Consider the following 144,179-nt stretch of genomic DNA (forward strand, 5'->3'; position numbering starts at 1 on the left):
GTGTTGACTGCAGTGTATGTAAGGGAGGCTCCATTTTTATAAACAAATAGTATCCTATAGCTTGCCTAGAGGGAAGTTCCTTTGAACCCTCACTGAACAGTTGCCCAGAGCTTCAGGATGTGTTTATGCACACATTTGTTTTTAGGAGCTAGTTGCTGTCCAGTGACACTTCTGGGTTTATACTGATGTCTTAGTGCTCCAGAATTCCCCTCTCAACACATGCTGTCCACTGGGTTCAAGGAACAGCAACTCTGGCTGCCCCCAGGACCTCTTTCCACAGCTTAAATGGGGTTCTGGGCTCAAAGAAAAACTTTCATAGTAAATACAGTTCAGTTGTCCTCCCTTTCCAGTCCACCTAAGAGGATAAACCAATCTCTCATAACCATGAACTTCTCTTTAAGGTAGAAACCTACTGATTTGAAGCCCAGTGGATAAAGAATGAAGCAATGTCTTCATACTCTCTCTGCCTTGGGGCAAGGTAGTATATACTCCCAGTCCGACGGCTGGCAGTAGATGCTGGGATAAGGACTTGATAGAGGTCCACAACATCACAGATTTGGTAGGCCTTAAATTCTAACCAGATTCTTGGATCTTGTTCCATAATGTGGCTTTAAGTTTTTCTCATCCTTCCAGACCAGTCTGTGGTCTCCAAAGCCCCCCAAAGGACACTCTAAGTTGGTGCCAGCTCAGTGGGCTATCTAGTGAAGAGGTTGCGTCCATCCCCTGCTAAGCCTATGTTAAGAACGGGTGTGTGGGAGGGAGTGGAGTGTCAGGATCTCACCTGGGCCAGAAGGATCCGGGGTGCCAGTTTCAGATTCCTGGAAGAGTGCCACAATCTGTTGTAGTCCTTCTCTCTTGTCTCCAACATCAGAAACAGGGGCCAACTGCTAATGAGTCCATATACTTTGAAGTGAAGGTGGAGACTAATAATTCCTGATGTTCATACTTCTAACATCTACTCATCAGAAGTGTGGGCTTGCTTCTGATGGTTTCTTTATCTTCTCAAGGCAGTCCCAATTTCACAGTCAATCCCTACCTCTCATTCACTAACAGGCGCTGGTTCATCCTGGCAGCTGCAGAACTGTCTTAAATCCCAGCTGGTTTCAAAGTTTGCTGCTCTGCCCTCTGCTGGCCTGACTCATATTTGGTAGCTCTGCTTTGACTCCCAAGTTGAGGTGGCTCCTGTGGTTAAGTACTAGACTTGTATGAGAACTAGACCACTTTCTTATGCCATACACAAAGATATATTCAAAATGGATGAAAGACCTAAATGTGAAACAGGAAATCGTCAAAATCCTAGAGGAGAAAATAGCCACTAACCCCTTTGACATCAGCTGTAGCAACTTCTTACTCATACATCCCCTGAGGCAAAGGAAACAAAAGCAAAAATAAACTATTGAGATTTTTATCAAAATAAAAAGACTTCTGCACAGCAAAGGAAACAATCAACAAAACTAAAAGGCAACTTATGGAATGCAAGCAGTTATGTGCAAATGACATATCTGATAAAGGATTAGTATCCAAAGTCTATAAAACACTTACCAAGCTCAACACCCAAAAAACAAATAATCCAGTTAAGAAATGGGCAGAAGACATAAATAGACATTTTTCCAAAGAAGACATCCAGATGGCTATCAAACACATGAAAAGATGTTCAACATCACTCATCATCAGGGAAATACAAATCAAAACTACAATGAGATACCACCTGTCAGGATGACTAAAATTAACAACACAGGAAACAACAGGTGTGGGCAAGGCTCAGGAGAAAGGAGAACCTTCTTACTCTGTTGGTGGGAATGCAAACTTGTGCGGCCACTCTGAAAAACAGTATGGAATTTCCTCAGAAAGTTAAAAATAGAACTACCCTATGAACCAGCAACTATACTGCTAGGTATTCTACCTAAAGGATACAAAAATATTGATTTGAAGGGATATATACACCTCAATGTTTATATCAGTGCTATCAACAATATCTAAATTATGGAAAGAGCCCAAATGTCTATCAAGTGATGACTGGATAAAGAATTATATATATATATTATATAATTATATATTATAATATATATATATAATGGAATATTACTCAGCCATAAAAAAGAATGAATGAATGAAATCTTGCCATTGGCAATGACATGGATGGAGCTAGAAAGTATTATGCTAAGTGAAATAAGTCACTCTGAGAAAGATACCATATGATTTCACTCATATGTGGAATTTAAGAAACAAAACGGATGAATGTGGGGGTGGAGGAAAGAGAGGCAAACCAGGAAACAGACTCTTAACTATAAGGAACAAACAGGGTTGAAGGAGGGGAAGTGGGCAGGGCATGGGTTAAATGGGTTCAGGAGTGCACTTGTGATGAGCACTGGGTGTTTTATATAAGTGATGAATCACTAAATTCTACACCTGAAACTAATATTACACTGTATGTTAACTAACTGGAATTTAATAAAAGCTCGAAAAAGAAAAAAAAAAAGAACTTTACCCTAGATCAACTGCTTGACCAATTCCCATTGCTCTTGGGTCCTTTTTCAATCCACAGAGAACTTGGAAATGCTTATGCTATTATACAGTTTCTGCAAATGTTGCATGAGGCTTCTGTAAAAGGAGACTTCCTTTCTTAAGGCTGCTCACCTGCTCATGGCTTCATCCCTCCAGTGAAGTCTGAGTCTTATTTTACTGTCTAAACCACTGATTCTCTCTTGGTCCTCAAATATGTTGCCCAATACTTTACTAAGATTCTTAAAGTGGAGTCAGATATCCTTCCCTTGAGGTACTGTATCCTGTAAGCTTGGCGTGATACCATTTTCTTCTGGTCTATTCTGATCAGGACTGTCTCCATGAAAACATGTGCCTACCACTTACAACCGCCCAAAGCACTCATCCTGTGTATACAACCCATGACTATGTGACTCCATTCTAGAATGTCTAAATTTTAAAAGTATGTTATCTACTACAAGGCAATTTCTCATCACAATACAGTATGGACACAAGACATGTTATTGAGAATTTACCTGGAAACTCAAGATTGCCAAAATAACTCAAAACCTCAATAAGAATCGGATTTGCTTTGCTCTCTCTCCCATGTTAACCTTCCCAGACTTCGTTTTTTAGAATCCATTCTCCTAGAATACTTGAGTGTGTGTGTGTATGTGTACACATTTCCATAATTGAAATAAGCTTCTTTCTAACAGACTTCCACAAATCTGAGTTCTCAATCAGATTTTTAATCTGCTGGCTACAGGATTTGACAATCCACTAAAATCTTCTACCCTTCATATTAAAACATTAGCTTCAATTCTAATCCTGGCCTGATGTTGCTCTACTTCTCAAAAGTATTTCTCTTGCATTTGTGTCAGTTGTCAGGCATATCCATTCCTCATATATATTTCATTGTTTCAATGATTACATTGATATTTCTGGAATTTTTTCAATTATCATTTGTAGGAAAAATATTACCTCTCATGCATATGGAAGTGCAACCAGGAAAATGGAAAAATAGTCACTTTTAGGATAAAATGCAAGCATTGGGTCAAAAATTTGCCCAATTCTACTTAAATAGCAATATATAAGTCTTTCTTAAAGAAGAGTCATTTAATAGGTATGCATAGGTAACATCCGTGTATAAGGGACTGAATTAAAACAATAATTATAAAAAGATATAAAATATGTTCTTATTCTCAAACATTATTTCAGGTTATTAGGATTCTATGGTCACTTCAGAAGGTCTTTCATTTAATAATAAAATAGTATGTACCATGTTCCAGTCACCATGCTAGGAGCTGGAGATTCAGTTATAAATGTGACAAACATAGTTCATGTTCTCATGGAGCCTAGATTTTGGACTAGTGCAACAGGGTCTACAGGATAAAGTGCTGTGGGATGACAGAGGTCACCAAGCTGAGTCTTGGGGGGATGCACAAGGGTTCTGAAGGTAGTAATGTCTCAGCTGCAATCAGCAGAATGAGTAGGAATTAACCAGGTACAGAGCAAGAGGCAGGGGTGAGGTGGGAGGGGCAGCTGAAGGATATTTAAGGGCGTGTCCTACGGAAATGCTTAGAACTGCAGTAGAGAGAGGCATTTGAGGGAAGAAACATGAGACCAACATTCATTATGGTGAAGCATCTAGAACAAAGCTTCTAGAACAATCTAGAACACTCTCTGGCGAGTGCAGAGAGATGAAGCTGTAGAGGAAAACAAGTCAAATCATGTGAGTATCCCACATTCATTGCTGATGAGGAACTAGGAGAGTTGTGCACTGGTTTTATAGTAAATAACAGTACATGAGTCAGATAATGTCATAGATGTGATAAAAACGATACGAGTCAGGGTAGGCCTTGCTGCAGTAACAGAGATCCTAGAAATTCAGTGACTTAGACATCAAGAAATGTATTCCTTTCTCACTTTGCAGGACCGAGTGATATCAAGTCAGCAAGGGGGAAGGCTGGGCTCTACTGCTTACAGAGACCCAGGCTGATCGCAGCTATGCTGTTATTACTGCGTGGCTTCCAATGTCACTGGGAAGGCAGCTAGAAGGAGGAAAGGGGATGGTGAGTAGGTGGCTTTTTCGTCCAGGCCTGAAAGTGGCACACAGTGCTTCCTCTCACATTCCATTAGTCAGAGCTCAGACACATGGCCACACTAACTATAAGGAACCTGGGAAATAGTGCCCAGCTATAAACCTGGAAGAAGAGGATTCTGGGGGAGCAGCCGGCCGGCTCTGCCACAGTAATAGAGAGAAGGGCTGGTTGTCTGAATCAGAATGGTTGCTCACACTTTCCCCTCAAAGCCCTTTGTCTGTTTGCCTCGGATTATCTCATTGTTCTCATCTTCTCCCTATTTCTAACCCCTCAGGCAGACGTATATAGGCCCCCTGGGATTATTTATCTCAGCTCAAGTCCCTAGTCTCTACAATTACAGTGGATACTTTGATCCAGCTCCTCTGACTCTCGGCCCAGAGGCTGTTTGCTTGCCCAGCTCAGCCTGCTTTAGGCAAAGCGGCCAACCCTGCTGGTCACTTGGGGTAACCAGAAATGCTGGTTGGTGAGTCAGCAGGTGGCACTCTGTGCCAGCAAGACACCAGTCCCAAAGCAACACACACATAATGAGTGCAAGGATGTAGTCACGTTCAGGAGAACACAACATTGGCTCACTTGACCTACTTCCTTAAGACTCAACTTTCAAAAAGAGTAACCACACCCAGACTGACCAGCGGGTTGTTAAAAACAGGGATGTCAACATGCTCTGAACCGACTGCCAACACAAATATTTCCTTTGTGTGGATGCTTTCATCATATTGCACTCAGGAAGGGCAAAGAAGTTCGACCTGTCTGGAATGGAAAGCACCGTGGACTGCTCTTCCTGGGCTTCTCTTGGGAGTTACAGAAAGAAGCATGCGTGTTGTTTTAATGGGAATTGGAGCTACTAGCTTCATGACCACTGTTTAGGCCTGTTTGCTGTTAGGAAATCCCAGGCCTCTCCGTCAAAGGCCTCATTGTTTGGTTATTGCTTTCTTTCACTTGCGTCACCCTGGTAAGGTACCCTTTCACTCAGTAATGTCTTCTGGGTCATTTTTCGTAACATGCAAAGGTGTGGGCGAAAGTGGTTAGTTAAAGATTTGGAGGTCCCTTTCCTCATCAAGAGTTTAAAATTGATATCCAGCAGATAGGAGAAGGGATGGAGAACTTGTTGATGAAGAATTAGTTTTTATTTATGTCCCTTGCGTCTGTCTCCCTTTTGTCCAAGTTCAGATATTTTAAAATCCTATATGTGTAGTCATGATTCTTGGAGACTTCTGCTGGCATGATAAGTAAAAACAGGTGCTACCTAGAAAAAGGAAGTCTATATGTTAGGCTTTTTATTTCTCCCTTCATTTAGTATACAAGCCTTATAGAGAAGCAGGGAAAGAATTGATTTTCCTTAAAGCCAACTTAGGTATCATAGTGCATGACAGATTAGTATTTTGATGTTACCCAAAGATTTCACATAGCTGTTATTGACCATCTGATTCTGAACGGAATATGAAACTCAGCTAGCTACTAGTTAGATGAACATGATAGTAATGATACTAACATCATTAGTAATGCTCATTTCTTATCATTAGTCTTTTTTTTTTTTAACCTTTCCCGAAAACATCTTTATTGAGAAGCCTCCTTTCAATCATGGCCATGTTACCCAGATGGTTTCTTTTGTGTTTTACAGATGAAAAGCTAGGCCCCTGGATCAGAATAGGCCAGGTCGTGTTGAGGTTAACAATCCCTAAATCCCAGCAGCTTAAATCAATAAAAGTGTATTTCTCCTTCATCCTCCATGTCCAGAGTGGATCAGTCAGGGCCTCTGTTCATGTGTACACACTCAATCCAGACCTATGGGGGCTCCATGCTAACATGTGTTCCCTGATCACCCTGTTAGGGTAAACAATGTAGTGAGATACACTGGCTTTTAAAGCTTGTGGCTGGAAGTGGTGGGTCACCTCTGTTCCTATTTTATTGCCCAAATGGTCACAATCAACTGCAATTCGAAAAGAAGCAAAAGATAGCTTAAATGAACAAACACTACCTTCTTTTGGAATGCCTTACATCTTAAAGCACTTTGTCAGACATCTCAGGGAGGTACGAAGAGTGGGTTAATAATTTCTCATTTTACAAGTAAGGGAGCCAAGGCTTAGAGAAATCAAATAATCGAAGGTCAAACATGTTCCCTTTAGAGTATCAGGGCTGCTAGATTTTTAAAAAATTAGTTATCTACAGTTTTTCAACATCATATTTATAATGTTTGGATTATAGGGGCGCCTGGGTGGCTCAGTCAGTTGAGCGTCTGACTTTGGCTCAGGTCGTGATCTCACAGTTTTTGGGTTCAAGCCCCGTGTTGGGCTCTGTGCTGAACAGCTCAGAGCCTGGAGCCTGCTTCTGTTTCTGTGTCTCCCTCTCTCTCTGCCCTCCCCCGCTCGTGTTTGTCTGTCTGCCTCTCTCTCAAAAATAAACAAATATGTAAAAAAATTAAACTCACCTTTAAAAAATATATAATGTTTGGATTATAATCATGCATTATTGATCTTCCCTGCTAATATTAAATACTAGCCTGGTGCTCAGGGTAATAGAAACCAAGCAACATTTCCCTTGCTCTGTTGTCAACAGCAAACAAGAGTTCCTGTGACTTTAAAGTCTCACTTTTCAGCTAATTCTAGGAGTCATAGGGGATATTTACTCTGTGCTAATAAATATGATCACCCGGGTGTCATGTGGTCCCTCTGTCCTTGCCTTGACTCCCTGGGGACGGCACCTTGATGCCTGTGTTAGAGGAACTTCTCTCTCCCTTCCAGAGAGATGATGGTACCTGTGAAATGGATTGTGAGGTCTCAGAGGAGTTGTTTCCTTTCACTTAGGAAGCCGGCCCCAACAGTGCGACGAGCCCTTTTAGTTTTTAATGCACTCTATGTTTCAGCTCTTTCCCTTTCAGACTGAAACATGAGGCTTTTGCCACTCTGTGACACACATTAACCAGTACACAGGATCTCCCATGTCCTTGTGGTCAGACGTAAGGGCCTCGATTCTATTCTCTCATGAATGTAAACTTTTCCAGAAGGCCCTTCAGTCACTCAGGCAAACAGACACCTGGTGAGGCTACCTTGTCCATCTTCCTTCCAGACATGCCCGTACTTGTTTGAATGTCACATCACAATGGACCTGTTTGCTACAGTATTTTTGGAGAGGCATAGACTTGTTCCTCCATGATATGGCAAAAAGCATTACTGGTGAATGTAATGGATTTAAGCATATGAGTATTTCATGATGTGTGCCAAGGGCACCACGCATCCCAGGTGTTCTGTCTCCCCAACAAGTGGGAATCACTGGTAGAGAGAAATAAACGCTGAACTCCAAGGCCCAAACCTACATTCTAGTCTCAGGTCTGTCCCTTTGGAGTGACATTGGGAAAGTCACTTAGCCCCTCTGAGCCCCTGTACCATTCATAAACCAAAGGAAGTAGGATGGATGGATTACTAAGGACTTTTGCAACTATGCGAATTTGTGATTTGTGGAGACGAACTTTATTATTTGCAATTATTGTCAACAGGTGGCAGCAAAAACCCAATCTTTAGTGAGCTAAGAAAGACTGGCGGCCTTTGGTTTATTCTCAGAATTTCAGAGAACATTTAGTTAATTATGTTCATTTCAGACATGATGAGCAAAGGAAACCTCAAAGATGCGATGGAAGAAAGAAAGTTATGTCTAACATATGCTGTAAAATGAACTGAAAAGCAGGGCTTTTAAAATGAAAATATTTTGTAAACAATTGAATTTGGTACTTTTCTTCCATTTTTTTAAAAATTATTTTTCTAACATGTATTTATTTTTGAGAGACAGAGAGGCAGAGCGTGAGCAGGGGAGGGGGAAAGAGAGGGAGGAGATCTACAGAATCCAAAGCAGGTTTCAGGTTCTGAGCTGGTTGTCAGCACAAAGCCTGACGCGGGGCTCAAACTCAGGAACTGAAAGACCATGACTGGAGCTGAAGTCAGACGCTCAACCGACTGAGCCAGCCAGGCACCCCAATCTTCCATTTTGAACGTGGCTGTGACTAACGGTGTGAGGATACTAAACTACCGCATAAAGCGATATTCAGAATGGGCCTTTATATCCTTATCTGTAACTTAGATATGGAAGGATGGCCTGAGAGCTTCAGGAGTTTCTTTTGCATGTTGTACACAAGTTTGGCATTTTTGTATTAAGTGTGCTGGAAAAAAGTGAATATATATGGCAACATACGATGTCATCGCATTTTACATTGTATCAGCTCAACTCATTAAAATAAATTCCAAAGAGCTATTAAAAAGTAAAACCTTGGGGCGCCTGGGTGGCTCAGTCGGTTAAGCGTCTGACTTCGGCTCACGTCATGATCTCACAGTCCGTGAGTTCCAGCCCCGCGTCGGGCTCTGCGCTGATGGCTCAGAGCCTGGAGCCTGCTTCCGATTCTGTGTCTCCCTCTCTCTCTGCCCCTCTCCCGTTCATGCTCTGTCTCTCTCTGTCTCAAAAATAAATAAACTTAAAAAAAAAAAAGTAAAACCTTATTTATTTGTTGAATTTGGCTGATTTCAATGGTTAATGGACCAAACTCGTATACAACATGCAAAAGAAATTACTGAAGCTCTTAGTCCATCCTTCCGTTTGTGGAACTTTGACCTTTTTAGTATACATCAGTATAATTGCAAACCAACCAATTTAAAAATGCATATGAATCATCTATAAAAATGTCAATGCAAATGTATTAGTGTCACTAGATTTATCTCATTTAATATTTTTTTTGTTGTTTAAAAAAATTTTTTTTAAGTTTCTTTATTTTTGACAGAGACAGAATGTGAGCATGAGCTGGGGAGGGGCAGAGAGAGACACACACACAGAATCCAAAGCAGGCTCCAGGCTCCGAGCTGTCAGCACAGAGCCTGACGCGGGGCTCGAACTCATGAACTGTGAGATCATGACCTGACCCGAAGTCAGACACTTAATCGACTGAGCCACCCAGGCGCCCCTCATTTAACATTCTTAATAAAACAATGACATATGGAACTGGATAAAATGCTCTGGAAAAGACTTAAAGATAGCTATGTTGCAGGAAGTCTCTTAAAGGACTTTACAATTTTAATAATGTGAATATTTAGATATATGTTACTCTTTGAAAGTTAAAGAGAGAGTATGCAAATTATAATCTTGAGCTCCTCCTGAATTATAGACTTGTACATTTAACTGCCTACTTGACATCTCTACTTAGGCTTTGTATGGACAAAATAGGCTTACTATGGACAGGAGGAGAACTTTGTGTAAACATGTAACTTTAAGTGACTTAAGTGACTTAGATAGTTAGGCCTCCTGGTCTGGATATTTAGTTACATTATTCATTAGCAGTGTTTGAATCTTTTCTAAAATTCTTTAAACCAACCATCATCAAGTCATTATAGTGCAACCAATAGACAGAGAAAGACTAAAGAAAATATGAGGTACAGACTCCTGTTGGTTGATTTGGAATATGTGATTCATATAATATTCTGAAAAGTACTCCTGAACTTTTACTGAAGTACATCCTTCTTATGTGAATCACAAATTCCTATTTTACAGTTGAGGAGATTTAATGGTAAAACATCTTCACATTTATTTTGGGGGGGACTTAAACTAGCACTTACCATACTCTTATTTTTTCTAGAGAGGATACAACCCAGTATCTTTAGCTGTACTCCCCAGTGACTTACCCACTAGCTACATGTGGCTACTTAAATGTAAATTGAATACAATTAAAATTTAGTTCCTCAGTCACACTGGTCACATATTGAGTGCTTAGTAGCCAGCCACAGGTGGCTAGTGGTTACTAGATTGGTCAGCACAGATACGGTACACTTCCATTGTGACAAAAAATTTTGCTGAATGGCACTGGTCTAGGATGTGGAATACTATGGCACTCGATGTATTCATTTGTCCTGTGTATAATTCCCAACTTTTACAAGTGGCTTTGAAACTGCTCTTCTTACCTGATAATTTCTCTTTGTATAGCAAAGTTTAGTGTTAGCTATCATTTGGCTGGGGTATGTCACAAGAAATAAAATACCATGATATCTTTGAAAGAAAATGTCTCTTGATGAAATCCTTTTCTAAGGTAACTTTGCATTACCTAATACGGGAGAATTCTTTTTCTTCTATCTAAAAGAGGTTTGTTATTTTCTCTTCTAGCTATTACTGGACAGTTGTGCCACCAAATAGAAAAGTTAGGCAGTTATGGTGCCTATAGGCAGTAATAGGTTACCCTTTGATCTAATTCATCTTGAACTGTCTTGGCTGCCTGTATATAAGAAATACAGGCACAAGACATTTAATCATAGTCGACCCTGTGATATCATAGTAGACCCTGTGGTATCTGGTTCCTGATCCATGAGTGAAACTTGACAATGTGACTATTATACTTTAAAATAGTTATAGTGAGTAAGTCAACTCAAATTAGCTATTTATTCTCCTTTAGGGACTTGGGTTGTGGAAACATGTTAAACTGAAGTGTTTTTTTCCACTCAAAGTATTATATGCCACATTATAAAATTATAAATAAAATATTACATGCTACATTATAAAATATACTACATTATTTTGTGTTAGTATGACATTCTAGAATACTTAAGGACACCATTGTCCCCTTTTATAGACAAAAATAACTCAGCGAGAAGCTCTCTGTAAGGATAAATACATCTTTGCTGCATAGCAAAATAGTTCTAATATTTCAGATATAGTGCATGTGCGAGCATGCTCAGAATCTTTGTATCCCGTACTCAATATTGTGCATTTTCCCCCTGATAAGTAACAGTGGCTGGCTTTATTTATAATTTGTTTGAAATGTTGAAGAGTAAAAAAATAATTCCAACAATTACCCAGAGTACTGGATTAGGAGTCAAAAAACCTGACTCGTCTCTAGCACAGATTCACTCTGCTGTTGAGCTGGAGTGTTATAAAATCTAGTGATCTTGCCTAAGCACCATGATGTCCATACTTATTTGTTTGGGAAAGCAGGAGGAGTTTAGAAACCTTGTTGGGCATACAGAATTATGAAGGAATATCAAAGCATACCTCCTGTGTGTATTTTTTTAATGATCATAAACTCGTGAAGTCAATTACTACCTAACAGAGTGCTTTCTCCGTGTGGAAAAGGTAGGCAGCAAAGAGCTTTAGCCATCTGTCACAAAAGCAGAAGGAAATATAAACACTTAGACCCTTTGTCACTTTAACAGTCACTTCTGATTCATGCCTGGCTCATTGTCAGTCCTAAATGGGATAGTCATTTATGGCTGTGCTTGTTGTACAATGGCCAACATGCACAACTGTAAAAGATTATAACAACCATAAAAGGCCTTGATTAAGGAATTTGAATTATACAGAGAGCCCCAGTCACCCCAAGAAGTGATGGGAGAGTAAAGAATAATGTTCTTTCCTTGAAGACAGTGTCTGCATTTCTTTGAGGTCACTGAGGAGCAGCATATGTGGCTGAAAGGTGGGGTAACCACTTTCTCTAGGATGTTCCTGGATATATGCTGGAAACATACTTGCTGAGATTTTAAACCAGTAGAAGTCTGGATATACCTGCTCTGACACTCCAGGGATCTAGACTAGCTTCAATGCACCAGGGATATAGAGCAGCTTTATAGTTAAGAAATCAGGAAATATCCATGACTTTTAAAGTACTACAGTAGTCCCCTCTTCTCCAGGGTTTCTCTTTCTGTGCTGTCAGTTTCCCACCATCAACTAGCAGATGATACTCCTTTTGACCTATCCTCAGAAGTTCAATAGCAGCCTAATGCTATGTTGTCACAATGCCTGCATCATTTACTTCATTTCATTTCATCATGTACACACTCTCTCATCTCACATCATCACAAGGGTGAGTACAGTACAATAAGATATTCTGAGAGAAAGACCACATTCTCATAATTTTTATTACTCTATATTGTTAGGATTGTTCTAGTTTATCATTAGTTATTTTTGTTAATTTCTTACTGCACTTACTTTATGAATTATACTTTATCATAGGTATGTATTACAGGAAAGAACATAGTATGTATAGGGTCTGGTACCATCCAGGGTTTCAGGCATCCACCGGGGGTCTTGGAATGTATCCCTTGTGGATGGGGGGACTACTGTATATTCAGCTATGCTGACATCTGTATCACTTTAAATTTTAAGTTATTAAGTTATTGGGAAATAGTGTGCACATATACCAAATTTCTGGCTGTGAGGCTGGTCCTTCCTTAGGAATTAAGTGATCAAAAGTAAGGGCAGGCTGAGAGAAGACTGGTAGGTTATCTGAGAAATAGATTACTTGTATTCAATTGACATTTTGTTGTAGGGGGTCTTCGTAGTTTGAGGGCACAGAGACAGGACACCTGGGTTTGTCTTTTGGCTCTGCCTCTCAGTTCCTTTTTAGCTCTTTCATAAAATAAAGAGTTTGGGTGAGAATATTTCCAAGGTCTCTTCTAATCTTGAGATATAGATTCAAATTTATTGAAACTTGTTTTATTCAAATTTATTGAAAGAATATGTCATAAAAGAATATTTTTAGATGAATACTAATCCATAGAGACTGGAATATATTTCTCAATCAGAATTTTCATGCTTGAAGAGATCTTTAACCTCAAATATTAGCGTTTTATTTTATTTTATTTTAATTTTTTTTAACGTTTTATTTCTTTTTGAGACAGAGAGAGACAGAGCATGAATGGGGGAGGGGCAGAGAGAGAGGGAGACACAGAATCTGAAGCAGGCTCCAGGTTCTGCGCCATCAACCCAGAGCCCGACGCGGGGCTCGAACTCACGGACCGCGAGATCGTGACCTGAACTGAAGTCGGATGCTTAACCGACTGAGCCACCCAGGTGCCCCAAACATTAGCATTTTAAATTGCTCCTCCCTTATCCCTAATTTTCTTTTAATTAAATTTTTAATTTTGGAATAGTTTTAGATTTACAGAAAAGTTGCAAAGACAGTAGGGAGAGTTCCCATCCACCTTGCCCCTAGTTTCTATTGTTAACGTCTTACATTACTATGCTACTTTTGTCATAACAAAGGAGCCAGTTTTAACATATTGACATTAATTAAAGTCCATATCCATACTTTATTCAGATTTCTTCATTTAAAAAATTTTTTTTAATGTTTTTATTTTTGAGAGAGAGAGAGAGAGAGAGAGAGAGAGACAGAGAGACAGAGAGAGACAGAGCATGAGCATGAGCAAGGAGGGGCAGAGAGGGAGGGAGACATAGAATCCGAAGGAGGCTCCAGGCTCTGAGCTGTCAGCACAGAGCCCGATGTGGGGCTTGAACCCACAGACTGTGAGATCATGACCTGAGCCAAAGTTGGATTCTTACCCAACTGAGCCACCTAGGTGCCCTGAGATTTCCTTCATTTTTACCTAATATCTTTTCTGTTCCAGGAAGGATCCTGTTCAGAATATATTATATTTAGTTGGCATGTCTCCTTAGGCAACTCTTGGTTGTCATTGTTTCTCAGACTTTCCTTGTTTTTGATGACCTTGACAATTTTGTGGAGTATTGGTATTTTGTAGAATGTCCCTCAACTGGAATCTGTCTAGTGTTTTTCTCATAATTAGACTGGAATTAGGGGTTTTGAAGAGAAAGACCATAGAGATACGTAAAGTACCTGCCCTGGCATGTTGTCTCAGGTGTACATGCTCTTGGCAAGACTTAGCAAAGTTGCTGTTGACCTTGATCATCTGGGTGAGGTGGGGTTTGTTGTATGTCCCACTGTAAAGTCAGTCTTTTTCCCCTTTCCATTATTTATTCTTTGGAAGAAAATCACTTTGCGAAGCCCACACACAGGAATGGGAAGTTTTAATTTATTTTCAAGTCACCATAAATTGACTTTTGAGTGAAATCTCCTCAACGTTTAGCCAAATTTCTGAGACTATTAGGTATGTTTGGCAGCAAACAGTCTTGAAAGTTCTTGCTAACCTGGAACAAAACAGCTGGTGAAGAGGAAGAGAAGGCCTATGACTTGTCCTTCTAATATTTGTTCTCTCTTCTCTAGAGGAGAGTTGTGATAACTCACAAAAGGTGCAAAACAACATGATCCCTTGCCTCTCTGTCCCCCAAGGTTGGGGGTTAAAAAATCTATTACTTTAAAGGTGGAGGAAAACAAGCTTCTTATTAATTGCTTTTTCAAAGTATTGGGGAGATCTAGGTCAACAGCATTTTTCTCAATTCTAGCTATGTGAATCTTAATATTTACATTAAACAGTTTCTGTGCACCCCTGAAACCCCCTTCTATCTCTGCCTCTTTAGGAGCAACAGATTCCTAAAATAGAATGTTCATGCCCCAACAAAACATTTTCAGCCCAATATCTTATTTCCTTTTTTAAATTACAGAAGTAATGTGTTTTATGATAAAAAAAATTAAAACAATCCAGAAGTATCTAAAATATAAAAGTAGAAGCTCTATTAATACATGTTGAATTCTTTTTGGCTTTTAATTAAAATCCTGGTGTTGTTTTATTGAACAAACTCTACTATAACATAGTATATAGAAATTAGGAGAGGAAAAGAATTTGTTAAAAATCTTTGGCTTGGTCTGTTCATTTGTTACTTATTTAAATTTTTTTTTTTAACATTTATTTATTTTTGGGACAGAGAGAGACAGAGCATGAACGGGGGAGGGGCAGAGAGAGAGGGAGACACAGAATTGGAAGCAGGCTCCAGGCTCTGAGCCATCAGCCCAGAGCCCGATGCGGGGCTCAAACTCACAAACTGTGAGATTGTGACCTGAGCTGAAGTCGGACGCTTAACCGACTGAGCCACCCAGGCGCCCCTTGTTACTTATTTAAACAAATAATGATTAAATGCCAATCACGTGTTAGGTGCTAGCATATATGTGGGGGTATAAATGAGGCAAAAGCAAATTATTTGTCCTTAAAGGAACTTATAGTCAAGAGAGAAGGGCAGGCTTCCATAAACAAAGAAATAAATGTCTCTATGCAGGCACATTTGTCACATACAGAACTTCAAAATATTAATTTTTGCTTTGTTAGTAAGATTTTGCCCTACTCACAATGTATTTATTAGTTTTCTTTGTTGATTTGGAACAATATTAAAAGCTCTTCAGCTGATTTTAATGTTCATTTATTTTTGAGACAGGGAGAGACAGAGCATGAACAGGGGAGGGTCAGAGAGAGAGGGAGACACAGAATCCGAAACAGGCTCCGGGCTCCGAGCTGTCAGCACAGAGCCCGACGCGGGGCTTGAACCCACAGACCGCGAGATCATGACCTGGGCTGAAGTTGGTCACTCAACCGACTGAGCCACCCCGGCGCCCCTCTTCAGCTGATTTTAAAAAGGAGTGAGAACTAAGGCGCCTGGGTGGCTCAGTCGGTTAAGGATCAGACTAAGGGTGGTGTGATCTCATGGTTTGTGAGTTTCAGCTCCACATCAGGCTTTCTGCTGTCAGTGCAGAGCCTGCTTTGGATCCTCTGTCTCTCCCCACCCACCTCTCCGCCCCCCGCCTCTGCCCCTCTCCCACTAGTGATTGCTCTCTCTCTCCCTCAAAAATAAAAATTAACATGGGGCACCTGGGAGGCTCAGTCGTTTAAGCATCCGACTCTTGATTTTGGCTCAGGTCATGATCTCACAGTTCTTGGATTCAAGCCCTGCATTGGGCTCTGCATTGACAGTGTGGGGCCAGATTGGGATTCTCTCTTTCTCCCTCTCTCTCTGCCCCTCCCCTACTCCCTCGTGTACCCTCTCTCTCTCAAAATGAATAAACTAAAAAAAAAAAAAAATGAGTGGGAATGGATTCTGTTTATTTACATGAGACACTACCAGTATTTTTCTGAAAGTGCTTATGGTAGGAATTCTGTTTTTGTTTTTTTTAAATGATGAAAAAGATTTTTTCCACTGATCATGCCATGAAGGAAGGATACTGACTCTAACATCCTAATCTTTTCAAGCATATCGGGTATACTACACTTGAAACCTTTGATGATAAGAGAATTTCTATGGAATGAGTTTGGTGCCTAAACTCACCTAATACCCCCTTGTCTAGAATGAAATAAGGAAACGTACCCTTGCCAACAATCACTCACTCACTAAATATGAATTAATTTTATTGTAATTTATCTGTGATTAAATCAGGTTCAAAATATTATATCAGAAACTTCTGAAGCATACACAGAAAATCCATAGAATTCATTTCCATTAATTTATAATATGCATAAAAATTATCTTATTATTGTAGTCTTTTATATATTTATAGAATGTTAATACTAGCTTTTACTTTATGTTTCATAAATATTACTCTGCCTACCCATCATACTATTTTCATGGTTGCATAATATGTATAGCATTGATATTTTATTATTTAATTAGCCTCTATTGTTTAGTTATTATTGAGAGAGAGAGAAAGAGAGCGTGTGTGCAAATGCGGGAGGGGCAGGGAGAAAGGGAGACAGGATCTGAAACAGGCTCTGTGCTGACGGCAAAGAGCTCGATGTGGGGCTCGAACTCACGTGAGCTGAAGTCAGTTGTTTCCCTGACTGAGCAACCCAGGCCTCCCCAGGTAGTCTCTATAGTTGGAAATTTATAGATTCTTTCCAGGTTTGGGTATCATATCGTATGTTGCTCTAATTATATCTCTCTATTTAGAGATACTTTCCAAAATATGATTTTCTCCTCTTAAATTATTTCCTTAAGACATGCTTCTGAAAACAGGATATTGTATTGTCTAGTATTTGATATGCATTATCAGGTGGTTCTCCAAAAGAAATGTTACCTAATCACAAAGCTTAGAACAGTAAATGGATAAAACTCTTTCTGAAGCCCTGCAAGTACTATACTGATAAAATTCCATCAGTGCCGGGCAATAAAACTCAGATTTATTTCACATTTTACTGTTAAATCTTGGACTTACTTGGAAATCTCTCTTTACTAACTTAAGACACATGGCATCAATCCATAGATCATGCCCCTAATGCTAGGACTATGTTCACAAAGAGTAAAAACTCAATGCAGGCGACCTAAGAACCCCCACTGAGACTAGACCTCTTACCTTCCTTATCCTCTTCCCTCCCTGCCTGCCTCTGACTCTTTCTTTTTCCCTTTCTTTCTCCCTTTCTCTCTCTCTCTTTTTCTCTTTTTCTTTCTTTCTTTCTTTCTTTCTTTCTTTCTTTCTTTCTTTCCCTCTTTATTTCTTCTCTCTCTTTCTTTCTCTTTCTCTTTCTTCCTTTGTCCCACTTCCCTCCATTACTCTTTCCCTCTCTCTGTCTCTGTCTCTCTTTCTTTCAAATTTGATTCTCTGTGTATATATCTAAAGGAAACAAATCACTATCTGCATCCCCATGTTTATTGCAGCATTATTTACAATAGCCAAGACATGGAAACAACCTAAGAGTGCAATGATGGATGAATGGATAAAGAAAATGTAATATATGTATATATATATACATATATATATATATGTATATATATATATATGTGTGTGTGTGTGTGTGTGTGTGTATAGAGAAAGACAAATATATGATCTAATAAGTGGAGTCTAAAAAAAAAACAAAACAAAAAACCTAAACCAAACTTGTAGAAAAGGAGATCAGACCCATAGTTACCAGAGGTTGGACAGGGTGGGGGTAGGCATTGGAAGAAGGTGATTGAAAGGTACAGATTTATAATTATAAGATAAATAAGTACTAGGAATATAACGTACATGATGACTATAGTTATCAAATATGGCATAGAGTTTCAAAACTATAAACTATAGTTTCAAATATGGTATATTTGAAAGTTGCTAAAAGAATAGATCCTAAAAATTCTCATCACAAAGAAAACATTTTTAAAATTTTTACTATAAATTTTCATTTTTGTATTTATATGAGATTGCAGATGTTAACTTATTGTGGAAATTGCAAAACACGTAAATCAAATAATTATGCTGTAGACCTTAAACTTACACAGTCCTGTATGCCAATTAGATCTCCATAAAACTGAGAGAAAAAAAATAAATTAGGTTCTGAATTGCTGAAACTGGAATAGGACCAACACAGGTGAAAATAGAATAGTGAGCACCAAAGTCATACTACCTCAAAGAACCTTGGACTTCCTGAAAGTACCTGTAATTTTTTGGTTTTCTACAGGGACATGGAGAGGACGATGCCATCTTCCTAGCCCTGGTAGCTTTGCCTCATGAGAAGAGTCAATGACCCTCTTGTGGTGGAGATCTCCCACATGACCTTCATCTCCCTCAGCGAACATGCGTATGGTTATTGGTGTTGCTTGGAAAAAGAAGCAAACTAACACAAAGGGAAAAGGGTTCCAGGATCCACTGTGATTAAAACAAATGGTTTCATAAAGTATAAACAATATGAGCTCAGACTGCCTAGAATATTCCACTGCTACTAAAGTACAACAGGTCTCCCTTTCCAGAGGCGGTTTTCTAAACAGAGCTCTAAAGTGAGTCCAGTAGGGCTCACACTCTGAACTTGGACAATTATGTGAAATCAAGGACAAAGAAAGGGTTATCAATAATAATAATTTATCAGCGGGAGTGTGTTCTCTACCTTTCAATGTGTCTTGAACCCTTCAAATGGCACCATTGTTTCCTTAGATGGAGCTGGCCAGGCAATCCCTCCCGGGAATCTTTGTTGCCTTCCTTGAAAAACATTGAAAACAAACAAGCCTTTTTCTCTTCCCATAGAGAGTACAAGCAATATTAATGGTTATCTACCTGGGATAAGCACAACAGTCTCATTTTTCCCGACTTGAAAGGGTCATCTGTACTGTCAAGCCCAATTAACTTGTCTTATTCTCACACAAAGAAGGAAGGTTACCAAAAGGCCACATCTTGCCCTACATCTTGGCTGCTCTGGTACAATGGCCTGATCAAAGGCCATCAAAGCATCAAGCCAATAAAGGCAGACCCTGCTTTTTTTGGATACTGGCATAGTGCCACACATGGAAGCCTGTGGGTTCTTACTGAAAGGCTCAGACGCCAAGACAGGATTTTATACATACACAGCCTCCTCCCAATTTTATAACATGGTTATAAATAATTGTGGTACATTTTAAGTGTGTATGGTTAATAAATTAAGGCTCTTAATACAAATGCAATGCAATGTAATTGGGCTTTTCATAAGATAATTATGGGATTTATAAAAAATATTTAAAGTGCACTATAGGCGGGGTGCCTATAATGGGATGGAAGCTTAAAATTGAATGATCAACATCTTCTGTCAATCAAAGACTTCCTTTAAGGAAAAAAGCAAGAATCCACACTCCTGGGGAAATAGGAAGTGTGAGTCAATTATAATTCAATGATTCTGCTGGCAAACTCAGAGTAGGTCCTATATGTGCATATTTGAAGCAGGTCACAAAACTCAAATTACTTGTCTGGCAGTGCTAAAAATCTACTGTACACTCAAATATCTGTTGGTATATTTGGTGCTGTTTCAAATATTTCTAATGATAGAAGGAAGTAAACAAAAAAGTCATTTATTTGTTCTCCTGTTTCTAGGAAAGCTTGACTCTAAGTCACCCTGGATGCTTAGCTACATATGCATGCCAGTGTGGTTCATTTTGATGTTTATGAATTTGAATTTCTGAAGCAAAATTAAATGGGACTGGGATTATTTGATCTAGAGAGAAGGGGAATTTGGCAGGGTTTCCAGATGTCCCATATGGATGGAGTTTGCCAGCAATTCTGTTTTTAAAAGAACACACATACACACACACACACACTCAGTCACTTATATGCACTTACAGACAAAATGTCTGAGTCCAGATTAGATACCACAGGGCATCATTATCAGCATAAGTCTTGTCAAAATACATATCATATTCTCTGGATTTCAATCTGGCAAACATAGCAAGGATGAACATTGACAAGAGTCTTTAAGTATCTAAACATCTTCTGTATAAAGCTGAAAAACAGATTTTAGAAAATACTTCTAAGAATATAAAAGAATAAATGGATTTAAACTAGGTTGGACCAGGAGTACATTCCAGACAGAAGAACTGTTAAACTTCAGAATATATTATCAAGGCAATTCGTGGAGTTGTATCCTCTGGTGGAATGAGGATTTATAAACAAAACAAGATCATTTTCTCTGATGTAAGTCGTTTGAACATTACTCTGACACGAAAGAGGAATGAATGAAAAAAAATCATTCAAAGTCTCTCAGAACTTTATAAAGTGCAACTTAAAAATGAAATTTACCTTTCCCTAAATATGTCTGCTTTTTGTTGTTGTTGTTGTTGTTGTTGTTACTACTTTCTGATGGTCCTAACTCAACTGGATAGACTGAGTCATGACCTGAATTTTGATAGTACTTGAACGTATCTCTTCTCTGGTAATGAGATCGGACTTGGAGTTCTGTTGTCTTGAGGCATTTTGGAGATGAAAGTTCAATACTTAGAAAGGAGGGAAAGCCAACAAGAAAGAAATGCACCTGGGATTATTACAAGCCACTTTAGCTGCAGTATGGAGATGGCAAACAGGCATGGTAGAGCTCTGCAGAACTTTGTGCAGAAGCTCTTGGTATTCCTTGGAGCATGACCTGTTGGTCCTTTTGAGCACGGAAAACCTTTAATGTACATGGTGAAGACAAAGAACAAATAGTTGGGTGCAGAAGCTGAAACTAAAACATATTGCCGGGACTCTCTTTGTCTTCTTTCCTTGCCTCTCTCCAAGTTAGTAGGCAGAACTACTGTTCCAGGTAAGTGCCGACACCACGTCTCAACAATTTTAGTAGAAAATTTGGACAAAAGAGGGACTTGTAACCCAACTAATCAGTGGATCTGTCGAACAAATGATTTTAATAATGCCTTTTGGCACCAATGTCTACTCTGGTAGGTAGAATTAGGGTCCCACAAAGATGTACACATCCTAATTCCTGCAACCTGTGAATATGTTACCCTACATGTAAAGGGAAATGAAGGCTGCAGGTGGAATTAAGGTTGCTAATCTGCTGACCTTAAAATAGAGAGATTTTTCTGGATTATTCAGGTGAGCCCAATATATCACAAGGCACCTTATAAGTGGGAGAGGGAGGCAGTAGAATAGGTTAGAGTGATGTAGTATGAGAATGAATGGACCCACTTTTGCTGGCTTTGGGGAGAAAGGCAGAGGATCTGGATCCAAAGAATGTAGGTGGCTTGTAGAAGTTGGAAAAGGCAAGGAAACAGATTTTTCTTCTATGACCTTCAGAAGGGAATTCTGCCCTGTCAACATCTTGACTTTAGCCCAGTGAGACCCATGTTAGACCTCTGCAGAACTGCAAAGCAATGAAATTTTCACTCTCAAGCCACTAAGTTTGTGGCAATTTGTTACTGCAACCCTAGAGAACCACTATACCTACCTGAAATTCCACACAACATTCCTCTCACCACACTAAGAAGTCCATTGGAGGAAGAATACCAGACCCATGGTTGTTTAGTAGCCTGTACACATGTGCCATTCACCCATGGAAATGAAGAGTGTTTGCAAGACTCCATTCTTCCATTTCCAAATAGAGACACTAATCACCCTTACAGCAAGATATACTTGCCTCTCCCAATTACAACAAAAGCCATCCTCATTGGCCCCTTAATTGGTGTTTTCATGTTCCTTTTGGTCCAGAGCACGCATGATAGAAGGTTTTCACATGCATGACACATTTTGTTGGGAGCTCTCAGGGTCAGGCTCAAATCCTTATAAGTGGGCTGTGACTCCAACTGGATTCCTTTATTTCTTTTTTTTTTTAAATGTTCATTTATTTTGAGAGTGAGACATAGAGAGCGAGTGGGGGAGGGGCAGAGAGAGAGGGAGAGAGAGAATCCCAGGCAGGCTCTGTAGCTGTCAACACAGAACCTGATGCGGGGCTCGGACTCACGAACTGTGAGAACGTGGCCTGAGCCAAATGAAATCAGTCAGACATTTAACAGACTGAGCCACCCAGGCATTCCATGTATTCCTTTATTCCTGATTCAGGATTGGGAACACAGTGAGAGGTGAAATTTATAGAAAAGGCCATACTAACTTAAACAAAACGCAGATCATGTACAACAGATACCTACAACCTTGCATTCTAATCAGAAAGTGAATAATCATTTAGGACATTTAAGCAGTTGATTTATTTTCTTATCCTTTTAGATTTTTTGCGGGTGCAGTGTTGGTTCACTGAATTCACTAATATGTACCAGTGAGAACGAAAAATTATCTTTGTGGAAGGGATAAGGAGCTCATCCACCAAATTATTCCCCAGTTTCCTTTCCTATAAAATAAGAGTGAAAAATTGTGTGCTTTAGCACAAGGAACTGTTGGCAAGGATAGCAATGCTTTTGAGTCATGTCATGTCCTTGGGAAATAAGATACTCCAAGAAACGAATTCGGAATACCTCCATCTACCCTTTATTCCTACTACTTGTTACATATTATTACTCTCTCTAGCATTTTTGATTCACTCATAGCTAATGTTTATTGTGTATTTACATGAATTATTCCATTCAACCATCCCATGTTACAGATGAGAAAATGAAGCAAAAAGAGATGAAGAAACTTGCTCTGACCATGAAGTTACCACTTGGTGAAACCAAGATTTAAACCCAGGCCTGTGGGACTTCACAGCCCTAGTTCCTAACCACGGAACTTTATCACATCTCAAAGGATGCCCTGTACTTGAGATGAGATAAGCTTAAGACACAGTGATCTTGCGCAAGATATCTTCACATGGGCAGGTCCTCTTAACCAGGAATCTTCCCAACTTTCTTCTCCATCTACCCACACCCTGCTGAACCCGTTCCATTTCCTTCCCAAGATCTCTTTCCTTACCTCTGCAAGTGGATCTATGAGAATCCAGTACTCATCGTTAGATCCTTTGCAACACCCAGAACTGGCCTTTGCACATAGTAGACAGCTGCTGGGTAGTGGAGATCCCCCCGTTCCTCATCTTGGAAGAGAGAGATTGAATCTCTGCTTTCCCACTTACTGGCAATGTGGTCTGAGATTCAGTGACCTCATCTGTAAAGAAAAAGTAAAAAGAAAAATAAGTAATATTCATCTCACAGATTTGTTATGGAGATAAAATGAGCTATTGTATATAAAAGTACTTTGTAAATTAAAGTACCATTCAGATATGAGGGATAATAGGATTAAGTCAAATCAATTTTGTATTGCATTTCTTGAACTAGTCCTGAGATTGTTGAACTGCGTCCAATTTCGTACATGAACACATTATCATGAATGCATTATAGCGCTATTGAGGAAGGCTGCAAGATCAGAATTGTTTGCCCTGGTAAAGAGAAGGCTGAAGTGAGTTTTCAAAACAAACTCCAAGTGTTTGTCTATTCAATAGACAATTGTGAGCAACTCCACGGAGTCCCTGGCCTCAAATTAGAGCAAAAAGGGATTTGGTCCAGACATAAGGAAATGCTTCATGAACATAAAGACTGCGAAACCTACTATTAAGGGAAATTGTGGAGACAAATAACAGCCACAAATAAGTTACTTCATGCTGCCAAATTGACCAAGGAGAAAAAGAAACATGTTTATTTTTCAAAATGTGGAGGTTCTGAAGCAATTAAATATCTTCCCTCACTAAATTGACATATTTTTGGTCTTGATGGCACTATAAAATTAAATTCTTTAGAGGAGGTTTAAAATACAAGACATGGCATCTCTTCTGGGGGAACAAAACACAATGAAGAGGCTATTAAAACTAGAACTATTCAAGAAAATGTATTTGTGGACTACTCTAACGACTCGTGTAAAGAGGAAATGGCCCCAGTGAAATTAAAGCCATCCCATATATACCCGTTCTCACTCCCCCTCAGCTTGCCTCCCCCGCTTCGACAATCACTGTCTGTATTTGAGCATCCACGTCTACTCTGCTGAAGCTGGGGGCCCCAACGCCCTTCTTGTCATAGCGAATGGAAGGCAGAGTGGCCCTAAATACCGATATGGATGTTATGCAGAACAGGTCAAAGCCCTAATGCCCTCATAGGCATAGTTTCTGTTGAGCTATACTTTGTATGAATCTTTCAAAAGGTTGGGGCCTTTCTGTGGCGACTGAATACTGACAGCAAATGTAACCTGAGTCCAGTTAGAGGTCACTGACCGTGCTCCATGCTCTACAATAAGCTTATCGGGGCCATCTCTTGAAATAATAGTCACTTCCAGGTCTCCTTCATCTTCTTCACTCTTTACTTTCCTCCCTCCTCCCCCACCAAAGCCCACCCTTCCCTCTCAGGCATGGATCCTTCAGCAAGGTTCTCTCTTTTCTTGGGCTTTTCCTGTTGCCATCACAAAGCCCTCAGTGTCCTTTATGGAGTATCTTCATCTAACCTAGAGTCAAAGGCCATTCTTGCCTCAGGAAAAAAAAAAAAAAGTTCTAATTTAAATGTTTCCCCCAAAATATAGTTTAAAAATACATGTTAAATACATGTAAATAGGGTATAGTTTTAAAATACATGTTAAATTAATATATGTTGAGGAAAATTGCTAGACTGAGCAATGTCACTTCATAATTGACTTAGGGATTCTGAGAGTGACACGTGTTTCTGTGAGTATGTGGAATCTGTCATGCAAGGCAGTGCTCCTTTGCAGTTTCTGGGTAATTGACTCAGGACTCAATTTTCCTAAAAGATAGAAGTAGATTATACAACAAATGCTTCTATCGAACTCTACCAAAAGGATTACCAAAATGGACTGGTGCCATCATTGTTCCAGGTTTTATGACATTTCAGGCACTTCTTAACCTTGAGCAATCACATTCTAAGTTCCAAGGTCACATGCAAATAAAAATGATCAGTCTTTTATCGTAGCAAATGTAACCAGCTGATCGTCAGAGACAAACTTATCTTTGCAGAGTATTGCCATACTCTTTAAGGAAACTTTATATAGGTATTTTTCATGGCTGGATATACCTAAGGCAACTATTTAGAGTTTATTCCAGAGTCATTTATTTGCAGTTTTATTAAGCAGTCTCTTCGCAGCGTGTCTGCAGTGGTAAAGCACCACACTGGACTTGGGGTGAGTGAGACCCAGCCCCTGTGCTCAGTGGCCAGGAAATGCCCTGAGAAAAATGAAGCAGAGTTCTTTACTCTAATGTATGAGACCTGAGTCATCTAGTCCCCAAACCCCTCTCTGCCTGCATCTTCACTGATATTCCTCCGGCTTTGCTGCACTCTAGCCACACAGGTCTCCTTTCTGTTCCTTAAACTTGCAAAGAGTGAGGCCCTCCTCAGGGCCTTTGTCCTTGACAATGTGCCAGCCTGGCAGTTCCAGAGCCATACTCGTGGGCTCCTGCCTCACTTCATTCACGTCTCTGTTCAGATTTCTCCTCCTCAGTGAGCCTCTTCCACCATCCTGAGAGTGTCCCTGTCACTCACCATTTCCTATCCTTGCTTTAATCTTACACACCTTACACACCTTATAGATTTTATTTTATTCACAGCTATGTCCTCAGTGCCTTGCACAGTATCTGGCACTCACTTGGTGCTCAGTAAAATTCACTAATAAGTGAACGGACGGATGGGTGTTCAACCTAATAGGGTGATTGGACAGATCCACAGATAACCACATACAATCACTACTAGAAGCCTCATACAATCACTACTGGAAGCTGGAAAACTCAGCAGTTTTCTTGGAAGATTCAAATATAAGCCAGGCACTCCATCTGCACAAGCATTCAACCTAAACAAGTTATATATGTTGGGAATACATGCAATGAGACTCAAACTTTTAGTTCCCTCCTTTTTGCTAAGTTCTTATCTGAGTAGGTTTAAGCTGGAACCCAGCTGTGACAACGATTTGATGATCTTCTCTGTGAGAATTTTTGAAACATCTCCAAGGCTTGAGTAAGGCAAATAATATGCCTTCAGGACACTTAGCTACCATGATTCCTGAGAAAGAAGGATCAGAGAACTAGCTAGCATTTATTAAGTGCCCTCTGTATTCCATGCACTGACCTGGAGATTTAGAACTTCACTTAGGTCTACTGCAGGATTCTTATTATGCATTTCTTGAGAAAGCAATCAATACCAGTAGCCTACGAGTCTACGTCTAGCACTTTAGGCATCTCAAGAGATCCAGAAACATACATGCTATCTCTTGAAACGACTTAACATATTAGTGGGATGTCCACAACTGCTGTAACCAAGAGCCCATGAAATGCACCTGTTAAATTAGAGAAAAGTTATTTCTTTTTCATGTAACAGCCCAAAGAATAGTGTTCTCAAAGGGCTGGACAGGCAGCACTGCCCTGCAAGGTCACCCAGGAACCACTGCTCTGTGAGGTCATCTAGGAACCAGGGCTGTGGGTGTGTTCTAACAATGTCAACATAGTTAGATCCAAGGTGGCTGGTCCAACTGAAGAAGGAAGAAGAAAAGAGAAGGTAAAAAGGCTAAGTGTTGTCATCTTTAAGAAAAGATTGAGGAGTCACACCTGCCACCTTTTCTATCATCTCATTGGTGAGAATTGAGTCACATGGCCACGCTTGAAAAGCAGGCTGGGAAATATAGAGTCTAGCTGAGAAGCATGTATCCAGTTGAATTTGGAGGCAGTCATCCTACTAAGAAGAAGGGGAGAATCGTTCCTGGAGGATGGTTGGCAGACTTTTACCAAACTAGGTTATTAACTGGTTGAATTTTAGGCCCAAGGAATAAGTCCTCTGGGTGACGTGATGGACATTTGCACATTTTTGCCTGCCTAGAACCTTTTGAACAGCTTTCCTGAGTGTGGAGAACTTCCCACTTTAAGGCCCCTGCCACCCCATGAGTAAAGGCGGTAGCTTGTTTTTCCCGCATCTCTTGTAGGTAGGGCCTGAGCATGTAACCCAGGCTCTGCTCACCTGACACTGTGCAAAGACTTCAGTTCAGAGCAAGCAGCATGAGGAGCTTTGTGGAATCCATTTTCAGGTGGGGATGGAAGCTGAGGCATTTGATTTGGGGACAGCAGTGGCACTGTTTCTGGTGTCAGTTACTTGAGCACAGTTAACTAAGAAGAGGAAGTTTGGTTGCTCATGGCCAATTAAAAGAGTTTCCTTCCCAACTTTGGACTTGGTTTGGATTTGCTCTGCTTTTCTGTGTAGTCAGAACACAAACAGAAAGTGTATGTTTATTATTCCCCTCGGGCTCTTCCTAGAGGTAAGGGTTCTAACTTGGGATGGGGGTTTTGGTTAACTTTTTAATCAGCTGGGTCCTGGTAATGCTTTTGTGGGATGAAAGCTCTACTGGCATCTCAGTCATCATGGACAATGAATCAATTTAGGACTTGGAGTGAGGTTTTTTATCTTCAGAGATTAAGGCAGGAGTTTCTGAATAATTTTTTTTTTTTTTTTTTTTTTGTTTATCTTACTAATTTTTAAGTTTTTGCTTAATTAAAGGGCTTCACTAGATTGTGTTCGTCATTGTCAGAGAGCCTCACCTCTGGCTGTTATTGCCTGGGTCAAACTTCTTCTTGTCCCTCAGCTTTGCACTAGAAAAGGGCTCTTTCTCAGCCACGGCTGCTCATACCTCTTGCCAACTAGCACAAGTTGGACAGAATGTTAAAGATGACTCAGAATACATACCTGGGGTGGGAAGATCTAAGGACTCTCATTACGTTCTGTCTTGTTTAATTTATGTTTTTTCATAATCTATGACTACTATTCCCTTTGAATCTTCCATAGATTCTAGTCATAGGCCAGACTCATAACTCAACCCAAATTATTGAACATAAGAAGCATAGTAAGCATTAAATACATATTGGTTAAACTGAATTAAATGAGATTGAAATATACCACCAAGACATAGACCTCTAGGGATTGCTTGATTGCAAAAGCCAGAAACCTACATGACGAGCTAAGGCCAAAAAGGGAAATTTACTGCAAGGATACATGGATTTCTTTAGGAGGGAAATGAAAGACAAGTGGAAACTTACCAGGAATGAGGGAGAATGCTCTTAAAGGTGCTAAGTTTGCTCATTTCTGAAAATTAGCTCTATTGTTCTTTCTCTTTCCAGACTGACTTTTCTGACTTCTCAATGTAATGACAGAAAACAGCATTCCCAACCTCATGTGAATTCTTGCAAGTGCTCAGTATATGTCAACTATAGTTACTGTGTTTCCATCACATGCAACACCTGGGCACTGGCTTTCTTTCAAGTGTCGGACAGACATCATTGTCAAGCAGAATTCTTTCTCACTGACCTTGGATGTTGTCTCACATTCTTCCTCTTCTTCTTTTTTTTAATTAATTTATTTTTGAGAGCGAGAAAGACAGAGTGTGAGTGGGGGAGGGGCAGAGAGAGAGGGAGACACAGAATCCGAAGCAGGCTCCAGGCTCTGAGCTGTCAGTACAAAGCCTAATGCGGGGCTCAAACTCACGAAATGTGAGATCATGACCTGAAGTCAGACGCTTAACCCACTGAGCCACCCAGGCATCCTGTCTCACATTCTTTTAAATATAGAGCTCCAGATAGCCATGCCAACAACTGGTAATAAATGTTTGAGAATGACCATCTGTGTTCTAATTCCTCTTTCATAGGATAGTCCTCTAAATATTTTAAGGTAGTTAAAGGGTCTTCAGTGATTATGTTGCTCTAACACTCAGTATCTATAATTCTTTGAGTTATATGACATGGTTTTGAGCCTCTTAGTAACAGTGGAGTTGTACCAAACCTCATTTAACTTACAGAAATTCAGTGATATCTGTGTTGCACCAAACAACAATTAAGTGTTGATGGTGGGGGGCAGGGACTGAGTGGCTTAGTACGTTGAGCATCCAACTTGGGCTCAGGTCATGATCTCACAGTTCATGGGTTTGAGTCCTGCATCAGGCTCTGTGCTGACAGCTTCAGATTCTGTGTCTCCCTCTCTCTGCCCCTCCCCCACTCGTGCTCTGTCTCTCTCACTCTCAAAAATAGATAAACATCAAAAATTAAAAAAAAAGGGGTCGGGGGAAATTCCTTTATCCTCCCTCCCTATTTACACTCGAACGAGAAAAAGGGAATCCATAGACAGCATACACAGAGCAACAAAAGGAGTTAATTTTTGGCTGTTGTTCTTTACATGACCCAGGTGCTGGCAATGTAAAGTCAATTCAAGGAATTCCAAAGATAAAGTTGACCATATGTGATTTGTAGTGTGGTGACTTTAGAACTTGTACCCCACTGTCTTCTCTTCTGAAGGTGGTCCTACTTGCTTTTCTTTCACCTAGAGAATAGTCTTGGGAATTTGAAGCAGGACTTCCAATGTGGTCTTTACAGAGAAGACAATGTAGTTCTCACCTCATCAGTTCTAATTTTACATATGCAGCATCTCAGCAGTATGGGGCTCACTGAACACCAGAAGTCCTGCCACTCTTCACATTTACTGCAATAAAACCCAAAATAATGTGCCTCCTCATAACATGAATGCAAATACAGTGCATCAGGCCAGCTTCTGTTCTCATTAACCTTGCATTATCTTACCCCACTAGGTAAAAATCATACTCCAAGGGTGTGCTTTTACTATAACTTACAAGATAACTCGAGGAAAAGCACACTGAAGGGGGCACAGTATCAGGAAAATACTCAGCAAATGTTAGCCTCTTCCACTCTCAGCAGCTGCTTCGTGACACATAGGTGAACGTCTTTGCTCGAATCACTAGTATTTTTTGTTATTGTTTCTGGTCCATAGTTCAAGGCTGTCCCGGTCTTTCTGGTCCAGGTCCCACCATCTAATCTGTTTGCTCTTCCTCCCTGGTTTGCATGCTTCTCACTTGCCAACTGACTTCTTGACAGCATTTTCTTACCTTTTCACATGTTCAAACTGGGTGGGAGATGGAAAGGTAGCACCCACCTGGAGCAATGTGCAATACTGGTAGTTACACACTTCTCTCACGCTGTTTGAGAGTGCCACGTGGTTAAAAACATTATAACACGTTATTTAATGATTTTTTAAAAAATCACACGTGTTGAAATAACTTTCTAGGCTCAAGATGCAGATGCTCCTACCCAGGGCTCTGTGTCAACAAACTGAGACTTCGATAACTTTTCTGTCCCTGTAAACGTTCAGTTTGACCAGAAACAAAGTATATCCAGGCTGCCAATTCCCAAACGCCAAGCCAACTCTGGGTCCTCTCACCCCAAACAAGGTTGGTTGGCTGTGTGACACCAGAAAACTAGATCTTTCTTATTTTTCTCTTGTTTGTTCTTGATTCTTTATCTTATAAAAGTTTCCTGTCTTCGGCTTCATTTAGCCGTTCTTGGAAAGGAGACTGTCTGCTTCATGAAGTGTAAATAAAGTTCATCTGTATCACCTAAATTATCTTCTTTCATCATTTTTTAACACATGTAGCAAGTTGAAACAATAGAACACCATCCTATGGCTGATCTTGTTAGTAAAGACTCTCAAGTAGCGGAAGAGAAATAAAGGAACAAGAGTTACTATTTTGTTGTGGTTCATCCACTTTCTCTCAAGTTTGAGATACACTGAGTTTAAGAATCTGCTTCATTGTAGGGCTGGGTGGCTCAGTTGGTTGAGTGTCTGACTCTTGATTTCAGCTCAGGTCATGATCCCAGGGCCATGGGATCAAGCCCTGAGTCGGGCTCCGGGCTGAACGTTGAGTCTGCTTAAGATTCTCTGTCTGTCTGTCTGTCTCTCTCCCTTGCACATGAACATGCACATGCGCTCTCTCTCTCTCACACACATTCTCTCTCTCTCTCTCAAATAATCTATTTCACCACACCTCCACATCTGGCTCTGCTTCCAACTGCTTTGCCTATACTCACACCTGTACTAAAGGAAGAAACTACAAAAAAAAAAAAAATCACAGAAGGCTCTATCAGAAGATCTCCCAAATGATTAAGAATGTCAACCCCATACAGAAAATGAAGCCCTTCAAGAGGTTTGAGATAACCCAAAAGAAGAGAGAATTTATTTGCCCTATTTCAGGAAGGCTTTTGATACCATGTGATACAGAAGAACAATGTCCAGGTACAGGATAGACAAGAAGAGAAAGAGAAAAAGGAAGAGAGAGGGGAGCTGTAAAGAGGACTACCAGGTGAGCTCAGGCTTAAAGTGACTCAATTTGCATACAGCTAATCTAAAAATAGAAAAGAGAATAGGAACATGAAGCCCTAATGTGCCATTCTCTCCTTGCAATTTCCAAAGGTGAAGGTCAGTATTTGACAGAGGTTAATTAAGAAACACACATGCAAACAACACATATACACATATTCATAATGTTTTATATACATATTTATTTTATATATATTTATGTATACAAAATACCACCTACAATTTTTTGGCCTGATCTCTAATGTACAGAAGAGCAGTGTGGATAGAGCACTGTTCTAGGATAGGGCATATCCTGGGACAGAATATCCCAATTTGAGTCCTTACTTGACCACTTGCTGTTTACCTTGACTAAAATTTCCTGAGTCTCAATTTTCTCATATTTGAAACTGACACAATAACAGAGAAGTGACAACATGTTGTGTTCTGTAAAGTCTAGGCAAGTTATTCATTATTAGGAAACACCTGACCATTGACTTTATGGCTCCCAGCCAAATACTTCCACAATCCTACCAAGATCCATGAATGTCATCTCCTTTCAATTATTTATTAGAAAAATGAGCATAAAGAAAAATTCCATTTTTTGAAGAATTCCTGACTGTGCTGTTTGTGTTGATTTCACTGATTTTTCAATACTTAGGAGAACAGGAATAATGGAAACATCAACAAAAATAACTCAGAAAAAGTACAGTGGCAGGGCTCCTGGGTGGCTCAGGTGGTTAATTGTCTGACTTTGGCTCAGGTCATGATCTCACTGTTTGAGTGTTCAAACTCCGCAAATGGACTCTGTGCTGACAGCTCAGAGCCTGGAGCCTACTTCGGATTCTCCCTCTCTCTTTGCCCCTCCCCCCACTCACGCTCTGTCTCTCTCTCAAAAATAAACAAAACATTAAAAAATTTAAGAAGAAAAGAAAAAGAAGAAGTAGGGTGGCCCGATAACCAATTCTAATATGTATTTTCACACCTCAGAAAAAGTAATTCATTGTGTGATGCTATGGTGGGACCATCCCCTGGGCTCCTCTGTCCTAGACAAGCTACATTATTATCAGTTCAAGTTAAGAGTTGGAAATAGAAATACCTCCAAATATTTTAAGGATACAAGAGTTTTAATATAGGGAAATGGGTACTTATGCAGTGGTTCCAACACTCACCCTCCTCTTGATAGCTTTGCTTGTCAGCAGGGAGAAAAAAATCAGGAATTTCAATGTGTTACTAAGAGCAAGTGTTCAAGGTCCCAGGGGGAATGCTCATGATGGTTGGATCTGAACTCCTGAGCTGATGGTGGTACTTTGTGTTGTAGGGAGTCAGGAAGACACAAACACTGGATTGCTTTTTTCACTTATGAACCTTTTTAATGAGCGACACTAAGGTCTGATGCCACCACTCTGGCTATTCAGTGTATAATTTTAAGAGCGATGAAAACGTTTTAAAAAGCAGAGGTGAAACAAAAATATTCTTTGCCACTAGAGAGAGAAACAAACACACAAAAAGAATTATTTAACTGCCATCTCTCCTTTTTAATATAGAAATTTCCAGATGGGCAATTTTGGTGGCCTTTAAAGCGAAGTTGAGGGAACTTCAAGATGATTACCCTGACTTGAGACTGGAAAGTACCCTTAGCACTGTTCTGGATGGAGCTTAGAGTGCCGGGCGCATGCAGCCTCACTGAAGCTGAAATTGAAAGTTGGCTCTGAAATAACGGATTTTATAAAATTCGGTAGGTTGAATCTTAAAGGATAAAAAAATTCTCTACATTTTTTATATAGATGTATTCTATGATTTTACTATCAAGATGTTTGTACTAAATACTGTTTCCTTGCTGGTACCTTCTCCTCCAAGGCTTGACCCACTTGTGCTTAGTGTTCCTCCTGCAATCCTAGGCAAACAGTTACTGTTTTTCTTAGTTGACAAACATTATTTGAACTGCCACCCCTATGATGAGAGTCCCTATGATGAGAGTCAGGTAAGGAACAGCCTGGGGCCGGGCAGGGAGGGAATCCATGTGCATGTATAAATTTGCATCCCTTCCTGTTCTTGCTTCATGCATTTCACAGCAAGTAATGGCAATGGGAGATTGGTCACACACTCTCTCCATCTGGTACATGGGTATCTGCTGTTGTCAGAGTGGTTTGTTTCTGACGGTTACAGCTGCTGGATCAACACTTATTTTTTTCAAAATGACTCAGATCTTTATGTTCTGTTGCTTTAGGGTAATACCTATGACAAATATTAGGATGTGATGGTGCAGGGCTAGAAAGAGTGGACGTGACAACCAGCACTTACTTTTAGGAAGTAGTATCTGAAGACCATAACTCTTGTCTGATGACTCAGCCACCCAAATTCCAGATACCTACGTGCCATATTCCTATAAACATCGGACATTTCCCCCTATAACGTATCGTTGTGTTAGAAAGGTGAAACAGTCGAATGCTATGACAAAAGTTTTGGCATCTCAAGAATCCCTGTGCTGGGACTACGAGGTGTAGTTGTGGTCAATTCTAAGCATGGATGGCACTGGTATTAATTGAGCGTATCTATTGGGACTTACGATGTCCCAGGCTTACAGGTTTATGTGGGACAACCCTATGAGATAGGCACTGTTTTTCTAATTCCCATTTTACAACGGAAACTGGTGCACAAAGCGGTTCAGTAATTTGTTCAAGGTCACGCAACAGTGGTATCATCAGAAGCTGCATCTCAGCCTTTGGGATCAGGTTTCTTCCTAAATTTCTGTTAAGGTTACTACTGTGCTTGTTCTGATAACCCAGCTTCAAAGCGTTGGATCTGGGAGAGATTGGAGAAGTTTTAGAGCTACCCATTCATTCTAGGGTTGAGGACAATGAAGACAAGAGAATGTTAAGATGACTGTCCTGAGCCTCCATATCCGGGTCATGGCAACACCAAGACCATCAGCAGTGTTGTTTTTTCTATTACATCACACTTTGGCTTTTCTCTGCCCATTGTTCTTTATTGCTAATGAATCACCAAGTCTTACCTGCTTCCTTCCTAGCTTTTCCGATCTCTGTCTCCCCCTTCCTCTCCCCACTGCTGTCACCAAATCCAGGCACTGGTTACCCTCCCCTAGAAGATTATGATTGACCAGCCTCAGGACTGCCTGTCTCTCTTACTTCAGCTGGGCAGCTATGAAAACAAAAGTAATTAGTAATTACAAGCTCCACCTTTCAAAAAAATGTGTGTCTCAACCATTCAGTCATTTCCTAAATGTTGCCCAGTTTCTCCTTTGTAATTGTAATTGTTATTTTTTAAAACATCTTTAAACACTATTAATGCTCATTGCAGCAATTATTAAAACACAGTTTATGCTAAGCTAGAGCTTTGGCGTTGTGCTGCGTGAGCCACACATCCTTACTAACTTGTTCCTTGTCCTTGACAAAAATTACATATTTTATTACTTTTGCCCAACCTTAACAAAATTTAGACATAAAATATGTTCGTTACAGACAACCCATTGCATATAAATAATTACAGAAGAAATTAAAATACTTAGAATCATATTCATCCAAATCAGAGCTAACACATTGTTGTGCATTTTTCTCTTATTTGTAAATTTTTCTTTTCTTAATATAAAAATTTGGGAAATCCTAATTTTCCTCTCTGGCAAACTGTGGATAGAAAACCTCTTTCACAAGTTTGTTGGATGGATGAACTGAGAATATATATAAATATACCTGATGTATAGTATTTGCTCAATAAACGGTGGCTATGAGCTGTTTTTATATTTAACTCTCCAATCTGGAATTAGGTTTTTTTGTTAAGTTTATTTATTTATTTTGAGAGATTGGGGGGAGGGGAGGGGCAGAGAGAGTGAGAGAGAATCCCAAGCTGGCTCCGCACTATCAATGCTGAGCCTGGCAAGGGCTCGATTCCATGAACCACGAGAATGTGACCTGAGCCGAAATCAAGAGTGGGATGCTCAACTGACTGAGACATCTGGACACCCGTGGAATTAGTTTTGATTTCAAAAATGAAATAGGGGAATAACTTCATTTTTTCCCAAATGGTTAAGAAATTGATTTGGGGTGCCTGGGTGGCTCAGTAGGTTAAGCATCCAACTCTTAATTTCAGGTCGTGATCTCATGGGTGGTGAGACCAAGCTCTGTGGTGTGGACCCTGCTTGGGATTCTCTGTCTCCCTCTCCTTCTCTGCCCCTCCTGCCTGCACTCTCTGTCCTCTCTGTCTCTCCAAATAAATAAACATTGAAAAAAAAAAAGAAAGAAATTGATTCAATTTTTTAAAATTAAACTTTCGATTTTGAGGTAATTGTAGATGTGCATGTAGTTGTGATAAATAAAACGAGAGATCTTCTGCACCCCTTTTCTCAGTTTCCCCCAGTGTACTGCAGTACAATACCAACCAGGATACTGACATTGATACAATTGATATACAGAACATTTATTTCTACCACCAGGAAGACCCCTCCTGTTGGCTTTTCATGGGCACACTCACTTCCCGCTCACTTCCCTCCTGCTCCCGTCCACTTCCTTAACCCCCTTCAACCATCAGTCTATGCTCTGTTTCTATAATGTTGCCATTTCAAGAGTGTTATAGAAATGTACTCATACAGTATGTAACTTTTTTGGATCAGCTTTCTTCACTTAGCAGAATTCTCTAGAATGTGACCATTTTAAGTGCAAAATTCAAGAAGTTTTTACTCAGACTGTTAGCTGTTTTGTTGTAACAATTATTTCCTTTATTGCTTACTTTAGGGAGAATAGGCCCGTTTAGGAGTCACAATGTCTCCATCAATTAGTCTCTTTTCAAGTTCACGGAAGTGTTTTGTCATTTTACTGTGTATTATTTGTTATATTTATTTTTGTGTAATATATACATAATACGTATTTTGGAACTCCCTAACTTAAAATTTATTGGAAATATATTTTTTGAGCATGGTCTGCAAAAATTCTTGATTTTAAAAAGTGCCAATTTCTCAAATTCTCTGAAATAGTTAAGTTTACTGTTCTTAAAGGTTTTTAAATTTTTCTGTATTAAATTCTCATTTTAAATTGCCTGTTAGGACATGAAGGGATATATGGGGCATTGTATTGCCTCCTTGTCCCTATAGATGCATCCCCTCCCGTGCTGGCTTTATTTTAATAGAAATTTAATTACACATCCTATTTGGTAAGAGAGACAAATGAATGAATCTTGCTGACAGAAAAAAACATTGAAGAATTATACCTGTGGCATGACACATTTGGCTGATATGTCCTAAAGATATAACACATTGCTTACATTGGCAAGGAGGGAAGGATAATTTATGTGGTGCTTTCTAAATACTGTGTTTGTTATAGTTAACTGTTTGTGAGATTTATTTATTTTGCACTTGAAATCACTGTGTGAATCTTATGACCCCAAAGACATAAATAAACTCCATATTTCTGGCATTCTCTTACTAACCCTGATGACATATGGTCCTAACTCCAGAATTTGTGTTTTTTTAAAAATTTTTAAAATGTTTATTTATTTTTGAGCGAGGGAGAGAGACAGAGTGTGAGTGGGGGAGGGGCAGAGAGAGAGGGAGACACAGAATCTGAAGCAGGCTCCAGGCTCTGAGCTGTCAGCACAGAGCCGGATGTGGGGCTCGAACTCAGAGACTGTGAGATCATGACCTGAGCCGGTCAGACACTTAACTCACTGAGCCATCCAGGCGCCCCCAGAATTTGTGTTTTTATAAATACAAATATATAAAATCAAGTTTACTGAAGTATAACTTAACACACAACAAAATGTGCCCATTTTAAGTACAAAATTCAAGAAGTTTTGACAAATGTATATATCTGTATCACCACCAGCACAGCCAAAATAAAAAACATTTTCATCAGCCCCAAAAGTTCTCTTGTATTCCTTCCCAGTCAATTTTCTCACCCACCCCCAGCCTCTGGAATCCACTAATTTGTTTTCTGTCATTATAGATTAGCTTTGTCTTTTCTAGTGCTTTATATAGATGGATTCATACAGTATGCACTCTTTTGCATCTGGTTTCTGTAGCTCAGCATAATGTTTTTGATGTTCACCCATGTTATTGAGTGTGTCAGTTCTAGAATTTGTATTTTTATTAGGGCTACTCATGCATTCATTCAAGAAACATCTGCTATGTGCTAGGCACGGTTCTTGACGATGAAACAATTGTGAATAAAAAGAAGACAAATTCCTGCTTGTGGAGCTTGCATTTTAGCAGAGATTCGAAGCAAAAATTTCCTATATGTACACACAACTGGAATGATTGCTATAGTGAAAGACAAAGCAGGAAATGAATATTAGGGAATGCTTGGAGCTTCTAGAAAATATTATCTGGGAAAACATCACTGGAAGTGTATTTTTGAATATAGAAGGAGATGAAGGAGCAAGCACAAAGATATTTAGGAGAAGAACGTTACAGGCAGAAAGCAAGTACAAAAATCTTGACACCTGCCTGGAGAGTCTAAGAAACCCAGATGGGCTGAAGTAGAAAAAGGAAGGGAAGGGAAGTGAGACACGAGGTCAGAGACATGGGGGTGAGCATTACAGGTTTTTTTTAGGACCCTATAAGCAGTGTAAGGGTTCTAACTTTGAGTGACATGGGAGACATTGGAGGCTTTGAGTGGTAAAGTGACATGGTCTGACTCACATTCTCAAAGGATCACTTTGGTTGCTGTACTGAGAAAAGACTGTAGGAAAGTAGGGAGACTGGTTAGGAAGCAGTTGCAACAATCCATGCAGGAGACGATGATAGCTTGGACGGAGTGACAGTGGTGCAGGAGTGAGGAGTGGCCCCATTTTCAACATATTTTAAAGCTAGAGTCAACAGTATTTGCCAATTGACTGAATGTGTAGTGTGGGAGAAAGAAAAGAGTTAAGGATGACTCTAGGGTTTTTGGCCTGAGTAAAGGGAAGTACAGAGTTAAGACTAGGAAAGAAAAGAGAGAAATTAGTTGTGGTATGAGGAAGAAAGACACGAGTTCACTTTAGACATGTTAAATTTGAAAAGCCCATTGTTGAATGAGCAGATATGAGCCTGGACTTTAAAGGAGAGATTAGGATTAGAAACATGCATTTGAGGTCAACAGCAGCATGCAGATGGTTTTTGAAGTCACGAGAGTGGATGATATAAACAAGTGTGTGCAGAGGAGGAGGAGTCTATGGATCAAGTTGTGAGACAGTCCAACTTTTAGATATTGTGAAATGAGGATGAACCAGTAAAGGAGACTTAAAGGAGGAGCTAGGGTAATGGAGGTAATCCAAAAGAGCATGCATCTTGGAAATCAAGTAAAGATAGTGATTCCAAGAAAAGGAGTATCAACCATGTCAAATGATGCTGATAGTTCAAATAAAATAAATGAGAATCGGCCTTTTGATTTATCAACTGGAAGGGAGGTCATTGGTGACTCTACAAATCATTTAGCGAAGTGGTTGGGTGAATTCCTTATCAGAGTGAATTTCAAAAAGAATAGGTGAGAGGAAATGAGACCTTTTTTTTTTTTTAGGGATTTCGCTATAAAGGGAGCATCAATATGTTAGTATGATTGGATGGGAAAGTGGAATCAAGGGAAGGAGTCTTTGAGACGGGAGAATTTTTTTGCTAATGGGAATGATCCAGTAGACAGGGAAAAATTGACGAAGCAGAGAAAAAGAGGTGCTAAAGTGATAGAGAATGGAACCCAGCACAAAAGGGGAGGGTTTGGCACTAAATAGAAGCATAGACCATTGATCCAGAAGGAAAGGCAGAGTATATGGTCCCAGATGTAGGCAGGTGAAAAATGGAGAGCTTAGTGGAAGTTGTCTTTTTGTAACTTCTATTTTAAGAGTTAAGGAAGGAGCAAAGGTGGTAAAGCAGAGAGAGAGGGTGGAGGATGAGACCTTGGCTATTTGAAAGAGACAAGGTAAAAACTTAAGAAAGTGAAAGGTATAGCCAAGTGAGTGCATAGACTAGGGACACATAGCATTATTATTCAATAGCACTAAGTGCCTGCCCACTTGAAATTTTAGTTATGCTTTAAGGGAGGACCAGTCAACGGGGTCCTGTGCTTATCTTAAGCCTCAGTCATCTATGAGAATGTACCTGTGCCATATATGCAAAATGGAAGAGTTGTGTTCATTAAGAATTTAGGTGTTTCAGTTACCTTTTGCTGCATAACAAATCCTCAGCCATCGCAATTTTAAAGCAACAATTTGTTATTTCTCATAAGTCTGTGGTTTGACCTGTTGTTTCTTCTGTTTCACAAGGGATCAGGCAGGGCTGTATTAACATGGTGGATTTGACTGGGCTGGAATGTCCACAATAGCTCCCTCACAAGTCTGTATCTTGGCAAGATGGCTGGCAGACTGGGCTGGGATGGCTGGACTTCTCTGTCTCTGTGTAGTCTCAGGACTTTTCTCTTCCACCTGGCATCTCCAGCAAGGAGTCAGACTTATTGCATGGCAGCTCAGGGTACCAAAAGTAAAGGAGCAGAAGCTTCTAGTAGTTTTTAAGTCTGATGCCTGGAACTGGCACAGCATCACTTCTACCACATTCTGTTGGCTACCCTGAAGCTGTGTTACCTTTGGGGCTATTGTTGGAGACTAGCTATCAGAATCTATCCTGTGGCTTTCACTGATTCACATCTCTTCCATACATAAAACATATTTATTCCCTTCCCAAGGCTTTAAAACTTTACCTTATGATAGTGTCATGCTTGGGCTTTTAAGTGTAGCATGCTGTCAGTGGGTGTGTTTGATGCTCCTTGAGTGTATCTCTTCTGGATCCGAAGATGTGTAAAGAGACAATTTAAAGGTGAGTGGGGCAGGCAGCAAAAGAGTCACTGGTCCATAGCAATTCTAAAATCCAACAGGGCACGTAAACCAATTTTCTCCATCCCAGGAGTAAAAAATACACATTTAGTGAGGAAGAGATTTGCTCGCTGGGAATAGTTCTCCTTGTGTCCCTGCTCTCTTCTTTGAGCTCTTGGCTACTCATAGACCATCCTTCCTTTTCCATAAGACATGGCCATGTTTGCATCTCAGCCTGATTGTTGCCTGTTTTATAAGTTGGGGCCTAAAAGTCTGTTTTCCTTTTGAAAACAGGAAACATTTGTCCTTTTAGGTCCAAGCTTATATAATTCCTTTAAAAACTTGGTTGGTTTTTAAATTATCACTTATAACCCACTTCACTGAACAAAAGCCTTGTTCTGTTTGGAAATCTCCTTAGCAAGTTTCACTCTTCATTAACTACCCTTTCTAACTCTTATGATAAAACAGGTGACAGTGTTTTCAGTTGATTGGCTAGTACATAACCCAGGTCCCCTGTTTTCCAGTTCCCAGTAGCAATTTTTTCGCTGTCCTTCCAATCTTCACTAATGGTGTTGCTAAGGCTCTTCTACCTTCTGGTCCCACAGATAATGCCACAGACAATGCCACCAATTTTAGGTTTCTGTTAGGTCAGCACAGAACTGGTAGGAGCAAATTTCTATTTGTCTACTGCTGCATTGTGAATAGCCCTAAAACATAATGGCTGAAAGAAACAGCAGTGTGTATTTCTCATATTTATGTGTATTGACCATACATCACCTGGTGTTAGCTGAGGCTGCTATCATCTGGGGCTCAGATGAGCTGGTGTCTTGGCTCTGTGAGACGTCTCTTCTCCATATGACCCCTTTGTGTGGAGTCTCCACAGAATCACTTGAGCAGGGTAGCTGAATTTCAAACAGTAGCTTAGGGCTCCCCAAAATGCAAGCAGGAGGCTGCCAGACCTTCTTAAATCATAGCCCTGGACTGGCACAGTATTACCTCCACTGTATTCTGTTGTTAAACGTGAGTCACACAGCAGCCAGGTTCAGTATGGGAGGATATAACAGGACCCTGGAAAGTATGTTTCACCGGGAGCTGTCTTTGAAGATCCAGACACCATACCAGATGGGGTGAGTGAAGTGGAGGAGCCAAGGAAGCGGAGAAAACACGTAAGTGAATAATTTTAATGATGAAACATGGAATCTAAGCTAAATAGGGAGAGAATGAAGGGTTGGTGGGATGGGGAGGATCGGTGTAAAGGTGACAGAACCACTGGGTCCTCACAGAGTTGAAGAAGTCTTTTATTGAAATACGAGAGAGAGAGAGCTGGAAAGTTCGGAGGTATTGTATGGAGAACGAGAAGCTGAAAACTGGATTCTGGAATGATTATAGGGAAGTAGATACCAAAGACTAAGGTAGTGGTTCTCATCCCTGGCTATACATTGCCATCACTTCAAGATCTTTAAAAAGTCACTAATGCCTGGGCCTCTTTCCAAACCAGCAAATCATGATCTCTTCAGGAAATCTGAACCATCTCTCCCATCTCCTTTTTAAAAGATCTCCAGGTGATTCTAGTATCCACTTAAGACTATGGACCATTTATTGTAAGTAAGGCACTTAAACAAGTCCCTGTCACAGTATGTACCAAGCATAATCCTAAATCTTTACTCACACTTCCTCACATAGTATTCACTGAATTCTAGGAGATACGTATTATTATTCCTATTTCACAGATGAGGAAGCAGAGGCTCAGAGGTTAACCAGACTTGCCTGACACCAAAGCCATGTTCTTAACCTCCTAATTTATTTTCTCCAACAAATGTGTGGGTCTGGGGTAGAATAAAAGCTACTAAAAAAGCTCTTAGAAATATTTTTAATTTATGCTTCTTAAGCAACCATTTATGCAGATTGAACATATATTATTTCTTTAGATAAAATTGCTTTATGACCAGATGACATCACTTCTTCTTAATTCAAACCTCATGAAATTTGAACTCAATTAGACAGAAGGGATCCCAGGAACATTCACACCAAGCACCCCTATCCCATACACACACATTAAAGTTGTGCCCAAGTGCTGTTAGAGAAAATCTAAAAAAAATATTTTGTCTTTAGCACACATCTACCTTTTAAAAGAATTACTCATCACAGAGATAAAATGAAAATACAACTTCTCCTTGTATTCTTTTAAATAACACTCTTCTGTTTGGATTTCCCTCTAACAAGTATTTTTAATGCAAGGCATTTTTAGAAAGTAAGGAGCTGGAGAAAAACTTAGAACAGGAAATAAAAACCATGTAAGTGCTTAGGTATGAATTAAATTTGACCTGCACAAACAGCTGACTCCTTATGTACTATAGTTATTTTGGGTTAAATCGCAACTCAAGACTAACATTTGACACTGAAATTTTCATTCAAAAGGACCAAGAACTAAAACTAACTTTTTGAGAGATAAGAAAGGGCATTTCATTTAAAAAGATTCTCTCTGGGGGTGCCTGGCTGGCTCAGTGGTTGGAGCATGTGACTCTTGATCTCAGAGTCTTTGGTTCAAGCCCCACATTGGGTGTAGAGATGACTTAAAAAGAAGAGTCTCTCTTGGCAATCTATTGTAGTGCTGTGTTTCCTATTAAACCTTGGCTCAAATTCTACTTTCCCTAAAAATCTCTGTTGATATAAGGTATCCCAAAAGGGTCATTCTCTTATGTTGTGTTGATTCATATTTATGCCAAGACTTTTTTTCCAGTTTCATTGAGAAATAATTGTCATATATCATTAAGTTTAAGGCATACAGCATGATGGGTTGATTTACATATATTGTGAAATGATTACCACAATAGGTTCAGCACACATTCAGCTTCTCATGTGGGTACAATAAAATAAAGGAAATTTAAAAAAAAAGGAAAAAAAGGAAAAAGATTTCTCCTTTTTATGAGAACTCTTGGGAACCACTATCTTAACAATTTTCCTTTGTGTCATACAACAGTGTTAACTATAGCATGTTGTACAGTATCCCTTGTACTTACTTATCTTATAACTAGAATTTTGCACCTTTTGACCACCTTCCTCCAATTTTTCCTTCCCATGTCCTCCACCTCTGGAAACTACAAGTCTGATCCCTTTTTCTCTGAGTTTCTTTTTGTTTTTTAGATTCCACAAATCTAAAAAAGTTAGATAAGTGAGATCATACAGTATTCTGTTTTCTGTCTTATTTCACTTAGCATAATGTCTTCAAGTTCTATCCATGTTGTCACAGATGGTAGATTTTCCCCATTTTTTATGGTTGAATAAATTCCATTGTATATATCTACCATACTTTCTTCCTTTTTTTTTTTTTTTCTACCATATTTTCTTTACCCATTCACCCACTGATGTACACTGAGGTTGTTTCCATGTCTTGGCTATTGTAAATAATATGCTGCTATGAATATGGAGGTACAAATATCTTTTTGAGTTAGTTTTTTTCCCTTTGGATATATTCCCAGAAGTGAGATTGCTGGCTTATATGATAGTTCTATTTAATTTTTTGAGGATCCTGCATAATGTTTTCCATAGTGGCTGTTTTAATCTACAATATCATTAAGAGTCTACAAGAGTTACCTTTTCTCTATATCCATGCTAGCACTTGTTATCTCTTGTCTTTTGACAAGATGGCTTTTCTAGCGGGTGTGAGATGATATCTAATTATGGTTTTAAATTGCATTTTCCTAATGACCAGTGATGTTGTGTATCTTTTCATGTACCTATTGACTTTTTGTATATCTTCTTTGTAAAAATGTCTATTTAAGTGATTTGCTCATTTTTTAATTTAGATTTCTTCCTTTTTTGCTATTGAGTTGTATGAGTTCTTTACATTTTTTGGATATTGACCCCTTATCAGATATATGGTTTGCAAATATTTTTCCCATTTCATAGGTTGTCTTTTCACTCTATTGATGATTTGTTTGGCTGTGCAGAAGCTTTTAAGTTGATGTAGTCCCACTTGCTTTTTATTTTTTTGCTTGTACTTAGCTGTGATATTCAAAAAATCATGTCAAGGAACTTTATTCCTATGTTTTCTTCTAGCAGTTTCATGGGTTCAGGTCTTACATTCAAATCTTTAATCCATATTGAGTTAATTTTTGTGAGGCATGCAAGATATGTGTCCATTTTCAATCTTTTACATGGGACTATCCAATATCCCAGCATCATTGAAGAGACTCTTTTCTACATTGAATATTCTTGTCCCCTTGTCAAATATTAGCTGACTGTATATGCTGGGGTTTATTTTTGTGGTCTTAGTTCTGTTTCCATTGGTCTATTTTTCTGTTTTTATGCCAGTACCATACTGTTTTGATTACTGTAGCTTTAGAGTATAGCTTAAATCAGGAACTGTGATGCCTCCTGCTTTGTTCTTCTTTCTCAGGATTTCTTTGGCTATTTGGGGTCTTTTGTGGTTCCATATAAATTTTAGGAGTGTTTTCCCCCCACTTTCCCCAAAAATGGTAATGGAATCTTGATAGGGATTGCATTGGTTTTGGTAGTATTGACATTTTAACAATATTAATTCTTTCAATCCATGAACACAGGATACCTTTCCATTGATTTGTGACTTTAATTCACTTTATCAATGTCTTGATGCTTTCAGAACAGAGATTTTTCACCTCTTCAGTTAAATTTATTCCTAAGTTTTTTTTGTTTTTTTTTTTTTTGAGAGAAAGAGGGAGAGAGCATGAATGGGGTAGAGGGGCAGAGGGAGAGACAGAGAGTGAGAGAGAGAGAGAAAGAGAGAGAGAATGTTAGGCAGGTTCCACACTCAGCACAAAGCCCGATGTAGGGTTTGATCCCATGACCCTGTGATCATGACCTGAGCTGAAATCAACAGTTAAATACTCAACTGACTGAGCCACCCAGGCGCCCCTATTCCTAAGTACTGTATTGTCTTCAATGCTATTGGGAATGAGATAGAATTCTTTATTGCTTTTTCAGAAAATTCATTGTTAGTGTATAGAAATGCTGCTGATTTTTTATGGTAATTTTGTATCCTACAACTTTACTGAATTCATTGATTAGATCTAAGAGATTTTTTGTTGAGTCTTGAAGATTTTCTCTATATAAAATCATGTCATCTGAAAATAGAGACAATTTTACTTCTTTATTTCCAATTCTGATACCTTTTATTTATTTTTTTTAGGACTTCTAGACTATGTTGAATAGGAGTGGACACCCTTGTCCTGTTCCTGATCTTAAAGAAAAAGTGCTCAACTTTTCACCATTGAGTACGTTAGCTGTTGTCTTATTATATATGGCCTTTATTATGTTGAGAGATAATTTTTCTATGATTTTTAATTTATCAAGAATATTTGTCATAAGTAAATGTTGCATTTTGTCAAATGCTTTTTCTGTACTATTGAAATGATCATGATTCTTTTCTTTTATTCTATTAATGTGATGTATTGTATTGATTGATTTGCAAATGTTGAACCATCCTTGCATATCAGAGATAAATCCCACTCTATCATGGTGAATGATGCTTTTAATGTGCTACTGAGTTTGGTTTGCTAGTATTTTGTTGTGGATATTTGCATCCATATTCATCAGGGATATTGGCCTGTAGTTTTCTTTTCGAGTAGTTTCCTTTTCTAGTTTTGGTATCAGAAAAATAGTTTCACAAAATGTATTTGGGGGTGTCCTCTTCTCTTCAATTTTTTGTAATGGTTTGAGAAGGATTGGTGTTAATTCTTTAAATGTTTGGTAAAATTCGCTAGTAAAACTATCTGGTCCTGGGCTTTCATGTTCAGAGATTTTTGATTACTGATTTAATCTCCTTACTAGTAATTGACCTTTTCAGATTTTCTATTTCCTTCTGATTCAGTCTTGACAAATTTATGTTTCTAATAACTTTTCCATTTCTTCTAGGTTGTCTAGTTTGTTGGCATTAAGTTGTTCAGAGTAGCCTCTTATGATCCTTTTCAATTTCTGTGGTATCAGTTGTAATGTCTCCTTTTCCATTTATAATTCTGTCAGTTTTATGGCTCTCTTTTTTTCCTTGGTTTAGCTAAGGGTTTGTCAATTTTGTTTATCTTTTCAAAGAACTGACTCTTCGTTTGGTTGTTTTTTTTCTATTGTTTTTCTGTTCTCTGTTGCACTTATTTCTGCTCTAATCTTTATTATTTCCATTCTTTTGCTTACTTTGGGCTTAGTTTGTTCTTCTTTTGCTATTTCCTTAAGGCATGGAGTTAGCTTGTTTATTTGGGATTTTTCTTTCTTCTTAATGTAGGCATTTATTGCTCTGAACTTCCCTCTTAGAACAATTTTGTTGGACCCCACAAGTTCTGGTACTTTGTGTTTCCATTTTTGTTTGTCTCAAGAAACTTCTTAATTTCTCCTTTAATTTATTCTTTGATCCATTGGTTATTCAGGAGAGTGGTGTTTAATTTCCATGTGTTCGTGAGTTTTCCAGTTTTCCTCTTATTATTGATTTCTAGTTTCATGCCATTGTGGTTAAAGAATATGCTTGGCAGGATTTCAATCTTCTTGAATTTGCTAAGATTTGTTTTGTGGCCTAACATATGGTCTATCCTAGAAAATGTTCCATGTGCACTTGAGAAGAATGTGTACTCTGTAGCTGTTGGATAGAATGTTCTATGTAATATATCTGTTAGGTCAATTTGGTCAGTGTTGTTCAAATCTACTGTTTCCTTCTTGATTCTCCGTATGGACTATCTATCCATCATGTATCATTATATAAGGACCTTCTTAGTCTCTTTTTACCATTTTTAGTTCAAAATCTATTTTGTCTGGTAGAAGTTTAGCTACCCTTGCTTTTTTTTGGTTACTGTACACTTGAAATGTCTTTTTTTACCATCTCACTCTCAGTTTATATAGGTCTTTAATGCCAAAGTGAATTTCTTGTAGGCAGCATACTGTTGGATCTTGTTTTTTGTTTTTAAATCTATGTAGCTACTCTGTGTCTTTTAGTTTGAGAACTTAATCCATTTACATTTAAGGTAATTATTGATAAGTAAGGACTTACCATTGCTATTTTGTTAATTGTTTTCTGGTTATTTGGTAGACCCATTTTCCTTGTTTCTTATCACGCTGACTGTTTTTTGGTGTTTTGATGTCTTTTGGTATTAGTGTGCTTTGACTTATTTATCGTATTCTATTGTGTAGTTACTACAGGATTTTCCCTTGTGGTTTTGCTCTGCAGGCAGGGGAAATCACAGGCCATGTTCCCTGTTCAAGTGCCACTTTGTGTGGGGTTGTTGAATAGGTATGCAACTTCCTGTGTACTCTGGTTGGGTTCCTGAGTTGGATAGGCTAAAGACTGTATTCAGTGATGGGAAGAGCTATGAATTAGATTCCCTGCCCCAGGGAAGCAAGAGAAGAAACTCTAAAACTGGTAAAGGTCATTGTCTACTGTCTTAACTAAAGCCAACCTGCACCCCAATTTCTCTGACCAAGCAGGGCCACTAGCTTTGCTCTGCAAACTATTGGCTCTGCCTGCCTGCCTCTCAGCTTAGTGCTGCTGGGCCAAACAGGTTCCTGGAGTTGTCACCAGCCCTTCTGTTCAAATGGGGTTGGAAGGAACTCTCCACAGAGGGTAAGGCCATGATTTAGCTCCTTGCCTGGGTGTCAGCAAACCAGACTCTCACACTGCCAAATCTCCTCGTTTAAGAATCCACGTCAGGCAGATCTGTACTCCACTGAATTCCTTGGTCGGAGTTTGCCCCTGAATTGGTTCTTCAGATGAACAAAACCACCAGTTGGGGTACTACTTGGACACTGCAGGTATGACCATGGTCTGCCATGATTCCACATGCTGGTTGTTGCACCCCTCCCCCCTTCCCCATCATAGTCAGACTCCCAGTGGCTGAGCCCCACAGAATCCCATGTAATTCCCATGGGATGAGATCAGAGTAGGGGCTCTGTCAAAGTAACCCACAATTTTTTGGCAGTGCTGGTTGTCTCTCCTGGGTCCTCTTTTCCCACTGGAGAAGTCAGTGGTTTAGGGGAGACCTCTCTGCATTTTGCTACTGACCTGGGGAAGGGGCACAGAGTCAGAGCTGCTTCTCTTACTCTTCTAATGCAGTCTGTCTTGGTCTCTGAGGTGCATGGCGGGGGGTCCTTGAGCCTTGCCCTTATGTTCTAGGATTCTCTCAGTAGTGTCTTATTCTTGAATATTTGTTAGTTGTTCTTATGAGGAGGAATGAAGACAGGAACAACCTATGTCATCACCTTGGTGATGTCACTCCTTATGCCAAAAATTTTGTGACACCAGTCCATCCCATAATTTGTATGTTTCTGCAACCAAATCACAAACTTCTTGGGAGTCAAAAACCCTATATTTTTCTTTTCTTTTTCTTCTTTTTTTAACATTCTTGCCTTGATGCTAGATATAATACTAGGCCAATAGTTAGCACTGAACTAATAAATGTGTTGAATGAATGAATGAATGAATGAATAATATATTGGGGACTTGGAAATATTCCTAACCATTGAGGATCACACTAGGAAAGAATGGCTGGGCACTTCTACACACAGAGCTTGCTTTAGTCACCACCATTACTCTACAACAGAGGTATTATTAATATTTATATTCCTGTGCTAATAGGAAGAAACTGAAGCTTTGAGACATTAAATGATGACTGAGTTTGCATGGTTGGGGTAGTCATGATTCAAGTGCAGAGCTGTTTGCTCCTAAGCCCTTAGCCCTTTCCACCACTATGAACTAATGCCATGTTAGTCAAGGCTTTTTCTTTGGCACAGCTGATGGAAAACCAACTTAAACTAGCTTGGGATAAAAGAAGGCTTTTATTGGAAGAATCACAAAACAATGGGAAGGTCTGCAGAAGCCAGTGTTGCTCTGGGAACATGAGAAATAGGAACTGGAAAGAAGAGACTGTCAAGCTAGGCTGTCTTTACTCAGGCTCCATTCTCTCCTTGTGAGAAGAGACTTTTTCTGCCTGTGTGTTGGGGGAGAGAGGCATGATGACCACTAGCCATCCCAGCCTCATATCTTTCCTTTTTCATGACTGGACATGTGCTTATGTGTGTGTATTATCTCTGAAAATCTAATTTACCCACTGATTTAATGTGCATTGCAGAAAATTTCTCTTGAAGAAAGAAAGGCAAACTATTAGATGGTTTTAGAGTACAACATGTCAAGGAGGCACAGTGCTGGCCTGGGTGGTAAACGGCTAGCATCCTACCCCAAAAGAAGACAAAAGTGAAGATCGACCACATCCTCTTTGCCTTCATCCAATATGACTCACGTCTATTTGCCAGATCTCTGTGTTCATCCAAATAACTATTTTGTTATGATTAATTGACAGATGTCTAGAAGGTCCACATAGAGTTTAAAACATTATCTAATATGATGGTAACAGATAACCAGGTTCTTGATGATGCTTCAAGGATGACGCTGATGATACTTTTGTTTGTTATGATTGGCGTTTTTCTCTCAAATGGATTAAGTTGATTATTAGTACTGGAGAAACACGACTGAACTGATATTATCACCATGCCAGTATTTTCTAGTCATCTTAAGCCAGTATCGTATGTGGGGCAGTGGTTTTCCACTTTTTTCCTTCTTTTTCTTGGCATAAATCCTATTCAACTACAGATGCATCCAGTTTCTCAACAAGTCAAGCAGATAAAAGCAAGACTGTTGTTTTCTCTGAGGGAATTCAGAACGGGGTGTGGCATGCCCGTTTGCTCCCCTGCAATGCTTCTTTTAGGTGGTCTCAAAGGAGGTTCCTCAGGATAGAGTTGGTATCCCCTGGTGGATGGGACAATCCCGTACAGGAAGCCAGAAGATCTGATTCTGCTGGTAATTAGTTGTGCAACCTTCAGCAAAGCATTTAACCTCTATCTTTTTCCACTGAAATAATTGGGATAATAATATTACCCACTCCAACTTCTGGGGTTGTTGTTAGGATCAAATGACACAATGGATATAAAAGTGTTTTGCAAATGTCAAAGATTAGTATAAACATGTAAAAGGCTCATTGCACTTATATATCAGTAAATATTTGTTGATGCAGACATAACTCTGTAATCTGGGACAGAATTTGTAAGAAGTGTCCATTTAAAAACTTTCTGTGTCTCCAGTAATTTTAAGATAGTTACATAAAGGAATATTGAAATGGAATATCTTTTTAGCATCCATAAGCAAGCAATGCCAATTCTACTAACCATCTAATGTTAGCCAGGTGTCCTACCATGTAGGTGCTTAGTCCTAGAAACACCGTAAGGTAAGTCAAAGGAAGAAAAGATGGAGAAAATTCTGGAGCACAAGAGTAAATTGTGTGAGCAGTAATGACAAAATCTCTAAGCTTGAGGGAAAAGACCACTTGAGTTAATTGGTATCCCCATTAATCACAGGCTGTTGATTGCTCTAGGAACAGGGCGTAAATCCCATGAAATGAAAAGTGGGGCTGCGAAATATAAATCTATTTTCACCCACTGTTAAGAAAGGCAATGAGTAGCACTGTTCAAATGTTGTATTTCCTCTTGCCAATTCCAACAGTTAGACACGCACTTTCATGAACTAATCCGTGAAGTGAACAAATCTTCTCTTTCACAGTTTCATGTCATTGGTTCAAATGGTGTAGTGTTTCTTACATAAAGAACTTAAGGAGAATAAATCCATTAGGGAAAGTGGGGGAATTTATTGTACTCCAAGGCTGTGCTTTTAAACAGACCTCAACTGTACTAGAACAAAAAATGCCCTTGTGTTGAAGGCTTGTCAATTCCAGGTTTGCAATTGGCATTGTAAGAAACCAACAAACTGGACGTGGGTTCATTTCACATCCCCTTACCCTAGAAACTGTGCTGCTTTGTGTTTGTATCTCACCTAATGCCTACTAGCCTGTTCCCAGGAGATGAGTGGGACAAGACGTGTTCCCCAGTCAGCCACTGCAGTTTAATCGCTATTTATTTTCCCAGTAAAATCTGTACTTTCTTAATTTCTACAACTGTGGTAAAAATAAAATCTGTGAGCTGACACATCATTTCTGTTGACCACCTCAGAGACTTCCTGAAAACACCATTTATACGTGATATCATTTCCTTCAAATGCACAGATTTTTTTGTCTCCCTTCACAGAAGGGGCTTAAAAGAATCCCACTTTACCTTTTCCATAAATATCAACAGTTCAGTGGAAAGCTGTTTCTTTTTCTCCAGAAGCACATTAATGCTACCAACCAACAACAGGAGCTTTTCAAAACTCAGAATGCAAGACTAGAAGGAGCCAGTATGACTCTCCAGGAAAAACAAACAAACAAGTGCTTTTTCACCTCAGACTGTTTGTGAGAAAGGATTTTCCTTTTTTCTTTTAGGGCCTCTTTTTTCATTCACTGATATTACCCCTAACTCTATTTCAGAGAGAATAAAAAGGACTCAGAGACACTTTAAAGTTAGGCTATTGGAAAGTTAAACACGTTAAACTATAGAACGAGCGTTGCATACAGCGGGTTACGTTTCACATCAGAATAGATCAAAATATATTTTTCCACAGCCTCTCCTGGTTGGGAAACTATTTAAAAAATAAATTTAAATAGGGGCGACTGAGTGGCTCAGTCGGTTAAGCGTCCAACTTTGGCTCAGGTCATGATCTCACAGTTCGTGGGTTTGAGCCCCATGTTGGGCTCTCTGCTGACAGCCCAGAGCCTGGAAACTGCTTCAAATTCTGTGTCTCCCTCTCTCTCTGCCCCTCCCCTGTTCACACTCTGTCTCTCTCTCAAAAATAAACATTAAAAAAAATAATAAAAATAAATTTAAATCTACAAGTTAAAATAGATTATTTTTCTCATCAATGTTTGGGAATATTCAGGCTGTAGCCAGAAAACTTTGTGCCTTGTGCTAGGAAGTCCCAGCTTTCAGGCAGGAATTAACTTTGATCTCCAGGGAACAACTGATCTCTCAGGTTCTTTAGCTATGCTAAGTTCATAGAGTTAAGTCTCACACTATGGATTATGGCCATAACCAATCAAAGCCAAACTGCACATACGCTGGTCATTCCAGAAAAGAGAGCTCTACCATGGGCGGGCAGGCAAAGCGTTCGATAGCAGATCCATCGTTATGAATCCACCCTGTTCTTTACCACCTCAGTATCTCAGTAACAATCCCTCTTGTCTTCCTTTATTTTTTTATTTTTAGTTTTTGAATAATCTTGAATCCTTTCCTCTATCTTCTCCATTCCTAGGGTTGTGTTTTCCATCAATTCCAGTACTGACAACAGTTTTTTACTAAAATTCTGAAAGATATTCAGAAAATTCACAGACTAATAAACCCAACAAGTTGCTAAAACTCTGAGCAAAGCAAGTAGGCAAATTGATCTTTCTGAGGATACACAGCTAATTTTTGCAAAGTCACTGGAAAAGCCCAGATTCCAGGACTATGCCAGTCCACTGCTTTTTCTATCATCGTAAGCCAACCTATAAAATAATCTGTGGGTTTAAAACGGAAGTCTTTTTCTACAAATACGGACTTTTCTCCCCTGTATGTCTCTCTACTCTCTGGATTCAGATTAGAGACCATAACTCATCCATCTTTTCATGCCCAGCATCTTGTATAGTACCTGACACGTGGTGGGTGCTCAATAACATTGTGTTTCACTCCTACTTAGTATTCATACATCTCTAACTGGCTGATGAGTATGTCTCCCCAACTTGACTAAAGCTCTCCAAGGGCATAAACTACAACCTATTATTTTGAAGATATTATAGTTCCTAGTAGTATTTAGCACATGTGGGCCTTTTTAACAATTGAAAGCATTGAAGAGTGTCATAGAATGACATCAACCCAACTTTCTGAAGAACTGTGGTAGGCTGAATAACGGTACCCCAAATATGTCCATGTCCTAATCCCTGGAACCTGTGAATGTTGCCTTATATGGCAAAAAGAACTTTGCAGACGTGATTATTTTAAATCTCAATTTGGGAGAGAATTGTGGGTTATCCAGGTGGGTCCACTGTAATCATAATGGTCCTTATAAGAGGAATGCAGGAAGAGTCAGAGCCAGAGGAGAAGACTCTCCTCTGGTTTGAAGACTCTCCTGTGGTTTGAAGATGGAGAAAGGGGACACAGACCAAGCAATGTAGGTGGCCATAAGAAGCTGAAAAAGACAAGAAAACAGATTTTTCTTTCAGAGCCTCCAGAAGGTACCAGTCCTCCCAACCCCTTGACTTTAGCCCAACACCAGAATTCTAATAAATTCATGCTATTTTAAGCCACTAAATTTGTGGTGCTTTGTTACAGCAGAATCATGGGAGACCAACACAAGTACCATGAAGACAGTTTCTGCAGAGAAAAGTAACACATACTTGACAAACACACTGAGTAATAGAATTGGAAGGGAATTTGAAAAATTATTCTTTCTGATACCTGACCTAAGACAAAGGGCAGTCTGTAGGACAGATAGTGGATGGTTGTGCATTATGTAGGAACAATGACTACATTTTATTTTGTTTTGTTTCTTCAGCCCTGCAAGAGATAAAATTCTGCTTGCCTTTCATTCATTTGAAAGACGTATAATTTATTTTTTATTTTTATTTTTTTGGTTTTTGCTCCAAGAAGAAAAAAGCTGAGCTGTGTGGCTGGTAGGCAGGCAACTTCACCTGCAATCTTCCTGATAGAGATTGAATTCCTGATAGAGATTGATTGCAGTAGCAATCAAGCAAAACAATCCTATAAACAGATGATTTTGGAGACAACATATCTAGTTTTCTTTAAGCCAATTCACTTCAGCTGTGGTCTCACCCTGACCTCAACTCTACTTCTTAATCCCACAATTCATGGCGTGTGTGTGTGTGTGTGTGTGTGTGTGTTATTCATCTGAACTAAGCTTACCCTTGGCTTATGAAACATGTGAATTGGAAAGCTGTTCTCAAAATGAGCTCCCTCCTGGAGGATTTCCCAAAGCTTGGTCTGCTTTAATGACTTAACCAACAAGTTTTCAATGAACTGTTTTGAACCTAGCATTCACAATACACTTGCCTTGTCCAGAGTGATAGCTTTATGACAGGAAGCTTTGTTAGCTGGACCACCCGGGGAATGGGGCTTGAATAGAATATGGCTGCCTGCAGGCTCAAGAATGTGAGCTCCTCTGGACATGTCACACCTGTGTTCCCTCAGCTGCCCCCGACTCCTGTTCATTTCCCGTGAAACTCAAGGTGTTGAACCTAATCCATAGAGCCTTGCATCAATAGCTTCATTGATGGGTCTTTCTCAGGCCCTGGCTATGCTAGAAACCCCTTTTCATGTAGTCTAACGGTGCTGGAAGGCTGTGCAGATCATGCGTCTAAATGACATCTGAGATATGATGGAACTGTGTTTATGCAACAGCTCCAAAATAGCTCAACAGTGAACTATTTAGGATTCGCTGAATAGCACATTTCAGGGTTGACTGAATTTACCATTTTCACAATCAAAAGCAAAATAAAAATATCAATTTAGGTGAAAAAACCAAACTGATTTGAACATAATTTCTCATTCTGATGGGGATTCCTATAATTTCTACCCATTTGGTTAGTGTTTCAAACACATCAACGACCTCAGCTTGCCTCACCACACTCCATTCCTTCCAGCAATGCATCTTTTGGTTTAGAACCTACTCCTTCCCCAATTTTGTGGTAGGGTGGGTCCTAAGGGTACAGCACATTAGCCAGATTTAAATTTTATTCCTTTGGTCATAGTGATTGGTTCAGGGGCAAATGTCTGATCTAAGATGGACCAACCAGTGTAAATGTTGGGCTTTTGCTGAGAATGCTGGGACAGAGATGTTTTTTCCTTTACATAGATTTAAACCTAGAAGAATGTGGTCCTGGGATGTGCTCTCAGTCATCTGCAGCCATGTGTGACCTAAGAATGGAGTCAAAACTGACACATGGAACCCTACTGAACAAAAAACTGATTCCTGGTGACACTCTTTGAATCCTGAATCAAGTCTTTTCTGGACAGTTTAGTTTCATAAACCACTAAATTTCCTTTTTGCTTTCGTCGCTTTTGAGTTGGGTTTCTGTCACTTTCAACTGGAAGAATAATAATTATTACAATAACATTAGAATGATACTGAAAGTTCAGATATTGTTCAAATCCAGTGGCTTAGTGGTGTCTATAAAAGTGTGGTGCTTGTATTAACTAAGTCCCAAGTCCTTGGATTTAAGTGCTTTCCAGGACTCTCAGAAATCAGGGAAGTGAGAACTTTGCTATTGTTAGCATACCTAAAAATATAAAAGCCATCTATTTAGTCCAAAACCTTTAAATTCTTGAAAAGGAATTTGTATGTAAATACATAATTAGCTCCTGTGGGAAAATGATTTAAGTGTTTGATCCTGTTTGATTAAGCCGGTCTCATTTCTTCAGCAAGTATATTGGATACTCCAGTATTTAATGCATTCCTGCTGCAAAATTCAAGTATAGAAAAGGTAAAAATAGCAGGGAAAAAGTAAAAATATATTTATATCTATCTATGGGCATTCTCCTCAGGATTAACACATAATAACTAGACCAATGGTGAGTTTTTAGAATACAGTTATGCAGATTTTGTATCTGTTTTCTTAATTATTGTTTCCTATTGAATATTAGATTAGCTTTTGGCAACAGAGATGTAAGTTTTAGTGTTTCCCTTTAAGGATCTGAAATTTTGAACTTTTGAATGGATCTTTAGTTGACAGTTTATTTTGCCTTCCTTCACAAGGTGGATAACAATGACTCTGTCAAACAAATGTGCAATATTGTTGCAATACTGTTTAAGAAAATAACTGGTTTTTTAGATAAAAAAAATTTTTAGTAGGTAGGATGGTTTAAAAACCAAGTGAATAAGAACCAGTAACAGCATAAGTGTGTAGTGATAAATTCTTTTAAATGTTGATTGATATATTTTGCTAACAAATTCTAAAAATTAAGATAATGTTAATGAGAAAATTGTTTTATTTAAAATTTTATTTCCTCTTTGTGTCTAGCTCCTACCCAGCTCCCTGGCCTATCTCTCCTTTGTTTTCTGATACGTCTTTATTCTCTTTTCATTCTGCTAATTTCTTAATTTGTAACATAAGAACTTGTCATTTTCATAGGTTTAAAAGTGGTGGAGAGGAGCCTGGGAAGCTCAGTTGGTTAAGCCTCTGGCTTCAGCTCAGGTCATGATCTCGTGGTTCATGGATTCGAGCCCCACATCAGGCTCTGTGCTGACAGCTCAGAGCTTGGAGCCTCCTTCAGATTCTGTGTCTTCATCTCTCTCTCTGCCTCTCCCCTGCTCACGCTTGGTCTCTCTCTCTCTCTCAAAAATGAACAAACATTTAAAAAAATTAAAAAAAAAAAAAAGAATGTGAATTTGGAAATAGGGCCGTTACAGAGGACATCAAATTAAAGTGAGATCATTAGGGCGGGCCCTAATCTAATATGATTGATATCCTTATGAAAAGGGGAAATTTGGACAAGAGAGAAGCCCAAAGACTATGTGAAGACACCTAGAGAGAAGATGGCCATGTGACTGGGGTGATGCATCGACAAACCAAAAAATACCACTGATTGCTGGAAAATGCCAGAAGCTAGAAGAGGCAAGGAGAGATTCTCCCCATGAGAGAGAGCTGTCAGAGAGGGCATGACGCAAATGACACCTCAATTTCAGCTTCCAGGACTGTAAGAGAATACATTTCTGTTGTTTTAGGGCACATAGTTTTTAGTACTTTGTTATGGTATCCATAGGCAAGGACTATGGAAACTTTTGGCACCTGGACTTTGCAATGGTTTATCAGCTCTCAAATGAAAGATTGATATTAAGTAACAACTTTTTTTTTGTCTCCAGAAATTGGAGGAGAAATAGCTAAATAAGAAAAGGCCCTCTTGTTCAGTCCCCATAAGAAAATTTCTTTTCAATATTATTTGAAGGAATATGGCATGCAGTTCTAACGACTAGTCTTTTTTAAAGACTCTATTCACAGTTAAAATATATGGCCTGTAAAAGAAAATGAGACTGCTTATTTGAGACCAATTTTTTTTAAGCCCTAATGTGGGGCTTGAACTCATGACCCTGAGATCAGGCCCGAACGGAGAACAAGAGTCTGCCACTCAACTGACTAAGCCACACAGGTGCCCCGAGACCAACTTTTATTTATGTATTTAAATGTTCTCAATGTATAAGGAAGATTTTAGTAATAAAAAATCATTTTAAGGAGCCCCTCAGATCACAATAGACACAGAATCTAGTTTTATGGGTACAGAAAAGTATCAAACTTTATGTTTTCTGAAAATTAAGAGAAATTACATTATAACTATATTAATGACTGAAAATTTCATATTAGACAAAAACCTGTAACTACTCAAAATTACACATGCCTAGTCCAAAAACATCAGTAAGAAACAACTGTAGATGGGCTCAAAATAATAAGTTCTATGACATTTAAAATTGAGATTTGGCATGTTTTTGAAGTAAACATAATGAGATGCACATGTGTGGGATTCTTTCCTCTCTTCTTACTTGTACTGTAACTACAAGTATCAATGACAATAATACGGCTACAGACACGAAATAGTTTCTCTTCCTTTCTGTCACTCTTTTCTCTCAAGTGTTCACATTATTTTTTATTGGTACCAATGTTCACATTTTTGTACCTTTCCCAAGTATATTGAGAAAACATGTCAATAAAAATTTTAATTTAAAAAATAGGTAGCCTGAGGTCCAGATAATAAAGACACATTCTTTCAAAAACAGGTATAAGGAGTACAGAATGGGGGGGAGGGGGCAAAGTTCTAGAACTGAAATCTTGACCTTAACAAACATACTATATATTTCTATCTCTTGTGGGCTGGACACTGAGACTTACCAAGCCCAACATGAATTTATTTGTGGAGATACAACTTGCCCTTCTATAATCGTACGTTTGTTGATAACATATTTCAACCAATTTTGTATTTTCTTTGGGTCTCTGAATTGATTTGCTATAAGTTATCTACTGACCAAAAAGCTAAAACTCAGAATCCTTAAGTCATGAGACTTGTTCAGAGTCCATTTTTATTTTCTTCCAAAATTTTGTGCAAGTTGCAAGAGAAGAGACACGAATTATCTTAATTCTACTAAAATATGGATATACTTTTTAAATACATGGACAAAAAGTAGTATTGATATAATCTGTATATTCTTTTTTTTTACTATTTGACCTGACTCTATTTCTCTTTGAAGAGAAGTCCCAAGAAAACTTGTAATACGTGAAAAGTCAATTTCTTTAAAAATCGTCACCAACTCAACCCTGGTTTATCAGTAGGAAAAGTTATCAATTATTAAAAAAACTAGTAATACTCCCAAGGTATCTACTTCTGCTACAAAGAAATTAAGAATTAATATTGGCACCTTGAGTCTTGTGGAAATCAATTTAAAAATCCCCACCATAGTGGGAAGTTATTTGAAAATGCATATAAGGTTCAATAGTCATTAGGAAGCAATTAATCAAAGGTAAAGACAACAATGAAAAGAAAATGTTTGCATAGTCTCCTGCCTTAGTATCAATCATCTGTTTTGCAAATTTTCACGGTTACTTTCAATATCTCAGGCAACTTCCTCAGTCATTATCATTCATTATCATTTAGCTCTGATTCTATCAGACTGTGCTAAAATAGTAAGATGAGATCAAGCTAAATGCATACCAGAAGGTATAGTCATTTGAAATGCATTCTAAAATCAATTAGAAATTAACCTGGGTTATCAGTGGAGGTAGAAACATAATTACAGGCAATTGAGAATTGACTGTGTACATTGTGTTCATATGCTTGTGTTTTTGTACAGGCTGATATAATTCTGTGAAATGAGGGCAAGCTCTTAAATGATTTGGCTGCTTCTGCCTTATTTTATGGTTGGGCATTCAGTTGACATCACAGGTTACAATATGAAGTCTAGACCTGCTAGGTAGGGTGCAGCTCTGTGTTCACTCTGATGGTGGTATGGCTCACCTCCAAAACCTTTCTTATGAGTTGACCTTGTTATTCTCACCTGCATGTCTCAACCTATATTGGGCTTAAAATGTGAGTATCAACTAAATGGAAATAGAGACTTTCCCCCTTTCTGTTCTTTCTCCCCCTCTGCCTCCTCTGTCTCCTTTACTTTTAGTTTGTTTTTTGTATGCATATGCATTATAATTCTTACTGGTCCAGGCTCCACACTGAACTTTGACAATGCCTGAAGAAATCCTGTCATTAACACATATGGAACAAAAGTGGCCTTCTTTTACTTCTGGGCTTTTGCCTTCTGGAGAAAGAATGAGAAAACTCCTTATTCAAGGGATTGCTCATCCTTTTCTAAATTGACTTGCAGATTTGCTTTTATCTAGGACATCTTGTAAGGTGTATGGGCGTCTGCCTCCCTGACACCCTAAGTCAGATGAATGGCCTCTTTTTCAATAACTTTCACTTTGATATACATATTTTTGAAAGTTTTCCCCCTTTCTTCCTTCAGAAAATTGGATGTGTTAAATATGCCCTGCCTGCTTTAGCATTGCCTGTCTGGCGGAGTGCTGGAAAATTTACATTTAAACAGCACCTCCAACAGTTCTTAATGATGTGCTGAAAGGCGGCTGGCTCAAGTCCAAGTCTGGGGTTTTACTGCTTAGGCAGGAAGGTCAGTTTAGTCCTAAGGGGAAGGAAAAAAAAGTACTATACTCTGTATATCCTGCAAAAGAAAACTTACAGATTCAGATGTAATATTTAAAATACTTCCTTCTTAATTTCAAAGTAATTGCTTTCAGTAGGCAGTGAACTCCCAATGGTTAAAATTATTAGCTTAAGACGTTTTGCTTTAGTTTAGACAAAAACCTCTAAGTGGCCTACTTTCATTTTCGTTTGGTTGAACAGTTTGTGGTTATAATATTTAAAATAAACTTTTAAAATGATCTCGTTAAGGGGGTAAGGGAGTTAAAAAAAAACCCCACCAAACCTCAATTTTTGAAACCTTTATCCTGAAGACCTCTGCCTAATTGTTCCAATAAAGATATAAAAACTTGTATCAATTATGTGAGTTTAGTATAGTCTCAGAAGCAATAGAAAGCCAAAAAAAATGCAGTCACGTTATGTTTTATGTCTTAGATTAGCTACTCATTTTGTTTTTCATGAATTTTAAAGACATGGTTATGCCTACCTGAGGTACCTTAATAGCTCAGAAGGAAAATCTTAGCGACATAGGACTACCTGCCAACTGACAAGGAGATTACTTATGGATGATGTGTGCTCTTTAGTTATCCCTGAAACTCCCCTGGTACAATTAACTGGTTGGGAGGTGAAGGCTAGGACAGGCAGATTAATGTAACAACTTTCCTTCACAACTAAGTCATTTGTTAAATAAAATCTATGGGAAAGCTAATGCCATAAAAGAAGTTAGATAGCATCACCATGGTGTTACCCTTGAACTCTAGAGACTAAATGATCTTCAAATAAGTAGTATTTAAACAAACCCCTTTACAAACGAAATGAAAGACTAGAGAGTTTATTTAATAACCACCACAAACATAAAGTAAGTGGTACAAAATTCCATTTTCTTGACTTGATTTTGATAATAATTCAATGTGCTGAGTAAGCCTTCAAATCCTGAAGTTAAACTCCTCCCCCTCCTCCCCCCCTCCCCCCACCCCCCACATTTTCCACTGCTTCTTCTATTGAAAAAAATGATTGCTACTGCTCTTGGTTTTTTTGAGCACAAACCATGTTGTCTAATGCATACCAAAGAAAGCTGGTTAATGGACATCAATCAGTTCAGAAATTGCTCAAAGACAGCTTGTACATTATGTTGAGGCTTGAGGATGGGACGATACCCCTATGCCATCACAACAGTGCAAAGCACAGTAGGAAACTTCTTGTAATTTTCTGCCCAAGAGTCACTCACTGCATGAAAACAAGAAGGCTGCAATCTGCTTTGCGGTACACTGAAATATTTTGTATTCCTACTTGGTTTCTCTAAGAACAGAATTTTATGAAGTCTGAGATCATTCTGAGGGGCATCCATTAAAATGTGACTGTCTGTGTGCAGATTTCTCTATAATGATGTTTCTTATTCTTCTTTTGGGTTATAACCCCCTTTGAGAATGGGTAAAAATTACAGAGTTTACAAAAAATGCACACACGCACAGAAGTTGCATATCCATGAAGTCCCTCAGCATGTCTTGGAGCCCCTGCTGCACACAAGCTACACTTGATCTGATTGATGAATTCATCTTACATTTTTATAACCTTTCTAGGCTGCCTGCATTTTACTGGTACTTCTTGGTCAGGGAGCCAAGATTCCTTTAAAAATCCACACACACAAAAATGAGATTCCTTGAAAAGGAGCAGTAACAGACAAACAAAACTTAAAACCCAACAACCCCCAAGATTCGATTCCTCTAGGAAAATCTGTGTCATTACTTTTCTAGGTGTTGCTATCTCATTCCAGCTTACTGAGGTTCTAGTCCTTTCTTTCCCATTGCTGCTTCCATGTGCTCTTCTACCTTCCCCTCACCTGACCCCAACATGGACACATTCTTACTCATTTTGTTCCAAACAAGTGACACCTTTGTAACTGCACACTCGTTTAATTTGTGTGACCAGATCCCTTCCCTTCCAGTGTATGCAATTTTGTGTCACAGAGTCTTTCTTCTGAAAAGACTTCTTCAGGAAGCAGAAGTTCTGAACTGAAGAAATGCTCTCCTTTCTCAAATTAGAATTTGAGATTAGCTCTGGATACAGTGCGTTGACTCATTTCAAATTTAAGAGATTATACACGTTTTCATCGGTACCAGTTTTCTCTTTCTACCTTAATGAGCCAAATATTAACCAGTTTCACACCTCCCTCCCCTTTTGCACCTTACCCTTATCTCCACATTCCAAGAAGAGTAGCATCTGTAAGATCCTGTGGGTTTTTACCTGCGGGAGGGAAGACTCGTGGTTATCTCCCATGTAAATGGTTTCTCTTTAAATGCAGGTTTCCAGTTTTCCACTAGTTGGGGCTCTATACAAAGGAAAGAACACCGAGGCGCTGCTTCAGAATTACTAACACAACAACGTTTTAAACAGTGTCTCTGAACTATTTCCTCAGTCTCTGAAGTAGGCTCCCTAATTTTCGTTCCAATGTACCAATCGCTAGGTTGGTATTATATAGCTGGATCAGTTGTGCTTGCTTCGTTTACCTTCATCAGAGAAGTCTCAACCCAGTTGATTGCTTCTGGTATCACTTGCAGGGATCCAGTTCACCCCGTGCACAGTTATTACAAAACAGGAAAATATAAAGTACACAGATAAAACATTCAGTACATAAACAGCAAGAAGGTCTTTTCTGCAAGTTTTTTTTCTAGGGCGGGGTAGACCCCAGTCTTCTCTTAAAGCTCAAGTGGCAAAGTTCTGCATAAATTAGACCCTTAATGAGTATGGTTTGATTTCTGTCTCTACTTAAGGACCTGAGTTTGGACAAGATTGTCCACTATCGGTTCTTTTAAAAACCCATTGGAAAACTGTCTTGGTCCATGCTAACGTTTGGCTTTCCTTACTCTGTGTCAGGTTGAAAGATTACCTTGGGTAGTCATATATAATCAAGGTCTCCCAGTGCTTTGCTTACCCTTGTGTTTTGTTTTGGTTTGTTTATCCTGTCTCTTTCCACCTCCCCGGAGATCCTTTGGCAAATCTGATAAACAATGCCTTTTTCTTGCTCAAGGCAGAAAGTCCGATCGAATACAATGGGAGGCCAGACTTGGCTGAAATGCCGGCTGCAGGTGTTCTCTGCATTGTGGTCTTGTAAACCAGATGCTGGGAGGCCAGCTCCTGCTTCCCTTCTCTGTCTACACTCCGGAGACCACCACTCCTGGGTAGGACCAGGTTGAAGAGAATAATGTACACACCACAGCATCCTTCTGACAGATAAAATGAGTTGTCCTAGAAACATTTTCACAAAGTTCTCCTTGAAGTTCTCAAACACATACAGTTTGATTGGTTTTCTCCCTCCCTTTCCTGATCTGACACGGCCATCCTCTCAACACACATGCGCTGGACAATGTAGTCTACTAGAAGCAGATTCTCAGTGGCAAGTTTATTTTTCTCTGGATTATATTATCTGGAAAGACAAGACCGGCCATGGACAAGAGGGTGATGATTTTTATGGTTCTGATAACAATGACACAGATGCCAAAAGCCTTGCACAGCCTCAGATTTTATGAACATTTCTATAGGTGCCATAAATCGCTGAACCATCCAGAAAGAACATTAAATCTTCTATCTCGAATGTTGAACATTAAATAAGAGATCAGGGAGAAATTGGTCCCTGTTGGAAGGTGACTATGCTATAAGCACTGGCTGCCAGAGAGGTTGGTTCTGGTATTTTTATTAAGCTGATTCTATGTTATATTATTTCAGTTCTAAACATTAGTAATAAATTGACTGCATGTGTATTTGAACCCTTAACAGCACACCTGAATGAATTAAGTTCTGTCCTGCTGTTAATATTTTTATTTCCAATTTCAATGTTACTTTTTGTCACAAATGCCTTTCTGGACAGAGTTAATATCTTGTGTTCATACAGAGGGATCTATTTTTCTCTGTGCATCCCTGTACAGTGTTCCTAAAAGTCAACTGCAAAAGCTTTTGCCTTGAGGATTAAGGAACTGACCCCACTCCACTCTGGAGGCCTGCATGCAAATGCCTCCAGTGAGAGTGTGGGGGCCATGGCCTGGAGGAGAGGCATGTTACTGGGCCTTCTCAACACCACCGTCTCCTCATCCAAGAGAACCTGGTCTCTTGTCAGTGAGCCTCTACTGACACGACAGCTTAAAGAAGCCCTTTAGATGTGTTTCCTGTAGCTCTGTAACGCGTGGATATAGTTTTGTTCCTGCATGCTCAGTCCAAGTCTAGCGTGAAGAGAATACTTTGAGATGAAGAATCTGGAGTGGGTCTGTGGGAATGGCAGGACAAGAGGGGGGGTAGGGTGGGAGAGGAGTGACAAATCAGAACTAGTGGGGTTGACGTGGTATCAAGGATATGTGTTGTTTGCTGAAAATTCCTTGAAATAAACCAAAGGGTTCACAACACATTTTCCAAAAAAGGGACAACTTCAATTCACACCCATCTTCTTCTCAGCCAAAGCCTCATTAGAAGAGGCACCAAAACCTAACACAATTAGGGGAAGAGAGAGGGGGGACTCTGGTAGGTGAGAAACTATGGAGAGATACCCTGACCTGCAGATGTGTTGTGCCCAGAGTTTGGAATCCACTTGGGGGCAGCCAATGGGGCACAGGGGGTTCTTTAGATGGAGATGAATACGGAAATGGAGATTACAACCTAAGATAAACAATGCATCTTTTATCGAATACGATTGGAACTGTTTTCACTTATCTGCACGGCTCTTTTGTGCCTCTTAATTTGTCCTTGAAGCTCTGTATCTAATCATTAGCTGAGCAACCAATAATTCTCCCTCAGTCCCCCACCCCTTTTTACAACCAACTTTAATCTTTCGACTCAGTGAAAAACATGTTTCCCCTATCATAACTGGTTTAACAAAAATTCTCTTTCAAGTTTAGATTGCTCAGATACAATGCTTTCCTGCAGCTTCATGCTGGAGAAAGGAATTTACATTAGAAAAGAGAGATTTATGATAGCATTGAATTTCCATTTGAATACGGAGAGTTAATAACATGCATATGTTTTTTTATTATTATTATTTTAAGGTTTAAACTACCCCATAGGCAAGAGGAAAGCTGGAAACTTCGGGGCTGGCAAGACTCAATGAATAATTTAATCTGGATTTCATTCACAAACAGCAGCTCACTCCTAGGGAAAGGACTGGTGTGCTTCCCCAGATCGGAACTGGAGTAAGTGCCAGGATTTCCTGATTTGTTTACATTTCTCAAAAAACTTTTCCCCCCCGGACCAGGACAGAATTAGACTTCCTTTTCCACTTTTGGCTCCTTCCAGGCTATTCTTGCTCAAGGTATTCTCTCCCCTTTCCCTGCATTCTTCTTTGTCGAAGTCTCAGCTGGGTTCTTTTGTCTCCCAGAAACACTGGGAGGCAGTGAAAGATGTTGGCGGAAGAACCATGGTCATCGCGACAACAATGCGCCCACTGAAGCCCGCTTTTCCTGGACCTTTTCCTGGACCTTTCCTGGCCTTTTGCTCCACCTCTGCATCTCAAGTCTTCTGATCTGTCTCTCACGAAGCGTAGGAAAGCAGTCTGGGAGGCCTGGGGTGTGATAGGCATCAAGTGACCTGGCTAAATCGTGAGGCTCCAGAAGGAGAAACTGAAATCACTTCCATTCACATGCACTCTGCTGGTGAGACCTATCCTTCAGATAACACAATTTCATCCAGATCTAAGCGTGGGGCACAAATGTTTCCCTTTCAGGGGGCAAGTTTCTGGGACCTGTGGCTAGGGGCTTCTCTTTCCCCCTGTTACCCTTTCTACTCCACTTTCACCCTCTTGACCGTCTATAGTTGTTACAAAAGCTTGTTTTGAAAATGTACTCTACGTTCATCTGTTTATAAATGTTTGGCAATCCGGGGATTAGTTCCATTTCCTAACAAGGGAAAATGTAGGCTGCGCTCAATGGCCTATGTGCATGTACAAAAAGCAGGCAGATCTTGCAGGGGCAGGGGGGTGGTGGTTGGCACAAATAGGAATAAGTCAGAAACACACCAGCTGTCGGAGGGAGAGAGGACAGGTTCATTGAAGGAGAGGTGTAACTTTCTTGTTTATTTGCAGTTCCATTTCTTTTTTCCTTCTCTCTTGTTTCTGGGGCTAAAGGTCTCTTTTGATTTCACTAGTTAAGGTCATCTCTGTTTTGAAACAGGTCTGCCTTTTTGGCCCTAGGGATAATTGTGACAATTGTCTTGAAGCAACCCTATCCTCCCTTCTTGGATACCTTTCTTCCCCATTTTGGGTTCCCTGGGGCAGCCAGTGTCATCTGTCCTTTTTGCTTTCCTAGAAATCAAACCTAATTCTCAGTAGAGAAGCAGATCACTTTGTTTGTACTGGTGTATGGCTCTTTAATTAATTAGCACCATCCCAGTGTTATTTGCATCATAACAGAAGAAGAAATTTGAAGTAAAGGAATGAGTCTCTAGTGGTGGAATTTATGATACCAGTGGAGGTCCTCAAAGCAATATGTCTTCCAAGTGCTCCTGTAATCACATCATATTGAAGGTGGATTATGTTTAAAGTAGGGCCAAGTCAGGCACGTGTGTTTATTTATATCCTTATATATAGGTATGTAGATCTACACACAAACAGAGCTTATCACAAAGATCTTGCTGGTGCCGCTGTGCGGACTGATGAATGACCACGAGCCTTTTCTGAACCATCTACTAAAATAGTGGAGCTATGCATCAAGACAATATTTAGCTATTCTGAAATGTCATTCATGGCATTTGTTTAATCACTCAGGTAACTGTGGGGATGCCTACCTTTTAGAAGGCCCAAATGGACTCTCTTCTATGCTCTCCTACAAAGTAAGGCTCACCAAATGGCTATGTTTTCACTATAACCTAAACACACATTAAGATGCACCCCGTGGGGGCACCTGGGAGCTCAGTCGGTTAAGTGTCTGACTCTTGATTTCGGGTCAGGTCATGATCTCATGGTTTGTGGGCTTGAGCCCCACGTCAGGCTCTGCGCTGACAGTGAGGAGCCTGCTTGGGATTCTCTCTCTGCCTCTCTCTCTGCTCCTTCCCCACTCATGGACATGCATATGCTCTCTCTTTCTCTCTCAAAATAAATATACTTAAAAAAAAATAAAAAAAGATACACCCAGTGAACTCATGTGCACAAAGAGAGTTTAAATGGACACCGCATATCTCTGGACAGCAAAAGAATACAATTTTTCTTTTTTCTCCTACTGGTTTCAGAGATAGTACTGTAGGTGTACATGTTACAGAAAGAAGCAAGGTTTAACCGTTTGATGATTTCCTTCAAATCTTGCTTTGGATTATATTCTACAACAAGCACCTAGGAAATGATCAGCTAACAAGTGTAAGTGAATGTCCTCATCAGAGTTTAGAGAAAGATAGAAAATGAGTAATGACATGAGGTCCAATATGAAATGTATCTTCTAAGGGGAACTCCCCCCACCCCAACAAACATGTGTGATGGGAAGGGAAAAAAACAGGTTTAGAACAATGTTAATAGAAAACCTAAAAATCTCTGAAATCACATGAACATATATGCAAACTAGATTGTAGAACAGAATACATTTATTTTTTTACTCTTTCAACTACTTCAGTGAGCTATGATTGACATAGAGAAAGCTTTGCATATTTGATGTCTGTGGCTCCATGAGTATGGGGGAGAATATGGTACGTTTTTGTACTGTGTATACAGGTACTGCAGCTACCAGTATTTTCCAGTATGTTTCATACAACGTTGCATGTTCTTAATTCCAGGTCTTCATTTCAAGAGAAGACCAGAGGTAGGCAGCTTACCTCAGACAGCTTTCCCTATGTGTATGAATATATCCAATAATCTGTAGGACCTTCAGATTCCTCTATTGTTAGTATACAAGACCAACGGGCTCATCTGAAGAGACCCTTGGACCCTTAGGAATTCCGGCTTGAGTACTCTGTAGGCGGACCCAATGATTCTTTTGGGATTGTCTCCAGTACTAATCTAGACTCCCGCACAGAGAAAACACGGATAGGCTCCAAGACGGCCCCAGCGTGCCAGGCACCGGAGGTGCTGAAGATGAGTTAATTTCCATGTAGCAAGTAAACGTACTGGTTTTGCCTTGTGATTGTCAGAAGCCTGAGTGGGCTACTGTGCCAGGCACTCAAGAGTAGTCTGAGTCCTGGCAGACTGTATCACCTCCCTAGCCTGTGAGGGGAAGATTTTTCCTCTGCTGCGAAAGGTGCACCTGCCGCTTTCTCTGCAAGCTGGTGATGCTGAGAGGCTGCAAAGGTACACATTTTCTAGGGCCTGATTTCTGTCTTCTTATATACCATGTTCTTAGCTCAATAGCTACAGAGCTACTGTATGTTGAGCAAGATGTAAAAATACAGTAGTCTCCAATCCTAGAAACGTTTTCTTTTAATAACTGCCACACTTATGTGACTTCAAATGTATACATGGTGGGTGAGTAGCTGAGGTCAGATTCCAGTTATATATAAATGACTTCATTTTCTTTTTAAAGAGGTATTTTGTATTTGGAACCTGTCATGTCTCCACCAAGCTTCTGAGTCTTCACAGTTGGGTTCTCCTTGGTCTTTAGGGAAGTGCTGTAGACATGTCCGCTGCCTTCTAGGTTCCCAAAGATGCCTTAGAAAGAATCACTGCCCAAAGCCATGATTCCTGGGTAGTTTTGTTCACTGAGAGATCAGCAGACTGCCTGGGCACATGGGCAGCCGTCAGCTTGGGGTGAGGTGGGGCTGCACAGAGTAAGTTAGCAGATCTGAAAAACCATGTGGTTCTGACCAACGTGCAGATTTGGCCTATTCCACACTTGGCAGAGAGTGTAAAGACCTCTATTTCAGAGGAGGGAAAGCTGGGACATATGGGGAGGGTGTGATCGCTCAAGACTACTTTGGGATCCACTGGTAAAACAAGATGAAACCACCCAGTTTGTGACTATGGGACCAGATGGGCCTAGGTATTTTTTGAGCCAATGGCAGAGTTGTCTCTCTTATTTCCTTTACCCCACCCCACCCAGCTCTGATACCTCTCCTACTACTTAAGCTTAACATTTTTAGATCCCCTGGAGAGCAAGGGACCTTGGCTGGGACGAAGTCCACACCCACCACGCCCACCCATCTTGGGCCATCTTGTTATCTCTTCTTGGAGTGTGATTTAGTTCCACATGACACTAAGATATGATAACCTGAACTCTCTATTACTTTAGGAAAGACAACAGAGCAAAAAAATGCTTGTTGGAATAGCCCTGCTGATTATAGCTAGCAGGTGTTATCTTGGAAGAGGATGGAAAATGACACAGAGCCAAGAGTTGTTTTGGATGGCTAAAGTGAATTCAAAAATAGACGAAGATCTGCCCACACGTTAAGAAAATCCTCAAAGACAAGACAACTGTCAAGGTTGCACTTCTTAGCAGTTATCACCTACTTTTTGTTTTCTGCTTCATCAGCTATATAACCCTGCAAGTTTCATTATTAGGATTTCCTGCTACACTTTTAGTTTTCAGTTACAGATTGACTAGGGCCTGCCAGTATGTCTGGCCTACTGATGTTTGCTGGTAGATTATCCTTGTAAAAGCTACTATTGCAAGGGTTCATTTTTGAAAGGTAATGAGGAATGACAATTCAAATAAATTCCACGGCCTCATTGCTAGGGATGGTCTAACGACTATGAACAAAACAGAAAGATGGACTCATTTTAAATAAACCTTCGTGTTTAAAATACAATAGCAAACTAAGCAAACCAGCCAAAGAAACACCCCACAGTTGAATTTACCAACCTGAAGAGTTCAGACTTTGCCCAAGTCAGGGACCGACATCTAGTACAGGGATTCATTTTCCCTTTTCTCAATATTGAATGGAACTCCTTTTTTAAAGGCTTATGATTTATTGTCTAAAATTGGAACTGGGACAAATTCAAAGCAGGATGAAAGGAAGTCTCTAAAACAATAGCATTGAAATTCTCCCAGGGCTTTTTCAATTGTGAGAATGTAGTGTAATGGAGTTGCTACACTGTGTCGAGGCAGAGGACTCCATAGACTTGCCACAAGCCCAAGTGGTGTATTTTTGAATTGCTGTCTAAGCAGGTGGCCTCCATTGATGGAATGAACATTGATAGGGTTTTTATTCTCTATTGTGTTGAAAATATTCTACAATTTTCCAGGCATTAAACACACCTAGGCTAAGCAATGAACATGAGAGTCCGTGTTCCAGTCCTCAATATAAAGCTTCAACGATCCTGTGTGCCAGGGTCTAAGCCACACATTTTGCATGCATTAGTTCATTTGAACTTCACAACAATCTTATGGGCACAGGTACTATTACTGTTTCTATTTCACAGATAAAGGAACGGAGAGGTTGAGCAACGTGCTTAAAGCCACGTGGCTTGTGAGTGGCAAAGTCAGGATTTGAAGCTGGCTAGTCCCACTCCATTGTTACACTCGTAACCACTCGGCAGCATTGCCTCCTAAGAGAAGTAAATTGCCCGATTCAAGGATGTTAGTAGGCTTAGTAGGAATTGATTTGTTGTCCAGAGAAGCCTGACATGTATAGTTTTTGAGATGAATCCTGATATTTTCTGCCACTGACTAACGAGGCTGGATAGGCAGGGTCCTGCTATGTTTTACTACACAGCTGATAATCCCGATTCAATTTCATTCTCGTCCCAGCCTGCCTGTTTCTGACAACGATTGACGTAGCTTACATGCACTGATATATTTTTCTTCCAGGCCTCTGCAGAGCTGCAGTCTCATTTCAACCACTTCCTAAACATCACTGCTGAATCCAAGCCTTCAGGTACCTCCACCATCTACACTGACCCCTCTGGCTCCACCCTAAACTCACTCTTCGTTTGGATTTCTCTACCTCCCTAAGGTGTCGCCCAGTCACCCAGACTTGGAAGCGCAGGGTAAGATTCTTTTCCCTCTTTCCTATACCGTCCCTGACCTATCCCCTCCACAAACACATGATCGATTAGTCATCAAGCCCTGTGGATTCTCTGTGCCGCATCTCTCCCTGCATGGCTCTGTTGCGAGGAACCAAACTGCTAAAATCAGATTTTGGAATAAGTTTCCAGCTGGTTTGCCCCCGTTCAGGCTCTCTGTCCTTGATCTAACTACCAGACTGAAGTTGTGAACCGACTTCTTTAAGAGTTTTTCGTGGGCTGTGAGGTGCCAGGCACTGTTCTAAGCTGGACACATATCACCTCTCTGCCTTGCTTCTTGCTGTCCCTTCCACTTGGAATATCCATCTTCACTCTCCCTCTTGCCAAAATTTCTGCTTTCAGCCACCACAGAGTTCTCTGCTTTGCCAATGGATGAGGTCGCAGTATGCACACATCCTTTCCTCCCTGAGCTGAGGCAAGAAAGATTTAAAGAGCTCTTGCCTGACACCTGACTGTGGTAGAAAGTCTCTTGGTACTGATTTAGCCTGTTCACCCTCCTTGGTTTCTGCTTTGATTCTAATGCCCACCTTAGACCTTAGTCTTAGTACTTGAATTTATGCTACATGTTTGTTTTTTGAGTTCCTCATGGTAACCTTCTATTTCGTACATTTTTCACAGTGTCCCCTTACTATAACCCTGTCCATACACTACATCCCTGTGAGACCCAACTTCCCCAAAGACTCTGCAGTTTCTGATACTCTACCTGCCTCTTTGGAAACTAAATATTGTGGTTCATTGGTTCAACAATGAATAAAGGTTTATTGAAGGCCCTCTATGTGACAGAGGCCAGTTACACAACACATAACAGGAACGATAATTTCCTCTTCCCCTGGAGTTCATTCACTCTCTCACTAGGGCAAGCGGTTACCTCAAGAAGATAATTTTGGAGAACAAGAAAAACCATGGAGCAAACAAAATGGGCTGCTGAGATGGAGGAAGAGGAAGGCAGAGGCTGGTTTAGATAAGATGCTAAGGGAAAGCATCTCAGGTTGAACTTGAATGTTCAGAAAGAGCCAGCCACGTGTAAAATCAGGGAAATTGTTCCAAGCAGAGAAGACTGCAGATGAGAAAGATCCTACTGGGTCCACCAGCCTGGCATGCCCTAGAAACAGAAGAGAGGCCAACAGATGAGCAAAGGAGGGGAAAATGGAAAGAAAGGTGGCCATAGGGGCCCAAGCACGGAGGTCTTGTTGCCATGTCCCTGAGAGGTAGTTTTGTTGGATTTTCCCCAGTTGTTGGTTGCCTGACCCTCCAGATCTTTTGCACTGTTCATCGCACTGACCTTCCCCTTAGTCCCCTCTGGGCTGATTTGTCCTCCCCCAACCCCTAGACGCACCTATTTCGGTGGCAGGATATGGTTATGGACTGTTGGATTCCACTCACTGCCCATCTCATGGTCATTACATGGGCAATACCCAGTCAGCACACATCCAGGGAGGGATGGTGCCCAACCAAGTTCTATTTAACTTTCAAAGCCCAATTCCCCTACCAGTTTCTTCAGGATGTTTTCCTAAATGATCCTAGCTAGAGAAAGACCCTTTCCCAGTACCCTGCCTTGGTCTGAGCCATCGCATGCTAGTTTGTACTGTGGTGTCACCTTCCCTTGCAGATTGTATGCTTTTGATAGTAGGGACCATGTTGGCTACGATTTTGTTTTGCTTGGATTAAACAGCATAGTGTCTTGCTCTCAGCAGCCATGTGATGATAACTGTGTTTTGAAGAATAAACTCTTTGTGATGGTTTCTGGCTACTGTCATGAGGATTAAGAATATCTGTAAAGCACCTAGAGCACAGTGGTTTCTAAATAAATCATAATATTGTGATCATTATCATAATTGTGTGACCTTGGGCATAACTCTTTATGTTTAAATGCTGCTGTTGGAAAGAATGATTTCGGGGGTGCCTGGGTGGCTTAGTCGGTTAAGCGTCCAACTTCGGCTCAGGTCATGATCTCACGGTCTGTGAGTTCGAGCCCTGCGTCGGGCTCTGTGCTGACAGCTCAGAGCCTGGAGCCTGCTTTCTATTCTATGTGTGTGTGTGTCTCTCTGCCCTTGCCTTGCTCACGCTCTGTCTCTCTCTCAAAAATAAATAAACGTAAAAAAAAAATTAAAAAAAAGAAGAATGATTTCTAAAATGTTTTCTGGTTCTAAAACTTGAGCACAAACTGAAGAATCTCAGGAAAAGACAATCTTTGGCTGGTGGGTAACATTTCCCCAGTGGGAAGGCTTAAGGGCATTGCAGGTTCTTTTATAATATTGGCGGTAATTCACAATAGGTTATTTTCAACAATGTGACAAGTGGGTATTGGCTCTTAGTCATATTTCAGATGTTTTGAGTGTATAAACAGTGATAGTACTTTTTTTCAACTGTGTACCTGCAGTAGTGAGCATTGTCAGAGAGGTGGGTAAACAGAAATTCTCACATACTTCTGTTGGGTCTGTATGTTAGTACACTCTCTTTGGAGGATTAGAAAATAGCTAGGAAAGTAAAAGGTGCATATATTACATGATCCAGCAATTCTGCCCCTAGAGAAACTCTAGCACATTCACCAAGAAGCTTATTTTCACAATTCATGAGAGCTTTGCTTGTCATAATAAAATTCGAAGCACCCCAAGTGTCTGTGAACGGGAGGGATAAATACACGGTGGTGCATTTATATAGGACCATTAAGATAAGTGAGTTACATACACAAATGTCAACACGGATAAATACCAAAACCACAACACTCAGTGAAAAATCAAATTGCATAATCATAATACCTTTTCAACCAAGCTAAAAACATGTAATATACAATTATGGATATGAACATATACTGTAAAAGTATAGCAACGTGCACGGGAAAATGCCAAATTCAGAACTCCAGGAGGGACAGAAAGAGGGGGAATAACATTAGGAGAAGGGTATGTAAATGGCTTCAACTGAGTAAAGAATATGTTTTTTTCCTTAAAAAATAGTTGAAAGAAATAGGGTAAAATATTAAGATTTGACGAAGCTGGATGCATACATCAGTGCTTATTATTACTATATTCCTTTTGTAGACATGTAATAATTAATAGAAAAGAAAATATAATGATTAAAATATACTTGGAAGTAGCTGGATTTGAAAGAAAACCGGTAATTTAAGCAACTAGTGAAGTGGCTGTCTAAACCCTGCGTCTTAATGCTTGTCTTTGTGTTCGCCAAGGAAAAATTCCTGGATTTGAGACTAAGTATCAATAATCACAGTAAAAATAGGGCGTGCGTGAGGGGCTCAGTCGGTTAAGCAGCCGACTTCGGCTCAGGTCATGATCTCACGGTCCGTGAGTTTGAGCCCCACATCGGGCTCTGTGCTGACCGCTCAGAGCCTGGAGCCTGTTTCTGATTCTGTGTCTCCCTCTCTCTCTGTCTACCCCCCCTCCCCCCACTCATGCTCTGTCTCTCCCTGTCTCTGTCAAAAATAAATAAACATTAAATAATTGCAGTGAATATAATGAAAATAATTAAGATGACACATTTTGAAAAGTATTTCTTACTATTACATCCTGGAAGTGTTTAACATTATTTTCCTTTAGACAGATTTCATCTTACCAAATGCCCAGTGAAGTACTTAGTTTGGACTGTCTTTTACTTTCATTTAAATATCTCATGTGTTTATCTTATCTTTCCAGCTGAACTGAACCAGAACCCTGATCATCCAGGTTTTAGTCTTGAGTTTTTCTTGGCAAAAGCACGCTGCTCTCCTACTCAATAAGTGCTTTTTGAGGGGACGAATAAATAACCATAATTTTAATGCACCAATCTCTCTTGTAAAAGAAACCTCGGCACTCTGAGCACAGCAGCACCATTTACCTACTAAAGAATCTGATGTGTCTCTAGGAAGTAGGACATGACAGTATTCTTTTCCCAACATGCAGGTATCCCAGCCTGCAGAGCCCCACAAAACAACCAACTGACCTGATTTTTATTCCAGAGTTTATAAAAATGCACACTTCACTTCTTTCTGGAGAAGGCTGCTGGCCTCCCCTCAGGCCCTGAGCACAGGAAATGGTCCCTGCCACGGTCTCCGGCATCACTCAATCTCACGCAGGAAACATGCACCTGGCCCACCTCTGTTCCATTTTGATTGACACTTGTATTGCTCAAAGGCAAAAGTCAGATTTTAATATTCAGACATAAATACTTACTGAATTCTCAATGATGGCAGGAAAAAGGAGAGGACATAGGCCAAAGTTTTTCAGCAATGTGGATGAAAGCAATCTTTATTTTTTTCTCTAATACTTGGTCCAGCTTTGAGGTTCTCTAGTTCTAGCAGATAAAACGCCAAGCCTTTGTAGTGTGTTTTGTTGTGTTTTTTTTTCTCCTCTTCTTTTTTTTTTTTTTGATGTGAGCTGGCATCTCTCATGAAAAGATAAAGGCATCAATTAAGTATACTACCAACCCCCAAGGATAAAAGCTATTGTTGTGAACAGGGGTTCGGCACGCACATGGTATCAAGTAAGGGCCTGGAAACAGACGCTGCCAATGAAAACAGATGTCTGTCTCCTTCAAGGAGCCCAAATTATGTGTATATTAGCCATTGCTAATCTCCTGATTGACTTAACAATGATGGTACCGATGAACTAATTTGGTTGAGCACAATCATTGCCATTATCATTGTCACAATAAAGTTTAAAAATGATTCAATCAACCAGTAACAAACAACAACAACAATGAAGCGAGAGCCAAAGAGCCATCCCAAAAGAGACAAGGATGCATCGACTCCAGAAATGATAAAGGGTCGGACGGTCTCTGCTTCTCCGCTTTGCCGTAACAGCAGAAGTCCAGATGTGGGTAGGAGAGGAATTCCCCCACAGAACAATGAGTAATAACGACTAACTCACAATCATAGGATGCTTGAGACAATGATGAATTGTATATTTCAAGCCTATAGAAGACAATCAAAATGGTTACTTTCTTCCTAGTGGAATATACCAACAAAACTGGGACTGAAAGAAAATTCCACTTGAGGTTTTGTACACTGTTTTTCCTGTTTTCCTGACATGGTTATAAATAAGAAAAAGTGCAGATGTTCAGATTCTCTTCACAGTCCCATGACTGTGTTTCATTCTTTTATTGGGTTGTTCTTATGGTTCCTTTTGTTGTTGTTTTTAAACTCCGCTGCACATGCTGTTCTCAAGACCTTTCTCTTTGCCCCCTCTTTCTGTCTTTCTTCTTCATTCCTACCTTTCCTCCCTCCTTCTTTCTTTCATTTTTTTCTTCTCTTCCTCATTTCTGACGCCTCAGGATTATTGAGAGAAGAGAGGCAGGCATAGATCATGAGCCAGAATCAAGAGAAGCAACCTGAGATAGAGGGCCTATCTAGAAACGAGAATGCAGTATGTCCTGGCAAAGCCCAGTTGACTCTCTCTGTCTTCTTAGAGGCTGGCTCAGTCTTTGTTTATGTTCATACTAAGGGGGCATATCCAGAAATAGGTCAGCTTGAAGGTCAAATAGCTTCAGCATGACCAGGCTGGTCATGAGAACATGAAAAAATTTCTGAAGTCTGTCTAGAAGGTCAGCTTCACTCTTGGGAAGCAGAGGGTCCAGTTTAGTAAGTGATGCCTGCTATCAATACAAGATTAGACTCAAACTTTTACTTGCTTCAGAGGTGAGGTCCCTGCTGTCCCTTCCCAGAGATTTGAGGGATGGACATATAAAAAGGTTCACTGGCTGGGAGAGAGAATGCAAAATCATTTGAGCTGCAGTGGGCTTTGTCATGTGTTTCTTTTCTTTGTATCAGTTACTCTGGCAAAGCCCTATTACACTATGTGTTTACCTCCAAGCTCTTGCCACTTTTTAAACTGAATCACTTTACTCTCATGAAGGTCTTATGAAATTCCTACAAACAGGAAAAATGATGCCCAAGTTCCTGGTTTTCACTGCCCAGTGGTCCAAGGCTGTTTCTGCAAGACACAAATACCTAGGTGCTTCCAGATTTTGGATGTTGGTCTGCCTGATTCCAAACATCTGGATGTTTGAAAACATCAGGATGTTTGGCATCAGGCAGACAAAACATCTGGATGACTGCTTGAGTTTTTCACTTTTTCACTGGATGTTTGGTGTCATGTAGACACAAGCTGAGGTTCTGGCTTCATCCTGTAACAGCTCCCAGGCTGCCAGGCTGGCTCCAGATTCCTTTTATTGCAACTGACATTTTTACAAGGAAACTTTGCATTCTGCGTGATGCCTGTTGCTCTTACGCTCAGAAACAGACTCATTACTCACAAAAAAACAGCCCAAACCAACCCCCAAACACGACATGCTCGAGTCAGGGTTTGAAGAAGCTGGAGAATTTCAGAATCACCACTGTCTTTGTGAGCAGAATCATGACACAGCTTTAATAAGAGGGGGTGGCTGGCAAGAGAAGATCTCCAGAGTGGTAAAAGTGCCAGATCCATTCTACTAGCTCATTCCTATTTCAGCCAAGAAATATTGTTTCCATGCTGGCACAGGTGGTGCTTCCTACATCGTTGGATGTAGATTAATGACAAATGGCCAGACATTCCATAAAATATCCCAGTGATTCTACAAATGAAACAGTGGAGTAGTTTAGGAAGCATTTTCTCCAGAATTTTTGCAAATAAGATGCTCAACTGTGCCTCATTTGAGTTTCACGATCAAATGAGAGCTTATGCACATCCCCACTTTGGAACAGTTGTGCTAACGATGAAAGCAAATTATCAGCAACTATTTATTGACCACCTTCCTTGCCCGGCTGTCATGAACTGCCTGACTTCACACCCTCTCTCATCTCTGCTCTTGCCAAGTGTACTTATTAGCTTCTCTGATGAGCTCATACTTGCCCACTTGCTATGAGCGCCCTGTTCTGAGGCACAGAAGGATCCCTGGCCTTAGAAAGCTATTGGAACGAGTTCAAGCTACACTCCCTCTTCTCCCTCCATGCCTGATATACAAGATCCCTTGCCTGGGACACCTCAGTCTTTGGCCTAGGTTATTTGTCTCCATTTGAGTCCCTCATTTATTTTTTAGCCTCGGGGACTGGATTCTTTAACTCTGGACTCCAATTGCACCAACTCTGGATGATGCTTATTAGCTATTGGAATTACAGGATTTGCTGCTTCCTGCCTGCCTTAACAGCAACCACTTGTTGAGTACAGGATCTAGCACGGAGCTGACCTTTTTCATAAATTACCTTATTAAATCCTCACATGAGGTCAGTAGTGTAAACTGCAATTTCACAGAGTAGAAACCAAGGTTCAGAGCAATTTAACAACTTGCCCGAGCTCACACGGTGGAAGCTAAGAGAAGCGGAGGCAGCATTCAAACCCAAGATTGACGCCTAAGCCCAGACACAGAATCACTATTCAGTGTTGCCTCAGTTTGTCTTCTAGACTTGACCTTTTGCTTGCCTGGCCCAGGTACATCTCTACCTTCCACACTTTGACTTTTCCTTACTTGACTGACTTTATTTGCTTTATGCCTGACGTGGATTCACTCTTTCATTTATTAGGCAATATATCTGGAATATCCACTCTGTGGCAGGCACTGTATTTTGTGCTGAGAATAAATGATAAGCAAGATAAGACCTAGGCTCTGCCCTTATAACTTAGCGCCTGGTGGGGAGACAGACAAGGAAAAAGACAATTTTAATGTGGTGCAATAAATTTAGTGACCCAGGAGCTATTTAGAGCAACTGGTGGCTAAATTTCTGGTCCTTAGCCCTTCTGGTTTTCCCTGCTACTGGTCCCGTGGGGTCCTCTTTTTCTCTCCCTGACTCAGCTGACATTGGCTTCTCTGAGTCCCCTCCCAGCAGGCTCACTCCCACCCTGAACATAGGCAGATGGAAGGTCAGCGGTCTCGGGGCCATCATCTGGGGGAACATAGACTTGGGTTCTGTTCCCCAGATCTGATATTCAGGCAGAATTCCCAGGCTCCTACAGCTCCCCCCAGCCCTCTTTTGCAGCCTGGGAGGTATTGATTCTGGGGTTCTAGGTACAAGCTGTCTCGTTGCTAGCATCTTCCTCGGAGGCTCATAAGGTCTATAAGGGTTCAACTAAAAGTCCCAAGTTTTTGGCTAAGTTACCTTCCTTAATATTTTCTAGGTGTTCTCCAGGATTGGGGCCATAGTATTCCCTCACCCAGGGCAGGGGTCCTATAACCTAAGGAATACATGACTTTTGGCTTGGACTGGTGTTCAGAATCCCTTTTTGCCATGTTTCACCTCCTGGATGGGACCTCCTGAGATCAAGGTTATCAGAATCTCATGTGAATTTGCTGTACGTCAATCTACGTTAGGCTTGGGACCACTGAGCTGCAACTTCCAGGTTCACTCACTGTAGTCTGGTCAATTTAGTAATTTTCTTAGAAATATAGAAACCTAAAAGAAAACGTCATCTCTCTCGGAAAAGTGATTATACATCTAATTAAATGCTTAACAAGTATTTGTTGAGTAAATGAAGTAAAGTGAATACAAGAACTGGTACCAGCACAGATTCACACATATTGGTCGCCCAGTAACCATGTCCTGATTTGAATTTGTTTGCATTGCATTGAACTACAGTCTATCTGGAGAGATAAGATTTATAGGTATGAAACAATTAAGAGCAATAAAAGACAGCACACTTTGGTGTCTCTGTATCGTATCAACTGTCCTGTGGATAAAGGAGATAGCCCTGGGGATCAAAGCTGTCAGCAAAAACTTACAGAAGATGAGGGGCTTGAGATGGACTTTGGGCTGCTAATGCATTTCACATTTTTCCAAGTGAGTTTTTCAAATGGTTCCTTAGTAGATGTAATACCCTCATTTTATTAAAAAAAAAGTAAAAAAGGGTTGAGAGATTATTTTAAAAGTGTTCGTATATATGGTAATACTTTTGTTCTACCTTGGCAAATATTGCCTACTACATGCCATCCTTTATTGCCAAGAATTAGTCATATGACATGGACAAGAAAGGCATGGTGTCTCCTTTGGAGCACCACATTGGTGTGTATAGGGTATAAATTAGAAATTAAAAGACAATGCAATAATCTCTAAGAAAGAATTATGTAACATGTGCTATAGGAACCCAATGAATGAATGTTATAACCTGCCTTTCTGGCTATGACAAAAAAAATGGGAAGACATCTGTAAGGAAATATTGTGGGCTCTGAGTCTGAAAGACGACCTTTAGCTCACTGTGCTGGGGAGAGAATATCAGAGTGGCGATGACTTCCACTGGGAGAAGAACTTGGCATGCATGGATGTTGGACAGAGAGGTTAAGAACAGGTGATCAGGGGTGCCTGGGTGGCTCAGTTGGTTGAATGTCTGACTCTTGATTTAGGCTCAGGTCATGATCCCAGGGTTGTGGGGTTGAGTTCCATGTTGGGCTCCATGCTCAGTGTGAAGCCTGCTTAAGATTTCCCTCTCTCTCTCTCTCTCTCTCTCCCTCCCTCCCTCCCTCCCTCCCTATTCCTTTCTATACTCCCCTCCAAGAAAGAAAGATAAATAAATAAAATAAACATTAAAAAAAAAGCACCTCCATCATCTTGCTGAGGTGGCTGAAGAGGGATTTCTGAACTTTGTCCTGGCCTATCCTTCTAGATCATGGACTCTAGAGCATTTTCTCTCTACTTTTCTTCTTCTTTCTACCTTAGCTTCCAGACCTGTACTCTTTCTGCTTGGCTCTTACTGCCCAGATTCATTCACATGCCAGGACCAGCTCCGACAGAGTCCAAAGTAGGACTGCCGTCCCCATCAGCTCTCCACAAGGTCTGTGACTGCAGGCCATCTCTAAGAATCTTTCTCTGTAGTTGAAGTCTGCCTTTGCTTTCATGGAGAAATCTAAAAGAAGGATGTCCATGACCTTCCCACAGAGTCAGAATAATTGGTTTTTTCACACTTTCCTTATGATGTCTGGAAAAATTCATAACTGCATACAGTTACTGCATAGAAGGAACAGAGCAGAATATGGTACACCACCCCACCCTAGTGTTCATTTCTGGCCCCTGGCTGCAGAAGCACTTATTTTTAAAGATGGTAAAGGATCAAAGCCAAGCATGTTGGTTATACCTCATATCCTATTGACTTGCGAATGCGATTCTTTTCTCCCAAATATTAGGCAATTCCACTTTGCATTCTGGCTAGACAACAGATTTTTAAATTCTTTCTTTTAGAAGTGGAGTGGCCGACAGAAAGAATCTCAAATTCAGTAAACCACGCAGAGTATCATCCTTCCTTTTGGCCCCATGACAATGCACTCCAAGAATCCCAGGTGCTTCTTTCTATTCTGGGAGTGGGCTCTAGTTTGGAGATTTGCACAGTCCATTAAATCATTTCTGTGTCCTGCTGACTCTTCCTGCCATGAGCCCAAGCCCTCCACATGAGCACGAAGCTGACAGAATTCCCTGCTAGGAAAAACAGAGCCTTCACCAAGCTCAACCTGTCAGGGTTTCACTCTTTTCACAGCATTTTAAAGGAAATGGCACATGTTAGGGACGAAGTCAAGATTTAGACTTAACTCCCTGCAGGCCAGACTTGGGCCACGTGGTTCACAAAGCCCGTCCCAGTACTGACTGAGTTTACAAAACGACGCTCTCTCTCTCCTCACGGTTTTTTATTTAAAGGAAAAATACGCTTTGTCCTTCTACATTAACTGTATTGATTTTTTTTCATTTTCCCTACTATATTTTGCTACAATATCTCCTAAATATTCCCAGTTTAAGGTAGCACAGCCAGGTTTCTAGTGTCACTTGGCCTCTTACCCAATGCTTCTCAAACTGAATTTTGGGGTTTTTGTTAAAGAGCAAGAAGTTCTGAATCAGGAGATTAGGGTGGACCTGAGATTCAGCATTTTTAACAAGCTCTCAGGTGATGGCGTATTGCATTCGGGGTAGCGTGACTGTAGAATATTGAGCTCCTTCCACAGACCAGGCATCGGGAGAAGAGGACAGAGGACACTTCATATTTTTATAACCAGCGTACAATCCCAATCAGTTAATTAATGAAACCTGAGTTTATTCTCGATTGAGAATTATAAGTGACCAACAGTTAGACTCTTTCATCTACACTTATCTATAGATTATTGATTTACTTACAGGCGGAGTCTTCTAACTTTCCAGGAACTATAAAGTGGTCACCATTAACTCTGATTCCCTAAGATTTACCGCCCCCCCACCCCCCTTTTGGGTAAGTGGAACACATAATGGTTTATCCTGAGAGGTGATAAAGGTTATCTCAATCTTTTTAATTTCATATAATAGGGAAATACAATTGGTATGTCACCCCAAGGGAAGCCGTTTGCCTCTGGTGTGGCTAGTAGACGTTGGAAAGCAGCTGGCCCAGGAGGGGCTGCCCAATGGAGATCAAAACTGGTTGCCTGACAGCAACCCATACACTCAGCCGCCTGATTGGCTGTTTTTTTGCTGTAGCACTTCAGCTTCAGAAAGTCATCTTTAATATATAAATGCCAGGGGAAGAGTAATAGCAAAGTCCCTATCGGCTAAGAGTCCGGTGGGGATTCACTGAGAGCTAACCCGAGTAAAGGACCTAGTTAGGACCTAAACCATGCCAAGAGAAAAGAGGAGATGCATAGGGCAGGACAGGAGAAAAGGGATGGTAGAAAGACATCAAAAGTGAATTCCTCTTCTTCAAATTTTGCCAAAGGCCTGCCTGTTTCAGTAGGAATCATACTTGCTCCAAATATTTCCCCTTCTCCCAGCATGGACTGGACTGTGGGTCTACATGAAGACCAAGTGAAAAAAGTAAAGTAAAGTAAAAAGTAAAGTGATAAGAAACACAGGCAGGTATCTGCTTTTGCACAGAATATATATTTTTTTTCCCTCAGTGAGTTGAAAGTCAGTGTCTTTAAAGTTTATTCATTTTGAGAGAGAGAGAGAGAGAGAGAGAGAGAGAGAGAAAGAGAGAAAGAGAGAGAAGAGAGAAACTCTCAAGCAGGCTCCATCCACACTGTCAGCACAGAGCCCAACATGGGACTCGAACTCACAAACCACGGGATCATGACCTGAGTTGAATTCAAGAGTCTGATGCTTAACCGACTGAGCCACCCAGGTGCTCCAGAAGGCAATGACTTTATATAAAAAATTCTTTTGAAATGTTTCAATGATAATTAGCATCCAAACCCCTATAAAAGGATAACCCCCTCCTACAATACATTTTCTTCCTTGCAGACCAGAGTCAGCACACATTTTCTATAAAGGGCCAGACAATAACTATTTTAAGCTCTGTGGTCCATGCAATATCTGTGGCAACTATTCAAATGTTGTAGCACCCATAAACACTACATAAACAAATGAGCATGAATGTGGTGCAATATAACCTTATTTTGAAAATCAAGTGGCAGGCTGGATTTGGCCTGTGGGTTGCAGTCTGTGACCCCTGTTATAGATGTAACCTTATATATTAAGTAGCCAAAAATAAAAGTTGAAAATGGAAAAGAACAGTGCATATCTACTTGCAGGGTAAGGTAGAGAATCACAGAAGCATGAGGACAGATCTCTTCTGAACACCAGATGCTGAACACAAATATCCTCCCATAGCTTCTAGAAAGTGGTAGTGTGCCCGGCAAATTGCCCAGGAGTAAGATATAAGGGGGAAAATTAAGACTTAGTTGAGACAAATGTTCTATAAAATGATCTTTCTGGGTCAACTTGGTAGATAGATTTGAAACTCCACTATTTTGCATAATTTTTACTTTTTTAAGTTTTCCACCCGTTCTTTGCCATAGCAGTTGTCACACATGACATGGCACCAAGAAACAGTTGTCTACGGAAATACTACACAATGGGTACAGGTTGTGTTTTTATGTTTTATTAAAATTCTTCTGTGAGCACATACCGATTTATCTCCATCTTGGAGCCTGTGACACTATGCTAATTTGGATGCCTGGTTTATGAAGTGGGACCATCTAACAGTTTAAATTGTAGTCTCTGAATTTCTCAAAAGAGGTCACATACACACTGTAAATATTATGATCTCAAAATACAACAGATAGATAAATGAATTTTTTTTTAGGATCCTAAAATATGTATGTACATTTACTGCACATAGTATTCAAATAGGTACATATTCAGAAGTCAAACTTTTCTTCCTGTGTGGCCCTTTCTACATTAACTATTAAACTGCATTTTAAATGTAAATTAAAGGTATCCAAATGCAAGCACTTTTATGTTAATTGCACAAGTAACAATTTACTTCACTCAATTATGTTTCCATTTTTGTTTTGTTTTTACAGGAAGTGAAATCCCTGTCAGATAGAACAGTAGGTAAGACTGGGATTTCTTGTTTGTAATAAGTGTGTTGTTCACATTATGCCTTTTAACATTTATCCTAAATCAACCCTTTAATCTAGGAGTCTTTGATCCTAGTTCCTTTCTAGAGTCTTCAATACCAGAACTTCCCCCGAGTTATTCTTGTGTAAATCGATATCATGGATGTTAGAAGGCAATAAATGAACAATGCCACATCTAGTATTTATAACAACAGGGATTATTAACTTAATTACCTTATCCTTTTGAAATATCTGAAGAAGAATTATGACCTCTGGGACACCAGCAACAGTCACCTAATCTATTTCTTAAGTTATAGCAGCAAAGTCTCCAGCAGGCATCCCTATGTGGTCTGGCTTATTGCAACCACTATCGGGCAGTTAGTCTGTTCCAAAGTGGATTTCTAAAGGCAGAGTGCCGACTGTAGGAGCCTTGACTTTCTTTATAAGGTAAAATTACAAAGTTAAGTTTGGGGACCAATCTGGAAGTCTTTACTTTTTATTTTGTCAAGTGAGGACAATAAACAAAATTCTTCCATCTAGCCTGTCTATAACTTCAAAAAAGCAAGGACATTGGAACACCAAAATTTTAAGAAGGAAGTCCTCTCAAACTGAAGTAACAGATCTTTTTTGAAAAGACCCGCTACATTGTTTTCATCTTTCCCATTTTAATGTAGATTGGGAAACAAATGCATAAATGATAAAGAAGATGGAGAAAATTAGAAAATCTTAAAACTTTAAATAGATTTAGAAGGGTTATTTTCTGTGTTTAGACTAAATCATTTGGAACTGTTCCTTTATAGCAAGTGAATTTAAAAGAGTGAAGGATTTAAGAGTTAGGAAAGGTCTTCCCCTCACGCACTTCAGGCACTGTAATTCTATGGGATATGTTCCCTTAACAGGATAGGATCTTTCTTAGAATATCATCCCTGGAATTACAGTACAGGAAAATTTATCTCAATCTTCGCTAGACTTTTCAGGTGTCAAATGAAAGCTATTATTGAAGAGCTATTAATAAGATGATTTTGACTGCTAGTGATAAGAATAACCATATACAAATATTAAAGAATGGCCATCCTTCTATATAAAGCAATATTTCCTGGTAAATCTATTTTAAAAACATTTTAGACGGAAAATTACCATACCCCACATGACAAAAAATTTGCAGAAGATGTTTTCAGCTCCTTTCCTATCCAATTCTCATTTCCTGTCCATTGGCCTCGGGGGTATAAAGCAAGTAAAATTTCAAAAGCTCTTGGAAAAACAGAAGCTCTGTGTGTGTGTGTGTGTGTGTGTGTGTGCATGTGTGTGTGTCTTGGGGAGGTAGAAGGATGGTAAAATCAAAACAGATGAAAACTGTCCCTTTTTCTGTAATTTGCCTATCTCTTCCAAAGGCACAGACACACACATGCTCTGGGTTTGTGAATTTCCCTGCAATAGGCAGAGGCTGATTGATAATGTGCTTTGATGAGGGAATCCAGTGGAAGCATTCACTGAAGGAACATAAATGGTTTGGGAGACACCAAAGTTATCTTATCATCAGGGTTGTCAATAAAGCTGCTATAAATATCAACACTTAATTCATTATATAGTAAAAAACATGGATGATACTAACTGGGACCTGGACTGGGTATGTCCTACTGATTCAATACCCTTTGGAGTTGGAGGGTCAGGCTGAGACAGCACCACAGAGTGGAGCTGGAGAGTAGAGATGTATGGGAGCAGCCGTGCCCAGAGTTATGAGTCAGTGTATGTTGAGACACAACAGTGAGCCTGGCTGTATGGACGGGCTTACGCTAAGAGAGAAGAGACCATTAAAAAGTGAAATCCCTGCACCGTGAGATTCTACAGCAATACAGGAAATCGACATTAGGATCTGTGGTTTCCTGCAAATGGGGAATCTAAGAGAACATAACAAAGCCACATGTTTCCATTATCAATGGAGATGTTACTCAAAGATTTCTCACTCTGTTAGTGTTAGGAACAAACATGTGGGATAAAACAGGAAGTCGGAGAATAGTAATTCTAGAAGATGGGAATAGGATGTGTGTAAAATATTCTCTCAGAACATCCTTGGTAGCCTATCAGGAGGAGCGGGGCTGGTTAATGAGTTAATGAAAGAAGAATAATGAAAATCATAGCTCATATTTACTTGAGGAATGATGCTGTTTCAGTCACTGTGAGCAGGACTCTATTCAGTTAGCTACTAAATCTGTGCTCCCAAAAAAGCACAGGGTGGATTAATAAGGACATCAGTCACGGGTAGCTGCCTTTTGTTATCACCACTGGCAAATTTACTATCTTTATTATGCATTCCAGGTGACTAATATCAATAGATTGTCCTCTGCTTATTAGAAAGAATGAAGTCTAAATACTGAAAAAGGATAAACAACATACAGATAAATATTTTGAAATAACGCAGATTTGGAAAGTCCTAATACATTGCCAAACTTTCAACATTTTCCTCACCACAGAATGACTCCTCTGAGAACAAAGTAATTGCTGACTTCAAAGAGCTCCAAGGAAGTTCAGTGGATGGAAAGAATTTGGCCAGCAACTGGGTGAATCAAATCGAGAGATTTTCTTTCAGTCACTGGTGTGGGTGCATGTACGTGTGTGTATGGGAAGCACATGAGTATTTCTACAAATTTTAACTCACTATCGAAGTATTTCTCAAAGTCTAAAATTCACTGGAGAATGGTGATGCTGCCTCTGGGCTGCTCTCAGACAGTTTAATTATGGGCACCAGTGGTTCCCAAACCTAGCTGGGCCTCAGAATCGTATGTGGAGCTTTAAATGTATACATTCTGTGGGGCGCCTGGGTGGCTCAGTTGGTTGAACGTCCAACTTTGGCTCAGGTCATGATCTCATGGTTCATGGGTTCGGGCCTTGTGTCGGGCTCTGTGCTGAGAGCTCAGAGCCTGGGGCCTGCTTCAGATTCTGTGTCTCCCTCTCTCTCTGCCCCTCCCCCTCTCACACTCTCTCTCTGTCTCAAAAATAAATAAACATTAAATGTATACATTCTTGAGTCCTAACAGCCCTGCTCAACCAAGCTCTCCAAGGGTAGAGCTGGCATATATGTGTATATATTTATACAAATGATTCTGACACCAATTTGGGTGTACTCTTACATTTAATTTAGGTTGACAGGAAATCTTGTGAATTGCCCATCAAAACAGCTCCATAGACACTCAGGTGAAGTGGTTGTTCTTATTAAGTTATTCCCTTAATAACAGCAGATCTGGGTAGACCTCAAGGGCTTTAACTTTAATGGATTGATCTGTCCATCCTGCCAAATGAGACCCTGCTTTGTATTCTTGTCTATCAAAGAACATGCTCCATCATGAAATCCTGAAAGAACCTGGCCAACCTGACTTTGGAATTGCCTGGATGTTGGGACTGATGCCCCCCCCCCAAATAGATTTAGGGACCATGTCTTAATATCTGCCCTCAGCAAGATGCCAATATGGATTCCTAAGAAACAATTCAAATGGAAAATCTCCCAAATGCCACACGAAACATCATAAATAAGCTCTTAGTTCCATTGGTTCTTCTTTTAGTTTTCTACATTTTATAGTCTTTTGGCTTTAGAACTCTCCCCACTCTAAATTCAGCTTATCAGGCATTAAAGCTATCAATGGACAGAATCACACACAAGGGACTAGGGCATCAAACTGCTAGCTTAAAGATCCTGAGACCACAGCTGCTTAAATTTTTAAGCCACTAAGTCTCATTGGAGGACAGCCCACTTCAATTACTGATTTTCCTTTTTTGAAAATTATTTTGGTAAACCAGCTTCCACTTGCATCTCATATGGTGTGTTTGTGAAGTTGGCAAAATAGAACAAGGTGTCTTCAAGATCTCAGACTTCATTCCTTTCCCGGAGAGACAGGGACATGGACACTTGTTCTCATCCCTTAAAAATGGTCCCTGAGTCAAAAATGCTTTGCTCTTGGCCAGTGCAGCTTTAAAGGCACATACTTTCTGCTTCTTACTCCAATCCTTTCTTTCCTTATGGGTCTTAGCAGTTACGGAAGGTGGGAAGAGTGCATTATCCATTGAGCAATTTACCTCAAAGTTTATCTCTCATTGCTATGTGCCAACCACTTTAAGGGATATGAGATGAACTGTGGAGAGAACAAATTATAATTTCTCATGCAAAGTAGGAAGTGAACATGGAAGAAGAACATAAAAATTGCCATCTGAATTTCATGGTTACAGCTTATGTATCTATCGTATAATGGAAGAGACGTTTATTAGGGAAGGTTTCCTTTCTTTCCCTCCCTATATCCAGTCCCCAGCTCTTTGGGATGTGGTATAACAACTCGTGAAATGGCTTTGAGTTCTGGTGTGTCAGTAGTCTCTGTTAAAATGTCAGCATCCATGAGGTTGATGGGGACCAAGGCTGGCTTTTCAGTAGAACACCTCAGATCACCTGGGAGCTTGTTGAGAATGAAGACCCCTTCTTGCACCACAGAGGTCCAGATTCACTGTCCTGGATTGACTCCCTCATGCCATCTCCAGGTGCATGTGCAAATTTCTCCTGGGGATTAGGCCAATAACTTCTCATTGAAACAGTCAACTCTTTAAGAGTCAAAACCCTGATTTAAACTGATTTTGTTTCCAATAATCCCTAATCCACAAGGAGACATGAAGGAAAGTAAAGCTGAACGTCTCACAGCAGTCACTTTGATGGCATTTAATTTCCACTGACACCTATTTCATGGATGTGAAGACAGACTGAGAAAAAGAGCAACTGAATGACCTGAGGTCATAGGAGGTGAGTGGTAGAACCTGGCTCTGGACTCAGATGTCCCTCCTCTAAGTCCAATGCTGTGTCCATGTTGCCTCCTAGGGCACATAGTAGTTAGTACCTGCCAAATGGAATTGACTCGGAAACAAAGTAGTGCTTCCAGAGTACTCAACCATGAAAGCGGCTTCATGTATTTCTTTTGGCAATTCTATGAGTTTGTGCCATGAGCACCAGTGAAGAGAGCTGTACTCTGGCACCTTTCCCTGTGTCAGGCCCCCAGGCCTTGGCAATGTGGTGCACAGGTGACCCAGACTCAGCGCATTCGGTCTGCAGCCAGTGGTGGGGGTGATGGAGCCCCATCCAGCCCTGCCGGAACACCTTATCCCTTCTCAATTTGGTAATCGTAACAATGGCTGAGTGGCGACACAGCATGCTATTGGCAAGAGATCTTTTTCTGGCCTACTCTTTCAGACAGAGAAAAGGAAAAGCCACCTTACAAGGTTCCACTGCTTTTTCCTCAAAGTTACCTTTATTTGTCAAGGTTGCATGAGCAGGGCTCATACCGTATCGGAACCATCCAGAAAAGGCACAATCATTCTATCAGTCATCAAGGTAACTGATAAGTTTGCACCTGTAGCCACGGTTGAGTTTTCTGCAGTACACATCTATGATGTAGTTATCTTTTGAGATATTAACAGCCACTTTTATCTTTAATTTCATGTAACATCCATTAGGCAAAGTATATTTTTATAATAGTCTGCAAATTAACTGCAGTAGAAAGAATACAAATTGACTATTGCTACGTTGACTAAGGGCTACATGGAAAGTTGTGGTTTGAGGTATTCAGATGAAAACTCTTTTATCAATTTAAACTATTATTAGTCTTATCAAATATTTTCTGGGCTCTGAGATAAAAAATGTTTATAAACTTTATTTTCCCTTCATGGCTTAAAGCCTTTATCTTGATTATTCGGATCTTTTGGCTTTCTTTTTCAGTGCTGTGATTCATTGGTTTCCTGTCACTTCACTCAGCAGTGTCTGGTTTTCCCATTGACAGCCTGCCATATATTCTCAGCAATAAGAATTAGCCTGAAGTACTTTGGGGCCAAGACAGTGGCTCCCTGACTTGTTTGGGTCTACGGGGAGATGTGGCCACGACCAAACAAAACAACAACCAAAAGGAAGAGCTACCAGGTCCTGCTGTATTTGGACAGTGCAGATGTTATTTACAGCCTTGTTTATGAAGTATTTTCTTGACCCTGCTGGCTAGGATCCACACACTTTGTCATTTTAGAGCACACACGTCCTGTCACATGGTAATGATGTGCCCTGAACAAGTAAACAGGCAAGAAGACTATTATAAGGGTAGAAAAATCTTTGAACATAACATTGGGCTTCCTCACCCCACTTCCAAAAAAGACAAAGGAAAGCAAAGACAACTGAAAAGTGTTGTATTTTTAGATTTTTAATTAGCCACAGCCAACGCAGCCATTTTGAAACTCCCACTATGTGCAAAGTGCTGCAAACAAAGAAGCTGAATAATTCACGAGCCCAACTCTCAAGGCCCTTAAGCTCCCAGTTTAGTGAGAAGTAGATATTAATAAACACGGTGAACCCCAACAAGCTGAAGGTACAGTTGTCATACCTGAGAAGGGTGCAAACATTCATTTTAGAGTTATTTATAATACTGAGAATGTAGGGAATATCACATCCCTCAAATTAAGAGAAGGATTAACTAAATTAAAGTCTGTCCCTACAATGGAGGGCTGTGCTGCCCTGTTCACTTCCATCACTATTCGAAGTCTCCCTGACCAACTCTACCCCCGCTCCCCTGGCCTCTTGTCTCCCACGGGTGTATATTTTGTAGTTTGATCCAGTCTCCTGCTGTTCTGATCACTTCCCAAACTTCTCTACCATGCTGTTATCAGCAAAATCCTCTGCACACCTTATTCGGATTATGCTCTGAACATTCTCTGTCTACCCCAAACCTGAATGTTCCCTGAGGACAGTGCAGCCCATTGGTCACTCTTATGGGAAGACTGTCATGTTCTCTGCCCCAGTTCCCACAGCATCTGGACGTGGGTGGGTATCCTTCTTGCCCCTCCCTCCAAATCTCCACTTCTTTTCATGCTTACCTGCCATTAGGAGCCAGCTGCTAGCCATCCTTACTGAAGTAATTAACTGACAGTCCGGTCATTCTTCCTTAGTCACTAAGGAGTGTAGCACGTGAATTATTACCTTTCCATCTGGCACCATCATTGGGGACTTCATCACCCCCATAGACAATTTAGCTAATCTGCTGTCCTCACAGTTCCTCAGTCTAAGCTGTGATGTTCTTTTCCTTTATAACACCTCTACCAACCTCTTTCATGGTTATGCTCTAGAATTTGACCAAAATTTTAAGCTTTTCATGCTGTTCACCATCTCTGCTTTTACTGTAGTAGCCTTACTCCATTTCTTTGACCAAATAGGGTCCACCAATCTATCAACCTCACCAGCTTTCAGTTCCCGTTATCTGCACCAATACATATCCCAATGTCTCTTTCTTTACCAGACTCTATGGCTCATTGCTATCATCACTTTTTTGCATATGCCCTCAACCTTGGTAGTGAGTTGAATAGTGTCTTCCAAAAATTCATGTCCACTCAGAACCTTAGAATAGGACCTTATTTGCAAATAGGCAATTAGTTAATTACAGATGTAATTAGTTAAAATAAGGACATACCAGTTTAGGGTGGGCCTTAAATCTAATGACTGGTACCTCGTAATAAGAAGAGAAACACGTATAGAGACATAGGCACAGAGAAGATGGAGGTAGAGAATGGAATTACATTGTGCCACAAGGCAAGGAATGCCAAGGACTGCTGGAAACCACCAGAAGCTAGAAGAGAAGTATGGGATTGTTTTTTTCTTAGAGCCTTTGGAAGGACCCAATCCTGCTGACACCTGATTTCAGACTTTTGGCCTCGTGAACCGTGAGAGAATATATTTTTGTTGTTTTAAGCCACCAAGTTGGTGCTAACTTTTCTCAGCAGCCCTTGAGAGTGAATGCAACCCTCTGTCCCTCTGTTATACCCATATGGCAAAAAAAAACAACACTGATTAAACCCAGTTCTTCACTTTTTCTGTGCGTGCACCTAACTGGAAGGTTTGGGTTGAAAGAAAACACACAAATTTATTAAGTGATTTCACTTGACAGTTTGACCACAGGTCTTATAGACTCTTGACATCTTCCAGTTATTCAACTACATTTTACATTTATTCTATTTCCTGGGGCAAATACTTCTTACTTTTTCCCACCTTCCATTCTGGTGACTCTGCCGCTGATTACACTGAGAAAATGGAAGTAATGAGAAGAGAAATAATTATTCTTCCTTCCACCAAATCTACTAACCTACCTACATTTGTACACATATTTGTCTATTGTTCTTCCTCTTCCATTCATTTAATACACAAGTGCTTATTAAATGGGTATTATATTCAAAGCAATGTTATAAATTCGAAGGATAGCAAACAAAGTCCCTTCCCTTTGGTGATTACATTCTTGGGTAAAATACAAACAGTAAATCAATAAACACATGTTCAATATAATATTAGGTGCAAAGTGTGTTATGATGGGAAGCACCGGAGACTGAAGTCAGAGCTGTGGTCAGGAGGTAGGGTACAATTTTAGGGGAGGTGTTCAGAGAAGACACCTCCCTCTAGGTCTGAGCAGAGTTCAGAAAAAAGTGAAGGAGGGATGAGCTGTCTCTGCTACTTTCTAAGGCTTTATAACACTTTGTGCTCTGGATCCCATCTGACTTGTCCTACTTGGAACCTTTGTCTTAAAATTTCCACCCACATTCCTCCTGTGTTACTAATATCTCCTTTATGGGATCATGCCCATCAACATACAAACATGGTACAATTTCTGCCATCTTGTAAAAAATGCCCCTGGAATCTACATCCCCATTACCATGCTCCCCTTTATTATAAAACTCTTCCAGTGGCACCTGGATGGCTTAGTCAGTTTAAGCACTGGACTCTTGATTTTGGCTCAGGTCATGATCTCATGGTCTGTGAGTTTGAGCCCTGTGATGGTCTCTGCTCTGGCAGTGCGGAGCCTGCTTGGGATTCTCTCTCTCTCTCCCCCTTTCTCGGCTCCTCCCCACTCACCATACTCTCTCTCAAAAAACAAAACAAGGCAAAAAACCTTTCCCAGTTTCAATATTAGCTGTCTCTTTATGAATCACTCCCATTATGTTTTCATTCCTACCAATAACTTCCATCTTGTGAAGTGCCAAGTCAAAATTTTAGCCGTCACCTTACTTGATTTCTTAGCAAAACTGAAGCAGTCACAAACCCTCTGTTAAAAATCATTTTCTTCTATTACCTGCTCAGATAACCTAAAGTCCATACCCTCCTCTACCCCCACCGAACTCTCATTCTCAATTTCTAAGTGTCTAAATATTGGAGCATCCCAGGGTTTCGAAACGTGCTCAGAGCTGTTTGCCTCTGTATCGACACACATGCATTAGGTAACCTCATCCTGTCTCACTGCTTTAAAAACCATCCATATGCTGCTCATGCAGATTTTATCTGCAGGGCCTCAGAGCTCCAGACTCATGAGTATCCAATTTCCTATTCAACATTTCCACTAATAGACATATCAAATTTAAATGTGTGCAAAACCAAACTTGATTTCCTTGCCTAACGAGTTCAATGCTCTCCCACTCTTTCCCATCTCATTGACCCCTGGTTGCCCAGCCCCAAATGTTAGATAGTCATTATCCTGAACTCCTTTATGTATTTCTATATCCAGGTCTAGCACCAAATCTTGTGAACACTACTTTCAGATCATGGCTTCCTTTCAGCTCCTCTACAACTGCCTCTCCTAAACCTCCACTGTCTCTCTCTGGGCTGGCAATAAGCTTCTCCAGTGGCTATCAGTCTGACTTGCTTACTTCCATCGCTTATACCCAATACGTTACCCAGAACGGTTTCATTAATATATGAGCCAGACCACATCATTCCCTTCTACAAAATGCTCCAGTCACTTTCCATTATACTCAGAATAGAATCCAAAGTCCATATCATGACTCACAAAGGCCTATATGATTTGGTTCCTACCCATCTCTCTAACCTCAGTTCTTAATGTTCTGTTCCAACCATCCATACCTTCCCAGTGGTCCCCACCGGGACATGTGTGTTTCTAACTCAAGGTCATACTTGTACTTCTCTGCCTGGGAGGCTTTTCTCATCTATTCTCATCTACATGGCTTGCTCGCTCATTTCATTTAGGATTTAATTCAAATGATTTCCTCTTTAGAAAGGTTTTATCTGATTACATTATTTAAAATAGCACTGCATCTATATCCTATTCAATCATTTTCTATCTCCTAACCTGCTTTATTTTTCTTTGTGGCATTTACCAGTATCTGATATATATTAAAATATAATATATGTATATATATATATATTTGTATTTATTTACTTAATGGTTTATTTCTGCCTTTCTTACTAGAATATAAATAGCAAAGGGTAGGGAGTTTGTCTTCATTCGCTATTTTAACTCTAAAATCTAGGAGGATGGTAGTCATTAGATAAATATTAGTTTAAGTAATTGAGTAAAAATTACTTCATGGAAAATTTAAGTGCATGGCAAAATGTATAAAATAAGATAAATAATCAAAATAAATATTAATTACTCATCAGATTCTAGGCAGTTTGCTAAGTGCTTTACAAATATGATCTCTTTAATCCCTATATTAACCTGAGAGCTAAGCGTATTGTAGTATCCATTTCAGAGATGAAGAAATAGAGTTTTAAAAGTCTAAGAAGTCTGCCTAAGTTTATATACTAGTAGGACAAAGCACTGGAATTCAAACCTAAATTTGTCTGGTTCCAAAGTCCTAGGATACCAAATTGTAATTATATAAATGTTTATTCTTATTCATGGCAGAGAAAGGGCTGGTGCTATTTCAAAAGTATCCTGGAATAGATACCCTAGATGACATTCTAGATTAATACAAATTCTTGGATAGAATAAAAGTATTTCATTGAGCTGGCACAAAAGCAAGAAATTCACCAAGCACATAAAAGAAGAGAAACCTGGAACTCTGGGAGATGAACAAATGCTAAAAACAGGTTCCAGACATGATTTGGTCTACACCTGGAAACTTAGAACTTCTGCTCTGACTATGAATGAAAGATAAACATCAGCTCCACCAAGGTAGGAAATCCTTGCATGAAATGGGAAGTATCTCAAACAGCTGCATCCCTTATAAAAGGGTGAATAAGAAATGAACTGTACCATACAGGAGATGTACAAAATAGCTTGTATAATCTCTGGCTCTGGAAGGGAGGAAAAATACCCTTAGTGAGAATCCATAATCATATTATGGAAAGATTAACTTGGAATTCATGCTTTCAAGCTGAGAATTTAATTTAAATACTTTCCAGTGGGTAGCACTTCCAGGTAATTGGCAGAAGGAGACACAAATCTACTCTAGAGAACCAGAAGTTCAGTGCAGGCCTCAAAGGATTCTTATGGGAAAGTTAGCAACTCACATTCACAAAACACACTAAAACAACGGCATAAAAATTTTTCAAAGAGCAGATATTGGCAACAGACTTTGAAAGATTTAACTTTGATTTGTCTTATGCTGAATATAAACTATACTAGATATGTTTGAAGAAATAAAAGAGAAGAGTAAAATGTGAATAGAGAACAAACATAAAAAAAATTAAAAACCAGTAGAATGTCTAAAAATTTAAAAAGGTAATACTTGAAAATAAATTTTGGTTGATCACTTCATCAGCAGACTGAATACAATTATTCATAGAGAGAGCAATAGAGAATTGCTGAGCTGAAAGATGGAACTTTAGTCCAGAAGGTTATGGGGTGCACTGCTGAGCCATCAGGCTCATTAGAGGAAGTCTTGGAGAAGTAGAGGACAATCAGCCAGGGCATTCTAGCAGGCTATGGGAAGCTGTAAACATCAGATCTCAAGTTGCCCCAGCATGGAAGCCATCAGGACAAATACTTCCAGATGAGAATAGGCAGCTCTGAAAAACAGCCAATACTATCAGGAGTCACTAAAGGACCAGCATGGGACCAGGATGTCCTTTCTCCCTAATCCCACAAGGACCCATAAGCCACATCTCTCCTTCTATACACTTGGGCCCCTTATTAAGGGACAGTGGTCTCTCTGAGGATTCAAGGATTTTTACCCAAATCAGATACTATTATCCAATTTTTAAAAATGTTTTTGTATTCATTTTCTTTTATTTTTGAGAGAGAGACAGAGCATGAGTGGGGGAGGGGCAGAGAGAGAGGGAGACACAGAATCTGAAGCACACTCCAGGCTCTGAGCTGGCAGCACAAAGCCCGACGCGGGGCTCGAACTCATGAACCATGAGATCATGACCTGAGTCGAAGTTGGATGCTCAACCGAGTGAGTCACCCAGGTGCCCCTATCCAATTTTTAAATAATTAGCAAATTATACTAATATGAAATTACATTGAAAATGTAGTTAATTTTTATACACAAAGTAGGTGGGAGTTGTGAATAAAACTATATTAGCTGTGGACAAAACTACAGAGCTACATTTTCTTAATACATCTAAATATATGACATTACTCCATTTGCATAATCTTTTATTTAAACTGGTTAAAATCCCATCTAATTCCATTGAAATCTAGTCAGTCTCATTTCTTCTCCATGTATAGTACAGATTGGAAGATAAAACTAAAGATATAGGGAAAAAATGGTTTTGTCACAAATTTTGTTGCTTCAGTGCACATGACTCTAATGCAAGGTTTACGCAGCACTTAGATCATCTATTAAGTAATAAGTTGTTTGATTCCTGTGCCTTGTCTAGAGACTTGGCTTCAATAAACCTTTTACATAATTCTACAAGTTTATCAGGGGGAGGAGAGAGCCAGAACTAAATAATGTTTCTCATTTCTGCTGCTTATGTGAAAAATTCCTGGCATCTAAATGTCAAGAGAGCAGATCTCCTTTGGGAATGGGCCTGGGGTAAAGGTTAAGACAGTAGGGCAGTCTAAAGAATACCCTGGTGGTCATTTTAACCTCTGTTTCAGGGCAATCATTTTGTATGGAAGTAAAGGACAACCAAGTGGATAGTGAAAAGATGGGTCTTTACCCCCCAAATATGCACCCATAATAGGTGGTGGAAGGCTAGCCAATGTGTAAAGACAGATGCTGACGTAGAGGTGTCAAGTCATGATCCGATGAGTGTGATCTGATGAATGATCCATTTTGCTGACTCATTGAGGCTACCAGTTTTGCAGCCATGATTGGCTCAAGGGCTGAGGGCTGATTAAGATATGACTTGATCCAAAAGAGTACAAAAAATTACTTCCAGCAGCAGAGGGATATGATGGGAGGGAAAGGGTTTTCCTTCTGGCATGGACTCTGGTTGTATGCTGAGTCGGGAGAAGAAACCAGGCACAAATGTTAGCAAGTTAGCTCATATATTCCATATTGCTCTCATTCTTGAGTCAGAAAGAATAGCTTACAGAAGAACTCAGGCAGGTCAGACTCTTAGACCCATACTGAGGGGCCTGGTGGATGTTGTCAAATCCAGCCTTTCTCCTGCAATAAGAACTTACTCCTGGCACCATGCCTTCTGCCTCATATAGGACTTTCTCTCCACCAGCCCCACCATGACTTGGAGCACACTCTTTCAGGAAGGGATGTGGGTTTTTTTTTCTGGACCAAGGACTGTCATTACACGGGGGCACCTGATGCTTGATTCATGTGACCTGTGTCCAGCTTGACCACTGGGATCACCTGCAGTCAAGTTTTTAACTCATCTAAAGAGCATTCTTGTCTTTACCTATATTCTCTCCTCTATGTATAATTGTTATCTCTGTTGACTTTTTAATATAACCTGTCCAAATATGGCTCACACTCTATTAGAATTACCTTTCCTGACTTGTGATTTTGTTGCTTGAATTTCATCTCTACTCTGTTAAAGTCTATATTAAATGCCACCTTTAAAAAAACTTATCTCTAAAAATTATACTAAGCAGCAATTGTACTACTAGGTGTTTACCAAAAAAATGCAAAAATACTAATTCAAAGGGATACATGCACCCCAACGTTTAGGGCAGAATTATCAACGATAGTCAAATTATGGAAACAAGCCAAGTGTCCACCAACTGAGGAATGGATAAAGAAGATGTGGTATGTGTATACACACACACACACACACACACACACACACACACACACAATGGAATATTATTCAGACACAAAAAAGAATGCAATCTTACCATTTGCCACAATATGGATGGAGCTAGAGAGTATTATGCTAAGTGAAATAAGGCATTTAGAGAAAGACAAATACCATACGATATCACTCATATGTGGAATTTAAGAAACAAAACAAATGAGCAAGGGGAGAAAAAAGAGAGAGAGAGAGAGAGAGAGAAACCAAGAAGCAGAATCTTAACTATAGAGAGCAAACTGATGGTTACCAGAGTCGGGGCGGGGGATGGTGATTAAAAAGTGCACTTGCTGTGATGAGCACAGGGTGATGTATGGAAGTGTTCAATCACTAAATTGTACACCTGAAACTGATATTACATTGTATGTTAACTAACTGGAATTTAAATAAAAACAAAAAAATTTAAATGATACTAAAACATTGATAATGTGTCAAAAATACGTATAACAAATTTGATCTAATTCATTGCAAACTTAATGTTAGATTTACCACACACTGTAAGGAATAAATGAACAAAATAATTAAAATCCCCAATAAGTGAAACTTACATCTAACTGAAGACAAGGAAGATTAGCTCCTTCTTCTTTTTTTCCTTTAGGAGGAAGTCTAACAATCATTTCTTACCTCTTTTTGGTTAATGACTAAGTCTATTGAACTTCTTAAACAGTTCTAAAAATGTATTGCTACCTCTTCATTAAGATTTCTTCATTAAGATTTTATCATCTCTTGCCTATATTCTTATGAAATTAAAAGAAACCAAAGGGAAAGAGATCAGTTATTGAAGGTAAATTATGTTCTGGAAAGCTTGTCATACGGAGGATATAGGAAGGAATAAGACACAGTTCTTGTCCTAAAGGAGTCATAGTCTAAATGGTAGACAGATATGCAAACAAGTAATTATATTGAAGTATGATTAGGGCAACTAAAGCAACGATATGAGACATAGCATTAGCATTGAGGAAGGAATGATTAACTTCTGTGTAGGGGTGTTAGAGAATGCTTTCCAGAATTTACTCTGAACTTCCAGGTAAGGCAGTAGGGCAAGGCATTCCAGGAAGAAGGAACAGCAGCAGATACCTGGCCTGCTGTGGATGATCTGGATCCTGACTACATTTTCCAACCTGTATCTCATTCTCATGGGCCCAGGCACTATCAAACTGCTTATGGTTCCCCTGTACATTCCATGTGGTTTTATGACTTCCTACTTTTGTGTTGTTCCCTTCGTTTCCTGCCTTTATCCTGGAAGTGATGGCAGCTAGGGAAGATTTTTGAGCAAGGGAGAAACATAGTCAAACTTCGTTTTAGAAATATTTTTTATGGCTCTGTTGAGGCTGAACTGAAGGAGAAAAAATTATAGTTAGAGAGACCATACAATAGTACTACAAGAGTCAACAAGACCCTAGTCTAGGGCAGTTGCAGTAGAAAAGAGGACAGAATGGATATTAAAGATGTTTAAAAAAAGTGCACTCAGAAGTGCTTGGTGATTTTTTTGAGTGGGATGAGTAGGGGGAAGAAATAGGATGAGGTGAGAGGAATCTATGATGCCCCTTAGGTTTCTGTCTTAAGGTATTGGGTGTTTGGCATTGCCACCAGCCAAGGTAGGACATACAGGTGGGACAGCACAACTGAGGACAAGATTAATTCCATCTCAGGGAGTCTTTTGGGTAGAAGATAGTAAGTGGCTAGATTTCAGGAAAGAGGACTGGGTTAAGGATTTACATTAAGAGAAATCATCAGATAGGGGCTAGTTAAAATAAAGAGAATGCATTTAAAAAGTGGAGAAAATGTGGGTGAAACTCATGGTTGACTTGTAAGGGGGAAAGATTCACTGGGGTCACTGCTATGGTAGAATCTTTTCTCAGAGTTGCCCAAATGGACAGAAAATGCTGTAGTTCCCAAAATAAAATGAGTGTCAGTTTCTCCAACTTGAGGTGACTAACAATGACCTATCCAGTGTAGGAAAGGTCCATGTTCTCAGACTGAGGCCCTTAAGCACTTGTCAGCCTGAAAATATTATCTGGGTGCAGAAAGCCTTATTGGATGTGCATCTGACAATATGCTTTACAGTTTAATGAATAAGGTGATTTCCTCTCTAAGTAATTACAGTAAGACTTGCAAACTTAAGAAAGAGAACAAATTGTGAAATTATTTTGAAATAAAGAAGGAACATGGTGTACTAACAAATGTGAAAAAAAAGGGTAATAGTCTTCACAGTCTGATAAAAAAGACGTGCAGAAGAATGCCCATATTTCCCCAGTTACTATCCTAGATAGTATTTTTTTAAGTAAGGTTTTACTGCCACAAATATCAGAAAACGTTTTTTTATTTCAGATTCACTTTCTTTGTATGGCAATAGTCCTGTCTAGATACAAGAATGTAATCAATGCTTTTATGATAGAAAACCAGCCAAGTGGAAATCCTTCCTTAATTCCAAAGCTAAACATTGCATTCACTTACTGCCATTGTTGATTTTTCCAGATTCAGGTTATCTTTTTGATGGAAAAAACCTTGAGCTTAGTTTGAGCAGACTGTTCATGAATGTCACTGGAATTGGGGTTGGAAGGGGAGAGGCTTCTTAGATCATCATAAGAAGCATTGTGCCTGACAGGAAGACTAGGCTCAACAATAACCAGCCCTGAGAACAACTTTTCAGAGAAGGGTGGGTCATAACCTCAAGGGAAAGCACCCCTGACAACAGACACACAGCCCCCAAATCATACACACATTGATTCTGGGGGAGATCCATGGCAAATATTGTCTTGTTCAGTGCCAGCATAGTCCATGTATAAAAAAATATATATATCGTCTATTCAGGAAGCATCTCATATCATTAAGTAACCTGGAAGGAAAAGGGGGAGTTTTTAGGAAACATTTGTAAGATGCCAAATTAAAACTTCTGAAGGATTTTCTACACATTCCTCCTTTATGACAACTTGCAGCTTACAAACTATTAAGATTTCTGGGCATAGTTGATAATGATTCATAAGACAAACTCAGAAGAAGAAAGATAGTCATCAATATGGATTCACATTCACAAGATAATTCACATTATCTACACAAACATATGCATATTCTTTCACTAATAGGAGGGGTGATCAATAGTTATGGAAGAGCTCCTATATTTAAAACTTTCCTTCACAACTGGAGGTGGTGGTAGATTCATTAGGGTCTCAATAAGAAATCTAATGACATATTTAAAAAATATTTACCTGAAGCTAGTTTAAAGAAAGGATTATTTACAGTGGCATGATCAAGATTAAGGAAACCAACAAGGAATGGCAAAATGCCAAGGGACTGGAAACAGAAGGAGAGTATTATCATCATTGTGTCTGAATGAACAAGGAGAACAGTGTTACCAGAACATGGGAGCCCTGGAGATGTGGGAGTCCTCCCAAAGGAGCTGTGCTTTAAGAGAAACTTGGGGAGGCAGGGAAGGAGCAGTGATGGGAGTAGGAGGGTGTCTTCATGTCTTCATTCCCAAACATCAGATCTACTGCTGGTGCTTTCCTTTGGCCCAACCCACTAGGAAGTGGAAAGCAAGAAATGAGATAATGCAGCCCAAACAGTTAGTCTTTTAAGACCCAGAGCAAAGCAGAGAACAGATTTGGGGAGGTAAATGGCAAATAACATCTCAATGGGAGAGAGAACATACACAGAAGAGTTAACTAATTACACAAATCTATATATGGCAAACATCAGATCTAGAGAGGACAAGCAATGTGAACAATATGCCAGAGCACAGCCTAGTAGTTAAGAACATGGAATTTGGAGGTTGGCAGGCATTCCTTCAAATCCAAGCCCTACCACCTACTACTGTACCTGTGACTATGGCAAGTTACTGAACATCTCTGTGCCTTAGATTCATTCAGATGTAAATAATAGTGTCTATGACATAGACTAGTCTTATCCTAAGACTAAAATGGAATAACATATATAAATCTTTTAGTTTGGTACCTGGCACATAGTAAGCTCTCTATCAGTGTGAATTACTATCATCATCATTATCAATAGAGTAGCTTAGCAGAAGAACTTACCAATGGCTACTGGGGTGAGAGAAGGATGGATAGGATTTGGAAAGGTAGGAGAGGAAGGAATTCTGGAAAGGTTTAGTGGGGAGGGATTGCACGAACAGATTAGGAAGCAGGGCATATTCATGAAGTTATATCAGGAGCATTAGATTTGGATTGGGGGAGACAAAATGTAGGAGGGGATGGCCCTTGAATGTCAAATCAAAAGTTTGGCTTATACCTTGTGCACTGTGGGAAACAACCAAAAAAATTTAAAGGAAGTGGCAACATAAGAGTACTATTTTTAGAGTATGATATAATGTGTGTGTTTATAATAGCAGTGTGTTCATAATGTGGCAAATTTTTGGATAAAATTAGGTAGGAGAACTAGTCAGGTTTACCAGTGAATTATCAAATTCTTTGAAAAAACATGGGAAAATTAATATAAGTAAAACGGCTGATTAATATCTATTAGTCACTGTAAGTACACCTATCCATTTACCCTCCTAATAGTTACCGCTACCTTTGTATTTTTGGGGTCTTGGATATTGTACCCACTAAAATTTCAGTGTGTTCTCACATTTAGTGATTCTACTCTTAGTAATGTTTGATCATTCATTTCCCACAACTTAAAATTTTTAAATAGAATAGTTATTCTTTGGTTCATAGGGGAAACAAGGGCTTTTTTTGTTATGAAAGCATATCCCCTAGTTACCATGTTTTTCTTTAATGCATTTAATCTCCACAATAATCTTATGAAGAAATTCTATCACTATTTCCATTTTGAAGGTGAGAAAATTACAGCCCACGGCATTTAGACTTATGCAACACACACACTTAATAAGAACTCATAGTAGAGCCAGGTTTGTACAAAGGTAGCTGTGATACATGTTTCCCCTGAAAGACACACACAGAGTGCACAGCCTCAATTACTAAAGTAAAGTAAATGATCTCAATGACATCATTTCATTTTGAGCTACATTATCTACAATCTGCGTATCTTATCATTTGTTAAATTTTCAAAGTCCTTTACTATTTAAAAATTTAACATCCATGATCATCTCTGAATGTTACCATGAAGAAATACATTTGAAGGGGTTAGTGAATTTGTTCAAGGTCTCCAACTAATAGGTAGCACTGTTGGGACTTAAAGGCAGATCTTCAGACTCCAAATTCTGTATCATTTTCATCAGTCAAAAGAAGTTTGATTAAGAGCAGAAAATTTAAAAGAGGCATCTGTTTATTTATGTCTTAATAATTTACAAAGTACAAGTTGTATTTCTGAGAATATCCTGGATACTAATACAAAGGAAAAAGTAATCTCTGCCCTTAAGGTACTCATCACTTGGAGGGGAGACAGAAAAACAGATGCAGAATTTGGGGCTCTCATCCTGTTAGTACAGATAGTAGGTGAGTACTAGGAAAGGTGCTGCTTGGCTTGGAGTGGGGAAAAGGTTCACTACAGAAGTGACAGGTGTTGAATCGCGAAGAACATGTGTGTGGCGGTGGAAAAAGCAGAAAGCTTGGGCAAAGATTTGGAGGCTTAGAACACAAGGCACTAGGGAGGTACATGAAGCCTGACGTGGGGGGAGCACAGGGTAAAGGGAGGAGGTTAAAGACCAAATCCAGGACCTTCTGCTCCAGGGTAAGGAACTGGGTCTTCAGCCCATCTAGTAGGAGAGTCATGTGCTCAGATGTGCATTTTAACAGCCTCACTTTGGAAGCAATCTAGAGCCTGAATTGAGGTTGGAGGAGGTCATGGGGAGGACGTGACTAGCGGTTGCCCTGCACACTGGACCTGGGCAGTCAGAGGCTCCTCACCCCTTCCCTTGTCCTTGGAATATATGTTCTCCCCACCATTCCCATGGTGGCATCCATTTTCAAGGATGCAGCCTTGACAGAGTCAGGTGTTGTTGAAATCATCCGGACTGTATACATGACTGTAACCACTTAAGATTATTAAGATGAACTTTTAAGATTCTGGCAGGTGGGTGCAGAAATCTATTTGTCTTGTAACCACCCAGGACAACCCTCCTAACTTCCCTTAACTTTTAAACCCCCCACCTCCCAGTCCAAAGTGGTCTGCATCTTTCTTTGGTCTCTCCTTGTCCTCCAGCTACAGGGGCCAGTTTGCAAACCAACAATTAGAGGCTCAGACACCATGTAACAGTCCTGAGAGAAAACGCTGCACGGAGATGGAGAGGATACATGGAAGGGGAGACAGATTTAAGAGTGAGTGAGAGGTAGAATTTTCAGGTCTGTGATACCCTCGATGCAAGAGTATGGGAAGGAGAAGGATGTCTAGAATGGTTTCCAAATTTGTGACGTGGGCAACTGTAGAATTTAATGGAAGTAGAAAATACAGTGATGATAAAGGGGAGGGGTCATGTGGTAACGTTGAGATGCGTTCTGCACATTCTGTGGTTGAGATAGATGGCTGTTGAAAATCCAAGTAGAGCTTTTTCATAGGAAGTTAGATGTATTTGGAGGTAGAGAATAGTATGAACAGATAACAGAGGTCAGTGATACATAATTGGTATTTAACAATAATAATAGTTCCAAATATTAGTTGATGACCATATGTTAAGCATTAATTTTTCTGGGCATGCTGAACATTTTGTTGTCTCATTTAATCACCATAAAAATTTTTTTATGAAGGACATTATTTTTCCCATTTTATGGGAGAGCAAACTGAGGTCCAAAGAGTTTATGATATTAGTATGGAAGTCATGAGGATGGATGAATTGGGGAGATTATGTAGAAAAGAAGCTACAGAGAACAGATTGGTGGTTGGCAGAGGCAGGGGAAAGGGATTGGGCAAAATGGGTGAAGGTGGTCAGAGGTACAAACTTCCAGTCATAAAATAAACAAGTCCTGGGGGGTGTAATGTATAGTGTAGTGACTATAGTTAAGAATACCGTATCATAGGGGCACCTGGGTGGCTCAGTGGGTTAAGCATCCAACTCTTGATTTTGACTCGGGTCATGATCTCATGGTTCATGATTTCGAGCCCCGTGTCAGGCTCTGCTCTGACAGTATGGAGTTTGCTTGGGATTTTCTCTCTCTCCCCTCACCCCCTCTCTCTCTGCCCCTCCTGGCTCATGCACATGTACATGTATGCTTTCACTCTCTCTCTCAAAATAAATAAATATGAACTTTAAAAAAATAATACCACACTGTATAGTTGGAAGTTGCTGAAAGTAGACATTAAAGTTCTTGTCACAAGAAAAAAAATTGTAAACTATGTGTGGTGATGGATGTTAACTAGAATTTTTGTGGTAAGCATTTCACAATATACACATATTATCAAATCATTATGTTGCATGCCTAAGATTAATGCAATATATATGTCAATTATATTTCAATTAAAAAAAAGAAGAGACGAGAACATACAGGTCAGAATGCTAAGGAATAACAAAAACAAATACTTATTGAATGTCTGTTATGTGCCAGACATGATTCTAAGTGTTAGAAAATTTTCCTAGAATGGAAGCAAATAGTTCCTTAATTAAAAAAAAAACCTACTTCTGAAAAATCTCCAGATATTCTTTTAATTAAATATTTTAAAATGCACCTGGTCAGAATTCAAAGTGGAAATTTGTGTTTACCTGTTTACCAAATTATTGGCAGGATTTTGAAGAGTAAGAAAATGTTAGAAAATTAATGCCAATTTATTTATTATTAGGAAAAGAAAGATTTTAGATTTGAGTTAGATGTGAAAGCCCTTTGGGGTCAAGTTAGCAGAGGCTGGTGAGGTAGAACCCGGCATTTGAGCTTTTTCTCTACCCTTCATTAACTTGTCTTTACTCTTCATTAGTTTTTTCATTTACTAAGTAATCCACTTAGTAAATACCCAATAGGGTGGTAGTATAGAGTGAAATAATACCTATAATAATACATCATTTGGTACAAGGTAAACATGAAACTGAAGATAGATATTGCTAGAACCTACCTGAATCATATGTAATCTTACATGGCATTCAATGTAGATTTCTTGATTCCCAATACAATAGATATCACTTATTGAAGGCTTAACCATATGCCAGATTCAGGATCAAGACTGTTATAAACATTATTTCATTTATCTGCCTAGTGATTGATGGTTCTTGGCCTCATATCATGCTTAAAAGATTGTTATTATTTAACACGAGGATCTAGAGTCTCATAAAAGTTAAATAACTTGCTCAAAGTCATATAGCTAATAAGTGGAATCTAAAGAAATGATGATACAGTTCCATTCCAGGTCTTCTCAGAGACAGAAATCATCAGTAGGCAGGTCAAAGAAAGTCCTTCACAAGTGTATCTAAAACCACTTGCCTGTTTTGCCCACACCTTATGCTTTTCAGCAAAAGGACTTTGTATATGTGCCTTATTTTTTTCACCTCTTGACAAAGACATTTCTGTCATCTTACTCACCATCATCCTCATCATTCCCAAAATATGAATGTCATGGGCAAGGCAAGGCTGAATCAAAAACAGGAGATAAACAGACATGGCTGTGTTTCTCACAAACTTATAGACTAAGAGGATATAAAAATTACTCAGACTGTCCACTTGTCTCTGTGTAGTTAATAAGTCGAACATTGTGCAACAGGAAGAAAGTATGTCCTAACATACAAATTAAGGGGGAAAGTGAATTCAGAGGAAATGACGAGGCTGACTTAGCTAAGGGTACTGTCAATTCTTCTAAGTAGTTAGTATAAAGGATTTCATGGAAGTGGTGGAATTTCAGGAAATATATGATAATGTCACATTTCACTGTATGAATCATTGTTGACTGGCTTCCACAGGATTTGTATGCCAATACAACGCTAGCTTTTAAGAGAAACAAACAAACAATAAAAACCCCATGATGGTTATCTGTGGTTTCCCCAGGGTAGTAAGTCGACTACTCTCTGGTTTCCATAATGCTCACTCATATAGGTTATCTGGATTATAGTATTACAGCAGTGTATTGGATAAAATATTTCTGGTCAAATAGAAAGCACTTACTCTCAGTATTTTCTATGCTTCTATTCAACAGAGTGAGTTTCCTTTGTCCATTATTTAGTAGAGAAAACAGTTTAGATGGAATATATTATGGGAAATATTATCCATTACAATGATTAAGATGCCTAACTTTTCTTGAAGCCAGTGCCTTTTCCCTGAATTGCTAGAGGAACTTTGCAAATACTTATGATCTAGAAAACAATGTATGTTTTGCATTTAGCTTTGCTACTACAAATAAGATTAATTTTAGGGGCACCTGGGTGGCTCAATCGGTTGAGTGTGCGACTTCGGCTCAGGTCATGATCTCTCAGTTTGTGAGTTCAAGCCCCACGTCAGGCTCTGTGCTGACAGCTCAGAGCCTGGAGCCTGCTTCGGATTCTGTGTCTCCCTCTCACTATCCCTTCCCTGCTCATGCTCTGTCTCTCTCTCTGTCTCTCAAAGATGAATAAACGCTAAAAATAAATAGATTAATTTTAAATGTTCATAGAGTCAAAACTAGTTATGCTTACTTTTTACCACAACAAGCTTGACATTTTCTCTTTTTAACACACAGATATTTGTTTTTGAATTAATTTGCACAGTTTAGAGAGTTTTTCTACATTAGATTAGGAGGAGAAAACAGAACCCCAAATATAACCCAAACCAATAATGCCATTAAATGTCTTCGTGGACTCACACTCAACCATTGTGTGATTATAAAACTGTTTCTAATATTATATATATATGAGTATATACTATATTATATATATGTTTCTAGTATATATATAAGTGTAGCTAAAGATATGGCCATATACTTTCTTCATATAGCTATATAAAATTACTCTGAGAATTAAATGATATAAGATATTAAGCATAAAAATAGCAGCAAGTATTATTTTTTTCATCATTATCATATTTTCTTATCTAAAGACTGATTTTCAGCAACTGCCTTTTACAGATGAGAAACGTGCAAAGTCACTTATTAGGATAATGCTTATACTTCTTGTTTCATTACAATCATCTGTTGGTTTTAACTGAAATGTTAAATTCATTACCATCTTCAATAATGTGCTTACATTTCACAAGTATGAGTGAATTTCATTCTTTGGCAGCTCCTGGCAGAAATGTGCTCAATATGTTCATACTTAATTGTTGCAATCATGGCAAAGCATCTTCTTAAAATTAAGAAGTTATTATCCTGTATAATGTATCTATAGCAGGATACTAATTATTAACAATTCTTTTTTTTAAAAAAAACAATTCTTGATCTTTTATGACCTTCATTCTCATTGGTCATTGGTCTCCAACAACAGATTCAAACATAACAATAGATTTGCTACTCATTTGTACTAGGTTTAATACAAAATCATCTATGCATTCAAGTCTTTTCACATTTTTAATTTCTGAATCTCTAAGACTGCTTTTCTATTTTAATTGATTGTGCTACATAATTTCTCAGCAAATGAGTGACAGAATATTATGAAATGAATTAACTATAGATCTTAGTGTCTTGGAAAATTTTCTTCTTGGACGCATCGGCTATGACTTTTAGTGAAAATGGTTTGAAGAGTTTCCCAAGGAGTTTAAATCTAATGAAATACGGCTGTCTAAAGGCCCTTTAGATTCCTTTTTGAGGTGGTATCTATAGCAAGATGTTCTCTCCAGAATGACATAGGTGATTGCCCAGATATTGTTTCAGACTACAGTAAAGTAGGGATAAGATCATTTCCATTCCTTCAAAATATTCAACCCCAAAGAGCTGTTCTGAAGAACTGCAATGACTGAGCTCAGTCTGCACAAAGGGCAGGGAGTGGTGCTATAGATACGTTATAAGTCAGTTCTTCCTGGGAAACTCACCTAGAGTTAAAACGCAAGGAAATAAACCATGTCACAACTTGAATGTACTGTCATAAGAGTTTCCAAGTAAGAAATACTTGGCTACCAGACAACTGAGTGAGACTGAGACTTTCAGCAGCCTACCTGAATGGCTTCTCTGAATAGCTGCACACTCACACTCTTGTCAATACTTAAAAAATATTAGTGGCAGAGTGCCTGGGTGGCTCAGCTGGTTGAAAGTCTGACTCTTACTTTCATCTCAGGTCATGATCCCAGGGTTGTGAGATCAAGCCCCATATCCAGCTCTGAGCGGAGTGTGGAGCCTGCTTAAGATTTTCTCTCCCTCTCCCTCTGCCTGTTCCCAAATCACGTGTATGTGTGTGTGTGTGTGTTCGTGCTCTCTCTCACTCTCTCTCTCTCAAAACTCTCCAATAAAAAAATTATATTAGTAGCAACACACTTTGGGAAAAAAAATTCTCAACATTTGTTCCCATCAAGTTATATTTTCTCTTAAGAAACTATAAAAAGATTGAATATCTCTGCATTTGGTAATATTAAATGGTGACAGAAATAACATTACATTATTGTTCATTAATGATTTGATGTTATTCTGAACGAATTTTGGCAGACTGGGGCAGTAAAGGGGAAAGAGAAGAAGATTATACAGTTACACAAAGTTGAAGATTTTTGAATTCATATATTGTCACATTTGAACACTCTATTGCTGCAACTTCTCTATTAAAATGTCAGTGCAGTGCAGAAAGAACTTTTTCTTAAAAAAATAAAACATGGGATGCAAGGGCATGTTCTCAATAAAAAAAAAATGAGCGGGTAAATTCAATATCATGCAATTACATGAGAGAGGAGAATATTGTGGAAGTTTAAAATCTTGCAATCCAAAAAGGCTAGCAGACAGAATCCATGAATGGTGCTGCTACTTTAATGGTCAAAGTTGTATGTGTGCTGATGTGTCAGATATGATGATCCACATATGATTCCAGGAAAATATCCTAATCCGTCAGCTACTCAGCTACCTCCACGACCCACCCTGCCCTCATTAAATCTATAATTTTCTCCCTTTTTAATCTAGAAAAGGCTTTGAAGACTGGTAGGGCTTACTGGAATATTGAAGGTTTGCCCCCAAACCTGCAACTGATAAAATTATTTACATTTGATAGAAATAGATCTCACGTAATGCAGTTTTTTCCATTCATCCCATGTGCCATACATAGATCACATCAATGTTTGATTCATGCTAAGCCACAGGTACCCATCTTTCAAGATTCAGCTTAGATATCAGCCCCTTGGGTAACTCTTTTCTTAATAACTCCGATTTGGTTACCTGTACCTTCTATTTACCTTAACATTCTTGTTCTGTCTGTATTTTGGTTACATTTTATTTGCTTGCCTTGGTTCTAGACTGCGAATTTACTGAAGACAGTGATTCCCACTATTAATCACTTTCTAGCACCGGAGGAAGACTGCCACAGGGTAGGTCCTCAAAACATACAGATATAAGAATTCTGACAACCATAAAGTTGGGTGTTATCATTTGCATTAAGGTTATTTTTCCAGATTAATAACATTAAAAATGACTTTGAATACTGGAAAAGTCAGAACAAAAAATTAATAACATTATCAAATAAAATTAAATTATTAAATTAATTAATTGTAATTATTAAATTAATTAATTACATTGTTATTAAATAAAATTAACAACATTAAAAATGACTTTGAATACTAAAAAAGTCAGAACAAAAATCATTTGATCTTGTTTTTTAAAAATTTTTTTTTAATGTTTATTTATTTTTGAAGTAGAGAGAGAGACAGAGCCTGAGTGGGAGAGGGAGAGGGGCAGAGAGAGAGGGAGACACAAAATCCAAACCCAAAGCAGGCTCCAGGCTCTGAGCCGTCAGCACAGAGCCCTCCGCGGGGCTTGAACTCATGAGCTGTGAGATCATGACCTGAGCTGAAGTCAGATGCTTAACCGACTGAGCTACCCAGGTGCCCCTGATCTTGTTTGTTAAAAGCTTGGAAAATCAGCAAGGAAAACAAGGGCTTATCCACAAACTTTCTAAGGTACTTTTGATACCAAAGTATATGTCATCGTGTGAGCTCATGTCCTTAAAAAAGAATAGATTTGCCATGGGTGCCTAATAGGAAGGTGTGCTTTGAATAGCTGTTTTAAATCCATGAAGTGAGAAGAATTTTGTCACAAAAAGCATAAGTGCCCAATTAGATGACACTAATCTGGGCAAAATATTTCCTGGGGGATAGGTTCAAATCTGAATACTGAAAACTCTGCTATTTTACTTTCTGATAACCAAAGCTTGTGAACATAACTGTAAAAGGCAAATATGCTATGACGTGAGGTAGAATTACACCTGATGTGATATGGAGAGGCAGTATTACTCACTGAAAAATGGTCAGTCTTAGAGGCAAACCATTCTGGGTTCAAAATCCCAGCTCCAAACTTCAACTGCTTGAACTTTTTTTTTTTAATGTTTATTTTTTAAAGAGAGAGACAGAGTATGATCAAGGGAGGGGCAGAGAGAGAGAGAGAGAGAGAGAGAGAGAGAATCTGAAGCAGGCTCCAGGTTGTCAGCACAGAGCCTGATGCAGGGCTTGAACTCTGAAACTGTGAGATCATGACCTGACACAAAATTGGATGCCTCACCAACTGAGCCACTCAGGTGCCCTTAACTGCTTGAACTTTTTAAAAAGGTGTTCAAGTTTTTCTTAATTCCCAAGTTTCTCCATCTGTAGAGTAGGAAAAATAGTACCAATTTTGCAGGGCAAAACAAACAAAACAAAAATATAAACAGGCCTTAGCACATAGTATATCTTCAAAACATATTACTTATTATCATTTTACTTTAGCCCATTTGTCCTGTTAATTACCAACTAAGGATTCAGGCACATATCTTAAACACTCTTTTTTGGATCTCAGTGTGAGAAGCATAGTTAAAATGATAACATCTGATTAGAAGGATGATTTTAAGACTTTTTAGGGTACCATATCCGTATGAAGCCTTAAGTATAAAGGATTATTAAATATTAACCTGGAAAATATTTTTTAAACTCAAAGAATAGAGAATGAAAATTGACAATGACAGAGGTCCAGGGAAGGGACCAAGTTGTTATGAGTTTATTTACTATACATTCCTTTTTTGGGAACATGGATAACTTATTATTACAAATTAAAGGAAAGCCACATTTAACAGTGCATTTCAAAATAAGTTAAAATACAGACTTCAGTCTGCATGCCACATAACCAAAATAATATATATCAGAAACCCCCTAGACATCAAAGTTTCTGTTCAGTAACTAGTTATCTTATCTGTCTTGTTGGGAATCCAGCCTGTTTGCTTTAACCAGTGATCCCCAAATTTGTTTTCTTCTTTCTTATTTCAGCCAATGGACAGGGGTATTTTATCTCCTGTGTTTCTGGTGGTTCTGAACCTTGGCTCAAAAATGTACTAAGGTATAAAACAAAAACTTTAGGTTCTATCTCAGACACATTATGAGAAACAGAGAGAGCATGTCCAAATGTCACATTGAGATCTTTAGAGAGATTGTAAAATTTGATGTGAGAGAAGCCCGTCTCCTGACTTGTGAACCCACTGTGCCACAACAAAAAAGTCACCCAATTTTTCTCTTATAATTTCTTTTTTTAATAATGAAAATAATAACTAACTTACATGCAAGTTTTCTGTTGAAGAGATGCTTTCACACTCATGATTTCATTTCTTTCTCCCCATTTCCCTGAGACAGAACAAGGATTATTCCCACCCCATATTTTCTAGGTGAGGTCTTACGATTTGTCCAAGTGACACCTATAAAACTGAAGGACAAAAATTTAGCCTGAAGCCCTTCTGAGTTAGATGTTGAGCCCTTCCCTCTGGTGACTGATAGTTTCCAAAGCGTATTCCACTGAATACTAGCTTTATGTGATGTTATAGGATAAGCAGTTCCATTGTCAAAGATAGAGACCATTTTATTGCATTGCATTCCCCTGTGTGTGTTGTCAAGAGGAAAGAAGGAACAATGTACCTTATTTCCTAAACTTATTTGACCAGGATTAATTGCAATTAGTCAGATAAAATGAATACGTATAAGTGAAACTGCCTTACACTGTGCCTAGTGAAGAGCATAGATGTTTCAGCAATGTTTAATAATTCCAAATTCTGATTTAGCCCCTGGCTCTGCTCAGCAGCTAGCTGCCATATTGCACCCCAAATCCCCCTGACAATGAAGAGTCCTAATGAGTTCACACTTGCACAAAGACCCGAGAAAGTGGTGAAATTTATTTTAATTTTAAAATATTATAATTTGGAGAAAATAATCTACAGTTTTGGCCATGTGCATCATTTAAAAAGTTGTCTTGCTTTAGCCTTTAGTACAGAAGTCGAAATAAGCCATCCCTTATGTTTTTGAGTTGTATTGAATCTGTTTGGGGAGCTTTTTGGGGCATTTTGGAAAAGGGAGATGGATGTCACCATGTGGAAATAATAGTGTTTTTGGAAAATTAATTAAAGGAATATTATTTTGTGTTATGTGCACTCATTCCCAGGGGACCTATTCAGGAAAATAAAAAAGAAAAGCTTCCCACCATTGGTGAAGCAAATGAAAGATGCTGTTTTCACTGGCTTACAAAATAATCCCCCAAATATTTAGCAACAGTATTTTTATTTCTCTCATTTCAAATGCTTCGTAGGGATAAAAGACTGAATTTACAAGTGGAAAATAGCCATATATACAGTTTCAAGCATTCAAATTGAAAACTGGTAGCATCCCACGTTTTTAATGAATAACATTGGTGCCGCATTCACATTTACTCATATGGGATCAATGCTGGTGAATGTGCTATAATCCCATTCCAAACAGGACTTCCAGACAAAGAAAAGGCTACAGAGACAGATGCAATAGATATGTTTCTGTGATTAGTTTCAGCCTAAGATAATTAAAATGCAAAGCTGGTGTAAAGGAACCGTGAATATAAGGCTGCACCCATATCCTAAAAGACGACAGCCAACTTGAAGGGATACGAAACTCCCCCTCTCCCCTCCCCCAATGACAGGGCTGAAAATGATTCAGCTACTTAACTGGATACCCAGATGGTCCTGGGTCTGAATCCTGGTCCTGCCACTTACTAGTTTTGTGACCTTTGGCACGATTCTTAAGGTTTTTCTCAGCCTCTATTGCTTGTTTGTAGGATGTAGATAATCATGGCCATTTCCCAGAGGTGAAGTTAGGATGAAAGGTCATTGTATGTAAAGAGTAAATGTTCTGACATGGTCTAATAACCCAATAACGATTCTCTTTACCTGCATCAAAAATGGGGAGGGGAGAGGGAGGCTGGTAACCTGAGAAACTTTTTGTAAAACGGAGGAATCTGCCCTGTATGGTCGAGTCAAATAAGCCATGATCCCTGGAAATGCTCTGAGAAACAGTGCAGTCTATTTTTATCTCTTTCTAGAATATTATCCCCATGTTCACCATAAGGATTATCTATCAAGACACGAGGAGAAAAGATCTGTGGCCTACTTCTAAGTTGGACATTTATAGTTTACTTGATATTCCTGGTGAAATGGCTGAAAAACAAAACAAAATGAGAAAGTACTCTCAGTCTGAAAAAGCAGAGGCTGAGGAGGGATTTGTGAAATCATCCAAACTGTAGGGGCAGGAGGGAAGGACATAGATTTGTTTTCAAAATCTGGGTTAATAGGAGAGGGAAATAACCCGTAAAACTCCAGAGACAGAAACTGAGCTCCAACAAGAACAGACTCCCTGTGAATAGTCTACAGATACTTGTTATCCTCAAAAGATAGTTTAGACTGAAATATAAATCACTTCATAAATAATTAGCTAAATTCATGGAGGATGGATCCATAATGTTCTCCTGAGAGAAATTGGAATGCTTGTGGTTTATCTGGAGTCTTTTGAGGTCAGGATGATAGCGGGAAGGCACCACCCACAGAACATCTCTGGCCTACCATGGTATTAACGTTGTTATTTTTAAATTTTAATGCTTTTACTTGAAGGAGAGTTTTGGCCCATTTTCAAGTAAAGTTTTGCTGTTGTCTTAAGATGAGCAGGTTATCAGGAAGACAGTCGTGTGTTTGACTATGTTCTGGCCCTTCTACTCTCCATACACATGCTGGGTTAGAGATAAGTTACTCAAGTTCCTGGAGACAGCTGATCTCAGCCAAGAAACCATAACTCAGCTTCTACTCAGCAAGCTTGGAGTAGAGTGAACAGTGCATGACAGACAACATTCGCTACCCATGCTCATTTACCATGGCCAGAGCATGGGGTAGCAATTTGTTTGACATTAGCCTGCTTATTTTTAAAAAAGAAATTTAACATTTTTTTATTTTTGAGAGACAGAGAGAGACAGAGCATGAGCAGGTGAGAGAGAGAGAGAGAGAGAGAGAGAGAGAGAGAGAATCTGAAGCAACCTCTAGGCTCTGAGCTGTTTGTTAGCACAGAGCCCGACACAGGGCTCAAAGTCACGAATTGTAAGACCATGACCTGAGCTGAAGTTAGATGCTCAACCAACTGAGCCAGATGCCCCTACATTAGCCTGCTTATTAACTGATGTTAGCCTAACTTGGACCTGAAGCTTGGAAGTGAGACAACGAACTCCTCTAAGAACAAAGAGGTAAGATAAACGTCTTTTCTCCTGAAGACACCTGAATTGCTCTAGAGTGTGTTTTCCCAAAGAAGTTGGGATTTGCCTTGGACTAACTTTATCACCACGAATAATATATATATATTTTTTTTTTGGTTACATTATGCTCTTGACTGAATGGTAAATACCAGCCTTTAAGATGGAAACCACCATGGTAATGCATGAGTGACATTTCTCATGTGATTGGTTCTGTGGTCTGATGGCCCTGAGGGCTGGCCTGGGAAAGCGGGAAGGCGATTGTTCACTCCCCCACTCTATTTATATACAGCTATTGAAAGTTAAAGCCTTTCTCCAGGGCTTGGCCTCTTTAATTGGAGTGCAAAACACAATTCCCATTAAGATACCACTTGAAGCAAGGAAACCGTATTCATATCCTGTGAGCCGATGTGGATTTTTCCACTGATGCCCATTTAAATGTCTCAGTTCCTGAACGCAAGAATGGGGGTGTCAGAAGCTTAGAGTTTCCAGGATTTGGGATAGGGGAATCCTGTGAGCACTGTCTCACAACTTGAGAAAATTTATCTATTCTGAGAAACTCATAGTTATTTATCCTTATAATAATTACTCATTTCTAATTTGAGAAAGAGTCATTTGGGAGGCAAGAGTCTTGCTGCAGTGATTCATTTCTTTCTTTCATGGGGATTAATTACACTATTGGACAAAGCACAATGTGAGTTGCATCATTTCACACTACAAATGAGAGCAATATGAGATATTAAGGAATGGACATTTTCCAAAGTCGAATTCTGCTTTCTGTCAACAGCAGGACTAACTAACTTTAAGGGTGTTCTTTTTTTTTTTTTTTTTTTTTTTTTTGCTCTCCTTTTTTCCCCCTTAAGTATCTTCAGTTCTAATGTCATGTGCAAGGAGCTCTCAGAACCAGTAGAAAACATGTGGTACAACCTCCTGTTTCTAATCCACAGAGGACCCTTAAATGGTGGTCCTTTGAGGTTGGCCTTGGTACGAATTGTGGGAACAAGGCTTAGGGACAGGGACTATCCTTAAGTAAAGAAGCTCAGACCATCTGTGTGCATGGACACACATGACACATGGTGACCAGGTAGAACCCAAACACAGAACTGGCAGAAATGAAGACAGCTTTATGAAAAGGAGACTAGGCTTATGAGACAAAGGTGTGCATGTGTGTGTATAAAATTAGGGACCAGAAGCATTGGAAGCTAGATGGTAGATGTAGAATAACAATACAGAGAGGAACCAAGAAAATATGAAGAGGTAAATGTAAACACAAAGTTGCAGAATTAGTAGAAGACAAATGCCTTCAATGAGTACAGTTTATTTTTCTAGAGCTCAAAGCACTTTGTATGCCCTTTTCATTATTGCAAGAAACCCTGGGAGTTAAGTGGACAGAATTATTATATTCCTTTTTATCACCAGTAGCAACTCGTATTGGTTTAGGAAGAGGAAATCTCTCAGGGGTGCTGGTGGCTGAATGGATATTAAGATATAAAAGTTTTGGGGCGCCTGGGTGGCTCAGTCGGTTGGGCGGCCGACTTCGGCTCAGGTCACGATCTCGTGGTCCGTGAGTTCGAGCCCCGCGTCGGGCTCTGGGCTGATGGCTCAGAGCCTGGAGCCTGCTTCCGATTCTCTGTCTCCCTCTCTCTCTGCCCCTCCCCTGTTCATGCTCTCTCTCTGTCTCAAAAATAAATAAACGTTAAAAAAAAAATTAAAAAAAAAAAGATATAAAAGTTTTTATCCTGGTGGTATCATTTGATAAGTCATTTGATTTGCTGGGCCTCATTTTTCTCATCTGTAAAATGGGTTAATGAATTCTAAAGTTCCTTCTATTACTGAGGTAATCAACATACAATTACTATTTTAAATTTTTTAAATGTTTGTTTTTTGAGAGAGAGAGAGAGAGAGAGCACAAGGAGGGTGGAGCAGAGAGAGAAGACACAGAATCCAAAGCAGGCTTCAGGCTCTGAGCTGTCAGCACAGAGCCTGACACGGAGCTTGAACTCACAGACCTTGAGATCATGACCTGAGCCAGAGTCAGAAGCTCAACCGACTGAGCTTTAAAATTACTGCTTTAAAAGAGCAATTTTGACCTTTGTTCACATAAGAATGAATGTCTACTCATTCTTCTGATTCACTTTAACTTCTATACATTTCCTTCAGAACATAACTGTAAAAGGTTTCTATTTGTTTTTCAAAAAAGCAGGCCTCCATTTTAAAGATAAGATCTGAAAATGAAGCAAATAGAAGTATGTGGATTTGGGATTACAAATTGGCATTGTTTCTGTTATCTGATGCTTTTGTTATTTGTTTCCAAAATTTTGCATTTATATCTAATTCCTTTGCATTACTATATTTCTTCCTGCTCACGAAAGATAATTTTTCTCTTTCTTGAGTTACAGAAGGAAGAAAGGAAGGAAGGAAGGAAAGAACTATGGAAAATTTTAGGATGTCTATTGTTAGAATTTTACATGTCTCTATCATTCTGTCACAATCATGCTACAGCAATAAAACAAATGACAGTGTTTCTTTTGGGGTGTGTGTGTGTGGGAGGGTGTTACTTTACCCCCAAACAGAAACACACAGGTGTGTAGATTTCCTAACCACTCTCTCCTTTTCTAAAGACAGAGCCTCATGCAAGGCTACACTTCTTGTTTCCATTTCCTCACCTCCAATGAACTCCTCACCCTACCTGCAAGCTGACTTCTGCCCCCACCCGATTCCTGAAACTGTCCATACCAAAGGACCCAATGACCCACCTCACTCACTCTCTACAGCAACTGACACTATCAACCGTGTTTTCCTTTCTGAAATTCACTCCATCCTAAGATCCCATGACCCCAATCCTGCCTGTTTTTTGTTTTCTCTACTTCTTGTCATCTATTAGAATTCCTCTTTGTCTGCCCAGCCCTTAAATGTCTGTGTTTACCAAGGCTGTTTCCCTGACTCTCTTTTTTCCTCACTTGCTCTTGCTGGGGGATTTCCCTCACACAATGTTTTTTAATCTCAAGTCTAGATCTTTTCTCTGAAGCTCCAGGCCAATGTGTCCAGCTTCCAGAATTCTCTACCCACAGGCATCTTACATGCAAATGTTCAAATTCCAGCTCTCTATCTTTTACCAAAACTTACTTCTCTTCCTGCAATTTCTGTCTAGTTCCATGCCCCCATCATCCAACTTAATCTGGAAGCATCCTCTCAACCCTCACTGCTGTTCAATTACCCAGTCCATCCCTTCCTCTCTGCATCGTCAAGGTTCAGGACTTGGCCATTTCTCACTTACTGAGAAGGTCTCCTATTTGTAACTCTGATTCCAGTCTTTTCTGTGACCAATTCTCTACCATGCAACCAGAAAGATTCTTCTAAAACCAATCGTCTAACAATGTTATTCCACTGCTTCCTTCCCATGGCTTGAAAGCTTTATTTCACTCGCGTTAAAACCTAACCTTTTTGTCCTGACTTTCTAGTACTTTGTTACCTCCCTCCTGTCTATCTCTTCAGTTTGTCTTCTGCATAAACTCTGCTCAGCCAACTTGTATTAATCACGAAGCAGCCATGCTCTTTCAAGGGCTGTGTTTTACAAATGTTCTTTACTGACTATAGAGTGACTTTTCTTCTCAGAGTGGTGGGTGGATTATCTGATAACTTTTACCTGCCTGACAAGGAACTGTTCACTGCTCAGGAGGAGGCCTTGGTCTTACCTCTCCCATCCAGTGCTCCAAGCAGTTCTGAATAAAACAAAACTAGATACAGGAGCTGAAATCTAGCTTTTAAATTTCAACTGGCTTGTAGAAGTTATTTCAAAATTGATTAAAACATGCTCTGTTTCCTCTTCTGCTCTTAGTTTTATTAAATTACATAGTTACAGCTTTGCTTTTCTGATAAAAACTAAATTTTCATTTATTCCCATGTCAAGTTCCTAACAGACGTACTCAAATCGTCTCCTCCGAGGACCATCTATAAATTCTTTTACAAGATCCTAACCAGTAATCATGAATTGTTCAGTACATTTTTCTTTTCTATTCTTATCATAGTATAAAAACTTAGCCACTTGCTATTAAACTAAGGAATAGGCAAATTATAAATTGTCACATAAAAAGTCTATGGGTAGATTTTCTTCCAGGAGAATTAGATACTTAAAATTCCTCTGCCTTGTTTGGTAACTAACACCGCTTCTCAATTTATTTTATGGATAATGAACAAAACTCATCACCCTTGATTGCTTCTGCTCAGTTGTTAGCCTATCTTCTCCTTTCTCTGAAAGTTCTGTGAGGGAGGGACCATGCCTATCTTTTAGATGCTGTATCTCCAGCACCAAGACTTATCCACAGTTGGCTCGTAATAAACATTTTTAAATGAATGTTGAAATATTTAGTTTTTGTTTTATGTGCTGTCTTACAAAAGTCAACGTTAAGCTGCCAAAGATGACAGAAAATGTTACACAAGGTCACATAAATTGCACTAGGCCAACTTTTCATCATGAAATGGCAAAAGAGGTTTGTTTCTTACCCTTGCCCCATTTCTTGTCATTCTAAACTTAATTCTTACACACAACTAGTTGAAAGTTTAATAATTCAAAGTAAACTTTTGGTCATAGGCAGTCCACTAAACGAATCTGGGATGAGTTTAATAATGATTAAACTTGGCAAATATCTCTGTGGGAAACAAAGAACAACCAAGTAGATCTCTGTCTGAGAGGCAAAGACATACTTTTCAAGAATTACTCTACCTACAACAACACAGACATTGTGTTTAGAAGTATCCATTAATTCAAATAGATTTTCAACAATAAACTCTCCCAGTATCATAAAATAAGTTTTCCTTCTGCAGTTTCTTAGTGACCATTCATCAGGAAGTTGTACCACATCAAGGGATGCCCATAATAGACTCAATATTCTCCATATAATATCATTTAAGTGAGCCTTTGTTTTCACATTTATGGTTGATAAAAAAGAAGGGAATCTTTTCAAAGTATGTGCATCTGGTTAGGAGAGAATAGGATAAACCCAGAGTTACAAAAAGTGACATTTTTGTTTCCTGATTCAGCACAAAGAAAGCCAGAATCTGCAAAGTTCCGAGTTTTCCTTGGTGTGGGACCCTAGACTCCAAGCCCTGATCCAGACATGGGTATTGCAAAAACGCAATGAGATATCCTGTTAAGGTGGCAATGCTCGGAACGGTCAAAATAGATTCCATCTTTCTGGGAAATGTCACTACGTTTTGTAATAAATCTGGAATGACTTCCCACCCAGGATGCTGTCAATGAGGAAAAGCATGGACTTCTAGTTCTCCAAATGCAAGGAGAAGAAAACAAGCTAGATAACTGTTTATAAAAATGAATCCACTGAAAATGGGGTGCTGTTGACAACAAACATCTATTTTATTCTGTCTGTTATTTTATTTAGTGTGGGAAAAGAGCACATTTAAAGTTGGCCAAACATGGTAAGTATTAGTCTGCAGAGTTCTTGAATCTTGTGTTGAGAGGGCTCTAACTAAACTTTTTCTCTTCTGTTCCCAAATGGATTAACAGCAGGCTGACAGAGAAAAAAGCGAGGGCAAACTAAAATAGCATAAATACTAGCACACTGGCTGTGCATCTCACATGACGCCATCTCCCTTTTCTGATTCTGTTGTCTAAATTCTACCTAATCTCAAAAGCCAATTCCTCTCCAACTCAATTAGATGTCACCTCCAGCACCTTGGACTCTCAGACACACACACCTATTCTGCCTTATATGACTATCACGTGTGCATTTACCTTTTGAGCTCTGGGCAGACATCCTTGCTTATCTCTGCAATACTCAGTGTAATTCCTTGCCGGTGGAATCATATATAACCTTGAGCAATTGTCCCTTTAATTTTTTAAATCTGTAAGCATTTGATACTATCATTGCTATAAATCATATTAAACTATTATAATGAAACATATGTAAAATAGAAACATTTGATGATGTCCTTAAAGTGATTTACATAAATGAGGATAATTAACATGCAAATGGCATCATTATCCTCTTTTCTCCTTTTACTTTTTTGGTTCCTAGGCTCCACAATAAGCATTTCTGCTAATGATCTTTCCTGCTACTGTGCACTGTTGACATGTAATGGTCACTAAGTGATTCTCATGTAAGTCTAGTATCCTCCTCACACATCCGGGGTTCTCTTTGTTTCAAATCCCTCTGCTGTTGCTCCCCTAGGCATTCCATTCACATGTTTCATTCACAGCCACATTTTTCACTTGGTTTATTCTCTGGTTCCAAGTACTCAAGGACTCCTGTATCTTAATTCAGAGGTAAATATTTGGATAATGAGTGTTCGCTACTCTGAAACAGGAGACCCAGGTTGTGGTGACACTGCACTTCAAGGAATGAGAAATAGACAGGATTCAAGGGAATGAACTCTGGAACCCCAGGATCTGATGTAAGAAGAGCTAAAATTACGAGAGGCTTGTTGGAAGAAGTGTCATAATCCATATGCCTTCAGCTATGAAACTTGCTGCAGTTCTTGCTGGAGAAGGGCTTAAACGCAGCGATGGCAGCGGGTCCTGGGAGAAAGTGCTGCCAGCAGTGGGGCCAGCCTCTAAGAAGGGTAGCCAGTAAAACCCTACTTCAGCAGCTACGGGTTAAACTCAGACAGGAGGCAGGCTAGAACCCATGAGTAAAGTCAAGGTTAGTAATTAGGAAGGGCAAGGCTGCAGGTATCTCTAGGTGGGGTTTGTGCTTCTTTCCCATCAGGGACAGATCTTTCTGTGCTAAGAGGGAGCCCCTGAACAGCAACTGCCTGAAGGTTTGGAGATCTTTTAATGTTTATTTATTTTTGAAGGAGAGAGAGACAGAGTGTGAGTGGAGGGAGGAGCAGAGAGAGAGAGAGAGAGACAGAATCGGAAGCAGGCTCCAGGCTCTGAGCTGTCAGCACAGAGCCCGACGTGGGGCTTGAACTCACAGACCGCGAGATCATGACCTGAGCCGAAGTCGGACGCTCAACCGACTGAGCCACCCAGGCACCCCTCGGAGATCTTTTAATACAATAGAGGACTAGAGCGTAAATTAGGACCCAGAATATGAATCCACCCACACAAACCAAGGGACCGGGCTGGAAGATGGCAGGAAGCTTGGCTCCATGCACACACGAGTAGCCAGGGTACGCCATAAACCATACTGGGAAGAGGGAATGGCTGTCAGCCCCAACCCCCTCAGGGCAGAGTTGGAGTTCCCAATTTGTTTCTTTCGTTCCTGTTCATGGGCAAGGCTATGATCACGGGACCTTTGGTATCTGTGTTGCATGACTCAGGGAACAGGCAGGTATGGACACAAGTTAGGATGATGGGAGTTTGGTCCAGGTTTTGGACACTCCTACTGTCCCAAAGAGCCAAAGGGCCTGGAGAACTCCAGTGTACTGCTCAAGTCCCAGATGTGACGTTTCTGTCTCACAGAAGCTTTCCTCAAATTGCCTCCACAAAGTGGGCACTTGAGAAGTGAGAGCTGCCACCACCTTCACCCCTACTATTATTTCCCTCCGGGTCAATGCCAGCATGTCAGGAATTAAATGAGAACCCCTGTGCTCACTTAAAACATCATGTTCATGACTGTGTTTTTAAAGTGTTTTCATTACAAAATTAGACACACCATATTTTAAATAGTATATAACTTACAGGCACATGAAAATTCTGTGAATGTTATGTAAACTATAAATGGGGTGTATCAGCACAGATGCTTTCGGATGGAGATACCAGAAAATTGGTCTCAAACTGGCTTAAATAATCAAGGGAACTAATTGGCTTTCCCCAGGGAGAACTCACTTCAGGTGGCCTGGTCCGGTGACTCAAGGATACCACCAGAGAATGGGGTTTCTTTCTTTCCTTCTTTCTTGCCTCCCACAGTTGGCTTTTCTCTGAGGTAACCTTGCCAGAATTGCTAGGCTACGGACATATTTATTTATGCACAGCAGGAAACAGAGTATCTTCGCCTCAGCATTCCTAGAAAATGTCTGGCACTCCACCATGATTAGATCATTCTCTGGGCCGTGCCCACTCAGAAACCAGTCACTTTGTTGATTGGCTAAGCAGAGGTCACATGCTCCACCCTGGCTACTGGGGTGATGCATGTTTCCCCAGAACCTCATGAATCCTCAGGTGGAAACTGGAGCAGCTGGGAAAGCAAAAAGGAAGAATGGATACTGAAAGAATTACCAGTTAGGGTCTGAAGGTACAAATAAGAAACGAACTCTAGTTCAAAAAAAGGAATTGGTTAGGAGAACCTTAAATACAATGAACCAACAGAAAGGCTGGAAAACCAAGTTGGGTAAAAGTGGATACATCATCTCCCTAGGGCTGCTGCAATGAAGTACCACAGACTGGGGGATTTACAGAAAGAAAATTCTCTCAAAGTTCATGAGCCTAGAAGTCTGAGGTCAAGCTGTTAGAAAGGCAAGAGGGAAAATCTGTTCCATGCTTCTCTTTCCTAGCTTCTGGTGGTTTGCTGGCATTGCTTCGTTTGTAGATGCATCACTCCTGATTTCTGCTTTCAACTTCATGTGGTGTTCTTCCTGTATGTGTGTCTGTGTCCAAATGTCCTCTTTTTAAAAGGACACGGTCAGATTAAGTTAGGGTCTGCCCTAGTGATCTTAACTTGATCATCTGTGAAGATGCTGTTTGTATATAAGGACCCATTCACAGGTACTGTGGGTTAGGAGTTCAGCATTTTAGGGGGATGCACAAAATCCAATCCATAATGATGCAAGAATCACCTCAGACCATGACAACCACATGGGTAGGCATGGCGTTGGCACCTTAGCCACTGGATGTGTGATATTGCTTCTGCTGGCCCTAGAGACCCATGAAGCCATCTAGGCTTCACAGCATTACTGCCTTGTGCTAGCTCCTTGGCTTCCCCCGGAGGGGGAACTTCCGGCTCCTTCTCCTTCCCCTCTCCTCCCCCAAGATTCACGAAACTGGGTATTCTCCCAGCACGGGACAGTGTTTTGTTGCTAGGCAACCAAAAATGAAAACTACCCACTACAGGTGGCAACCTACAAACTACCATGTAGCAAAGGCGGATTCTTTCCTCTTTTGGTATAAGGAGAGGGTTGGGGAAAAGGTATGCGCTGAGTCCGAAAGGGGCCAGGGGATCTGATGCTGATAAAAAGTAGAAAGGAACAGAAATGGCAGGATGGAAAAGCCAAAGGCAAACAACTTCTGTTCTGCATTTTGTCCTTGAGATGACTCTGTTTATCTTCCTGTACCTGTGGATGTAAAGAAGCTATGTTCCGTGGCTGTGCTCTCCTGAACAGGGCACATGAGCAGAGCTCAGCTAAGCCACACTCAGGAATGAGGGTCTCTGTTCATGGGGCTGCAGAAGAGCAGCAGAGCCCGCAGTCAGTTGTCCCGCTATCTGCACACTGACAAACTCATGGGACATCTTGATTAGCCCCAGTCCAACGCTGACCCATTTGCTTTTGAAATAACACTAAGATGCCTATGTACCCAAGATAAGCCTACCCAATGATAGGCTAAGTTTTGTGTTCTAATAAAGCTATGATTTACTCCCTTGTGGTAACACATATCATATTGTAGCCTTCTGGAGATTAGAGGGGATCTCATTTACTGTAGTGTTCTCAGGGCCCAGGATGGCACGTGGCAGGCACATTTTCATTTGTTTGTTTGTTTGTTTATTTTATTTGAGAGAGAGAGCGTGCAAGTGGGGAGAGGGGCAGAAGGAGAGAGAGAGAGAAAGAGAATCTCAAGCAGCTCCATCATGGGGCTCCAGCATGGAGGCCAACATGGGGCTCAATCCTATGACCCTGGGATCATGACCTGAGCTGAAACCAAGAGTCAGATGCTCAACCAACTGAGTCACCCAGGCACCTGTGGCAGGCACACTTTTGATGCCCAGCAAATGTCAGATGAGATAGTGAATGGATGGATAAAAACATTGTGTGTGTGCAGTGATTTTGAGGGCGAGGCAGGGACAGGAGAAGATACTAAACAACTTTAAAAGGCTGAAATTTTGAGAAGGAAACTTCCTCAGAGTAGTTCTATGATCTATGACCTTGCCTGATTTGTATCACAGCCATGATATATAGTTAAACAACAGGAGATACACAGAGGTAATAGGATGTATACTCAATCTCTTAGAAATGTAGGGCTTGCTTGGTCTTGTGTTTTTACCTTACCAGAGGTTTGCAACATAGGAGCATTAGACTAATTCTGCTCCTTCCACAATGAGAACCCCGGAAACTAGCAGAGATTTTTGCCAACTTACACTTTCATAAAGTCACCCTGAACTAGGTTTTCATTACATCTGTTCCAGATTGATACTTATTGGTAATTTTTTTTTTTTACTCATTTCCTGGAAATTAAATACAGAAGGTCCCTGACTCATGATAATTCAACCTGGGATTTTTCAACTTTACAGTGGTGCAAAAGCGATACACATTCAGTAGAAACTATACTTTGAGTGTTGAATTTGATCTTTTCCTTGGCTAGTGATATGCAACATGATCCTCTCTCATGATATTGGGCAGAGGCAGCTGCAGCCTACGGTCAGCCATCCTGTCCCGAGGGTAAACAATTGATACACTTCAAACCATTTGTACCCATACAGCCATTGTGTTTCTCACTTTCTGTCCAGTAGTCAATAAATTACATGAGATCAACATTTATTACAAAATAGGCTTTGTGTTAGATGACTTTATCGGATTGTAGGCTAATGTAAGTGTTCTGAGTATGTTTAAGGTAGGCCAGGCTAAGCCTGGTAGGCTAGGTGTATTCAATGCATTTTTGACTTACAATATTTCAACTTCCATTGGGTTTATTGAGCTATAACCCTATTATAGGTCAAGGAAGACCTGTGTACATTTGTAAAAAATAAATGAAATGCTTTAACATCTGGAGTGAGAACAGAATTTGAAATGTTTTAGCCTATGTTATAGTCACCTCTGAAAACGCATTAGCTTCGCCTTTTGAATTTGAGTTCCTTCATAGTTACAGAAGCAAACAAGAATTAATTTCAAGCAAAAATCTGTCTTTATTTGAATTATACAAGTTTAAACTTAGAAAAAAACCCCATGTTTTTTAAATTAAATTTCCTTTGAAAAACAAAGGCTTAAGTTAAGGGGAAAATGTTTTGGAAACTTGAAGTTTCAAAAAACAAAACTTGAAGGAAAATAAAAATGGTTTTAGGGCTTTCTGAAAAATCCCTAATACCGCTGAATCTCCTTCCTTCGTAATAGAACTGGTCTAAACACTATTGCCTCCCCAACATGAAAATGTAACCCCTTTAGAGATACCAGTACAGTGTTAATTGTTCTTTTTCATTATTACATTGATAGCTCTCTTCTACCCTTGTTTATAATTTTCAATGAAAATGAAAATAATTTGGCATAGAATATTTAAAAATTTCAGACATCTACTTCTCAGTGTGGAACAAGTGCATTTGAATGTCTTCAAACTAAACACATCCAACACCACTTATCCTAAATTATTCATCTGAAATTTTTTCAAATTAGAAACACACAATAGTTAACTGATCTACAATTTCTTTAAAAAATTTTTTTTAACATTTATTCATTTTTGAGAGATAGAGACAGAGTGTGAGTGGGGGAGGGGCAGAGAGAGAGGGAGACACAGAATCCAAAGCAGGCTCCAGGCTCCCGGCTGTCAGCACAGAGCCCCACATGGGTCTCAAACTCACAAACCGTGAGATCATGACCTGAGCCGAAGCCGGACGCTTAACCGACTGAGCCACCCAGGCACCCCAATCTACAATTTCTTAAAGAATCATATTTTAGGGGTACCACTTGTACTCTGTCTCTATCTCTCCCAAAAATAAACATTAAAAAAAGAACCATATTTTAAATGTTTACTTAAAAAAAGAAAATGCTTATTTAACAAGCACGTTATTGAGTGCTCACCAGGTATACACCATCTTGCCAGGTGCATGCCTGATAAGAAAGGTTTTCAAAAAAAAATTTTTTTTTAATGTTTATTCATTTTTTGAGAGACAGAGAGGGACAGAGCATGAGCGGGAAAGGAGCAGAGAGAGGGAGACACAGAATCTGAAGCGGGCTCCAGGCTCCCAGCTGTCAGCACAAGAGCCTGACGCGGGGCTCGAACTCACGAATTGTGAGATCATGACCCGAGCCGAAGTTGGACACTCAACCGACTGAGCCACCCAGGTGCCCCCTGGTAAGAAAGGTTTTTAAAAGATATTCCTATTCATCTCTGGTGTGTAACTTTTATTCATATCTTACTTCAGACCCAGCTCCTAGACATCTAGAATAATTTTCTGCTTCATTTTTATGCAGGTGTTTGTTTCTCCTGTGTAGCATCTATGATTTTTCCCTATTCTAAAAATCTCCCATGCATCAGTCTCATTGCATGTATCTTCTGCCTGTTACACTATGCAGCCTGTACTCAGTGAATCACCAGCATGCTCACTAGTTTATAGGAATGATACAGATTCTGTATTTACTATGAAGTCTCAGGATGGTCTGGGGAGAGGTAAACTCAGATGCATTTATTGGCTAGAAGGGTAAGAGAAAATATGAAATAAAAAAAATAGTAAGGATTGGTGGGCTTTTGGCAAACAGGGGCGATACGTGGTCTGCCTAAAAGTATTCAAATTCATTTAAGAACGTGATGCTAGCCCAACAGAACATTGCTGTTGAGTATTTTTTTTTTGTTTACTGATTTTTTATTTTCTTAACATTTTGAACAATGGTGAGACAATACAGACCTCCCCTCCTTTAAAACACAAACACAAGTGTGTCTGGGCTCTGACGGTTAAGCATCCGACTTTGGCTCAGGTCTTGATCTCGTGGTCCATGAGTTTGAGCCCTGCACTAGGCTCTGTGCTGACAGCTCAGAGCCTGGAGACTGCTTTGGATTCTGTGTCTTCCTCTTTGTCTGCCCCTCTCCTGCTCATACTCTGTCTCTGTCTCTGTCTCTCTCTCTCTCTCTCCCTCCCTCTCTCTCCAAAATAAATAACATGAAGGGGCGCCTGGGTGGCGCAGTCGGTTAAGCGTCCGACTTCAGCCAGGTCACGATCTCGCGGTCCGTGAGTTCGAGCCCCGCGTCAGGCTCTGGGCTGATGGCTCGGAGCCTGGAGCCTGTTTCCGATTCTGTGTCTCCCTCTCTCTCTGCCCCTCCCCCGTTCATGCTCTGTCTCTCTCTGTCCCAAAAATAAATAAATTAAAAAAAAATAAAAAATAAATAACATAAAAAGGTTTTTTTAAAAACATAAGCACAAAGATTTGTGGTCTGTTGCTTACTCCTGAAGATGATAAACAGAAGCACCTTAAAATGTTTTCTGATGAGCGTGCTGCTAACTAAAACAATAAAAATACTAATAACTGAAAACAAATTTTTCATCTCTAGATTGATCTATCAGAACCACATGGCACATTGAATTCCCAGTAACTCTTAGGGTTGTATTGCTCTTTTAAAATTATTATTATGAATTAATTGAGAGCTCTTGGCCAATTTTTGTTCTGTGTATTTACTAGGAATCATTAGGTATGGTGTTTGTTTTCTATAGTGTTGACTCTCAATTCAACCGGCACTATTCAAATCATTATCCCCGGATTCAGCCCCAACTCAGCAGGAATGCTCAATTTACCACCACAGAGAGGTTGCCGATCTCAGAAGAATGATGGGAAAGCACAACAGCTGCTTTAAACAAATCTTACAAACACAATTTAGCACAGATACAGAACAGGAAGAGAAAATAAAGACTGACTAATTGCCAGTGGACCAGGGTGTGCCCTGAAGCCCTGAATCTGGAAATTATTAATTCTTATTTTTGCTCTCACCTCCCAAAGGTTCAGTGAGCACATTGATGTCTGGAGTAAAATCTACACAAGACGCATTTTCATCACGGCATCTGGTTCTCTGGGAACTCCATTGCCTGCTTTCTTGCTGCCTTTAACCCTTTTGTCTGAAGTATGTTCTGGCAGCCAAAGACATGTCTGAGTTACTTTGTGTTTTCAGGGAATCCCACTTTCTCTTCACTCATAAAAATCTGCAACCTGGTGTAGGGATGTTTGAAATCTGTTTCCTGAGTCCATACATTTTGGGGGACGATAATGGAGCTGTTTGCTGCACATCCACCCACATTTCAATCGTCATCCTACCCAGAGGCAGAGGTTTCCTTTTGTCAATGATCTGTACTTAAAACCACAAACCTTGTGGTGATCAGTGAAACCATGTCTTGCCTGATGAATAGGGTAGCTATTAGATCTCTGTTCTTTTGTGAAAAGAATATAAAATAAGTGGGCATAAAAAGGAAAACTCATACAATTTTTAAGAGCAAAAGGACTCATGTTTGAAAAATAACATTAGATTTATTACACTATTGTTGGCATCAAGCCTAGATGCTTTGTTATATAAAAACATCTAAAAAAAAAAAGCAATCATTTTAAGAAGAGTAAAAAGAGCCTAAAATATGGCTCTCTCGAGTATCTTCCTTTATGGAGCTGGAACCAAATATGTTACGTTATGTGAATGAGATAAAACCACAATCAGTGGCCTTCCTCCTCCAAATAGAGGTGACTTCTCAAAATGGCATGGCACCATCACACCATTTTCCATGTTGAGGATCATTGGCTAGATTGCAGCCACAATAATGAAAGTTCCCGAAGGAATGTTTTATAAATCCTTGTGGCAACATTTTCTCTAATTCCAGGCTGTGGGAGGTTACTAATGGCTCAGTATTTCTTTTTTTTTCAATCTCAAATGGTATACTCCATTTTTTTTAACATAGAATATTCAGGAAATGATCCTCCAGCAATTTGAAGAAAGTAGTTAGGTCCATTAACTTCACATTGATTACTATGTAAACGTAGGGAACTCTAGATAAAGACATATGTTCTTAGAGAAGCTGATCTGCATAACACTATGCAAATCCATTCTCCCAATAAAACATGATGGATGGTGTGGATATGCAGATATTTGTGAATGGGGTTTGCTATCACATATAGGTATTAAGTTAAAATCTACCTTTGTAAGGTTTGTGAACCACCTATGCAAGGTAAACAACTGTATTTACTTGAAAAGAAAGACTTTATATCTCTCAAAGCACTTGAGCAAATCAGGAAATAATACATTTAAATTTTTTTTAAAGTTTGTTCTATATTTGATGGTAGGATTGGGAATCTTCAGGCACCAATTTTACTCATTCATTTGTATGAAATTATGAGTAAAGCATCAATTTAGGCTTAACTTCATTATAACTGTTTATCCACCACTTTCACTTATCCTATTTGAACCTCCTGTATAGGAAGAAACTTGAGCTCAAAAAATTTGAGTCCTGCCCTTTAAGGTCATTGAGAGTAATAGACGGAAATAGGATTAAAATCTCAGTATCTGACTCCAGAATCCATGGGCTAGCCCTTAGAACTGTGGTTTCAGTGACCCACAGAAAGAAACAGATTTAGACATTCATATCTGAGTTACAAGTTTTATAAAATAATGCTTATCCTTATTATATATAAATCACTATTATTTTTAAATGGTGTGTATATTCAAGCTGGCTGTGATGCATGGCTACAGTGATTTCACAAGCAATGGATCACACTTCACAAATGGCCCTTACCATTTATTATACTTTGAAAAGCTGTCACAGGGCCCTTTACTGAAGGTCTGTCTCATGCAATCTCTATAGTGGCACAGGGTCCCATGCTCAGAGGGGCCCTTGATTTAATGCTCTGATGTCATCTTGAAATTCTTTGTGATTTTATCTCTGAACTTGTGTTTTGGAAGCTGAAGTCAAATGGGACAATGGAATATGAACTTGAGCAGAGATACATGAACTCTGCATGTCTGCTCTATCTTGCCACCCACTCACATCCAGCATTCAGGATGCCCTATGAGCACAGAATTCCAGTGGACCCACAATGCCTGGGCATTCAGCAAGACTCAAAGTGAGTACAAGGTAACTGTGCTATGCCTATGACTGAGTAAATAAGGGTTCTCACAGCCTTGAGAAACCATGCTTTCAATCTAAACCTGAATTTGCTTCAAATGGGAAACAAGGCAGTGACACTCTAAGAAACACAAATTCCAAAGTGGCCTAATCATATCCTTTCTCACATATATTACTTCCCTGTATTAGCCAACCACTTAGGCTGAAAAGGATGATACAGAAGGAAAGAGAAAGATGCGGCCAACCAGAGTTCCTTTTCCTTTCAGTCCTTCCTTAATCATCAGTGAGACAGAGACAGGGTTGGTAGAAAGTGTGTGTGTCAAGAAGTGTAATAAAAACGGTTGATGTAGTTTTGTGCAGAGTTCCGATGTTCTGGTAAGAATGAAATACATATGCATGTATTAGTTGCGAAATACAAATTGTGTATTCTGCATATGAGCTAAACACCATTATATCTGCATTTAAAGATCACTGCACAGAACAAAGATGATCGATAAAATTCACGCAAATAATTTAAATTTTCTTAAAATGATATTAAATAGCAAACGGAAAGCCATGACAAGTCAAGACAAGGAGACCACCAAAGAAAAAAGCTTGTTAGTACTTTCAAAGGCATGGTTTTCCTGGTTTTCAAATATGGGCCTGGCACTTGCATTTTGCTCTGGGCACTGCAAATTATGTAGCTGGCTGTAGTGGGTTAAGCAGTGGCCCTGCAAATGGCACATCTATTCCTAATCTCTGGAACCTTTGAATATTACTTTCTAAGGCCAAAGGGTGAATATTATTTCATATGGCAAGAGATGTGATTAAGTTAAGGATCTTGAGAGGAGGAGCTATGTGGGATTATCTAGGTAGGCCCTAAATGCAATCGTATGTATCCTTAGAAGACAGATACGCAGAGAAGAGGAAGAGGCAATATAATCTTAGAGGCAGAGGTTGGAATGATGTGGCCACAAGCCTTGGGCCATCAGAAGCTAAAGACACATGGGGTAGAATCTCTTCTAGAGCCTTGGCATGGAACGCAGCCTGGCAGACACTATGATTACAGACTTCTTGCCTCTAGAACTGTGAGAGAAAGTTCTGTTGCTTTAAGCCACCCCCTGCCTCTGCCTCTGGCCGTTTATGGTAATTTATTACAGAGCCCTAGGAAACTAATACCCCAGCTCTGTTTCATTGAACCCCTTTTCTCAAACAAGATGTGTGGGCCTTGCTCTAGAAAAGCTCACACATGACAGTGGCCGGTAGAGAGCTCTCTCTTCTCTTGACGGAGTTGTACTTCATCATCCCTAACCATGAGGATGGTAGTGTCTGATCTTTCACACACTAGTTTTGCTCCCTTCTCTTGAGTTCGGACTTTTCATTTCCCCTTGGAAATGAAGAGCATATCTTAATGTCCATACCCTCTAGACTGTCTTGAACAATGCTAATTTCATAGATAATTCCAATGGATTCCTGTTGATTGACTACAGGCTTGAACCGCCAGTGAGGTTTTATTTTTTTCTATTTAACATTCAGAGAACTTATACCAGGGAACTAATCTCTTGTCCTTATTTGAAATGAACAGAGAAACCTTTAGTAATGAATCACAGCAAATATACTTTAACAAAGTGACCCTTATACAGGAACCTAAATGTGATTTAAATCCAAGAGGTCTAATAGCCTTACTTTGGTTATTGAAGAAGGCCAGTCCCAAGTGTCATGTGTACTAGAGGCTTTCTTCTTGTTTTTTTTTAATGTTTATTTATTTATGTTAAGATAGAATGTGAGTGGGGGAGGGGCAGAGAGAGAGAGAGAGAGAGAGGGAAACAGAGAATCTGAAGTAAGCTCTAGACTCTCAGCTGTCAGTGCAGAGCCCAATTCTGGTCTTGAACCCACAAACTGTGAGATCATGACCTGAGCTGAAGTTGGATTGCTTAACCAACTGAGCCACCCAGGCGCTCCTGGAGGTCTTTCTTCTTTTTCTTTTCTTTTCTTTAAAAAAATTTTTTAAAAATATTTATTTATTCTTGAGAGACAGAGACACAGAGCATGAGTGGGGGAGGGGCAGAGAGAGAGGGAGACACAGAATATGAAGCAGGCTCCAGGCTCTGAGCTGTCAGCACAGAGCCAGACGTGGGGCTCAAACCCACAAACTATGAGATCATGACCTGAGCCGAAGTCGGATGCTTAGCCAACTGAGCCACCCAGGCGCCCCCAGAGGTCTTTCTTCTATGTCAGATATTGCTCCTTTGATTATATGTGGTGCAGTTGAAGGCTATTAGGGGAGACATCTTGGGACAAGGATTTTCTTTATCTTTTGGATTAAAACTTGGAGCAGTCTGCATAGCAGGCACAGAACACAAGACTTGTTTACAGGATATATGGACCTTAATTTAAGCTTTCTTGTAATTTGTGGAATTTAATTTCTTTTAATTTTAGAAGATGGCCCATATTAAATTTAGTTTAGCAAATATTTACTATCTTCCCTGGAAGAAGCCCTTCCTAGTAAGCTGTGGGATCTACAAAAATGAGTAAGACACAATTCCTATCCTGAAGAGATGGACTCTCTAGTAAGGTCAAGCAATTTCATACATAACTTCAACCTGGTAACTGAGTCTATTAAAATATGTGCACACACACATATACACATACATACTCATGTACGCACCCCCCCACCCACCATGTGCGCCAAAGGCATACCAAAGAAGAGAGTAATTAGTTCTGAGGGGCACGGCTGGGGGTGGGTTCACTGGAGATTGTGATATTTGGACCACCTCTCAAAGAATAGAAATTTTGTCACTAGCCCAATAATTTTGAAGGAAGAATATTCTAGGAAGAGGCTCCACACAAGCCAGGAGAGTATAAGCACTGTGGGCACTGCAGGGCTCTGCTAGTATATCGATAATGTTTCTGGAGGTAGTGTGTGTGGGAAGATGTGATGGGAGATGTGACTTGAAAAAGTGTTTGAACTCAATCACTAGGAGACTTACACATCAGGCTAAGGTCACCCTTTATTCCATAGGATGTGAGAAAGTTGGCAGGTTTTTGAGCAAAGGAAATATGTAACCCAAACTTGTGCCATGTTAATGAGGTATGGATTGAAGAGATAACGAGTTCAGTTGCAGACACAGCTATTACAAAGGTTTAAGGAAGAGTGGTTGGTCTTTTTTCAAGATCAGGTTTATTGAAGTATCAATTTATGGAGTAAAATTGACCCTTCTTGGTATATATAGTCCTATGACTTTTGACGTAGTTAATGTCTCCCCACACCCACACTCCTGGACAACAACCAGTTTTCTAATCCTATATGTTTGCTTTTCCAGAATGAGTTATAGACAGATTCATGTAGCCATTTGAGTTCGACTTCTATTATGCATAACATACTTGAGATTCATCCAAATTATGAGTATCGATAGTTATTTTTTATTGATAAGCAGTATTCCATTGTGTGGATATACTACAGTTTGTTTATCCATTCACCAGTTGGGTTATGTACACTTGGGTCATTTCCAGTTTTTGTTGATTATGAAAAAAAAGCCATTGTAAACATCTGCATGAAGATTTTTGTGGAAAACATAAATTTTCATTTCTCTTGGGTAAATAGTAAAGAGTGCGATTACTGGGTAGTATGGCAGATGTATATTTAACTTTACGAGAAACTGTCAAACTGTTTCCCATCTGCAGTGAATGAGAATTCTATTCCTCTGCATTCTCTCCAGCACTTGGTATTGTTGTTGCTATCTGTTAGGTGTGGGTGGTATCTCATTGCAGTCGTTTTTTTTTTTTTTTTAACATTTTTTATTTATTTTTGGGACAGAGAGAGACAGAGCATGAACGGGGGAGGGGCAGAGAGAGAGGGAGACACAGAATCGGAAACAGGCTCCAGGCTCCGAGCCATCAGCCCAGAGCCCGACGCGGGGCTCGAACTCACGGACCGCGAGATCGTGACCTGGCTGAAGTCGGACGCTTAACCGACTGCGCCACCCAGGCGCCCCTGCAGTCAAGTTTTTATGCGTGTTGGAACATGTGCATTCATGTGAGAAAAGGGTCCATAACTCCATCAGGTTCTCAAGGGTCCATGAACCTGAACCTGAAGGTAAAGCATCATTGAATTACAAACTTGGAGAATGAGGAGTAGTCAGGGAAGCACGCTGAGAAGATCGAAGAAGAATGTAGGGCTTGCAATGCCAAGGGGGAGAAGAAAGCTTAAAAGGTGAACGAAGGAAAGGACACTGTCATCAGCAAGGGAAGGTTCCTGGTGATCTTGGAGAAGCCAATTCAGTGGAGTGGGAGGGGGGAGAGGTGAAAAATAGGAGTGTGCTGGTTTGAAGCACAAATGAAAAGTAAGCAAATGAAGCAGCATATACAGATCATTCCTCTAAGTATCATAATAAAAGAAAATCCAAACCAACTCCTGTTGCTAGAAAAATCACTTATAGGGAGCCCTTGGGGAGGTAATTTTGACAACAGTGAACAATGCCACTGGTATCAACATTAACTATTTTTTAAGAAATGTGGTCCTTTAGGGGCACCTGGGTAGCTCAGTCGGTTAAGCATCCGACTTTGGCTCAGGTCATGATCTCATAGTTTGTGGGTTCGAGCCCCGCATCAGTCTCTGTGTTGACAGCTCAGAGCCGAGAGCCTGCTTCAGATTCTGTGTCTCCCTCTCTCTCTTTGCTCTCCACTGCTTGCACTCTGTCTCTCTCCCAAGAACAAATAAAACATTTAAAAAAAATTTGTAATAATAAAAAAAGAAATGTGGTTCCTTAATGTGCATTGGATTTTATGGGCATTTACTTCAAGTTTCCCTGAGAAGCAAATTCACTTTACCACGGATGCCACTGACTTGGCTGGAAAGAACTTTTGGGCACATGGAGTGTTGCTGTGGCCGTAAGAGCTTTCCCCAAGTACATGTCCGAGGGTTTTACAACATGCAATAAGTGTGCTGTCAGGAAATTTTACAAGTCAGCTGACGCGTGCCGCGGCGCCTCAGTCACCCTCCTTTCCCGGACTGCGAGCTGCTGTGTACGACCTCAGCTAAGCTCTCTGGGCATCTGCCTCCAGCACAGAAAAGATGAGTACACTGAAATAAGGAAATCAGCATGTGGTCAGCTAGGATTCACCACTCCACTTTGTCTCTGATTACGAGAAAAGTTGTGGAAGGACAGGAGACGAGGCTTTACTAAAACTCAAACATATGAATTCAGAGAAGTTTTCTTTGTCATGAGGAAAAATTTAAATGTCAAAATGAACTATTCCTGTGTCTCTTTTTTTTTATTCCTGTGTCTTCTTTGAACACATCGGAGGAACAGGGAAGCAGGAAATACCTAAACTGCACTGTCCCTACCATTTCTCCTCAGCCTGTCTCTCTCTCTCTCTCTCTCTCTCTCTCTCTCTCTCTCACACACACACACACACACACACACACACACACACGCAAACATACACACATCTTGTCTCCATATCTTGATGCACACTACCTCAATATCCCATCCTTCAGTGCTTTTGTTTGGCAGCTACATGGTTTTAGGGCTGTGAGTAGCTTGTCTCCACGAGTGTGTCTTTTAGGGGGCTAGAATGAGGATGGCACTTTAAAACCATTAGAAGACTGGAAATTTTATCTAATGTCAGCCTCCTCCCCTTGTCTGAGATGCTAGATTCACAATTCCACTGGAATCCTTTATAAGTCAACGCTACTCCCTAGAATAGACCATAAAATGGATTGCTGCAGCAACTGTGGTCCTATGAAAAGTACAGAGGATGTGGAATCAAAGAGATGAGTTTGAGACACAGTTTTGTCACATACTAGCCGTGTGACTGTCAGCAAGTTACTAATTCCTTTTCTGCCTCAAGATTTTCATCAATAAGATGGAAACAAATAGCTCCTAATTTATAATTTATCTTGTATTGGGCATCTAAATAATGCTGTGAAAGCTCATACAAAATCTAGAGGGTTTGACAGTTATTGGGCATTGCTATTATCACCCTCTACAAACCGGAAGCCATTGTGTCCATGCAGCGTGCTAGAAAACTTGACGGGCTCTGACGGTCTTGATTTCACTCTGCCCTTCCTCCCTGGGAGATGCCATCAGAGCGGTCCTTGCCAGGAAGTCTGTCTCCCTCTCCTCTCTGCCATGCCTTCTTTCTATCTTCTGGAAACAGACTAACTCATCTTGAAAGCTGTAATTCCTACAGCAGTGAGTTACCATATGTTCTGGGCTCTATAGCTCTCTCTTTTCTTTCCTTCACTTTCATATTATGAGAAAAGATAATTTTTTCAAAGTAACCTCTCCCCTACACCATCGAACTACTCCTTTCCTCATAGCATTGACTTCTGTCAATTGGTGGGATACCCTTGAATAGAAAATTTAGGAAAGTACTGGTCCAAGTGAACCACGCCCCTGGCTATGAGGACGTGAACTGTGGATCTAACTGGTATCTAACTGGGCAGATAGCTATTTTCCTAAAATAGGTGGTCTTTGCCTGACACCATTACTCCACAAACATTCCCAGGATCTGCTCAACCATTTTCTGATCATGTTTCATCTGGATTTACCTGATATCAAATAAGGCACATAAAAAAAAAAAAAAAGCTTATGCAAACTAAAGCCCTTATCATCTCAGAGTCTTAGACAAAGCACCGTGTAGTCAGACTGGTAGAAACAGAAAACTTGTCAAGGTGTGTGATAGATAAGATAAGTTAGCTTATGAGAAGCCAGGACCTAAGATACTGTCAATGTGAATCATGTTTTTTTCTGGCAGAATTGGGGCTACAAACTGCCCTTTGCCTGTCAAAATATAGCCCACTTCTTGGGCCAAGGACAGATGTAGCCCTTAAGGATTTCAAAACTGAGTGAAGACTTTGAAATAATGGTTGAGTAGCTGGTCAATATGTTGCTCATCACATGACCGAGTTGGAGACTATGGTCTCTTCTTGCTTCAAAGTTCCCTTGAGGAACGATGTGTTTTTTTGTTTGTGTTCTCTGATCTGCACTAAGTCAAAAAATAATGTAAAAAATGGAAAGTGGATAGGATGATTATGTACAGAGAAATTGTGTTATCTTTGCCTTTTATGAGACAAAACTGGGTAAGTCCTCTTTCTTTTAAACCCTGATTTTGTAAGTCTTATTTCTACGTACAGAGTCTAGTAGATAAAAGGCATTGGTAAATATTACTTGAGTGAAATAATATATGATATTGGCTTTTATAAGTGCCAGGAAGGTCTGTTCTGTGACACTCACTTGGCCTTCTCCCCAGCTCTCTATTTATAAAATGATTCTTGTGCCATTCCAAATCCCAAGTGGAGGGGAAAGAATGAATAGGCCCTTAAAAGAAGGCCCAGAGAGATGCAGATTCCTAGCTTCTCTCAAATCTTTAACAATTATCTTTTCCCATTTTATCTGCTTGTAAAATCTCCAGATTGCTCTGGGATTAGATTATTCTGAGGTCAGCCTGTAGCCCTGGCAGAACTGATACCAGCTCCCCTCAAGTTGGGGCCTCTTAGAGATGTGCTGTTCCAGTCCTTTTTTTACAGAAGGCAAGTGGACCCCAGAAAGGTGATTGTATTGGCCTTTCCTTGGTCATCTAGGTTTGGAAGATTTTCATTTTGGATAGTCAGTGACTGTGTAATTCAAGTGGCGATTTACTATATTTACTCATACTCACTTCCCAGGAGGAAGGTGCCAGGGTTTTCAAGTCCACAGCTGAACTGTTCTGTGGCAACCCCATTCACTAGTCAAGCTTTCTTTAGAGGCTATTTGCCAGCACGGTGATCATCATAGGAGCTTGCTTGTGAGTGCCCTGGCTGATCTGGATCCCTCTCACCCAAAGGGCAAACCCTCTTTGGCACTGCAGAAAACAACAGGTTATTAATTGGATGAAAAATGAATAAATGTCATTATGGAACCTACTTCCTTAGGAGCAAAATATCTTCAGGTACATAATTCAGATCAGAAAAACACTATGTATCAGCAACAAAGATAAATACCATAGGCTGTGCATTTTCATCTGTGCTTGACTTTATGGGATTAGCTTTATTGGATGAACTCAAAGGAACTTCTCAAAGCTCAGCTGAATTTTATTTTACAGTCAGCAGGGAGTACATAACATGGAAAATTAGTTTCTGAGAAGAGATGATTCATGAATAAACATAGACACAGAGCTATCAAATGGTTAATACCCATGCTAACTACAGTCCAGGGCCCTCATTTATGGTATGATTCATGAATGCCAAATAGAAGGAAAAAGTTCACTTTTAAAACCATTAGCCCAATGATAAGATCTTTGAGAATCACATCCAAAGCACCATTCCCTGACTATTGAGAGTTTCTTAATGTTTGTGGGAGATAACCTCTTGACTTTCTTTTTCTGCAATAAGCCTTGTCTGGTGAACCTGGAGTTCGACGGAAAAAGATAACACCTTCCCTCCTGTGGACTTTGACAAATGACAAGTTCTGAGTCTACTGGAACCACTTTATTCTTATCCAGAGAAATCTAAGTGTCAGCATGTTCTTTTTAGTTAAATCACTCACTTTCTAATTTTTGCTTCACCTTTGACATAGCATTTTGTTATGTGGCTACAGCTCGAGCAAAGATTATGGTATTGTTAAAAGGTTAAATTCAGTAATAATTTTAACCTCGTGCAGGTTTGTGAAATTCAGAGATAATGACTATACCAGCTACCTTGTGATTCAGGGGCAGGGAGGCAGTTTTCACATATGAAGCTAATATCCCACAGCTACCTTAGCAGCACATTTAACACACAGGTAACCAGGGTGGTGTTATATGACCAAACATGGAGCTTGCAGTTGCACTGACCAACATTCAAATCCCAATGCTGCCCCTTTCTGGCTGTGTTTTCTGTTTGACAAACTACTCAATTTTGTTAAATTCCATTTTCTCATTTGTTGAAATGGAGCCACATTCCTACATCATGGAGCTGTCGTATCGGTGAGATAATATGTGAAAAAAAAAACCCCCAAAAACTACACATAGCACTTGATATGTAGTAAGTACTCAATACATGCTGATTTTCCAATCCCTCCACCTTGAGACCAAAGGGGCTTGGGTTATCAGAAGGTCATAATTATTATATGGTTTCAACTATCCACTGATCCTGGAATATAAACTTCAAGGGCAGTAGGAGAATAAAGCTCACATATCCATAGTTTCAAAATGGATTAATTATTTATGTTAGCATAATTGTGAAAACCTACAATGCCTTGGAAACAAAAGTTTCATACCACCTTAGAAGGGGACTCTTTGTGGAAGCACATCTTTCCACTGCTGAGAGAGTCTGCCTTTCTTAGCCATTCTTTTTTCTCTCCAAGTAGCTTAGGAAGTTAGCCTCATTATCTCCTCTAGTACAAAAGGCCTATAAACAACGGGAGAAATTTCCCTGCTACATGAATCCACTAATGCTTTCTTTCCTCACATAAATGAAGTGGCATTCATTTATGACATGAGGATTGAAGAGGAAAAGAAGACACATAGAGAAAGTAATGGTATTAGCATCAGTCATGATAAAGATGGCTAATGTTTAAAAAAAAAGATGGCTAATGTTTATTAAGCTGTATGTCAACTATTTTGCAAACATCTCTTTTAATACTTGCAACATCCCTATGAAAAAAGTAATATTATCAATTTCATTTACAGTTTGAAGAAACTAAGGTACCTAACCTGTCCAAGGTTATCTCTCTAGGAGCACAGAGGTGGAAACTCAAACATAGGTCATCTGAATGCAGAACCATGTTCTATAAACCATTACACTGTTGGGAGCAGTGAATTAACAAAAGGGAGAGCTACAATGGGAGCTCACTCATCATGTTAGTCTAGTGGGCAATTCCCCAGCCATGATGTCCTCCTGGGGGGACATCATAATACCCCATGAGGTTCCCAGGGGATCCTTACTGTTCTTTAAGGAAAGTGAAGATTGTATCATATCTACATCTACTGTTACACAAATAAAGAGTAGAGTTTGGGAAAGTATTACTTGTCAATATCAATTTATCCTGGTAAGACTGAAAGGTACTTGGGAATCACCAGTACCTGGCTCATGACTTAATAATAGTTAAATTTCTAACAATTGAAGAAATGGTATGTATGGAATCTCTAGTGGTTTCCTGATTAGATGGGATTCTGCCTTACTCTGAATCTATCATTTCTTTCCATTGCATGTAAAAACAAACTAATTTAAAAATGGGCAGAGAATATATTGTGCCTATAGAAGAATTAATATTGTTAAAATGTACATACTACTCAAAGCAATCTACAGATTCAATGCAATCCCTATCAAAATGCAATGCACTTTTCACAGAACTAGAAAAAATAATCCTAAAGTTTGTATGGAACCACAAAGCATAGAATAGCCAAATCAATCTTAAGAAAGAAGAACAAAGCTGGAGGTATCACACTTCTTGATTTCAAACTATACTACAAAGGTATTGTAATCAAAACAGTATGGAACTGGCACAAAAACAGATCAATGGAACAGAACCAAGAATCTAGGAATAAACCCATGCGGATACAGTCAATTAATGTTTAACAAAGGAGGCAAGAACATACAATAAGGAGAAAACAATCTCTTCAATAAATGGAGTTGGGAAAACTGGAGAATGAAACTAGACCACTTTCTTTATCATATACAAATATGAACTCAAAATGGATTGAAGACTTAAATGGAAGACCAGAAACCATAAAAATCCTAGAAGAAAACATAAGGGGAACAAATGGGACCACATCAAACAAAAAAGTTTTTTCACGGCAAAGGAAACTATCAGTGAAACTAAAAGAAAACCTACCGAATGGGAGAAGATATTTGCAAATGGTATAATTGATAGGGGTTAAAATCCAAAATATATCAAGAATTCACATAAATCAATATAAAAAAATCAAGTTAAAAGATTGGCAAAGGACCTGAATAGACATTTCTCCAAAGAAGACATACAGATGGTCAACAGACACATGAAAAGATGTTCAACATCACTAATCATCAGAGAAATGCAAGTGAAAACCACAATAAAATATCACCTCATACCTGTTAGAATGATTATTATCAGAAGACAAGAAATAAGTTTGGCAAGGATGTGGAGAAAAGGGAACCCTCATCACTGTTGGTGGAAATACAAAATGGTATAGCCACTGTGGAAAACAGTATGGAGGCTCCTCAAAAAATTAAAAATAGAATTAGCATCTGATCCAGCAATCTGACCTCTGAGTATTTTTATTCAAAGAAAATAAAACACTAACTTGAAAAGATATCTGCACCCACATATTCATTGCAGCATCATATATAATAGCCATGATACGGAAACAACCTAAGTGTCCATCAATAAATGAATGGATAAAGAAAATGTGTGTATGCACACACATGCACGCACACACACACACACACACACACACACACACACACTGGAATATTATTCAGTTATAAAAATAAAGGAAAATTTGCCATTTGCAAGAACATGGATGGATCTTGAGGACATTCTAGTAAATGAAATAAGTCAGACAGAAAAAGACAAATACTGAACGATCTCATATGTGGAATCTTAAAAAATTTGAGCTCATATGTACAGAGAACAGATTAGTAGTTGCTAGTGGTGGGGTTAGGTAGAGGATGGGCAAAATGGAAGGGGGCCAAAAGGTACCAACTTCCAGTTGTGAAATAAATAAGTCATGGGTGAATGTAGAGGGTATAATGCTAATTAAAATAGGTCAGTCAGAGAAAGACAAATACCGCATAATTTCACTCATATGTGGAATTTAAGAAACAAAACAAAGAAAGAAAGAAAAAAAAAGAGAGACCAACACCACCAACAACAAAAACACACCAGACTTAAATACAAAGAACAAACTGGTGGTTGTCAGATTAAGATAGGTAGGGGGACAGGTGAAATAGATAAAGGGGATTAAAAGTACCTTTATCATGATGAGCACTGAGAAAGTATAAAATTGTTGAATCATTATGTTATAAAAACTGAAACTAACATAACACTGTATGTTAATTATACTTCAGTAAATAAATATAAGCCACAGGGATGTAATGTACATCATGGGTAACTATAGTTAATAATACCATATTGTATATTTGAAATTGCTAAAAAAAAAAGTAGATCTTAAAATGGTGCTAGGGGTTCTTACCTTTTTGTGCCACGGACCCATTTAACAGTCTGGTGAAGCCCTTGGAACCTTTTCTCAGAATAATATATTAAAATTTTTTTTTAAGTCTGCATTTATTTTTAAGAGATAATATGAGCAGGGGACAGGCAGAGAGGGGGGGACAGAGGATCCAAAGCAGGTTCTGCACTGACAGCGGCAAGCCTGATGAGGGGCTTGAACTCACAAACCACGAGACATGACCCAAAGCAAAGTCAGACACTCAACCAACTGAGCCCTCCGGGAGCTCCCCAGAATAATATATATTAAATACACAAAAGATACAATGTTATAAAACAAACTAATCAAACTTCAGTTATCCAAGTACTTTAAAAATCAAATCTGTAATTAGTAATAAATGCATTAAATAATAAGACCTAAAGGTAGGTTTAATAGCAACAGGAAATTTCAAGTGTGTGCTAAGTATAAATGTTAATTTGAGATAGCTAGGACAACTGAATGGAATATGAAAATATCTGAATCCCAATGGTGACAAAAACAAACGTGCTGGTAATGCTATCAAAGTTTACTGCTCATGTCTATATTTGAAAGAAATGTGAAGTTCCAAAGTTTAGTAACAATTTTTCATTGGATTT

General features: G+C 39.6%; 1 long non-coding RNA gene across 1 annotated transcript; it reads left to right on the top strand.

The window, feature by feature from the left end:
• The first annotated feature begins 31,237 nt into the window (after positions 1-31,237).
• LOC125938749 (uncharacterized) lies at positions 31,238-72,583 on the top strand. Its single transcript, XR_007462802.1, has 5 exons — positions 31,238-31,512; positions 33,053-33,243; positions 69,095-69,284; positions 70,613-70,791; positions 71,683-72,583. It is a non-coding gene; the product is annotated as an uncharacterized LOC125938749 (long non-coding RNA).
• The last annotated feature ends 71,596 nt before the right edge of the window (positions 72,584-144,179 follow it).

The sequence above is a fragment of the Panthera uncia genome, assembly GCF_023721935.1.
Source record: "Panthera uncia isolate 11264 chromosome B2 unlocalized genomic scaffold, Puncia_PCG_1.0 HiC_scaffold_24, whole genome shotgun sequence".
Taxonomy (NCBI): domain Eukaryota; kingdom Metazoa; phylum Chordata; class Mammalia; order Carnivora; family Felidae; genus Panthera; species Panthera uncia.